General features: G+C 46.3%; 3 protein-coding genes across 4 annotated transcripts; 2 read left to right on the forward strand and 1 right to left on the reverse strand.

Annotated features, from left to right (window-relative positions):
• Window positions 1-25,342: 25,342 nt before the first annotated feature.
• LOC119386764 (uncharacterized) lies at window positions 25,343-97,843 on the forward strand. 2 transcript variants are annotated; one of them, XM_049413235.1, is made up of 6 exons: window positions 25,343-25,557; window positions 49,814-49,840; window positions 59,605-59,759; window positions 69,348-69,418; window positions 78,389-78,466; window positions 97,389-97,843. In XM_049413235.1, exons 1-6 carry the CDS (start codon window positions 25,387-25,389, stop codon window positions 97,586-97,588), a joined length of 702 nt encoding a protein of 233 aa, XP_049269192.1. In that variant the 5' UTR covers window positions 25,343-25,386; the 3' UTR covers window positions 97,589-97,843. The 2 variants fall into 2 exon arrangements, with proteins under 2 accessions (XP_049269192.1, XP_037509968.2); XM_037654040.2 differs by lacking the exon at window positions 49,814-49,840.
• Window positions 97,844-105,201: 7,358 nt separating this feature from the next.
• Window positions 105,202-111,400, reverse strand: LOC119385594 (uncharacterized). Its single transcript, XM_037653003.1, has 4 exons — window positions 111,248-111,400; window positions 109,854-110,554; window positions 108,468-109,782; window positions 105,202-105,210 (listed from the first exon to the last, which is right to left on the reverse strand). The coding sequence occupies exons 1-4, from the start codon at window positions 111,398-111,400 to the stop codon at window positions 105,202-105,204; spliced, it is 2,178 nt and encodes a 725-aa protein (XP_037508931.1).
• A 15,619-nt stretch (window positions 111,401-127,019) lies between these two features.
• On the forward strand, window positions 127,020-139,736 carry LOC119385595 (uncharacterized). The gene is made up of 4 exons (XM_049414029.1): window positions 127,020-127,026; window positions 129,039-129,384; window positions 135,385-135,629; window positions 139,312-139,736. The coding sequence occupies exons 1-4, from the start codon at window positions 127,020-127,022 to the stop codon at window positions 139,734-139,736; spliced, it is 1,023 nt and encodes a 340-aa protein (XP_049269986.1).
• Window positions 139,737-144,179: the final 4,443 nt, after the last annotated feature.

Here is a 144,179-nt window from a genome sequence, read left to right on the forward strand (position 1 = left end):
CATGACTTGCGTGCCACGCTCATAGTGCGCTGGCGGCCGTTTCGCCAGCTTGATCTACCCCGAAGTTGGTATTGCGCGACGTTACTATGTGACGAACATAAATAATAGGATTTAACATGAAAATAATGACACGCATTTTCCTCAGTGACTCACAAAACGATGTATGCAGCTCTTTGCTCGCTGCTTTGCATTACATCGATTCCCATAATGCGTGGGATCTGCCGGCTTTTTGTTTCTATAATGGAGCTAGCAAGCGTGAAATAAGACTAAACTCTTGAAACAGTTTTTTGCTGGGCAATTCCACATGTTGTCGTCGCTCTTGCTGATTTAGCACAAGTAAATATGAGTCAGGACTACGAGAACCCAGCAAAACAACACAAAAAAATTTACGGGAGGCCTAAGCAACTGGGCCCCACATCCAGGACACTCTGAAGCGTGTCACAACAAATATGATTTTATTGCGGCGCCAATATGCCTAGTTTCCGTTGCTTTGTTAACCGGAACTTCTAAATATTAATTGCGTAAAGTTGTAGGTATATTATTGGCGCCACATGATAGAATAGTGTCAATGCATGCTCCCTAAATTTGTTTCTGTCCACGAGCCTCTTGTAAGAAAATGTGGCTGCTCCTTCGCTTGCGACTGATTCCTCAGAAAGCGCACTCTATGGGAGAGTGCAGCAACCGCTGTACTGTTTGCGCAAGTCGTCATCATCATCATCATCAGCTTGTCTACGCCCACTGTAGGGCAAAGGCCTCTCCCATGTTCCGCCAATCAACCCGGTCCTGTGCTCTCTGCTCCCACGTTATACCTACAAACTTCTTAATCTCATCTACCCACCTAACTTTCTGTCTCCCCCTCACGCGTTTGCCAACTCTTGGAATCCAGTCAGTTACCCTTAATGTCCATCGGTTATCCTGCCGACGTGCTACGTGCCCGGCCCATATCCATTTATTTTTCTTGATTTCAACTATGATGTCCTTAACCCTCGTTTGTTCCCTGGCCCACTCTGCTCTCTTCCTGTCTTTTAAGGTTACACCTATCATTTTCCTTTCCATCGCTCGCTGCGCCGTCCTCAATTTAAGTTGAACCCTCTTTGTAAGTCTCCAGGTTTCTGCTTCGTAGGTAAGTACCGGCAAGATGCAGCTGTTATATACCTTCCTCTTGAGGGATAGTGGTAGATTACCATTCATGATTTGATAATGCTTGCCGAATGAGCCCCAGCCCATCCTTATTCTTCTAGTTATTTCACTCTCATGGTTGGCTCCGCGGTTACTACCTGTCCTAAGTAGACATACTCCTTTACAACTTCCAGTGTCTCGCCACCTATCGCAAAGCGCTGTTCACTGCCAAGATTGTTCCACATTACTTTAGTTTTATGCATATTAATTTTCAGACCTACTTTGCGCAAGTAAATTTGCCCGAAAAAGTCAGCTGGTGGCTTACAAAGAGGGTTCAATTTAAACTGAGGGCTACACAGCGAGAAATGCAAAGAATCGGTATAAACAATGAATCGGTATAAATCGATAAATTTTGCTGCGATAACTCTAATGTCATTAATTTCGCCATCACAGGTTTAATAACAGGAGAAAATGAAGGTTAGAGTTTCATGTTTAAATTTCGCGCCGAAAACTCACCGCGTGACGTGACAGATTTCAAAGTGCATTTATCGTATTTTGGCGCCATTGGCTCAACAAAATTACCCCAAACTTGGTATGTTAAGTCTATGATCCCCTCAGACGACAATGTACTTCGTTTTTACCGATTAGGAACTACGTAGTCCCAGTAGGTGCCGCCAAAACATGTGACGTCACGGCGAACGGTGCGGAAACTTCAAGGTGGCGTTGCCATCCACATTTTGTTTTTGCGCGCTTTCGGCTTACTAATTGTCTTCTCGCAGCAAGTGTGGTGTTTTTGGTGTCGTGAAGGAATGCTTCACTAATATGAGAAAAGGCACAGTGAGCATACTGCGCACTGTGCCTTTCACATAAACGACATCTTGTATTCCTTAATAAGGTTGTATACATGAACATGCACATTATTTTTAGGATTCATCGCATGTTGTTAAACAAGGCTGGTCGACGGAAAGTTGAGTTACTTCTTTTCACGGCTGTGGCCTACCATTGTCAAATAACAGGTTTCGCCTTTTGAGATTTTAATCGCATATAAACGTTTTTAAAGCCGAAATAAACACCAAATATACTTTACTGAATCTACATAAAGTATCAGCGCAATCATCAAAAAGCTTAAGCGGTAGTATGTCCTCTATGTTATACAGATGTAGGCACAAAACAGTCAGTTTTGCAGCTGTCCGCGCAGAAGCTAAGCTTGTTTTCACTCTTTTAAGCTTCACAAACACTTCGACCTTTACTTATTTCCAGCCATGTGTTATCACCTGCAGCGTGTGAAAAATGAACAAGCAGGAACTATTCTTTTATTCCTGCTCATGTCATTACAGGACGTCATATGAATGAATGCACCCTAACTATCATCCCGCCTCACTTAGTGTTTTTTGTATTGTTTGCTGAAACAATGATATTGTCACGTGGTCGTGACGTCGATGAAAACAGCAGCCGGCGTGTTCAAGATGGAACTGTTTATTTGGCCGAACATATGGCCGGGAAATGAAAAGTCAAACTACAGCAATACACGCTGTACACTGAAAGAGGCGAACAGGGCGTCGGCCGTCCAAAAACCGCTCGTGGCTGGGATGCGCCGTCTTTTATAAATCACGCATCGAACTTTCCAGTCTTATCACTGGTTGTCGCGCAAGCACTGGAATAATCTGACTATTCGCATCCTGCGCGCAATCTTAACAAAACGATCTACTACAATCGCGAAGCTTCTCGAACACTGCGGCGCGGTCAGCTTCGAGCGCTGATAACCGTCTTTGCTGTTCAAACCGAATACATCAAAATAAAAAAAGAAGCGGGCGTGGCAATATATAAGCAGTAGGAATTGCGGGAAATGGCGTAATCGCTCGCTGCATGGCCTGCCCAGCCAATTTTTCACCATAGTACGTCGGATTGGTGAGCCTACAGTGCCTGGGATTGTGCGTGACATTAGTTTAAAGGCACCAATTCGACTACGAAATTTTTTTAACGTTCTCCAACTAACTTAGCGTACAACTTTTAAAATATTGCATAATTACTATTAGATCATTACTGAAACGTCACAGTGACACTGAGTCAAAATGATTTTTCAATCACACCTGAGTGCTTCTCAACACTTTGCAGTTACAAACAATATGGCTAGCCTTTCTTCTATTTCAGTGCCAGTTCAGTGAACACCACGGAAATAAATTTGCTGACATTATCTTTAGCCATTCTTATTTATAGATCTGTGAGTGACAAAACGTATGTTTAATTTCCCAGGCTACGAGTGAAAATAAAATGCTGACTCTTACCGCTTCTGGTAGAGAAGGATTTTCGCAGGTAAGTGCATTGCTTTCGCCAACGATATCAGCACTGAATATCGCTTGCATAAGCGCAGCATAATAAATGAAACACATTCTTGCGCACCTAATCGAAATCTAACGTGATCAAAATAAATTCCTAGCGGAGCTCTCTTTTGGATCTTGCAGAACGGCTTTATATATATTGCAAGAAAAATAACAACAGTATAAAAGTTTGTCCCAGCGATATATTGCCAAGAAATTTTATACCAATCAAATGTAACATGATTCATTGCTCGATCAACTAACTTTAGTACCATTGTTCTTTCCTCTTCAGCCTTTTTTCTTTGCGAGATTTTTCTTCGGTTGACGCGTTTAGGAAGGGCTTCGCCCAATTACGACACCATGAGCAGATACGCTTGGCACGAATCTTTCTGCTTCGGTGAAAACATGACACCTAAGTACGGAAGGTGTCAGTGTGATACGTCCGCTCATAGTATATTCAGCAATCATGGTGTTAAAGCAATGTTGTAAAAAGTACTTTGAATTTTGCACTGAATATGAGTGCATTTGCGCCACGAGTACGACTCGAGGTAACTTTAATAAATACATGAATATTGTTCTCCGGAGAAGACGAACTAGCGCAAGGATGGCCTTTTGAATGCTTCGCGCATTGCAAAGTTCGGATATTGATAAGCACGCACTACAGAGAGAAATGTGTTATTGATTAGCGATTAGATTTATTAGATGAGTTATTGATTAAAGTATGATCATATGTGCTACGCCTGCATAGCCTTTAACGTGCATGTCCATTAGACCTACTTAATATCCTTGACGATTTTTCAAGGGTGCGCACTCGCGGAACAATTTGTGCTGATCGTAGTTCTTGTCTTCTGGCGAGCTCATCTATCACACTGAGCATGGCGTCAACACCTTTTGTCTCATGAGTACGCGCTGGGCCTGGTTCCCCGAGATGTGCGCTACAGCTTGCAGACACTTGCGTGTAATTTGACGCTATTTAGCAAAGATTTATACATAATTTCCACAGACGCAACCTAGGAATTACCATGTGATTTTAAGTAATTAGAAGCTCGAGCATTGCAGACACGCATCCTAATACCGGTGACTTATTCATTACACCAGACAAATGAGTTACATACATTTATACCCAACACAATCATAACTTCATACTCGTTACGATCTAATATTTAAACGCTATAAAATTTCACGGAAGCACTTTTTACCTTCCATGACTGCTGCAGCTTGAAATTATGCTAAAGATTTCTTTCTGCATAAATGAGCACGATATTTATTTCAGAAATGGCATGAGTTTGGCGTACTGTACACATGGAAGCTCTTATCATCTTTTTATATTTCATTCTTTCTATCTTTCTTTTTCTCGCTTTTTCTCACTCTTTCGCCCATAGCAACGCAATTATATGGTTTTCATAAATGCTTGTTCTGCAGTCGCGCCTGGATAGCCGAGTGGTTACGAGTCTCGCCTTCGGAGCGTGGGTGCCCAGGTTCGAATCGTTGCGTACACCCACAGCAGTTCTAGCAGTCATCCCCAACAGCTTCGCTGGACACCGATTTTTACAGATCCGGGATGGCGAGTCAATTCTTTTGCTTTACTCTTATAAGATATTGGTGCAAATTCTGCTTTGTGCCTGTAATTTATTAAATTATTATTTCTACAAACATTGCAGTAATTTCTCGTCATGGCCTTAGAGCTCTGAGCAGGCACTGCGATAAACAATATTCAGAAACCACGACAGGTCACGCGCTGATGTCCGTCATCTATTTTGTAGCGAAGGTGTATACGGCTCGTTGATCGGATTACGTGATGTGCGCCGACAGGAAAACGTTACGGGCCGCTAGGCAGCAGTGGAAGAATTAATGCGTAAAAATATGCATTTCAGCGGCATGTAGCAGCTGCACCTTCGTCCCGCACTTTCCTACTCGCGCCTAACGCGCCCTCGCATTGGTCACCGCGCCTCCTGCCAACCCCACCGAAAAATAGCAATTGGTCCGCGACCGAGATAGTTACGCCATCTATAGGCGCATCTGGCAATAGAGCGTGACAACGCGGGCACTCATCTGTCACCCGGTCCAGGCTGGCATCCGTAAAATGTGATCATTGTACAGATGACCCCTTGCAGATTATGGCTGCAGGTTGTTTTTACTAGTGGCTAGAGTCTTTGGCGCAGTTTAAGACAGAGCGAATAAGGCACATACAACCATTGTTTGGGCAGGAGGTCTGCGGCCAAAACAGGCGTGACGAAGAACTTTCGGTGCTGCCACATGTTCATTCGATTGTGCGCGTACATGCACGAAAACGAGGCCGTGTTAAATGGCACAAGGAATTCGCCGCGTGTACCGAGGGAGTGTTTAATTTTGTTCCCCTGACATGCGGCAGAAGTACATTGGGCATATTCGGTGCTGTGCTTGAATAAGATATTGAAGAAGCAGGATTATATGTTTCAGTACGCGTTAATGGCGACGTTAAGATTTATTATCAATACTGTGGATGTCGGCCGCTTATTAGGGAAAAGCGGCACTCGTTGACGCGGCAAATTATGGAAGTTCCTGAGATTTTGTGGACTGTAATCACGTGCATGAGTGTCCCTGCTCCCCTCAGTGCAAACATAAATTGATTTTCTCGGGCTTTACTCTTCAAGTACCTTGTGTATGTTTTTCTGTGTGAACTGAAGTGGAAACATTTGATCAGCTTACACGGGAACACTGATTACGAAAACGCGTCTAAATGTCTTGTTTTCGTTATGCACGCCTTGTTCAAAATAATCTTTGGACAGTATTCCCCCTTATCAAGTGTTCCCGTGCCGTCCTACATGGCCCTACTGGCCCCACGAATACCTGATTCTAGCATTCGTGTTGGCACTTCCGCTCGATATTTCTTTTCGCCCCGCAGCCACAATGACACAGCCATCTCCAGAATAGGACGATTTAAATTGCCGACCGAGCGACGGGCACTTGAGCAGTCACGGGAGTCACCATTACGACACTACGCCTAACTTACTTGTCTTTGCTACTAAGGCGTGTGCAACCATCTCCCTACACGCTAGAAATGAACAATCACTACGTGCTGCTGCTACAGCGCCCATTGATGCTATCTCATTGCTTTTCGGTTGCGCTTCGGTTGTTGCAATCTGGTGATGACGAGAGTATCCCGGACTCTATAGCTAACGCTCTGCCTCATTCCTTAATCCAGGCCTTGAGATCAAATGAATATATTGCTCGAGACACAAAGAGTTTCACGCTTCATCTCCTAAAAAAATTTAAACAGTACGTGTACCGAAGGAAAATTGCTGCACAAGCTTTTAACTATACCTCATCGTAGTTTGTCTTTCTCGACGCAGTGGAGCTGGCAGCACAAGACGCAAAGAGTGAGCGTAAAGCCCTATTCGAAAACTCGTACTTCCTGCGCGACCGAAAGCCAGCACACACAAAGCGCTTCAGGGCCAAAACATTTGGGGCCGTTATTCTGAAAATTCCCATTTTGTATACCTATACGCAGCACACTATTCGCATACTGCATTATGTCATAAGTAGCCGTATTCCATGGTGATCGGTGGATATTTTCTACGTAACAACAGCAACAACAGAATCGCTGGTGAAATGAAAACAGTAGGGGTGTGCCAATACACGAAAACTTCAAAAACCGAATCGATTAGCATTGTATTCACTTTTCTACTCGAGCCGAATAGTACACTTTACGAATAATCAGCACCGACGGAAGAACCCCAAAACAACAAAACTTTGCAAGAGCTAAATGTCATTTTTCTTCTGTAAAGTAGTAGTAGTAGTAATAGAATTTTTTTATTCAGCCAAAATCATAGGCCGAGCATTTCGACCGCCTGCGCGATCAGTCGACAATGTTGCTCTTCCCCTTCGGCGGCGATCCACTAAATCACCAATGTGCATGTAGCCCAAGCTTGTAGGAGAATGCATACGCTATGGTAATTAGCGAATGAAGGGAGTTTTTTCTTTCTGGAAACATATTTTTCTGAAATCGCATGACTCAGTTCCTGTCTTCATCTTGTAATAACTGAAGGTGGGGACTACGACTACACTCGGCTTCATGAAAGACAACAGACGCAAGTGTTGTCTTTGCGTAAGTTGTTCTTGCAGATACAGACTCCAACACTGATGTGTACATGCTCTTCGAGTCCAGGCCCATGTGGTGATGACATATTTATCTGTTTCGTTACATCTGTAGCAGTATTAGTTTTTATGTCAGTGTTTTATTTAAAAGCAGGCGGCAAAGCATCACCTGATTACTGTAGTCACTGCTGTATTTCAACCTATAGTTACGGAATATTTCGAAGGCTCTGGTAGCTACTGTGTACCAGCTTACTTCAGCATTCATAATTATGTTTTTTTTAGTTCTTTAGAAGTAACTGTAATGTATTGCGTTGAATGTTTGTGAACATTTGTTTCAAATAAAGTGTAGTGGAATTAGAGCACTGTTTTGAAAATGGTTCTCTTACGATTCGAAAATTATTCGAAGAATATTCGATTAGTGTTCTTATTCCATTCCGGGTCATCCCTATTCGATTCGCGTCCAAAATCAACTATTCGCACACCTATAGAAAAAAATATAGGTTTATTTATTATATGCAAACGAAAAAAATTGTGGCGAAGGGGCATATAGGCAATGGTGTTTCAGCTCCACTAACGTGAAAACTGGACAGGGGCGAAGCATGCAGTGCGCGCTGCTGTTTGCCAAAGCAACTAACTCACCATCACTTTGCAGATATGTTTCAAGAAGTGGCGTTTCAAGTAGATGACTTTACCGTAGAGATGCACGTTTGTGTCTCTGGTTTTACATCAGAAACTTGAGCGCCTTGGAAACTTTCGTCGGGGATTCTGACACCGCTGCTATGCCAAGCATAATGTTTTACGTAATAACGACGAACCTTTATCTCAAAATATGGATTGTATGAACCGGTGGCGAGTAGTGCGATTTACCCAATTTTTGTGCCGCATAATCGTTTATGATATACCGTGACGACGACATGACACGCCGACAAGCCGAGACCCTAAGGTGCTTTTCCCCGAAAACTCAATCATAAATAGGCACTGATGTAATGGCTTTCGAACATGGCTAGACAATAACAGAAATAAAAATGAGTAGTCTACTTAAGGCGGGTAAAAATCTTATCTAAAATTTTGCGATAAGCCTGACCCAGTAGAATCACGCTGAAAAAGTGCGCCAAAGCTAACAGCAGGGATAAAATAGGTTTGCGCTACATTTCCCGACCGCACAATGTACCGCGCACACCTCCTCTGTTCCTCTGGTCCTATGAAACCCCACCTCATAGTTTCAAAATTTTGAGACTTCAAAGCTGTGAAGAATGTCCTAGAACTGCGCCGTCAATAAAAACAAAATATTTTATAATCCACAAAGTTTTCCCTTTATGCACACACATGGCTTGCAAAAGGGTATTTGGGTTTATTAGTTATCACACTCGCTCCTCGAGCTTTAAGCTAAGCTATAATTTGTTTCCGAAGAAGAAATGCTGTGTATATCATGCTACCACGGATAGTGCCTGTGAGGCTGTCCAGAGTGTATATGGAGCAGGACTAAACTGCACAAACTCACGACTTCGGACAGGATAGGGAAACTAAGAGGGTACTGGATGACCGCCCCAAATATCAGAAGTCTGCCTGGTGAACAAATTCATTTCTTAGCCCGACTTGAATACAGCACAGTCGCGGCGGGGTAGTGTTGGGAGCAGCGACGAGCTGAGGCATTTCTATCTGAAGGATGCCGGTAGCGCAATCGATGAGGGCAGAGTGAGTTGACAAAAAGTCCAGTCCAAGGATGACGTCGTAAGGGCAGCGGTCAATCACGGCGAAGATGACTGAAGTAGGTTGGTCGACTATACTTAAGCGGGCAGTACACATACCAAGAATCATCGGCGTGCTGCCATCGGCCACACGGAGCACTTGTGTAGGTGCTGGTGTGAGGACTTTCTTTAAACGTGTGCGTAGGCTTGAACTCATTACGGATATGTTCGCTCCAGTGTCGACAAGTGCTTGAAGAGGTACGCCGTCTACTTTAACGTCAATCCCACTTCGTCTAGTGGGTACAGAAAGAGGATTTGCTACCGTAGTCGTCAATGCAGCACCACCTACGGGGGTTGCATTTCTTACTTTTCCGAAATGGTGCGGCCGAAAGTCACGGGGGACGATAGGCGTCGTGGCTGCGGCGAATGGGACGATGGGCGACGTGTTTGCGGCGAACGAGATTGGTGTCCACGTGGCGAAGGCGAGCAGCTGTACCAAGTGTTACGAGCGGCATTGTCAGCGGCATTGGACTCAGGAGCGGGTGAAAAGTGGTGGGCATTACCGTCGAAACGGGTCATATTGGTCGGTGCACGAGGTGTCGGGGACCATGTGTTGCGGCAGTAACGAGCAATATGTCCAACGCGGTGGCAGGTGAAACATATTGGGCGGTCATCTGCAGTTCGCCACTCAGCCGGGTTGCGAGAACGTGGAGCGAATCGTCGGTTTGAGTAGGACGTGGCAGAAGGGCGTACGTTGACTCTGGGCGTGGCGACAGAACACACAGAATGTACTCCGATATTTTCCTGCTCCTGAGGAACGATGGCTTGAACGAGAGGAACGGTAACAGGGGTGGCATCAGTGCTGCGCGAATAGATGGCTGAGGGCGCCATCGCTTCCAGTTCAGGACGAACAATTCGTGTCACCTCTTCTGGCGGTGAAGGATGGTGCAGTGTCGACTGCTCATCACACGTTGACGTGGCAGCGGTGTTTGGGAGTCTGGTGAACGGTTGCAGAATGCGGCCGCTTTTTGCTTCCTCGAACTGACGACATTCTTTGATGATCGCATCCACGGTGGAACAGCCCTTGCACATCAGGAGGCTGAGTGCGTCGCCGGCGATCCCCTTCAGCACAGGCCCGACCTTCTCACCTTCCGTCATGTCATTGTTGGCCTTTCGGCAGAGAGCGAGCGCGTCCTGAGTGTATGAGAGGTACGATTCCGTGGACGATTGAGCACGGCAGGCCAATTCCTTTTTGGCGGCGATCTTACGGCCGGCGGGTTTTCCAAATACCTCTCGCAACTTTTCTTTGCATTGATCCCAGCTAGTGAGTTCTTCGTTGTTCTCGTACAACACCTTCGCCGTTCCCCTCAAGTAAAATAACACATTGGCCAGCTGAAGTGTGGGATCCCATCTATTCGGTACACTCACGCGTTCAAACATGGTCAACCAGTCTTCAACGTCGACGCCATCGGTCCCACAGGATGTACCGGGATCCTTAGGAGGTACAAAAACAAGTGGCGGCGATGGCGACGTTGAAGGAGATAGCGACGTCGATGCAGAAGGCTCAACGTTAGCCATGGTTGGGAGGGCGATGCGACGTCCGCTGCGGAGCTCCGTTGCCTGCTGTAGTACCCAGCACCTCCACCAATATGATACGGGGTTGAGTGTATAACATATATATTTACAGAGAAGGATTGGTAAAAGAGTCAATATGGCTGACCACCACACTCGCGCGCCAGTCAGGCTCTTCAGCCCCTCGTCTTCCTTCACTTCCTCTCCGTAACAATATACAAGAAGAGAAGGTCGTCAAGCATTGCATCAAGCTAGAAGAAGAGAAAAGCGAAGTCAAAGATATAAAAGAGTAGGTGAAATGGGTATAGGCGCCCTGGATGTTAGATTGTGAGCGCATGAGGTGGGTACGAGCGTCGCCGGTTTTTGTTCCGGGCACTCCTGCTACCTTTTGTTCCGCGGCATCTCACGGTAGTCACTGGCCGTGAAGGACACGTCCGAGGAACTGTATGGCAGTCACGAACATGGGTTAACTCGTGACCGAAAAGATGGTTGCAGCGTTGCTCCAGGAGACCAAGAAGAATCAAGCCCAGAAAAGTCCTCGTATGGCGTGTCACTTCTTCCTCATCGCATCACACGCTGAGAAGGCGCATGCCGTCACGGCCTTTTCTTGTTTTATCATCCCTTGGAGGGTGCACGAATCTGCGGCCGCACTTTGAACATGGAGTCTGTTTTGCGTCAATAAAATGAAAAGTTTGATCACTGTGCAGTAGGAGATGACAACATGAAATAGTGAGTGTTGGAAGGATACATCTTCATTACAAAATTTTATCCCAAGGAGATGAAGCTATGGATCCGACTCTGCTAAATTAAACGCACTGCAATCAAATGCAGCTGTTATATACCTTCCTCTTGACAAGGGTACCAATGTGGGCTTGTTGGAGAGGAATAGCGCTTGTGTTCGTCTCGTTCTTCTTCTTTGTCCGTGTGACTTCCCGCGCTATGCTAAATGCCACTTCCTCTTGAGTGTTAGTGGTAAACTACAACTCATGATTTGGGAGTGCTTGCCGAATGTGCTCCATCCCGTCCTTATTCTCTTACTTGCATCAGTCCTATTGTTTGGCCATGCGGTTACTACCTCTCCTAAGTAGACGTATTCCTTTATAAATACCAGTGCCTCGCTACCTGTCGCAAAGCACTGCTCTCTTCTGAGACTGTTGCACATTACCTAAGTTTTCTACATATTTATTTTCAGTCCTACCGCTCTGCTTTCCTTGTAGAATTCAGTAATCATGAGTGGCAATTCCTCTCCTGAGTTACTTATCAATGCAATGTCATCAGCGAATCGCAGGTTGCTAAAGTAAAGTATTCTCCATTAACTTCTATCCCCGACTCTTCCGAATCTAGGGCAGAGGGCCAGTTAGGTGGGCAGATGGGATTAAGGCGTTTGCGGCTATAATGTGGCAGCAAAAGCACAAAACCGGGTTGATTGCCGGAACATGGGAAAGGCCTTTGCCCTGCAGTGGGCGTAGTCAGACTGATGATGAATTAATTGAAGTGTTGGGCGGTATCGAAGAGACATATATCTCAGATACTGTCTTAAATACTCGTTGTGTACCTTGCGTCTCTACAGCGATACGACCTGCCAAGCGCGTATCAGTACCTGCATTTCGGATACATGCAATAATGTATCGGGCATATTAAATACACAAGATACCGCTATCGCAACACCACCGTGCGAAACAATATACGTAGCATGAACACGGCTTCTCAACCTGATACCGCTGTCAATAAGCCGCCTGAGTAAAAGCAAAGAGAGCCACATTCCTTTATTTTTTCACCAGAATTTTTCAGCGGGGCAGGCGATGTGGTCTGCCCCACCCTCATCGTAGCCCCTCATCACTGGTGGAGCTGAGTCACGTGACGGCAGTCACGCCGTCTTGTCAAAAAGAAGCGCACAAAAGCCTGCGCCCAGCCAATGTTTTGATTTCTCAATGTATTTAGTCGTTTCATAACGATGACACTTGCTTTTAGCGACTGTCCTGTCGCTCGTACAGACATGTGCGTGACGACTATCGCGCAAATTCTGAGGCTGCTGTTCGCAATGCCCACAACCTGTAGTTGCCATGTTGTGCGATTCAAGATGGCGCGCGGTGGTGTGTCAACCCGTCTGCTAGCATAGGCAAAGGTAGGAGGTGCTGACACATACTCTGTGCCGCTTTGATATCAGACCGAAATACTTCTCCAAACCACGGGAAGTGGCAAATGATCGCCACCTCATTTTTTGCCGCAGTGTGAAATGTTATATTTCAGCTCCGTGGCCGGGTCTTTGAGAAGCCTTCGCGCGATTTGCAGCGAAATGCTATGCGTGCTAGATAAACAGAGAACAAAGAAATGCAGGAAGGTTAACCAGAGGCTACAGAAAACTTCGTGAAATATAACTGACGCATGCTATGAACGGCACTCCTAGGTACGCATCGAGCCTACCTTCCAGATTTTCCATAGTAATAGGCCGCTAGAAAATAAAGCCATCGTGGCAGCAGGGTACCACATGTCTAGCGTGAAGATTAATTCTAAACATGTATACAGTGCGGTCATTTGTTCCGTATCATGATCACTTCTCTCGCAGGCTGCAGGTTTTGATCAGCGCCTCGAAACATGAACCTCGAAACGATTGCACACACGTGCTTTTCGCGACATCGAAGAATTCCTCCACAATGCCTTTCGGCGGCGATGTACTTTTCATAACCTTTAAGTGTATCGCTTCCGCTCGTCAAACGCGCTGGCAGCATGCGGCACTCCATGAAATCCACAATAAGTTGCGCTAAATGCATCGCATCAGAAAAATTGTGCTTTTATTTTGAGCACAACACTATTGCACATCAAATACACTTACCTATGAGTGTGAAAACGCTTAAAGCTAGATGGGACGTGAAGTCTAGCTTGCTCCTTATAAGTAAGTAGCCTCATCTTTATTGTCGCTGTCACTCTCGGTGCTGTCACAGCCTTCAATGTCCAGTGAAAAATTCTCGTCGGCAAGGCGGTCTTTGAACGTCACTGTCAAAATCAATCACAAGGATTTCCTCTGCAGAGGGCCCTCGACTTCTTCGCGCCACCGTATTTACAATGACAGAAACGCCTAGGCGTCCGGGTTCGGCGAACATTCTGCTCTCAAAACTGTCAACAAGTAAACTGCTAGCAGTACGCTGCTACCTATCAACAATGTTCAACAACAAGCGGCGCAGCGTTGGCTATGAAAAAAACAACACATGGGAGAAGAACGGCGTTGAGTGCAGGACTGCCGATCATATTTTGCCAGCTGGAGTCCATTAACAGTAAGGTTTCTGTGATCGCTCGGTGAACCCGACTGTGAACAAAAGGAAGTTGTGTTCGTGCGTCATTGTTTCGAAAATCATAAACAACCAACTTCCCCGAATTACCATCCTCATAAGGAATGGGAGACTAAAGCGAACATTCCGACTGAAAGGCTCCCCCTTCTACGCTCCATTACAAAACACCCACACGTGCGTTTAGATATATAAACACACACACACACTTCAAAATACATCTTTATATTTACAAACAATAACCTTCAAAATGATAATTCTTGTTGCTGACAAATACCACAGATTGAGAAAGAAACACGCACTGAAACCGACACGCCAGGACCTGTCTAAAGCAGCTATGAATTCCATCACGGACAATGGCTGGTTTAAGGCGCTACAAATTCCGACATCTGAGTTCATCAAAAGGGACGAGTATATGCGTAAACTTTTGGTTCTGGCGAAATTCACTTCACCGTAGAGAGGCGGGAGGTTTCCAGACCCGTGTTAAATGATCCATGAAAACTTCTTGGCATTTAGCAGATGGCGTGCGAAGAGCGTAGAGAGTTCCCAAGCCTACACATTTGCAGGGGGAGCGACGGACCGATCATAACGTGAGAATGCAGAAATGATATATTTTTTTTCTAATATATTGTAAGCTCAGAAAGCAGTTATTTCGCGTTACCGAGCGATACTCAATCATATTTTGCAATGCAGTTTTAGGATTAAACCAAATTGTGTGAGCTAAGCAAGCTTTACTGACCAAGACGACATTGTTCTGTATTTGTTTGATGATGCTTGCACCATGAAAAACCGCGACTGAGCACGATACGCGTGAACTAGTAACACATGGCGCTATATGCTTACCGAGAGGGCCATAGAGACTGTTTTCTTGATGTTTTTTTCTTCATTAGCCACACATAACACCTAGTACATTAACTCAAGGATTTTTACTTATACGGGTGGCCCTCACTGCAGGCCAGAGTCGAGCACGTAACGAAATTTTTATGAAGGATAGTCAGAGAAATTACTATTATAAAGCACGACGACCATGGACGCAATAGTGAGCCCCGTGGGAATTCCGTAGTAGCTATGATATATATTAAACACACGTTGATAGTTTTACTGTGACCACTTTCTGGTGAAAAGCCTGCAACGTGTTGTCGATTTGATCACTACAAATAAATTATTAGCCTAAGATTGTGTTACTTTGTGGAAACGTTAAATCGAGAAACATAAAAATCAAATAATTATATCAAATATCTTTGCAATATTCATCAAGGTACACGTTCTTATTCGAAGGTGAAAGAGTATATTCTCGCAGTAGGCGTGGTCGGACCGAGAAAGTTCAGAATCAACTAAGGGAATTGTTTCCATCTTCGCACATCCAGTCACGTGTCTGTTTAACCCCCCCCCCCCCCAATATATCCATGTTGTCGCTCTTAATTAATCATGCCTGCGCGCCCTTGCCTCCGCTTTCATAATGTACTACAGAAGGAACTCACAAGCGCTCAAGCCGCAGCCTACGCTTGATTGTGAATCCGCATCTCCAGAGCCGGGTGCATGGAGTGTGAGAGTGATCCGTTTGAATTGAGAGCGCGGCACCGACTTATACCAGATAGCCTGATCGCATACATAACTAGCGCAACTTTGCATCGGTACACATGCTATCTAGGCGTACACGTGTCTTTAAAACTAAGACAGAGAACTGATCAAGGGTTCCTTGTATTTGTAATTTACAACTTAATGAAACAAGAAGAAAGAGGTTTGATTAGGTTGTGCGTCTCTCACGAGTGCCTTAGCTTACACAGACCCATAAAACTTAACAAAATTCGTTGCTGAGCTAGTTGGTTCATAATCTTTTAACTACTGCAAGAATATAGATGCACATGACAAGCGCTTGTCCTGTGCATCTATCTTCTTGCTTTGTCCTCTGTCCAATTCACGCTATCCGGTATTTAAGACCCATACAATTTTTTTGTAAAAAAAGGAGTAGGAGTGCTTTGCTAGATGAGGGGGTGTGGGCGAGTAGAGCACGGCAATGAGCAAAACATGGAGATATGATGTTTTGTTAGTCTTCCTTCAGCGGACACGTTTATGATCTGCCATTAGACATTAACTTGAAGTGAATTATCAAGAATATACACACTTTTGTAATAGCAAATCGGCAGAACACATCGCACTGGCAAATAAGCCATTCCTGCATTTCCAGCTTGCAACATGTAACCCACTTCTCCTTTCAAAAGCGCGAAGACGGTCCCTCAGCGTTCACGCTTGTCGCGCCGTGGAAGGAGTTTCTATGAAATATACCTGTCCGCTACTAAACATGATCAAGACCGTGACTTAACAGTCAGTTTTCGCTTCAATTGACATTGCGAAAGCGTGGCGCTCCATTCCACGTACTTGCGCGCCGACTCCGATAAAAATCACAATTCAGCGAAAGAAAGAAGCAAGTAATAATTTCTATCGCAGCCTCTCCAGTTACAACGCTGTCACATGGTCTAAACGAGAAAAGTAACTATTTCGTATTCGCGCAAATTATATGCGCATGCGTGAGTTGCTAGGTAGAAAATCTTGCGAGTTCGTTTCTCAGGATGCTTCTCTGTGAAGGTGCAACAAAACGTAATACTAAAGCACATCTCTGCCCTCTTCAGTAACTATTATATAAAAGTCGGTTTCAAGCATAAAATATGACCACTCATAATTGTCCTTTTGTCTAAGAAAATTTTTTACCGTGTTACTACGATATTATGCCAGTTTCGGTGGATGCACGCCCTGTGAGGTGGCATTATTTTCTGCACCTTCGGTGGGAGCATGACTCACCGACATGCTCGCCATTTTGCAGACCTGGAGCAGTGTTCACCCTCTGTCTCTCCCATTTTTGTCCTCTTTAATGTAAAACATCGATCCTCCATTTGTCATCAACACCATTCTATCCTTTAAAGCACCGTCCTCCTTTTAAGCGAAGGTTGTATGGATACATATTTCGGTTGGTGTAACGGTGTATGGTTCATGAAAAGCACAGCGCCTGCGAAAGTACTGAAATGCGGGTGCACACAATTTGGAGTATTTGTATGCGCCATTTTTTTCAAAAACTGATGCTTTCTCGGTGATGGACTTGGCGCTGATCAGCTGTTTTTGATGTACAGATCTGATCTTTTGTCAATGTCACCCGTGGTTTCACGTTGCCACATTTCAACGTTGCCTTTAATTGTTCTATTTCATAAATAATGCATGACCACCATTTTTTTCCTGCATCAACAGAAATGTAGCGCTTCTGAACGTTCGGATGAAGCTCCATTCCTGGTATGGAGAAGGAATAAGTTAGAAGGAAGCATCGCGCAATGCGACACAAATAATAAAGAAAGGAAGAAGGAAAGAAAAAAAGAAAGCAATGAAGAACGAATGAAGGAAAGGAACAAATAAGGAAAGAAAGAAAGAAAGGAAGAAAGAAAGAAATAAATAAAGAAAGAAAGAAAGAAAGAAAGAAAGAAAGCAGTGCGTCAGGCATGTATACGCCAATCTTCGCTTTCCTCAAGCTTCCCGAAAGCAAAAAGGCGTCCTAATTTTTTTCTTCCTTTTCCGTTTTCTGCGCGTAAGTATAAACTTCCCCTTCTTTCGTTTGATTCTGGACGACAGTGGCTTTGTTCCAATTCTGGACAGCATCGTAGACAGTCTACGCTGACAGCTTAGAAGACAGCATCTCGCCCATGTTGTCCGAGAAATGGAACGCGTCTAGAATACGTCTACGCGACGTGACGCCATCTCGTGTCGACAAGGAAAAGCTAAGAAAAACAAATGTAATAGTTATTTCTTTACCTTTTTCCGTGTTCAAAGCTGTCAAAAATTGAACGTAGCTAATATTGAGCGCATGGAAAAGCGTCTGCTGGTGTGCAGACGACCATACCGGCGACATCAGAGCTATCGGAGCAGTTCGCTGAGCCGCCATCCTGTTTGGACAGCGACGTAGCCTGCATCGTTTTTGTCTTTCTCGAAGCTGTCTATTTTGCCGGCTACGTGAGAATTGGAATGGGACCTAAGATGACCGCTGTCCACTTAGCTGTCTATGGGCACCGTGCATACGTTAGGAGCCGCCACAGGCGCGCGCTGCCTCCAGCGCCAAAGCGGCCACGGCAGCAGATTTGGCGGGATAAGGGAGCAGGCGACGCAGGCAGCAGCAAGCCACAGCGCCGTGTTTTGGCGCTTCGCTTGAGGCGTTTTCTTTCCCGTTTGCTTCTAAAAGACGTCAAATTTTTATCAGCTGTCAGAGAACGCAGCATTAGCGCATGTGCTTCTTTTCGCCAAACCTCGTGTATCCTCAGGCGAACGCGGCAACAAAAAATGCATTACCTGGGGGAAGACAACGGAGGTGACGAGCCCGTTGAGCGAAACTGCGCATGTGTAACGCGGGCCGTCTCACTCACTAAACAATCACAGCTTATCACCCTCGAGCTAACTCGGCAGCGAACTCAGCGGCAGCTTGAAACTGGCGATACCAGCAATTGCACTGTAACGGCCGCTGAATGAAAAAACGCTTTTCATCGAACGGCCACTGCATTGGCTGCGCCGACTTAACCCGCGCAGCCGCGTTCGTCGTCGCGGCTCGTGTTTTGCTGCCATGGCACTGCAAAGCGTGCCAATTATTATTACGTTTGGATTCAGGGAGCTACGTGATATAGATAGTTTCTTCCGAGGAGCTAATCTGAAGAAGGGCAGGGACCTCCTCGAACCGGGTCACGTTCACGGCGTCGCGGAAGAGGTGTTGCTCGGCAGATCAGCAATCATGGGCAAATGCACCCCCCAGAAAAAAAGATACCCCATCTATTCACAAAACTCCCTTTTGTCGTCGAACGAGTGCCATACACCGTTCACGCCGATTCCGTTCATATTCTCTAAATGGAAACCGGTAAAAACGCGTGCCCGGATAATTCCTGTAGGTGTTACTGCACCCAACAACGCAGCAATTATTCCTGAAGTTCGGCATTCCTACGAACAGCGCAACCGACACAAAACGAACTGCCCGCGAAAATAGCTCGCGCCGTTACAGCGGGAGCGTGGAGCGAGCAGGGGTGCAATCGCGGAGCGATGTTGTATGCTATATTATTCTTATCGTCCACCACCTGCGGCTGACTGATCGCGTTGATAACGCGGACGGACTGTCGCTCTGGTCACTAGCCAAGCGCGAGAAGCAAGAAAAGTGTAGTGATCGTAAAAGGCATAGTTCCTCGACTTCACCCCATTGCGAGCGCGTCAGAGCATCCCGCCAAATCTGCGCTTCTTGCCGCTAGGGACGCCGAGCGGAGTTATGTCTGCACGGAGCCTATTTAGCCGTCTACGGTGAGTATTGGAACACACCCAGTGAGGTAGGAGTACATAGACACACTACTTGGGAAAGCGTTCCTTCCCTTTATGACGACAGCTCCCTCTGTAAAAACATCGGCTCCGGCGACACGTGTCGTTCGACGACTTTTCAACAACGTCTTCTAAATGTTACTTCTTCGATTGATGTCACGAGAGGAGGCCTTCAAATAGCAAAGTTCACATATGAGGAATACTTGGTTCATCGACCTTCCTGGAAGAAGCTATGTACAAAGAACGCGTTCGCATTGTTATTTGCAATCGAAATGAACGAAATGAATGCCTTATTTATGAAGAAATGCCCCTGCCACGCTGAAAAAAAATTCTTTCGCGGTCACAGAGTGAGCTGTTTTCGTGTTTGCCTGAGCGCCCGGCCGCTATGCTCGTTGATGCTAGGGCTGCGCGAAAGTTTGCTGTGACATTTAGGGCAGCACAAACTATGGTTGCTTTTATACTTTTTTCCGTTCTTCAACAAATGGACATGTCAATAACGGCAATTAGGAAGCCAGCATTATTCACTGGCATTTCTATCAATGTGCCGTATTTTGGTTTGACTTGAGGGAAGTAGAAGGGAAGAATACTTAACAATATTTTACTACTCCCTTAAATGCAATTATTCTATGTACATGTTCTAGAGCCGAATAACAAGTATCCAAACAACCTGTATCTGCGATCACAGCCAGTCGTCGTTTCAAATTTCACCAGCGGCAAGCCATACGCTGAACGGAAGACGTACCACTGGCTTGTCACCTGTACATGCAAAGTTGTAGTTGGGCCTGTGCCATGAAAATGCTACGAAATAATGACCGACGCTACGCCAAAACTGAGGGCGTTAGTGTGCCTTGACCAGAGATACTCACCTACACCTTAGATGTACAGATCTTTTGCCGAACCTGTCGTACGAAATAATAAAGAAAAAAAATCTAAATATCCGATCAGCCAATCAACCAATACAATAAAAATAATGATAGTTTAATAACCTATTTATTCTGCCCAGCAACACCAGCATTGCCGACGCACTGACACATACAAAATATAATAGTTAACAATGCAATAAGGACAGTATAGCGGAGAAAATACCAATTTTGGTATAAAACAGAAAATATAAGAACATCAGGAAAGAAATACAACACAACGGAGAAAATACAAAAGGGCAACACAAATAAAGCCGCATACAGATATGTGCAAGCTAGGCTCAATGACAAAGGAGAAAACATTGTGTACAATGTGCGGCACTATAATAAAACAGCGTAAAGCTCGGAGGAAACTAATGAGTGCGAGTCATGAAAAAAAAATCACAGCATATCCACGGGGTGAATGATGATGAGTGGGGCGAAGCTCCGGAGCAAATCAGTGGTAAATAGTAAAACTCTTCCGTGAAATTCGCCCAGGACACCATATAAAGAGTGTGAAACACCGTGTATATATTAAACATCAAACTTTTATTCTACTGTTGGTTTACGTGGTTCCCGTTATAATCACCGCTTTGTGATCGGTGAAATGCAGGGAAAGTGTCCGCTCCCGAGCGAAAGAGAAAGCGCGCCAAGAGCGAGCGCCTTAGTCTGCCTCCATCCGGCGACTCCGAGCGAAAGAGAAAGCGCGCCAAGAGCGAGCGCCTCTTACGATCGCAGGCATCCAATGACATGCGCCATTCGCATTATAAAAGCGCCATCTCTCATCTTTAAACAGCAACTCTAAGAAATAGCAACTCTAAGAAACAGCAACTCTAAGAAACGCCATCTAGTGAGCAATTCATCAAACTAGAGCTAGCTACATACATACTACTACTACTACTACTACTACAGAGGAGGGAACGACCGGCACCCTAAAGAGCTTCGCCCCTAAGAATCACAGCATATCGGCGAAGTGAATGATGACGAGTGGGCGAAGCTCGGGGGGGGATCATTAACCGTGAATCCCCCCGTACATTGCCCACTCGATCATGCAAAGACTTGAGAGCATGTGTGTACAGTATATACAAAGTTGTTTATTAATCACACTGCGTATATGGTGTTGAGATGTGGGCGGCATTTTTCTTTCTTATCACCCCCTTATGATCGGTGAAATCTAAATCCAAAGGTTCCTATATGGGACCTAACCTGAAATTTGAGAAGACGAGGTCAGTGCAAGTCCCCCTGATCGAGCTTGAAGGAAGTACGGAGCTGAGAGCCTCGTTTTTTTCTCGTCCGCTTTCTCTTTCTTTCCTCCTCTCTTTTTCTGTTTTCGTTTATGTCTCTTTATTTATCTTTATTTCTATTTTGCTTCCTATTTTTTATTCCTTTCTCTCTATTTCTCTCTTGCTTCCTGTTTTTCAAATGTTATTTGTGGTTTCGCCTGCGCCCACTCGTCATCATTCACTTCGTGGATATGCTGTGATTCTGAAATTTTCCTCATTAGCATCATCATCAAGGCGCTTGAAGAACAAGTGGAAGTACACTTCTCTTAGGCGCGAGCGGAGCTTCGCCGACTCGTGATCATTCACTTCGTGAATATGGGGTGCATCTGAAATTTTCCTCATTGGCATCATCATCAAGGCGGTCGAAGAACAAGAGGAAGAAGACTCATCTTTGGCGGGAGCGCGACAGCGAGCGCTTCCAGTACTGGCGGCTGGCTACAGCGCGACGGGAGACAAGGCCCCAGCTAAAGGAGCTTCGCCCCTAAAACAAGAATTATAAAAACTTGGTATCCTGTGGACGGTCGAGTGTTATCAGTGGCAGGCCTCTTAGTTAATTTGTGTAAACTGTCCAGATATCTTACGAGGAATTCGAAAATTAGTAAAAATGAGCAGTTCACGGGAGGCGACGTTACCGTGAACAAGCTCGAAATGAGAGCAAATCAGCGCGACTTCGTGGTTAGTGACGTGATGACAGTGATAATAATGAAACATTATTAGAACGAGATCACGGTTGATTTCTACCGCAGTGAGAGTAATATTCCTTGGAATTTTTCCTGGACCCGCTCAATTCTGTTACTACTGGGATCAAAAAAAAAAGTGATTGCAGATCGCAGATGAATATCCACGTTGAGGAAGACATAACGGTGTACAATTTACAGAAGTGTATGGAGCCATTGAATTTTTTTTTATTATTATGCAAAAAGCGCCTGCGGAACGAATACATCGCACAGCAACGCTCTTAATGAGAGCGGAAAAGTGCAAGGTGCTATCAAAGAGAACACCGAAATCATTGTTGTCACAAACCTTACATAACGACAGTTGAATTACAGAGCACAAAAATGACACACTGGATGTTTTCAAAGTGAAACTCATAGATATCGTCTTCGCAGTATTAACAAGTATTTTAAAGAGTGACTTCACTGTTATCGATCGGTCAGTGCTTACTGACGAAACCACTGTTGATGAGAAAGTCGGTCAGTTTACACCGCTTATCTTGAGCATTATGCGCACTTTTGTTCCCTAATACATACGTTATCACCGCAAATATCCCAATATTTTTTTCACATGAACTTAGAAGCGCACTAAATAATAAAGATCGCGCACACAGGAATACCGGACGCTCCAAGTCTAGTCAGTGCTGGGAAGAATTCCGAGTACTCCCGCGCAATCTCTTGCTGAATAACGAACAATTCGCCAAAAACGCGGATTGATGGCTGAACTCGAATGACATTTGGCAACGGTAACTCCAAGGTCGCCTTTGCCAGTTGCGCGTAGTCCATGTAGCACTAGACTGAGCTTTCCTACTCAGTGCTTTCTATTGAACGTTGTGGTCACTGACGACTTCAATTGTCAGTTGACACCGCTAGCAATGCTACTGTTCACTGGGTGGAATGCCGTATTTTTATGAAGGCGTGTTTCAAAATGTCTCGGGGGACCATACAAAGGCAAGCTTCAAAACTGCCCGCTTTGGTAAGTAGTTAGGCAGTGCTACTGCGGTCTCCACGTAGCAATATATGATTTTACCGCTGTCGGAGCCGTGAGCTCCAGCAGAGGGGTTCCCTCATACCACATTAAGTAGCAGGCCAAACACATGCCGATGGTCAAGAAATCTTGAGAGGGAGAACGTCCTAGTAAGTCTTAATGCACGTGGTGAACAAGGCTTGCTGTTGGCTGCAACAGCTTATCCACTTAGCCTGTGTACATGGAAACTTTGAGGGCTCGAAAAGGCAGGGTTCAGAAATTGCAAGTGCCAGCAGGCACAGCGCTAATCTCAGGCACCGTGTTCGCTGCCTTAGGAATGGTCCCAGGGATGTCGCGGATGTCCGCAAAAGATTCGAACATATGTTTATCATGAAGGCGAATGCTATTTTGGAGTGGTTAGTCGCAATTTAAAGGTGTATCCATGAGGCAAACGTTTAAATCTGTGACGGAGCAAAAAACTGCCACTGCCTCTCTCCGACGATGCTCTAAAGACACTCTGTAGGTATTACGTGCATTGAAAAGAAGACTAGCGGCCATTGGGCACTGTAGTGATGCACCGACTGCCATGGACAACGCGGTTAATGTAATGCGAGTTGGCGCGCAGGACTGCGGATGAATCGCATGGTCACTTCATGTTGTGGCGTCATAATGCAACGTCACGTCATAGTGATGTCATGACGAAATCATCACGTGATGATTTTTCGCATCACTCGTGTTGGTGCCGACGCCGCCGACGCGGGGCGCCGGTCAATTTCCGCATACAAGCAGGCATCTTAGGCTTTCGTCTTCATATAAGAAAAATCGCAGATATCACTAAATATATTAAGAGTCCATGAACATATTGCTAGAGACATTGCAAGTGGCGCTTCCAGAAAGAACAGCTAAATACTACGTTGTTATCTTGACCATCCAGAGCGATTTTTCTTGAGTGCACTCGGTCAACACACTCGCTTGAAGAACTCCTCTCTAGAAAAAATGTGTTGTTACCGTGTCGTTTCATGCTGACCTAACCACTGGTTTGAACCGCGAGAAATCTTATTTCTAGCATACTTTATTTACCATACTGACTTCGCGAAAAGTTCGTGCACTCTCATCTGCATCATTAGGATCCTATTTTAGAGGAAATTAGGAATGCAAGAAACTACAGAATTATTTCTTGGGTGCAATAGAAGGAGAGAGTGGAGTAAGAGTCACTGGGAAACACAAGTGCTTCACTAAAGTTCCGTAGAACCTGACCAAAGAAGACACAGGTGTAACAAGCGATCCGGATATATGTGGTAATATGATTAATTAATTATGACTAATTAATTAAACCTCATTGACGAAAAAAATAGCAGTGGCTACTCTAGTGTACTAGGAACAATATGCTGTAGGTTTGATTCGCGTAACGCCGTTCCTCTTTTTTAAAATCGTGCTGCGTGATAGCTGGGACACCCTGTATATGTAGCAGCAACATAGAGGAAAGCCTTCCCGAGCGACGAGGACGGATCGAAGTTTCGTTACCAGAATGTTCGCTACACATATGTACGTATCAAAAAGCTACACACAGTGCCGATCCCTGCGCCGATCTGTAACAAGTAAATTAATTTAGCTTCCTTTATGATTTCATGTATTCATTTAGTAACGTGTGCTGAATTCGAAATAGTATTGCGAATACGGCCACTTTCTCTGCAAAACGAAATATTTGGCTGCATTGTGGCGAATGCCGCACGGGTTTAGACTCGCTCACTTGTTCGAGCTCGCAGTGCATTTGAAATCAGTGTAAGTGCGAAAATGAAACGCTGAATAGAAACGTACATGCGTCTTGTCCTTTTCTATTTGGCACTAGCATTCCTTTGCAAATGTCAGTCGTGCACTGACGTAGCAGCACGAAGCTAGCTGACGTGCTTAAATGTTACTTTCGGGCAAACATTCAGAAGGCCTTGCTAGATTCTTGTTTGGACCACAGGATATCCTATGTATAGCTAGCTCTTCGGATTCTAGAACTGTGTCCTTTAGAGCAAATGCGAAGCAACAACGCTATAAAAGACAATAAAGCACTGGTTATCGGACTTTTCTGTCATGCCAAACGAGGTAAACAGTTTAGAGCGGCAATAGGCGCATTGAGTTAAAGCAGAATGTTTTACATTTGTCACAGCACGGCTATTCCTTGGCATTTGATGATCCGAAATTGCAAAACGCTAATGTTCTTCATTCGTCATGCCATAATTTTTCAAGTTATATTTAGCCCAGCTATGGTCATTCGAAGCCGTCAAGTCGAAGGTGACGAAGATATCCTTGTCCAACAGGTAGGATTTCACGCTTATTGAGTACAACATTTAGGTTCAGTGAAGTAACGTAACCGATTGAAACAATATTAAGCAGCTTTACTTACAGGACGAGTTCTGCTGAAGGGAACATTCTTAAGATCAACACAGCCTGCAAAAAACATGAATCACTGAACAGTCAGAAACTACAAAAAACCAATCATCTAATATAGCAAAAGTCTCAGTGGTACGTTTGCTACATGAATGCACCAGTACATCGGATAATTATGGCGCAGTCTACGCGATACAGTTTACCTTGTCGAGTAGTATTGCGTCCACTCGTGCGGATGTATGCCAATATTATACATAACTGTGGCATGTGCACATTATATAAACGCATCTCCGTTGTCGGCGAAGTATTCGCAATGCCCATAGACTGTCGCGCCACCGAGCGGAATTCAGGAGCGTCCTCTCGAGGAGGGTTAGTAGACGACAAAATGGCGGCACTATGCAGTCGCTCCCTTGTTCGGCTGTGCTAGCCTCAGTGTTAACGCGTTGGCAAGAAAGGAACACTACGACTTTGCATGTTCCCTGCATCAGTAAACAAACCGGGCCCTCCGTGACACGAGAAATCTGATTCGTTCTTACGAGACGCGACGTTTTCGTGAAAATACGTGGCAACTCGCGCTTTCAATGCTAGCCCAGAGTGTACACATACTATCAGCTTCGCGAGGCTTTCTGTAGCCACGTAGGTAAGTTAAATGTTATCGTCTGACATATTCAGTTGAAGCTCACCCTGTTTTACTTGCATATATAATTGGTCAGTGTTTCTTGTAGTGCATGAGTCCCATAACACTATACGCGGGAGGGAGGTCGCGCGGGCTCGCGATGTGCTCATGTATAACGGTATAACTGAGCGATCTCAAGTTGGCGATACATTAAAATAGGGCCTCTATCCTTTGTCAGCAAAGCGCTGTTACGAATCGTGCGAGCGACGTTTCAATCATTCGAGGACGCGTCTGCTCGACGCCTTTCGTGGAGCGAACGCTTCCATCCACGCCGTCCTTCGCCAGTGTGTTGGGTTTCATAGCCACCGCTGCGCCGCTTGTTTTTGTACGTTTGTTGATAGGTGGCAGCACACTGCAAGCGATTTGCTTGTTGACCGGTCTGAGAGCAAAACGTTCTCCGCGCCCAGACGTCTGTCTATTTATAAACGTGGTGACGCGGAGTGGTCGAAGTCGTTCGGCGGAGGAAATTCTTCAGATTGCTTTCAGCAGTGATGTTGAAAGAAACCATCTTGACGACGAGGATCTTTCACTGGACGTAGAAGACTGTGAAAGCACCGAGAGTGCCAGCGACGATGAACCACCAGCTGCTAACTCACGAGGAGCGAGTTGCACTTCACGTCCCCTCGTGCGTTAATGTTCTTTCACGCTCGTAAGTCACTTTGATTGTATTTAATGTATAATACCCTTGAGCGAGATCAAAACAAAGGCATAGTTCCTCTTGTGCATTGCATGTATCACAATTATTGTGGATATTATGGAGCGCCGCATGCCGCCAATACGCTCGAGCTCGACCAAAGAAGCGAAATGGTTAGAGCGATGGAACGTGCAGTCACGGCCACAATCCACGCCTCTCGGCGAACTTCTTCGACGTTGCGAAAAGCATACGTGTTTATTCTTTTCGATATTGATGTTTCGATCGTGCTGATCGAACCTGCAACATGCGAGTGAAGTACACACGGCTAGAGTCTTAGCATGGCTGTGACACAAGCGCTACTGAATGGCATGTTAAATGCTTGTGTTCCGTTGAAGACGTAACTCCGCGTTTTCAACTGCGCAAGTAATGACGACGGGGTATTATCACAGAACACTTTTATGTTTGCAAGCCATCATCACACGCAGCAGCGATGGCGCTACTCGCTGGCGGCCTACTACTGCGGCAAATTCGTCAGGCAGGCTCGGTACGTACTACCTCGGAGTGCCGTTCAGCTCATACGTCAATTCTAGTTCATACAGGTTTATGTAGCACGCACAGGATTTCGCAAAGCATCGTTATGCACCGTAACGGAGGTGAAATATAACCTTTCACTTCGCAGCAAATAATTAGGTGGCGAGCACTTAGCACTTTCCATGGTTTGGGAAAGTATTTTAGTCTCATATCCATTTCACCGCAGCTCATGACTTCATCCGGTGAAAGTGGCACGGTCCGTACGTCCGCACGTCCTATCTGTTCGTATGCTAACAAACGGGTTGACCCTCCTCCTGGCGCCATATTGAAAAGCACGGCGCGCCACCTATAGTTCGTGGGCATTGCGAAAACAAAACGCTAGCGGGAATAAAATTATCCACTTCATCTCAGAAACCGTTACTATCAGCTTTTAACTTACGCCTGAGTCTCGATGAAACACCACGGTGGTATCTCTAGATGTCTAGCGTCCGAACGGTCTAAGCGGGCCGCCTGATGACCCCAAGCAGTTTGCCTGCCATGTTGCCAAGCTCCTTCAGACGGATATTAATACACCACTAAGTCCGGCCTACATTATTTCCGCCTCAAAACAGTGCAATTCTGCACACCGTTCCCCCGAACCATGAATAAATCCGTTGCAATCGTTAGCTCGACACCTATTTTACGCTTCGTGCACGCTAGTGAAGCGGCAGAGGATCGAAAACGCCAAAAAGAGTGAGAATTTATCGCAAGCTTTGTTAAGATAGATGCTCTCATTTGTTCTTTTGCCTGCGCAGCCGCTTTTGCCTCTACTGCTTTCTGCTCATTACGAAAGAAAGTAAGCGCGTTCTATTTTGTTTTTGTGCTGAGCTTTTCATTTCGTATCGAATACAGCTATGCATGACAGGGGGAAGAAATGAGATTTTCAACCCTCCCTTTTCTTTAGAAAAAAAATGCACAGGTTGTGGGGTTCGGGCTGTCTGGCCAATGACGGGCGGCAGACGCAGATTACGAATCTCAGAAAGATAACATTTATTAGTACTTAGAATTCGAAATGAGTAAGCGCGCGATCACAACTGCGCTCACAGCTATCACTGTTGTCATCGTCCTACGCCACTCCGGGCGGACACCGCAGGCACGCTCCCTCGCTCCCTGCCATTCCGTCGCCACGTCCCTGCGCAGCGTGTCTGCTGCCGCTTAGTGGCCGGCAGGTGGGCAGCGGTCAAGTGTCGCTATCTGGGCAATTGTCGGTATCAGCCGAGCAGGTTCGCCTCCCAGTCCTCTCGGGTTGGGTTGGGGTTCGGGGGTAAAGAAGTATTGAGCTGGCAAGCCCACACTATGTGGTAGGTGTCAGCCACCTCCGCACAGTACTGGCAGATGCCGGAAAAAGAAGAATCAAAATGTTTAAGCACTGCCGGGCATAGTACCGTATTAGTGAATAGCCGGAGAAGAATTCTCTCGTTCACCTTCCTGAGCCCTTTGCAAAGCGCACGGAAGCGGCGGTGGGTGTCCCGATAATGGGTGGTTATGTCCTTAAAAGTTAGAAGAGGAGAGTTCTCTTCTGGGTCAGAGGGGTCATCGGTGGGCGAGGCAGTGCCCCGGGGAATCAGTGCGCGGGCGGCAGCGTGCGCTGCCTCATTGCCTACAAGGCCCTGATAGCCAGGAGTCCAGTATATTGAGTGGGGAGAGGGGTAACCTACCCGCGGACAGGATGTAAGAATTTTGCAGCTAGGGTGACATCCGTCCCAGTTTCAAATTTCGGTAGGCTTCTCTGGAGTCTGATAATACAGCTTTACATGTGTCATGTGACATGGCTAGGGTTATGCTACCCATGCTCTTCAGCATGGGTAGCATTGGGTGCGCGGAAGGAGAGACCATCCACATGCCTGCCTCGTGGACTACGGCTGCCGTATACCAACGCCCGCGGTAAGGGCCGGCAACGTCCGGGTAAAATACGTTTTGTTTAGAGCCGTATCGGCGCCGGAGGGCAAGAGCCCGCGCCTGCCGGCGCCCAGCGTGTGATTGATGGGTCACATCGGTGGGGAGTGGTCGAACATGGATCGCGTATTTCCAATGTTCGGGCACTCGTACCCGCTCCTCTGTGTGGAATTCATGCCTGATGTGTAGGCGATCTAGGAGTCGTCTGGCTGACGGCGTCTGCGCCAGGCGGGTGTATTGGTTTGTTCTGTAAGCCTCCCGGAGCTCCCGGTAGGTGATGACCACCCCCAAGGCAAGAAGTATTGCACCGGAAGCCCAAATGAGGTGATCTAGGGCTCGCTCGATGATCTTCCGGAGGGTGACCTCCAAAGAATCTTCATCATGCTTCCGCAAGTGCAGCTACGGAGTCTCATACAAGATGCGACTGGTGGCAAAAGCATGTGCGAAACGAAGCGCATCCTTGCTTTTGAGACCTCCCCGCTTGTTAGAGACCCGGCGGACCATGCAGCCCACCTGTTCTCCAACCTTATGAAGCTTGTGAAGTGTTGTCTAGACTCTGCGGTGTTTGTGAATGTAGAGTTCAAGGACACGGATCTCCTGTACCTCGTTAATTGGTCCAATGCGCAGGGAAAGGTTAATGGACGAAGAATATTTCGGCGAAGGCCAAATGCGCAAGAATTCTGATTTCTGTGGGGAACATTCGAGGCCGCAGTATGCCGAATATTGGTCCACTACATGGGCTGCGGTTTGCAGGCTGTCGTCCATGTCGCCCAGGCTTCCCTCTGTGGCCCACAGGGTGATGTCGTCGCCATAAAGCGCATGCTTTATCCCGTCGACAGCAGCTGCACCATAGCTAAGTGAAAAGCAGAGCAGAGGGAGCTGCACCATAGCTAAGTTGAAAAGCAGCGGCGACAACACAGCGCCCTGTGGTGGGCCTCGCGTGCCTAGATGATAGGTGTCGTATTCCTCGTCTTGGATGCGAATGTATGCAGCTTGGTCGGCAAGAAAATTTCGGATGTAGTTAAAGGCGCGCTCGTCACAATTAGTGGCACTCAGGTGCGCTAGGATGACTTCGTGCTTAACGTTATCGAAGGCTGCCTTAAGGTCAAGCTCTAGAATGATCTTGCCGTTGTGAGGGTGTTCTACCGGAGTAAGTATCCCGTGGTGTGGTTGTAGGAGTATGTCTTGCGAGCGTTTCTTGGGTCTGAAGCCGTATTTACAGTCGGCGAAAATGTGGTCTTCTTCCAGCTAGAAGAAGATCCGACCTCTGACCACAGTTTCCATTAGCTTCCCTGCACAAGAAGTAAGAGAAATGGGCATGAGGTTCTCAGTGTTGATGGGTTTCCCTGGCTTAGAGATGAACGTTACTAGAGACGTTTTCCAATCTAGAGGGATGGGTATTTTTCCACACAAGATGGTATTATAGTAGTCGAGAAGCGACTGGTGTGCTGTACAGGGTAGGTTTGCTAAGATTTCTACGGTGAGCTTGTCTTGCCCGGGAGCCGTGCCCCGCCTCATTTTGGCTAGAGCGGCGGGGAGGTCGTGTAACTGAAAAAGAGCGTCCAGTGCCGAGTTCTCCCTGCCTGCATAAAGATACTCGGGTCCCGACGGGTCCTGCTGAGTGCAGAGATATCGGTCCCGTAGTAAGGAGGCTAGGTGCGTTGTGGAGCCTTGGAAATTTTGAAAGGCTCGGGTTGGATGTTTTTGTGTTTCACCTCGTGTTTGAGCTGGGTCAATGAGACTGAAGAAGAGTTTCCATGTATAGCGGCCCGGTATTTGACTGCCGGCAGTATTACACCGATCTACCCAATTTGAGTCGGCGAGCTGGGCAGCGTACTCGGCCGCATGCGGAGTTTTTGTATCCAGTATCCGCATACGGAGTTAGCGGTTGTGTTTTCGCCGGCGCCATCTCTTTGTGAGGTTGCGGCGGGCCTCTCAAAGATGGAGGAGGTGGTTATCCACATCCGGATCACTATCCGTGAGCTGTATTGTAGGCTCTGGCTGTCTTAGTGTTTGGAGCATAGATTGGGCCCACTGGGAATAACTAACTTATAGGATGGGAGCGGCAGATACAGACTTCCGGAAGGCGTCCCACTTGAGTAGGTGAGCCTGTGCGATGGGGCGTTGGAGGGGTCGTGTAGAGAATGTGGTATTGACAATGCAGTGCTCGCTACCGAGGAAACCCTCGGTATTGAACCAGCCTGCGTGTCTGGTGTCTTTTGTAAAGGTTAGGTCAGGGCAGGTGTCCCGGCTGACAGAGTTACCTACACGAGTTATTTGCGCAGGGTCGATATGAAGAGCAATGCCCAGCGTGGAAGTTAGCTCTGCAAGTTTCCTTCCCCGCATCTCTTCCTTGCGATAGACCCAACGTCTGCTGGGGGCGTTGAAGTCGCCCACTAATCAGAGGGGGTGACGCCCTGCGAGCTTCAGTGCCCTGCTAAAGATGTCAGCGAACGCGATGTTTTGAGTTTAGGTTTGCAATAAATATTGAGGATGCGCACTGGGGGTCGGTTTTGCGCAGGGGAAGGACCGTGACCATGGTGTACGAGTAGGGTATTGAAATGTCGAGGTCCACCTCTTACGCAGTAAAGGTTTTATGTGCAAGAATGCAGGTGAACGGGTTCCGCTGAAAAGTGTTATAACCTCAGAGGTGCACGGCGTTGCCCGGGTCCTGAAGCGCAACGACGGCGCACAGGTGTTCGAAGGTTTCAAGATAGAGGCGAAAATGGGCCCGTTTGGCCCTATCCTTGAAGCCTCTACAGTTCCACTGAGATAAAGAAAGTAGTTGATGTTTTCGAGGTCGCGATGGGGGACAGCGCTTAAGTGCTATCGCCATGTTGAGAATTTTGGGTGGCTGGGAGGGACTCAACCACTACGTCGGTGCCCTGTCCAAGTAGGAGCTCGGAGTCTTCAGAGACTTGAGGGAGGTCGAAGCCGTGAGAAACCTTCGAGGGACGGTTAACGTCCTTGAGGGGACTAGCCCTTCGGCTGCGAGGGTTGGTACCGTAGGGCCATGTTTTAATGTTACTCGTCACATGTTGGGTGACAGGGCCGCAAATATTTTCGATGCTTTTGCTCATAGTGGTGAGCTGTGCCATCAAAGCAGTCATAGTGCTTTCAATAGCCTGAAATTGCTCTTCAGTGTTGGGCAGTTCCCACGTACCGTGGGAGTCGATGCTATGCGAAGCATACGCGGGATGGTGACTGTGGAGTAATTTTTCACATTGAGCAAAACGTTACGGAATGACGTTAGAGGAATATGGATGTAGTACAAGCATATTCATATCTTGAATTGTCGCATATGTATTAAATAACCAGTTGTGTACAGTTGCGGAATGATGCCAACAGCAACATGGGTGTTACAAACACCAGATGCGGTAAGCTGATATGTAGTGCTTGTATTCTTCAATACTGGATAGCGCGAATCCGAACAGGACAAAGAAGGAACAGAGATGCACGGGACAGGCCTTTACTCGCAACTAACCTTCATTCAGGAAAGTTTACCTACATATATACATAGCCGAGTGGCACGCGCAGGCGCACTGCACGTACGTTACAGTCATAGTTACAGTTGTTATGCTTATACTTCTCCGTTATGACGGAGAACGCATGTACGTTTCACGAACCCGTTTGTGTGTGTAGAAAGGATTCTTGAATGTTCTCGAACAAGGACATCATCACCGTGATCAGTCAGCACCAGCAGCTGGACCGGACTTGTTCATCGGATCCCTTCGTGATAGCAGCTACAAGGAGTCAAAGTGTAGTGAAGTGCGAGGTATAGTGCAGCTGGTGGAAATCCTGGATGCATCTTACGATGAAATAATCTATGATGCCTCCTGTCGTGCACGTGGCAAGGAGGTCTTTTGATGTCATGTGCACATGCAAGCCGTCTCTCACGCAGTATACCAGCCAAGCGTTATTGAGTCTTGATAGATCAATGTTGAAGTCACCAGTAATGATTAGAAGCCTGGTTCTCTCAGCAGATATTTAGATGTGAAGCATCTTATAGCGGAGTTCAATCCAGTGGTGGTGGTGGTGGTGGTGTGCGGCGTGACCACCCTTACTGCGCATGCGCAAGACTTCTCCACTTCCCCTCGCCACTCCCTCTCTCCCCTTTCCGTCTCCACATCACCTATCCCTTTCCTTTCCCCTTCCCCCTCTCATTTCCCTTTCCCATACCCCTCTCCACTGCCCCTCTACCCTTCCAGCACTCCTCCTCTCCTCTTTCCCCACCTCCCCTCTCCTCTCCCCTCCCCTCCCCCTTTCCCCCTCTCACTCTCCTCATCACCTCTCCCCTCCCCTTTCTCTTTCCCCTCTCCATTCCCCCTCTCCACTTCCCCTCTCTCCTTTCCCTTCACCTCTGAAACGCGGGCTCTACATGCCGAAACACTGCTTCGCATCGCCTCATGGTCCCCTTTAGCGGGAGATGGTGTGATTTTTATATGAAGCATTGACCTCGGTTTCTGCGTAATCTGCATGGCCCACGTTGCGGACCACGCGGACGAGTGGATGGTAGTTGAGCTTCTTCCAGGGGAGTTCTGTCCTCCGCTTCCTCACTTTACTTAGCGGTTGCGGTGCTCGGCTGCTGACCCGAAGGCCGCGGGTTCGATCCCGGCCGCGGCGGTCGCATTTCGATGGAGGCGAAATGATAGGTGCCCGTGTACTGTGCGATTTCCGTACACGTTAAAGAATACCCGATGGTGAAAATTTCCGGAGCGCTTCACTACGGCGTTAATCATATCGTTGTTTCGGAACATGAAACCCCAACAATTATTATTAATATTACTTTCCCTGGGTGTCAATGTGTGTGTTCGCGGTCACTGTGTTGGTTGAGACTCGTTCTCACCTGCGGCACATACCCGCATCACATGAACTCTGGTATACGGGTATGTGCCACACGCGACTGAGATAAGGTGTTTCATGACGTATGCGACAGGTATTTTGCATTATTCATGTCATGACCAGTGAATAGTGTTCGCCATACACTGATCCCCTGCTATGCCAATGTTTGTATATTACAAGTTATGGAGACGACTAGGAGAGCGCCCAGACGTAGGCCGATAGATAGATAGATAGATAGATAGATAGATAGATAGATAGATAGATAGATAGATAGATAGATAGATAGATAGATAGATAGATAGATAGATAGATAGATAGATAGATAGATAGATAGATAGATAGATAGAAGCGGCCAAAGTGCCTGAGGTTCTTTAAGAAATGCTTCGCATTTAAAAATTGAGCAGATCCCAAGCGTTGTGGGAACCTGTTTCATGCGAAGCAGTGAGCGATTACTTCCATGCTGTATTTTATGGCTTTGAGCCAAGCGTTATGAGGTAGATCGACGTGTTTTTGTAAGTGCAGTGGCTATGTGTACATTGCAGGCTTACGAGGCACGTCGACCACACTGGCGTTTAAAGGGTAACTAATGGTGCGACGTAACGTCAGCCCTCACGTTAGAGTGCATACGTCAGTATTATCGAAACTAAGTGCACTTTATGGTGCGATCATGTGAACATCACACGTCACTTTCGTTACAATATTGCTCCGGGTCGAGCAATGCTTCAATATAGCTTGCTGAATGACAGAAATGGAAATTTAATGTTTATTCAACTGCTCCAAAAGCGGAGCCAACACTGGAACCACAGGCGTTAATCTGATATCACGCCTGTATAGTAATAGTACATAAGGAATGTTTATTGCCTTCTTGTAAAATTAGATAGCCAATACCCCAAACACAATGACTTTGCACCGACATTACGCCTACATGGGCTGTTTTTCCAAACCAGTTTATAGACCTGGCATGGCTCTCTGGTAGAATACCTGATTGCCACGCAAAATGCTTTCGTTCGATTCCTGCTGGGATCCAAATTCTTGTTCTTTCCATATGTCGGGTCAACGTTAACGATGTCGGCTTTCTTAACGCTCTCTCATTCAAATTACCAATGTCTGTTCTCGCCGTTCGTGGGTAGATATAAACTGTCAACCACCAGTGACGTGTACCCTTACCCCACGCCCCGTGGTAAACGGGCATATGCCACACGTCTCTGGAAGAAATCGTTTGACGACGTGCGCGACACGATTTTCGCGTTATTCATGTCATGGCCCGACAGTCACTTTCGTCAAATCCCTTTTCCCTCCCATGCCAATTTTGGTCTAGACCAAGTTAAGGAGGCGATCATGCGAGCATCCAGACGCAGGCGGCTAGATATATAGATAGTTTGATTGATCTGACATAGAAACGCTCAAAGTGCCAAAGGTTCGGTAAGCAATGCTTCGCATTAAAAACAATTTTTTTTTATTGCCAGACAATTACTCCTTCACAATTCCAATATCACCCCGTTCGCTGCGACAAGACTCTTGTTTAGCGGCAAAGCGCGCACAAAGAAAATGCGGTGGCGACGCAACCTTGAAATTCGCGCATAAAACGCCGTGACGTCACAGATTTTGGCGGTGTCTACTAGAGCCTACGTAGTTCCTATTCGGTAAAAATATCGCAGATTGACCTTCGAGAGGGCATAAACGTAACATACCAAGTTTCAGGAAATTCCGTTGAGTCGATGTCCCCGAAATACGACAAATTCGTACCGTCATGCGCGGAGATGAGGCTTCGGCGCGAAATTTAAAAATGGAACGTTGACCTTCATTTTCCCCTCTACTAATCAACTCATGACGGTGATAACAATGAATAAGAGTTATCAGATTACACTTCATAATACAAACCAATTCATTGTGTCTCTTTAGGAACGGGGCAAAGTCCAAGCATAGCTCGACCTGAGCATGCCACTTCAAACCCGTGCCCAACCTTAAGCCCAGAGCTTCAGTCCCGTGCCCAGCCCGGGCCCACCGCGAAAACTACCCGGCCCGCGGTCCAGGACCGCTTTTGCGGGTAGGCCCGTGCAATGCTATACCCCCAATGCACTGCACAAATACGACAGTAACCGGCACCAGTATGGCTTGAAGAAACTGATGCGCCGAGAACACTTTTTTTAGAAACATTCCACTCCATCGCTGTCATAACCAGCACAGCCAGCGTGGCATCTCGAAACAATGTGCAGTCAAACTCGCAAAGCAGCGTGCATCAGGAAACAACGTGAAATCAAACTCACAAAGATCTGGCAGACCAACTGAACGGCTTCCGCATTGTCGTTCACAGCGAGAGAACCAGTGGAATGGGAAAGTGCCCATGCAGCGAAACAGGCCCGCCACGTCATTGCAGCTATGCCCATGCCCCCGCCCCCTCGAAATTTTTTCCTACCATGGGATAGAGAGCACAAAATGACACTTGACCACACTTACCTCCCCCCACCCCACGTCGGAACTAGGGCGCCCCCACCCAGCCATTGTGCTGGGCAAGGCCTCGGCAGGTCATCCCTTCAAGTTCACTGGTCTACATTCGGTATTTGGGCTGTACTATTCGTAGGAAAGCTGGAAAAGTTATTCGGCAATCAGTACTACACGATCCGTACGGTGAGCAACGAACTTTTCCCTTTAGTAACAGCCCGTAGTAACAGCTGAGATCAGCGTCTGCTAGAGGGCTGTAGTAAAGCTGCTGCGCACAGTATACTCTTCTTTCGCATTTCCTTGCCTGTAATAGGACGTAGACATTTTGTTGAAACCTGCAAAAGCGGATGCAAACCTTGCAGGGGAAAGATGGAGCAAATATCTAGGGAGCCGGCGTCACCGCCCTGCCAGTATCACTTAGAGGGAGGTGTGAGAGATAAAATCACAGCATATCCACGGAGTGAATGATGATGAGTGGGCGAAGCTGCGGAGGTTCATCGGTAAACCGTGAATCTTCCGTGAACTCTGCCCAGTACATCATCACCGACGTGAGATCGGGCGCGTTTATACTAAAGGTTCGATGAGTTATGACGAATTGCAGCTCACTTTAATTTTAAATGTACGCTGTGAATTTTCATTATTTAGAAAACCATTGCTTTAGAAAACATCTGGTGTCTTTCGTTAAGCAGCTGGCGTCTTTTCGTTTTGCTTTAGAAACATCTGGCGTTATTCTGTTTTGCTTTTACAAAACATCTGGCGCCTTTCCTTGGTTTATTTCATCAATCAACGGCGTTTTGAACAAAATTTTTATTGTTTAATCACGTACAGGAGAAATCTCACCAGGCACTACCTTGGAGGTAAAGAATGGCTGCTAATGGGAATGAGAGACAGAAGAAGTCGGCTTTTAGCTACCGCTGCGAATTTTTTATTGTTCAACAGCGCACAGGAAAAATCTCCCACCGGCACAACTTTGGAGGTCAAAGCGTAAGACTGGTTACGCACTACGACTACGACTACGAGAGACGAACGGGTGCCGCCTTAAGGAGCTTCGCCCCTAAAAAATTACAGCATATCCACGGGTGAATGATGAAGAGCTTGGGCGAAGCTCCTGAAGCAATCATGGTTACACCGTGAAATGTTCAGTGGTTTCGCCCAGCAGTAATCAAAGCGATACGCCGCTTTGATTACTGCACGCCATCTAGCGTGCAGGGTGCCGCTGCTTTTTTCTTTTTTCTATTTTTTTTCTTTTCTTTTTTTTTGCACACATATTGCACACATCTCTATGGGACAGCGCCATCTAGTATATCATCACCCAACTGCAGTTTGCATGCATCTCTATGGTACAGCACCATCTATTGAATGATACGGGAGACGCCACGGCGGGCACACGCCGCATGGAGCGACGACCGACCAGGTGATGCTATAGGGAGCTTCGCCCCTAAAAGTAAACGCGGCTGAACGCACTCCGCGTCCATGTTCCGTGACCTCGGCGGAGCGTCAGTACACTCCAGCGGGAGAAACGCGCGGGGACGGTTCCCTCGGAAACCGAAACGGCGGCAATTTCCTTGTCTGCCGCCAGACGCCGCCAGTATTGAGTGGCTTTTCAGCAGCGTGACCTGTATGCCGCCGCCGCAGCTCCGCACGACGGATACTAACGGCATAGAACCGCGGTTACGCGAAGAATAGAGAAACTTCGGAGCAACACTGACTATATAAGGACAGAGTTGTAGTAGGCGCGTTGCTTATAAATGTACCGTGCTTGTAATCTGCCAAGCCATTTTAAAAATAATGCTTTATTGTTAAATTCCAGGCTCTGACTTCATAATTTTGAAGTTTCAAAAACAGCGCGATGAAGAAAGCGTGCTCTATTTTCGGAAAAAGACGTATTTCCATTCCCATTCCATTCCGTGCAAAAGGTGCTTCCATTCCTCCAAGCGTTGTCCCCATTCATTCCGGGGTGGCGAAAATGTGGAATGATTCCAGAGTCATTACAATGTGGCAACTCCGCAACACTGATATATATATATATATATATATATATATATATATATATATATATATATATATATATATATATAATATGCTTGATGTGACACCTGGTCAATTTATCTCTATCCACATATTTTTCCTTTTTTGGCATTTTTTCCTCAGAAAACACGTGTTTTTCGTATGCCCAAGTATGTGCGCGTGGTCTGTTCGCGACTCTTCTTACTTTTGACTCAATATTTTTTTTTTCCTGTTTTACTGTTTTTTTTACCTTTTCCTAAAACTTTCTTTTTAGTTTTTTTTTTTACCTTTTCTCTCTCTCTCGCCGCTCGGAGGACGATGATATATAAGCGCATCCAAGCTTGGTAAATTTCGTCATGATGAAGGTCGGTCTCCGATCGAAAGTGCGACATATAAACAGTTTTATTGCGATGACAATTATATGGACAGTCTCAGCTGGCTTGTGTTCGTTCCCGTCGCTGCCCTCATGCACCGTATATGTATAGGGATGTGTATATATATATATATATATATATAAACAAACGCCTCAAAGAAAATTATAATTCAGAAAAACGCTCTCAAAGCGCGGAATCGAAATCGAACCAGGGACCTCTCACTCGGCGGCGCGTAGCGCTAGCCACTACGCCTCGGAACGCAGATTGCCCATGTAGCTAACGGCGAGCGTTATATACACACCCTTTACCGCTGGCCGGACTCAGAGACGGCAGGCGCCTATAAGCGTTTCTTCATTACCAGCGAGATGGCGCGAGGAGCACGCCGATGCTTTTTGCCCGACAGCGCGTGCACATGGTCGCCATCGTGCGCTTATCTCAAGGAAAGAAGGGGGGCGGGCGCGGGGTAGAGCCGGGGGTTGTATGTCTTGTGCTTTCCCCACGATGCCCGCGCTGAAGTCGTAGAGCGTACGACGGTCACTTCGCTCGCTCCAGCGGCCGCGTTTGCGAAAGGAGCGCGATGTTCAAAGAGAAATAAGTAACAACTGCGAGGTTTAGTTCGCGCTCGTCCTGTGTATACCTGTTCGTTTGTTTCGTGCGTCCTGCTTTGTTTCAGCAGTGCGCTTCAAGTATCGAGCTGTGACGCATGATAGTTCGCGCTCGTCCTGTGTGCGTTATTTTCGTGCGTCCTTTGGGCTCGAGTGACGCGCTGCCAATTTCGCGCTACTTTCCGTTCTTCTCGTTACATTCCAATTCGTTGCTATGGCAGGCGAAACTGTCACTTTTTTTAGAAGCGTATACCCTTTTCCTATTTAATCTACGGCAACCGAGCACAGACTGCATCATGTACGTATATAAATATATATATATATATATATATATATATATATATATATATATATATATATATATATATATATATATATATATATATATATAAATATATATATATATATATACGGCGGCTGCACGCGATTGCAATAGCGGGCGACATGGCCGGCGCAACCGCATGCGAAGCAAATCGGGCGGTTTTGTCAGAAGTGCGCCATCTGTTCGCCGGGGTAGGTCCCATCCATGGCGCGGGACGCGGTGGACGAGGCGTCTGCTGATACGACTGCATGATGGGCTGCATCGGTGGCCTAGGTATGACGTCGGCAAACGCAGCCGGCACACTCGCTTCGAAGGCCTGAGGCCTGGCGACGGCTTCGGCGTAAGTCAGTGGGGCAGCCACAGGGATCGCTTGGGGTGACCTGGCTACAACTTGCACGTAACTGAGCGGCGCAGGCGTCGGAGGGGGCTGGTGGTATTCCGGCATGACCTCCGCGATTTCCTGCTGAATAGCGCGGCGTAAGGGAGCCAGCAGCGTGGTCGACGGCTGTTCAAGATGCTGCGGGTGAGGGAAGGCCAGTAGGGAGAACTGGCGGGCAATTTCTTCGCGCACGAATGACTTGATCTCGGCGAGCAAGGCGGACTGATCAGAAATGGCCGCCAAGCCAGCGAGATTGGCGTCGCGTGATAGAGGTTGACGGGTCAGCAATCGCTGCCGGCGCAGCTCCTCGTAGCTTTGGCAGAGCGTGATCACCTCGGCCACAGTACGAGGGTTCTTGGCGAGCAGCATAGTGAAGGCATCGTCGTCTATGCCTTTCAGAACGTGGCGGATCTTGTCAGACTCAGGCATGGCTGCGTCGTCTTTCTTGCACAAGTCCAGGACGTCTTATATGTAGCTCGTAAAGACTCACCGGTCTGCTGAGCTCGTTCATGTAAGCGTTGTTCGGCTTGCACTTTACGAACGGCAGGGCGGCCAGACACATCGATGATGGCGGTCTTGAAAGCAGACCACGTGGGGAAATCGGTGACGTGGGTGTTGTACCACAGGCCCGCCACACCCGCGAGGTAGAAAACCAGGTTGCTGAGTTTGCCTGCCTCCTCCCATTTATTGGGAACGCTCACAACCTCGTACATCGCAAGCCAGTCCTCAACGTCGGTCCCATCCGCGCCGGTGACGATAGGAGGGTCGCGGATGCGGGGGACACCGGGGCGTGTGGTCTTTGTGGGAGGAGGCGTTTGCTGAGCAGCGTCTTGAGTCATGGTAGTTGGTAGGGTACGGGATCTGAGCTCCAGGGGCATCGAATGGGAGCACAGCACTCTCCGCCAATTTGTTGAGGCGTTTATTTGACGGTAGTCGGCTACGATATCCAATGGTGGCAGTCAAGGCAAAATACGGACTGAGAGCGCGAGCGCGAAGAGCCAAAGAGGACGACCCACTAGAAGGCTATGGAGAGCGCAACACATTACTCATCTCAAAGGCTTCGCTACAATTTATATGTATGTGTATATATACAAATATAAATATATATGGCAATTGGAGACCGCGCGTAAGAGTTAAGTTTTCTTTCGGCCAGGCGAACAGAAATTTACAACGTCGATAAGCCCAGCTCTACACAGAATAATGCGAAGACCAAGTATATTTTGCTACGTACACTCCCCGGTAGGAATTTTTCACGTTTCCCCCCCCCCCCCCCAAAAAAAAAACTTGGAGGACGCTTGAGCTTCACCTTCAAGAGCCGAACGCAATGGCGTAATTAGGCCCCGTGCGCATTGCTTTCTCAACTGCTAGCCTGCCGTGGGTTCTCGGTTCATGCCTCAACCATACCGTGAGGACACGAACGACTGTGCGCATGACATTGGCCGTTTCAAACTATCCTTGAATGCCTACTGCTAGTACAGTTGTTAAGTACCCACTACGCCATAATTCTTCCTTTTGCGAATCAGCGAAGGCCTCACTACGCGTCCGTAAGGCAGCACTCGAATCTACGTAGCTGCTCACTTTGTTCATGATTTTGTAGCTGATGACGATTAAGTGTGTCTGGATTCTCCCTCGAACCTAAGTTTTTTATTATTCGTTTTATTTGCACTTTCCTCGTTTTTTCGGTCACTGACAAGATCATGATTTTTCGCTCACAAATACGCAAGCGTTAAAATACACGCACGTCCCATGCGATCGGCACTTTGTGTCAGTCTTGTCGAGACTACGCGCGCCGATTAGACCATTTTAAGCTTCATAAAGGTTGGTACACCTACTTTTGTGGGCGGTACTGGCTGGCAGCCACTACATTCCATTAAATACTCAAACAAGTTTTTAAACCTGAAAAAATAGCTGCAGTAACAGGGCTTTACAGCGCAGCGGAAGCTTGTGACACTATTATCCTATTCTATCACCGTGGCGTGTACTTCTCATCATTCGCATGGTGGTTGAACTATCGCAGCGCTAAGTTCCCCTGTAGTTGTATATTATGAAACAATGAAATTCTTGAAACAGGGCAGAACAACTATGAATACAGTGCCGTCGAAGCGTCAAGACACAATTGTAACACAAACCAGCGCCTCCTCTGTCTTTCTGTGCCTCGCCGAGGGAGAATAGAGCAAAGGAAACGCGCTCGCGCGTCGTCTGCTACGCCGATATGAGAGTACACATAGGCGTATCTACCGGGGGGGGGGGGGGGCGCTAGCCCCCCCACTGAGAAATTTTTTGGGGCGGAGCCCTCCCACTTTTGACAGTGGTCAATGTCGGCTGCAGACTGGGAAACTAACTCAGGCAAAGCTTTACTTGAACGCAGCAATAACGTAATAATGTAATAAAATTTGCCCTTTGATTCAGCTTTGACGACTCCGTGTGTCATGACCACGCACTGTGGGCTCTCTGCAGTGCGGACTGCCTATTCCACGTTTTCGCGTCTTTAGCTCGAGCATTGCAGAGGAGGCTATCACGCAGCTGGTGCTCTATAACATTACAGCAATCTGTCATGCTTTTATTTCGATCTGCCTGGCCTGAAATTTACGTAATCGGCGACGCATATACGGGCGGGAACCAGTAAACGTTTTATAGCCCGATCAAACGCTCTTTTTTTCAGGAAATTTAGTTTCTTTCTTTGAAAACGACTAGCATTGCCACTGCTCCATATCAAAGCTGCTGTGAGTTGAGATGTGCAGAAGCGTGGAGTGTTTTGGTTGTGCCTAGCCAGGAGAGCTAAAAAAGATTCCCACTTTTGTCTCCGATTAACCTGCTTCACCTTGCTTATCATATGGTAGCCTGCAGCGGTCGCGGCGGCTTGTAACAAGGCAGTGGAGTCGAGCACATTGAGAAGCCCAGCTTTCAAGTTTGCTCCGAAACTAGATCTACCTCACCAGGGAGATGATCAGTGTCCATGGTTTTCTGGACTAAGAAGGCTGCCCACCTGCAAAGGATTGTGTCTGTTCCTAATAATGTTTATTTCTCTCTCTACCTCTCTGTCAGCAACGATGAGTTGACAGAAAGCCGTTCACGCGCAAAAACAGCTCAACATCGTTATAGTATTTCTGAAAGTATCTTTATACACATATGAATCCATCTCGCCCGCTGCTATAAGTAGCCACTGCCAATGAGATTGGCGGGCAGCCTTCTTGAATTACGTTCAGGAGGAGGCACTGTCTGGCGATTCCAAAAAAAATTATTCTTCAGCACAGTAACGCGCTCCTTATTGTGCAGACTTCATTTTAACGCCGCGAGTTTTCGCACACTTATAACATCGCCTAACACGGAGGCGATCTTAAGGCATACCGAAAATTTTTGACGAATAGCAAAGAACCAATGACCAATAATACGCTCTATTGAAAATAGTTTAGTATAAATTTTTCTTTACGCAGTCATGCATAAGGGATAATTACGCGGTGGATCACATGCGCGTCGTTTGTTGCGTCGTGTTACGAGAAGGTGCTGTGAGCGTGGCCCAAAACATTTCGACCAAATAATCATTAACAGATAACGACAAATACGGAAGGAGCCAATGCGGGGTGGTTTAACGTTATAATCGCCCACATTTTTTCAAAGAAACTTTGAGCTTACACAATTTGCGTAGTCTATTTACTTGAACGAGCCGGAGGGGAGGAGTAAAGGGGCCACTTCACCGCTTTCCCGTCCACCTCCCACCCAAGGTGGGAAAAGTAGGAGGGCAAGGAACGACACCTAGTATATAAATTCGTAGTTTTTATGTTCTTATAACTATGAACAACCAGCTCAATGTAGTTTCCATAAATATTAATCGACTAAACTTGGTCTTCTTCTTCAGAAAGACTTTATATTAGAGGACTCCAAGAGCGAAGAAATTGGCACTCGGCTTATCCTAAAGACTTCAGCGAAGTACCCGGCTTTGTCAGCCACATGTTTTGTTTAGTAAGGGACAATTTAAGGTACTAGAGTCATAGCAGGTTATTCATACTCATCGTATTTACAACGCCAAAGTGAGACTGTGAAGTTTGAAGATGGAATGCTCGGATGAGGAACAGTTTAAATGTGGCTCTACTTTTTAAACTCCACGGTAAAATTTCCAAAATATTATTAAACTTTGTTGTGTTGTCGCGGTATAGGACGGCCCAGCCTGCACAATCTGTTTTTGCAAATTCTTCCTTGATTGAAAACAAACAGTTGTGAAAAAGCAAATCATCTATCTACTCATCTCTATGAATATAAAAAATCACGTCAAATTCAGAGAAAATGTTGTTCCTCTCTCTCTCTCTCTCTCCATATATATATATATATATATATATATATATATATATATATATATATATATATATATATATATATATATAATTCAAAAGAAAGTTCTGCAGGTCCGGTGCACATGTTGTTGAAGAAATGAAGGAGCACACATACGAAAATTGCATATTTTTACTCATTTACGTTTCGGCCGTGGCAGGGCCTTCGTCAGAATGAACTGAAGTACAAGCGTATAGCCGCTTTTAGGGCATCAACACGAGGGTGAAGTGAATGTACAAAATTCACAAAAAAATGATAAATCAAATATGGTACGTCAAGCATATATATATATATATATATATATATATATATATATATATATATATATATATATATATATATATATATATATATATACATATATATATATATATATATATATATATATATGGCGGGCAGAGTGAGAGACGCAGCACCCCACTCGCGAACAAGTTGGTACGCCACTGAGAGCACATGCTAGTGCTACGCAGAAAATTGTTTTGTCACCGTTACGCTTGCTTGAGAGTCGGTTTTCGATAGTAGTGTTTGACAGTAGCTAATACTGAAAACTTAATGCGCTTAAAGTTCCCCGAGAAGTACTACCGTCTTACTGGTGTACAAAAAAGGCAGGAGTCAGGGGAAAATGAAAGCTTGCCATGAAAAATTCGGCTCCGGCTCAATTTCACTCCCTCGCCAAAGGAGGGTCGGCAGATCCGTACGAAGTGGGGCTTTTGGTCGGAAGCGTCTCCGCAGATCGAAGGCTGGGAACTAACATTAGCGATCATATCCACAAAGTACCCGAGCAGGGATAAGGCAAGGAAACAAACCCTCCCGACATATGCCAGGTTATCAAACTCTTTTCCATCTCAAATTCCATGTCATCGAAGGTGCATATCACCTACCTTCGCGGCAAACAACAACTGAGAGAAAATTGGCAAATCTGAAATAACCTATATTCCTGTCTCAGTGTCTGTCCTTCGCAGACCAAGCTCAAGTGTTTACGAAACGGGTACAATAGCAAAAGAAGAACAAAAGAAGCAACTGAAGAAACTAAACTTAAACTACTGTACATGAGTCAGATTGCGAATACTCATGAAAAGAAGAGCGTCGGATCAGGGCACCCGCACTTTTATTCTCCCGTCCCTTTATGCTGGGACAAGGGTACCGCTGACGTTTCGCCTAACCGCATTCAACTTCCTGTTACTGATGCATTGCCGCGGCTTCTTTCAAGGTGCCTCCCACATTGGCGAGGTATGCTCACTCTGTTCCGAGACAACATCAGTTTTCAACATTATTTGCGTTGCGTTGGCGAGAACCTTCTTTTTCATAGTGTGCCGGGGCACGAAAAAATTGTCTAGACTATAACTTAGCTCGTTGGAACCCCCAAACGCAATTGTGCTATTGTTCGGGACGGTCGCTTCGAACACTTTCTGCTACTAATTGCTGGGTAACCTGTGACTCCTTGTCTGAACTCGCGAGTTCCTCTAGGCATAAAATTTCCTATATATACACTCGAGAGAACTCTGGCGCTAGTGTGTATGGGAGCTGTAAGGCATGGCGCTTCAGCCAGCATGGGAATGATGGGTAGTACATGAATTTGTCCCACTTCGTTATCTCGGCTCCGTTTGGCTCCGCGTCGCCTGCATTCTCTTTGTCGCAATATGAACTTCAGCATAGGTCAGTAGTTCCACTTCACCACTTTAACCATTTTAGGCTCAGCAATTCAGATCTGGTCACGAAGTTCACAACGGTTCATTATTTCATCCGAAAGGAACGCTAAAATACAGCAATAAACCAAGCCACAAGTGCGTTCGAAACCGTGAGCACAAAGATTGGGCAAATTCGTGTAATACCCATTATTCCCACGGTGGTTGAACGATCGCAACGCCAGAGTTCCCTCTAGGTAATTGTAGGAAACTCTATGCCTCTATGATATCTCTACTCTAGCCGTAGAAGGTATTTGCGCATGCGCCACGCATTCTCCAATGCTCCTACTTCTTCTCACCATACCGTCGGACTGATTTGAAAAGAGGTAGCCATACTGTCTTCGTTTATTCTGCGAAACGTCGGCCTCGGTTTGCAGTTCTCCGAAGGGGGTCTTAACGAGAACACTGGGCACAGGCAACCATGTTCTGCCTCGTTGCCTACCTGTCTAATCCACACACACTTCCCCGTGGCTCTTGCCGAGCGCACATAAAATGGGTGGATTAAACCACAGCAGCAGCCGAATCAGGCAGGACTCGACACTTGCCCATTAATTGGCATCTCTCTTAAATAAGGTTCGTGTAACCTGATGTTCTTGTAGATGTTAGCTATTAGGGAGAAAACTACCCGTAGCTTACGGCCGCCCATCGCCAAATTCAAGGGTTCGTGACATCGAACGCACATCGCCGTTTCCTTTGTCTCGAATGCTTTGTTGCGATATTTGTTCTGCCCCTTTCTCATCGCCGGCGCGCCCAATTGTGGTAGAAGGCCTGTTTCTGTCTTTCTCGTTCACCCCTTAGTGCTCAATCGCGCCATAGCTGTTGCGCTCCGAGGGCTTAGAGTACCCCCGGTACGGTTTCTTTGCCGGTAGCGTTAGTATTTCCAAAGTATGGGTTGATATAGGCAGCGAATCACTTATGGCACGTACCCGCATACCACGCACAGTGGTACACAGGTTTAAGTGCCACGTCACTGCTGGGCAGGATGTCATGACGTACTTGATATGGAAAACACTGGTTTGAGCAGCGGAGCTTAAAACGAGCGACAGAAGGAACACAGACAAGGACGCCGCTGTACTAACTGCATTTTTTTTATTTATATGCATGCGGCTAAATAAATACCCAAAGACACGCACAGTCACCAGCAGGTATCAAACAGTGATTGGTGCCTTGTGCGGTTTCTACGAACTAGTTTTTCACATGCCAGAGAGATATGAAAGTTCTTTTCATGTCAGAACAACTGACGCTGCACTGACGCACGTGCGACCTTACTTCTCGATCTCCAGGGCTTCTTCTATCTCCCGCTTGAGTTTGTCGCTTTCTTTCGCTATGACGGAGGCTTGATCGGGATATGCCTCGCAATACGCAGTCCCTGCAATGAGCTGCTAGGTGTCCACAAGGTGCTGTGGTCTTCAGTGAGGCAGAATGTTCTCTTGATTAACGCATGATATGTCCTATTGATACTGCGTTGGGGTATTTAGTTTTCTGGTGTGGTGGGATACCATAGTGAGCACGATAATCGACGATTGTAAACGACGAAAGACTGAGACAAAATCATTATTATTGCGATAGCAATTGTATGGACAGGCTCGGCTGGTTTTTGCCGTCGCCGCCGTCATGCACCGTATATATATATATATATATATATATATATATATATATATATATATATATATATATAAACTTCGGTTGCTGCCGCAAGGCTATCAATATAAGAGTACATGCGCCTTCATACAAAACAACGGTTTATTTTGTCGACGTTTCCATTGGACACAGATCTGAACGTCGACAAAATAAACTGTTGTTTTTTTATGAAGGCGCATATACTTGAACATGTTTAACTTAGCGCAACGACGACGAGGACACAAGAGAAGAGGAGACAAACCACAGCGCTGACTCGCAACTGAATATTTTATTAGAAGACAAGAACGAAAAAAAGGGGGACACTTCAACCCTCACACCCATGTGACACACAAAACCAATGAAACGGCAAGTCAGCTGACATCCTGAACAATAAAGAGCCTCACGCAGACCACGCGTACTCTCCAACACCAGAGAAGTTAAGATATCGTGCTATCTAGAAAGACTATAGATAGCACGATATCTAGATAGCACGATATCTTAACTTCTCTGGTGTTGGAGAGTAATCATGGTCTGCGTGAGGCTCTTTATTGTTCAGGATGTCAGCTGACTTGCCGTTTCATTGGTTTTGTGTCACGTGGGTGTGAGGATTGAAGTGTCCCCCTTTTTTTCGTTCTTGTCTTCTAATGAAATATTCAGTTGCGAGTCAGCGCTGTGGTTTGTCTCCTCTTGTGTCCTCGTCGTCGTTGCGCCAAGTTAAACATGTTAAATAACTCAGAAAAATAAAATGCTTCCGAAGCGCGAAATCGAATCAGCAACCTCTCGCTCGTAAGCGCGTGGCGCAACCACTGCGCCACGAAGCGCACACCCTTCACGTAGCTAATGGCGAGCGTTATATGCACACCCTTTAGCGCTGGCAGGACTCAGACACGGCAGGCGCTTTTAAGCATTTCTTCATTATCAGCGAGATGGCGCGAGGAGCGCAACGGGCGCATTTAAAAATCGTCGGCCAGCTCGCTCGCTTCTTCTAATATTTGCGCAGGGAGAACCTTGCCCTTCCGCTGTCTGCTCGCGCGGTAGTTGTTGCCGGGGGGCACATGTTTCTGCAGCGTAGCAGCGCGTACATCACGGGACGCTTTTCTTGCTATCGCCCTTACGGCGAAACTGTGACTTTTTTTTTCCTGGCTTCCATGCCAACTGCATTTTGTAAAACAGAAAATTATTGTCTTATGCCGCCCTGAAAGCAAATCCTACTTAATTCTATTTTATCCTCAGCATGGAATTATCTTGTAGGTCTTTTTAATCTGTATAATTTTTGGCGGCAGTTATTGACGCTAGAGATTCTCCGCGCTTCCCGCTCCTGCACCCTATTTTTTCTCTGCTCGATAGCGCCATTCATACCAAATGACGTACTGTATGCGCGTCTTAGACATAAAAACTTTAACTGATAATCCATAATTTAACATTCTCGAGGATGCATTTATTATCATACTTTCCTGAAAATAGCACTGCCGCTCAATCCAAGGATAGTGATTGTCGGTTTGCAATGATATGGTACACTGAAGGACACGCCGTTACCATCTGCATTCTAGGGATGTTTGAAATTCTTATGACCTTGAGGGGTGCTATAGCAGGATTTTTATTAGGGAGACATAGTTTGCAGACACGACGCTAGGTTTCGTTATTTACTGAGCAGTTCTTTTAGTTTTTGTTCATATTTTGCATGAAACGTTTCCATTTCCTTTTTCAATATTACATTTTGATCTTAAATGCATTGGTTATTTCCATGCCAGCTGTTGGCATCGGCGCCCGCATTAGCAACTGACCCACTGCTCTCTACTTTTTCACAGACTATAAACTCAAGCACTGCCTGGGAGGTAAGCGTTGGTGGTATATTTAACAAGCTGTACACTGAAAGCACATTGTTAGTTACTATAAACTGGAGTTATGTTTTCTTCTGTTTCGTAGCACTTGTATGGACACTCTCGGCGGATTTTTGCCATCGCCGTCGCCGTCATATCCCACTATGTATATATATCTGTATAAAACGCACAAATAAACATAATTCGGGAAGAAAAATTCTGAAGCACGCCACCAGGGATTCGAACCTGCGACCACTCGTTCCTCAGCGCGCTGCCTTAGACAATTACGTCATGAGTCATTCGTTTCCTCCAGAGGATATTAACGGGGAATACGAACGTAGGCGGCATCGGGTGAAGAGCATGGGGCGCCACACGTGGCGAAATTAAAATTGTGCGAGACACGGGCCGTGCTGCATTGTTGCCCGTGCTGCGTTTGCGTCGTATCCCTGGCCACCCACCCTAGTTTTCCATTTTTGGGGTTGTAGCGCTACGCCATTGGTGGCCAGTGGGCCAGGGAAAAAGAAGAGCGTCCCGTGGCTCGTAGTGGTGCGAGCCATGCTTTCGTTCTTGTAGGCTTATGCCACAGAAGGGAAAAACGAGAGGACTGATCTAGATTTCCCATATATCTTACACCGTGACCGGAATCATCAGGCTAAAATTACAGCGCAAACGCACAAGTCTCCCATGAAGAAAAGAAACGCTCGACACGAGCGCTTACTAACCACTGCTTCAGTCTTTCATACGCCTATGCGTATATAAGCCCAAGGCAACCTTGCCGCTTATGCGCACACAACGGCTCTAAAACAAAAACGTGTAGCAAGGATGATAGTATTCGATACGCGAAGGCACGAAATCATATGCAGATGAGTGCAACGTCAAAGAATTAATAAAGAAATAGGAAGGACAAAGAAGTGCGCTTGTGCTGTAATTTTAGCCTCAGGAATAATAATTAGGGGTGTGCGAATATCAAATTTTTCGAATGCGAATCGAATACGAATGTCCACCTTCGAATATCGAATCGAATATCGAATATCAAAGGGAAAATGCCGCCACAGTAACAATATTTTATTTAACATGTAGCTATTTGAAAAAAAAAAAAAAAAAACATTAACAGCCTGACTGGCAACACAACATACACTGCTATCTCCAGAACACAATGTCCAGGATAGCACAATGCAAATCACAACACAAGCAAATATCACAGCACAATGAAAGTAATGACTACATGTTATCATGAAGAAATATGAGTTGCTCCACATGATCAGGCAGCAGGTGCTCCCTTCTAACAGAGACACCCCCCCCCTGCCACTGAAAAGGCACGCTTGCTTGGAACAGAAGTGGCTGGTATAGGGAGTTACATGGGGCAAAGTTTTGCCAGACTGGGGTATCTGAAGGTACCTACAGTCCGCCACCAGTCACGTGGGTCACTGTCTATCTTCAGAAGTGGTCCCGCATAGTGAACGAGTGGTAGTGCGGCACGTTACGGCCGCATAATATTGAAAATTTACGGTTACATGATCGCCAACAGCGCTACACGTCGGAGATGCACCAGCAATAAATCATAGGTATTGGGGCACTCGTCGCAGGCAGATATCGTGCCTCCGTGTACTTACGACGATGTTTATCGCTCCTCTCGGCAACGTTTTTAGCTATACAAACGCAGCAGAAATGTGGAAGACGAGTTATTGTATGCATGATAATCGAATCGCTTATTCGAATTTTTCGAATATTCGAAGTTATGGAATATTCGAAACTTTTCGAATACACGGTTTTCGAATCGAATACGAATATTTCGAATGTAATATTCGACGAATATTCGAAATTTTCGAATATTCGCACACCCCTAATAATAATCGTGGCGGTTTAACATCTGAAAACTACGATATAATTAGCCTTAGGTATACGTACCAACTAGACCCAAATGAAGTTTTATTTTAGTGACCAGAATCGATGCCAGAAGGGAACGCGAGCCGTGGCTTTACGTGCCATTGCCAAGCCCCGTCTTTATTTTCTTCTCTTGAGGTCACGCGCTCTCTCGTTTTGTTCGCCGTCCAAAGGAGGGTGCTACAGGGTCTTGGGATAGCACGGGCGCAAGAGTCCGAGAGTGGTTTGCGTTCTGCGCATGCGGCCTGGCGGCTCATGACTTTCTTGGGTCCCCAATTATAAAACGTTCTAGTGTTTCACCGGAGTTCGGATTTGCGCCTCCGGCTTGTACATTGCCATACAGGGCGTGGTAGACCGTACTTGCCCTACTTATCTCTTATGGGGAGTTTTGTACATCTTGTGCTTTCAGCGCAAAGTTTGCGTTAAAGCCATAGAACACATGAAGGTCACTTTGCTCGCTGTAGCAACCGCATTTGCGTAAGGCGTGAGCTGCTAGATAGAAGAGCCAAAGTAGCTAGGCGTAGTCAAATTAAAACTGTGGCAGTTCGCGCTCGTCTTGTGTATACCTGCGCGTTCTTTTCGTGCCTTCTTCTTTGTGTTTGAACAGCGCGCTGCAAGTGTCCAGTGTCCAGTATGACAGCTGTTTGTGCGCACTGGCCTTGTTTGTTTTCTTTTCCATTGTCCTTTGTGCTGGAGCAGCGCGCATCTTAGCATCTTGAGCAGCGAAGCATCTTATGATAGAGTTCAATCCGGTGGTGGTGTGCGGCGTGACCACCCTTACTGCGCATGCGCAACCCCTCTCCACATTTCCTTTCCACTACCACTCTCTCCTCATCTCCAAACTCCTCCCCCTCTCTACTCCCACTCCACCTCTCGCGCGCCTCAATCTGTCCTGCGACGTTTAGGCAGCAGCGACGCCTCCGGCGTCTTGAGGCGGCACGAGCGGCAGATGGCCGCCTCTGTTTCTGTGGCCCTAGACGCGGGGCGCTCGTGCTCTCCTTCCCTCGCTGAAGAATCCCACGAGGACAACAATGGCATGGACTGCAGACAGGCAGACGCACATGATCTTGCGACTTTGCGGGAGTCGAATACCTCGAACGCCGGCAGTTCCACGCAGCGGGAGCTGGATGGAGACTGAAAGAAAGTGCTGATTCTTCGCCAGAGGAAGGCACAGGCTCTAGAGCGCAAGAAAAAAATTACACCATCTCCCGCTCAAGCGAACCATATCCCCCCTCTGCTTCGCATCCACACATGGTTCCCTTTAGCGGAAGATGGTGTAATATTTTAGTTGTTTACCGTTCTTCCTGTGCCATTTCGATTTCTTGCTCTCGCATTCATGGCTTCGCCTTCAGACGAAACTGTGATGTTTGCTTTTTTTGTATGGCTCCACTTACCAAAGATTATAATGCATAATTGCAGATAATGTGCCCTCGTGTCGGTGGACCGGATACATGGGCGCCACCAGTGCCCTATGTTTACATATTTGTCACCAGTGTCATCACATATTTGCCGCGCTGCCATTGGCTGTGGCCATGCGTCTGACGTTTTAGCTGCACGGCAGCACCCCGCAAGTCGGTCGTGCGTATGCGCGTGCGAATCGGCTCCGCGTGCTGTTGAGACCTGTCTAACGTCTTTCGGCTGCGGCTTTGGCGCGGGTGTTGGCACGGAAAACCGCCTCTAAAACTGCATATGTGTCTCGCGCTTAAGCAGATACCGTTGATGCAGCCAGAAAGCAGCGTAATAAGAAGTTTTAACGAGAGCATTTGACCCAGTCGCAAAAGTTGTATTATTAAATTGTCAACGGAAGCTGCTGCTCCACGCGCACAAAAAAAAAAAAACAACGTGGCAGAGCGCGACGGTACATTCAAGACGCGCATGCAGAAACAAAAAAGAGCGCTACTGACTAGCGAGAGACTCGGAAACTGGGCAGCGGTGCTGCGGTTTCGAATAGCAGAATTGCAAAAGAATGTTGGAACATCCGGCTAAAATTTAAAAAAAGAAGACAAGGGAGGGGAAGCATAACGGTCGCGTGTAAGCGAAATAACTGAACTATATGATTCAATTGCTGCGCTCTTTGCAAAGCGTAGTTTCAAAGAAGAACCGTTGCAATTAACCTACGTAAGCTAGCTGCCAATATAAAAAAAAAGAAAACACGCTGAAGGCAACAACAATGCTAGGACTGATTCAAGAACGCCTTCAAACATCCGCCTTATATTATAATTTTGCAGCTTGACTGAATCCTTCGTCGTGTTCAAATCTCAATCTTGTCAAGGCGAAATATCTTGTATAAGACATACCTTTCGTGTCCTAGAGGTGTTGCTGAAGAGGCGGAGTGCTTCCTCAACCGATCATTCGGGCATTTACGCGTCTCGCCAACATACGACTTTCCGCGAGTCAGGAGAATCTCGCAGACTTTATTGCATATCAGTTCTGATGAATCCCGCAAGCTGGCGGAAGGGTTAAGAGAGGGCAATTGACAACCGCCCGTTAGTAGCATGACGCCACGGCGAAATCCATATGGATTTCATCGCGGGTTCATGCTACAAAACGGCAAGAATTGCCCCTCTTAATCCCTCAGACTAGAACAACATCAGAAGCATCAGAAGAAAAGTGGACGCACCTTTTGAAGACATCGGTAGCTCTTCTGCCTCAAGAAATGCGTGTGCTGCTTCATCGCGGTTCCCCTCTTTGTGGACATGATTTCCTTCAGGTGCGTAATGCAGTGGTGTAGACCTCGTAGATGTCCTGATTATCCGTAGCCTATGGCAGTGGATTCAGCAGGTAGGAAAGAACAAGAAAAGCAACAAAAATACATTTACGCAACAAAAACTTTTCTTAGCCATACGCTATTTTGTGAATATGTAAATAACTGACACAGAATACTCGGACTTAGCCATGAGCCGCACGCATCGCGTGTAGTTAACTGCTTGACCCAGTGCAAACGTTTATATTGAACGGCGCCACACTCATTCTCTCACGTCTGCGCTGCTGTCATGAATGAGTTGCTAGAATGGCTCACGGTTTCAAGTTTTATCACCAAGGCTGCTTAAAGGCATTGCAATGTGATAAATAGCGTGTGAGCCACACTCGCTGTAGAAAGATAATATACGTCTGGCGCCACCAGTGACCTCTGCTGTTCTCAACGTGGGAAAGCGCGTTAGCAATGTACCGACAAAACATCATGAATTGGGCAGCTTCGGCCATTTATGACTTAATCATGCCGCACCGCGCGTTTTAGGGCTGCTGAAACGCAGAGGTAAAGGTTGAGGTGATGCCGCAAGACGTTATCTGCGACGCCGAAAATATCTTATTGCGTAAACTGAAATAAACGGCTCGGAATATGAGTAAGATAATTTTTTTAGAAACGTTATATACGCACACTGTGCGTCGAACGGCGAATATAGATAAAGTATCCAATGCGCGTAATGGAAGAGAAGCAGGCAGTGAGAATGGACCTCCATGATGCGCGCCTGCTGATTGCGGAATTTTAGTTACGGATTAAGCTGGGCTGCCACTACATACAGATGCAAGGCGAGTTCGGCAAAGTCACATAAAACATGTCTTCGCTTAGCCTCGCATGCTACTGACTACCAAATAATGGAGTGGTAAGTTTAGTTTGTAGGCCGCAAACTGTGTACGCGTTAGCGTTTTAGAGGACGGCAGCAGCAAAGCCCCACACACGCTCGACAAATAAAATCTGAGAATACAATTTTCTTCAATATAGTCTACCAGAACGAAGTTTTCCTCGAGCAAAATCATTAAAACTGTACAATTACGTACAATACAAGCTGCTAACAACCAGCAAAGGCACTGAAGTAAGCAGACACAAAAGCCATTTTGGGTCGTTACGTCTTATGAACAAAGAAAATGAGGACATAAAACATTGTGTCATCCTTTTGACTGAACATAAGTGCTATTCTATAAAAAATGTAGTTAGAATTGAGGCTGCACTTTTATTTTATTTTATTTTTTGAAAATTACATTTTTTTTAACACTCGCTTCTTTAACTATTTTTTTCTTTTTCTACGCTGTTTGTAGGACAGCAATGCTTTCCGTAAATGTTGCAAAGCCTGTTTTCTATAATTGACACTTTTTTTGCAATTTCTTTGTCAAATAGGAAAAACGCTAGGGGGCATAACATTTAGCGATCTGTTTTCTATTTGTGCCACGCTTGCATTTTCAAACCTCTTTTTCTCTTTTGATGGCAACATAAGAACAGCATGTATGTAATTCACAGTGATGGGTGTTAAAACTAGCAGAAACAATTTTCGACCCGTCGTTTATTGTTGGCGTTAAATTCAGCCGTGATCTCGGAAAATATTGCGGTAAGCAAAAAAATTGGCCGCGTATCTGCGTGCTTAGCTGCAAATGTCGTGTAAAGACGATAGAACAGGCGCTGTGTGAGATATGGACGCCATCTGGCAATACGTCGGGAAACATGAGTGCTGTGTTGCGTGCTGGTAGTCCCGGCGCAGCAGCAGGCAAAGACCGGCGGTGACCAACGCGACCGGCGGGGACGCCAGCCAGCCCGAAAACGCGGTTTGGCGCGAAGCGCTGAAGCAGAGAAACGTCCGCTCTCAACAAGTACTCTCCACACACTCTTTTATTTACACGTCGCCTGAGTAAAACAGGAACGCCAGAGCGGCGCCCACAACCGGCAGCCTGAAGGCCGCCCACAACGCTGCTTTTTCATTCTTTAAATATTTTTTTTTTCACCTTCTTGGCCTTCTCAAAACTAAAGTTTTTCAACACCAACCCATGGCATTCGTACAGTGCAATACAGAACCGAAACCGAAACACAACAATGAGCTCGTGCGAAGGGTACGGAGGAAGGCAAATTTCAGCGCAGTCGCATTTTCAGCTTTGTTGAAACAGCGCTCACTAGACGACGACGAAGTAAAAGAAGGCATAGGACAGGCGCTGCCTGTCCTGTGCCTTCTTTTACTTCGTCGTCGTCTAGTGAGCGCTGTTTCAACAAAGATGAACGCATACCAACTCGCTCAAGCTTCCATTCTTATGCATTTTCAGTGCAGCTTAAGAAACTAGGGTCCTTAAAATTACGTATGTATGCATTTTCTATTAAAGGAACACGCCACCTAATACTTACCTAGTGATGTTGCACCTCAGATATGCATGATATTTACTTTTTGATCGACAACGTTCACAAGTATGAACAGCCGTACCAGTTCAAGACGGCTGGCCCTTGGGCAAGTGGTTCAAGTTTGGCCGAGTGGCTGAATCGAGGGACGTGCCGACAAACAGAAAGACAGACAGACAGAAAGACAGACCAAAATTTCTGCGTTTAAGTTCCCCAAGAAAGACTATCGTCTTTAAAAACGATTGGACCATCTCCCTGAAGGGAACGCTGATGGGATGCGAAGCAGCAGCGTTGCGCACGGGTGGCGTCACGGGTTGAACGGCGCTAACGCGGGTGCTGCGGTGAGCGCTAGAAGATTCGTTTGAAGCGAAACTCGGTGTAGCGTGTACTGGTGTAAACGTTTGTTTGAAACGCAGACACGGGAGGAGAGCGGGCGTTGGAGCCGGCAGCTGCGGCGCTCCGACGGGTGATGGAGAGAGTGACGTACGCGCGCACCTGCGAGGGAAGCGTGCGAGGGATGCGTGACGTCAACGCACAGCTGCGGCGTGACCTACTTGGCACCGCTCCAACACCTGCGCCGAGGGAAGCGCGTTGCCTCGCGTTTGTGTGGACGGACGGACAGCGTTACACAGGCTAGTCAAAGAGCTGCTACGCATCTAACCCTTTGCGGCACGGCGTCCTCGTTTGAGGACGCGAACTTCGGAGGCGCGTCCCATGCCGCGTGTTTCTTCAAATGGCCTGAAACTCAGTGTGCACATTCGTGCACGCTTCCTGATTGGACAACTAGCGGTCATTTAACTACACGGCCCTGCGTATTGCTGCAGAGGATCACTTTGCTGGAGACACTACCATTTTAGACGATCGTTCGACGTGCCGCGTTCCAGGACCAACGTCAAGAGTATTTTTTTTCTCCGCTCGAAACAAATACAACCAAAAAAGAAGGTGTACATGGTTTTCGGGCCAAATAGTTGATTCTTTTTATGCAAGTACTGAAGCTGACTGATGGCAGAATAATTAGATAATTAGTAACACGCTAATAACGATTAATTACTGAAACTCACAAAAAACAACACATTTCTTCGTTTTCTTTCTTGATATGTAATACTGAGTGCCTTCGAATCATGCCGTGCGTTTTTGACGCATTTGCAGACAGTGCATCATAATGCGTGTCTGAAGGGGCTAAAGCAGGACGCCTGCACCGCCACCTTCAGATATGTTTGGGCTCACTGGGAGCGTTATTTTATGGAAATGAAATTTTAGATTCGGTGCAGTTTGAATGTGCCCACATCGCATATAAAAAAACAAGCGAAAACAAAAATATGGGCGTAGATGAATGTTTGACCTCTCGTGGAATCACCCCACCGAGAGTGTTCATATCATTTGTATTGCCACAAAATACGTAGAGTTTCCTACAATACTTACTAGAGGGAACTCTGGCGCTAGTGTCTATGGGAGCTGCAACGCATGGCGCTTCAGCCAGCATGGGAATGATGGGTAGTACACGGATTTGTCTAAACTTCGTACTTTCGGCTTCGTTTGGCTGGGCGTCGCCTGCATCCGCTTTGTCGCAGGACAAAGTTCAACAAACGTTCAACAGTTCCACTTCACCACTTTAACCATTTTAGGCTCACCAATTCAAATCTGGTCACGAAGTTCACAACGATCCATTCTTTTATTCGAAAGAAAACCAAAACACAGCAAAAACAAAGCCACAAGTGCGTTCCAAGCCTGCAAGTACGAAGACTAGGCAAACTTGTGTACTACCCGTCATTCCCATGGTGGCTGAACGATCGCAGCGCCAGAGTACCCTCTAGTTATTGTTAGGAAACTCTATGACAAAATACACTTAAGCAGTAGAAAGAAACGTCGTCTTTCGATAGAGTTCAATTCGCATGATAATGAGCATAACATACGATGATGAAAGAACAAAAATGATCTCTTGCAAGAAAGCAGTTTGTGAGATTATCGCGTTAGTCACAATAAAGAAAAGCTATCATATTTACAAAGCATTTCTTTATTAAGTTCTACTTGTCATTGGCGAACTTCAGAAATTATTAGCCCAGTATCAGCATTTGCTCATATTGTGCGGCATAAAAGCTTGGGGCAAAATACGCTTTTGTTACTACTACACGAGATGCGGGTTCGTGGCTGACGCGCATCAGGACTCTAGGTTAGAAAGCTATGCATTGGATTCCTAAGTGGACGAGCGCGATAATGGGTCGGTCCTGCATAAGAATATCCGTAGGTGAAGGTTCTAGAAAAGTTCGTGGCCCCTTCCATTGGCAGGACTAAAGCGACTGGTACCACTCAACTTGCAATCACTTACTTTCATTTTATAGAACACGCCTGTAAAAATGTTATGAGGGCGAAACACAAAACATACAGGTTTTATAACCTGAGGTTTAGTGAAGATATATACTGTGCATGACCGCTGCACTATCACTACGGGAAACATTTGTCTAGCGTTTTATTAGAAAACGAAAGTCCTCAAGACCATTTAAACACGTGCCATGTGGAACTAAAAATACTACAAGCAAAACACGCCAACTATTGTGGCTTTTTAGAGAACTTAAAGCTGTTATTCGTGTATGCCACGGATTTATTGTCAATTTATGTCATGTCGACCGCTGTTCGGTTGAATTCAGACTTGCAAAGTATACGATATTGTACAAGAGTTTACTTTTTGATGGCTGATATGATAGCTCATTTGATTCACTCTAGCATGTTGCTTCCTTATCTACAGCTGAATGTGAAGGTAATAATTAGGTAAACTAACACAATGCGGAAATTTTTGTAGTTTATTGCAGGAAACGGGAGCAATATGTACGTGCTCTACCGGAACTTCAACACGAGTAACTCATCATGTATCATGGCTTCACGGATAGCACTTGATGAGAGTACTCATGAGGCCGAATACAGAACTAGGTGGTACAACCTGACAGCAGCACTGCCGTAAGTTGACGTTGCTTCGTAAGAAGAGGTTCGACATTACGACAAAATGGAGACAACATTTTCCACGGCAATTTTCCAAGACGGATTCACACGTGACTTGACTCCCACGCTACAGAGACTAACTGCCACTACGATCCGCACCATGTGGCATGCAAAGGGTGATATGGCAGGGTTAAACGACGTCAGAATACTGCCGACTCGCTCCAGAATAAGATTAACAATGAGCAGGAGATTTATTACCAACAAGATACGAAACAAGTGCGAAAGTTAATGTGAGTGTCAGTGCGATTTCATAAAACAAGTGCGCAACATTTAACAGGTAGCGGTCAATCAAGAACAGGCGCCACGTGTGCATCGAAGTCAATGTCTGCCTTGCGTTTTTGGTTTCCGGGCCTCTGTCAAGCTGCAGACCGCTGCTTTTAGCCCTCCAAACCATTCCAAATGTATTTCGAAAAAAATAAATAATTTGAATTTGAAGCGCAAAAAAAAGTTTAAGCAGCAACAATACCATGTTAGCGGTTGTGCCTTTGTGATCAGTTGTCCGCGGGAAGAAACTTTAAAGGCAAGAGACACAGTTGAGAGTAAATAGAACCTCGCGGCGAATGCTTGCCGACCAATCAAAGCACATCGGATGCGCAATCACGTTACGCCGTGATACCGGTTGAAGATACATGGTTCACGCAGTACAGCAGTTCCGAGATGCCAATCATCCCGGAACTGCTGCCAATCATTCCGGGATGCCAAGCATGCCACGGGCGCATCCCGGAACATCCGGGATGCCCCCGTGGTCGCTCTCAGAAGAACAAGCTTAAAAATAGCTAGGATTATGCTCCATTCGGAAAGTGGTACATAATAAGGAAACTTGAATGTCCTACTGTTTATGGAGACATCTCTGCAGCCTAATGTATTACAGATTGACTTTGAGCGCTGAGTTCACCAGATGCCCTAGCAGGTCAACAAAATTGATCACAAATATGTTTTAGTTGTTGCGACCTAGGTATCAAAATATGCAGAGTGCTACCATGGTATACATCATTGTCCGTTATGTGGCTCAGTTTTCTTATCACATCTTCACGTTAGATATCATTCTCCACATAGCTCTTCCACTTCTTATCAGTTACTTGCACGATGCCTTGACACACCAGAGGATTAAGTTCTTGGAGAGTAAACATCTTTGCACTCGCCACGAAGCCATTGACGTCATTTTGTCGACAGTCGAGACTGACATGCTTCGTGCACAGACCGCATAGTGCCGTCAATCTACACCCGACAACGCTGTTCGCAGGCGTTGACCCACGTTTCGTAGGTGAAAAAAAGAAGGCCAAGGTTTGCACTAAGCCGCGCAAGGCTTCAAACGGCGAGACTGGAAATAACCTAAAGACAATCTGGTTAATTTTAGGTATCTTAGAGGTCGTTGTTAGGCATAGCTAGGTGATGATATTGATACCATACATCCGCCGCAGCGTGGCTGCATGAAAGACGAGGAAGACGACGTCGCTTCTCTGGTTGTTGCTGGACTGACGCCATCTTGTCCACCCTGCGCTGTTTTAACGATTTAATAAATAGTTACTGAGCTACCCGTAACATTATTGGTGGAGGTGGACGATTCCCGTACCTCCATGGAGACGCGCAGCGGTCGCAACACCGGCGAGCCCTCACCGACTTCGCCTGCCGGAGCTTCATCACCGCCGACCCCTTCCGCCCCAGCTACAACCTACGTCACGTTCTCGCCCCCCCGAGATCCAGGCACGTTCTCCGGAGATGGTTCTACCGACGTTGACGCCTGGCTGCACCGGTACGAGCGCGTCAGTGCTACGCACCGCTGGGATCGCACACTCATGCTCGCTAACGTTCTTTTTTACCTCGACGGCACTCCGCGGACATGGTTTGAAACCCACGAAGACGAAATAACGAGCTGGGATCTCTTCAAAGAGAAGATCCGCGACCTTTTCGGCGATTCCTCTGGTCGTCAGCTCGCTGCAAAGAAGGCTCTCGCCACACGCGCCCAGACTTCTACGGAATCATACGTTTCCTACATCCTTGACGTCTTGGCTCTTTGTAGCAAGGCCGACCAGCGCATGTCGGAGGACGAGAAAGTTAACCACGTACTAAAAGGTATTGCCGACGACGCCTTCAATCTGCTGGTTTTCAACAACGTCGCGAGCATCGACACGATCCTTAAAGAATGCCGCCGTCTCGAACAGGCTAAAGCCCGCCGCGTACCTCAAAGCATCACGCGCCTTCCGAACACAGCGCCTACTTCGTCTTGTGATGACGTCTTCCGCCAGACCCCTCCATGTGACAACCTCACCCGCATCATTCGTCGAGAAGTCGAGGCAGCGCAACCGGTAGTGACTCCATTCACAACGCCTGAGCCTTCCCCGACCACGCTTTCCTTGATCCAGGCCGTCGTCCGTCAAGAATTATCGAACGTCGGCCTACATCCTGTTCCACCTGTATATTCTGCTGAGCCTTTTTATCGTCGGCCGTCAACTCCTCGACTTGCGTCCAACTATTCTCGACAACGCAACCTGTCCGAATGGCGTACCTTTGACGACAAGCCCATATGTTTCAACTGCCGACGCGTTGGTCATATCGCTCGCCATTGCCGCAACCACTGGGCTCCAACGGCACACTATGGGTCTCCAAACCAGGCCAGCTCTGTCACCCAGTCGTCCTCAACACTTGCATCTTCTATGCCGACCACATTCTCTGCTCCAGCCGCACCTCTGACCAGACCTCGCTACGACCGCTCACCATCCCCTGCTCGCCGTCAATCTCGCTCGCCCCCACAATCTCGCCGTGCTGCCTCTCCGACCTATTCGCAGCGCCTCCGACCGGAAAACTAGGCAGTGCAGCTTCTGGAGGTGGAGCTGCATCGACGACCTCAGCAAGAAATCCTCTTTTGACGTTAACGACCAACCGGAATCTTTTAGACGTTACTGTGGACGATGTTCCTGTGAGCGCGTTAATAGACACTGGGGCGCATGTGTGCATTATGAGTGCTGCTCTTCGCCGCCGACTTAAGAAGGTTGTCACGCCCGCCCTAAACCGAGCCGTACGAGTCGCCGACGGGGGAACTGCCGCTATCCTTGGCATGTGCTCTGCCCGAGTTACTATTGAAGATAGAAGCGCTGTCGTTCTTTTTGCTGTTATCGAACATTGCCCTCATGAACTCATTCTCGGTATGGATTTCCTAGCCACTCACTCTGCCCTCATAGACTGTTCAGCCGGCTCTCTTCACCTTGATTTGCCTCTCCTTTCCGATCCGACCGACCCACCTCAAAGTCGTCTGAGCTGCATGGATTTCATACGCCTCCCGCCTAATTCCGTTATACACGTCGACTTATCCTCCACGCCACCTGTACCTGACGGCGATTACATGGTTGCACCGATTCCTGCCGTGATGCTTACGCGTGGCGTCGCTGTTCCGCACACGATTCTGACAATTACTGGAAACCGCACCTGCCTTCCTCTTGTCAATTTCGCATTGACTGCACAAGTTCTTCCACAGGGTATCTCCCTCGCCCAAATTACCGCTCTTCAGGACCACCATGTCGAGCCCTTCAGAGTGGACGATTGCTGCAGCTCAGCCCAAGGTTCAACTTCATCACCATCCTCGGGCGTCGACATTGAACGGATGGTTTCATCGGACCTCACGTCTGATCAAGCTGCAGCTCTTTGCCAAGTTCTGGAGCGCTATCGCGATATTTTTGATTCTGCCAGTACATCCTTAAGCCAAACGACCGTCGTTACGCATCGCATCAATACTGGCGATGCGAATCCTATTCACAGGCGTCCATATCGTGTTTCCGCGTCGGAGCGTACAGCAATACAACAGGAAGTCGAGAAGATGCTCGCGAAAGACATTATCGAACCCTCGTGCAGCCCCTGGGCTTCTCCTGTCGTCCTTGTCAAAAAGAAGGATGGAACATGGCGCTTTTGTGTAGATTATCGGCACCTCAACAAGATTACCAAAAAAGATGTTTACCCTTTGCCCCGCATCGACGACGCCCTAGACTGCCTGTATGGTGCTACATATTTTTCAACTATCGACCTTCGGTCTGGCTACTGGCAGATAGCCGTCGATGACATGGATCGCGAGAAGACCGCATTTGTCACTCCTGATGGTCTTTATCAGTTCAAGGTGATGCCCTTCGGTCTCTGTAATGCGCCGGCCACCTTCGAAAGAATGATGGACTCATTGCTCCAAGGGTTCAAATGGTCCACCTGCTTGTGTTATCTCGACGACGTTATTGTTTTTTCGCCCACATTCGACTCACATCTCAGTCGTTTAGAGGCAATTCTTGACGTTTTCCGTAGAGCCGGACTTCAACTGAACTCCTCCAAGTGCCACTTTGCTCGTCGTCAAATCACCGTGCTTGGCCACCTCGTCGATGCCACAGGCGTGCGCCCAGATCCAGAGAAAATTCGCGCCGTTATAAACTTTCCTGTTCCGAAGTCCCCAAAGGATGTTCGCAGCTTTGTGGGGCTGTGCTCCTATTTCCGGCGCTTTGTTAAGGACTTTGCGACCATTGCACGCCCCCTCACAGACCTCTTGAAGAAAGACGCCCCGTTTTACTGGGGCCCTGATCAAGCCTCATCTTTTTCCCAACTTACGACCCTGCTTACCACGCCGCCAGTCTTGGCCCACTTCGACCCATCAGCTTCAACCGAGGTCCGCACTGACGCCAGTGGGCATGGCATAGGAGCAATGTTATTGCAACACCAACGTGGACACGACCGTGTTATAGCCTATGCAAGCCGACTGCTCTCTCCCGCCGAGCGCAACTATTCAATCACGGAGCGCGAGTGCCTCGCTCTTGTGTGGGCAGTCGCCAAGTTTCGTCCATACTTATACGGGTGCCCATTCTGTGTCGTCACCGACCATCACGCGCTCTGCTGGCTAGCCTCACTCAAGGATCCCACAGGACGACTCGCTCGCTGGGCTCTACGCCTGCAAGAATACACGTTATCTGTAACGTATAAAACAGGGCGATTGCATCAGGATGCGGATTGTTTATCCCGCTACCCTGTGGAGGAAGCAACCGATACTGACACCATCGCAGACGCTTTTTCTGTGTCGCAGCTGCTCAATATTGGCGAAGAGCAACGCAAGGATTCTTCTTTACGAGCCATTATTGACCAACTTGAGTCCACGCCTCGCGACGCGCCTGTACGAATGTATCTCGTCAAAGACGGGATCCTATACCGCCGCAACCTCGATCCACTCGGCTCCGACTTACTCCTCGTCATACCAGCCCACCTGCGTTCGACTGTCCTTCACCAACTTCATGACGCTCCCTTGGCGGGCCACTTGGGCGTTTCCCGCACATACGACCGTGTACGTCGTCGTTTTTTTTGGCCTGGACTTGCCCGTTCTGTTCGACGCTATGTCGCCGCTTGTGAGCCCTGCCAGCGCCGCAAAAGGCCGTCTGCCCTTCCAGCTGGATGCCTTCAGCCGATCGACGTTCCCGCTGAACCTTTTTTTCGAGTTGGTCTTGACCTGCTTGGTCCTTTCCCACTCTCCAGCTCCGGAAATAAATGGATTGCTGTCGCCACAGACTACGCGACGCGGTACGCTATCACACGAGCGCTTCCGACGAGTTGCGCTACCGACGTTGCGGACTTTCTGTTGTACGACATAATTTTAGTGCACGGAGCCCCTCGCCAACTTCTCACTGATCGTGGCCGCACCTTTCTCTCAGCTGTCGTTGACGAAATCCTGCGGTCTTGCAATACCAAACACAAGTTTACGACTTCGTACCATCCACAGACGAACGGCCTCACGGAGCGCCTCAACAGGACCATAACCGACATGCTCGCAAAATGCGTTGCGGCTGATCACCAGGACTGGGACATTCATTTGCCATATGTGACGTTCGCCTACAATTCCTCGCGTCACGACACTGCCGGCTATTCACCATTCTATCTCCTATACGGACGAGAACCCGCACTACCCTTGGACACCTTGCTGCCCTCCGCCACCGAATATGCCGCAGAAGCCATCGCCCGCGCCGACCACGCGCGCCAACTCGCCCGTAATCGCCTCGAGGCCTCGCAGGAGCACCAAAGACAGCTCTATGATTGTCGTCATAGAGATGTGCACTTTTCTCCGGGTTCTCTTGTGCTCCTCTGGTCTCCCACTCGGCGTGTGGGGCTTTCTGAGAAACTCCTGTCACGGTACACTGGACCATACCGTGTCGTTCGCCAAATCACTGACGTTACGTATGAGATCGTCCCAGCCGATCCAACAACGCCATCAGCAGCTACGAGCGACGTCGTTCACGTGTCTAGGCTCAAGCCTTATTACCCTCCCTCGACCACATCTGTGTAGATTAAGCACCGAGACGGTGCTTCTACCGCCGGGGGGTTATGATACCATACATCCGCCGCAGCGTGGCTGCATGAAAGACGAGGAAGACGACGTCGCTTCTCTGGTTGTTGCTGGACTGACGCCATCTTGTCCACCCTGCGCTGTTTTAACGATTTAATAAATAGTTACTGAGCTACCCGTAACAATATGTTTTTTCTACGTTGATTCTCAGCGCAGAGAGGTTCGAGTTAAACCCGAGACAGTCACAGACACGACACGGACGTCTAAACTCCACAGACAGAGCCTCGCTCTGAAAACAAGCGCTCGCACCTCTCATAGATCTACGGGCACGTCATCGTTGGCGTAGGCCTTCCATCGCTTCGGAGTCTTCCCGCAGCTGCCGTTGCCTTTTCCGTTCGCTAGTATTCTCTCCTTGTACGTACTCAGGGTCTTCGGCTCGCCGTCGATTCGGAGCCATTTGTTGGGCTATGTTTTCCATTCTTCCTTTTTAGTTGAAGTGGTGTTGTGGAATTTACCCAATTTATGTGGCACATACACGTTTATCATGATCATAGTTTCCTGATAGGACGCACAGTGGCACATACCATTTTTTATGACGATAGTTTTATTTTTCATTTTAGTGGCCAGTTGTGAGTAGTGGGATTTCCCCAATTTTTGTGATACGTGGCCGTTTTTGATGATGATAGTTTTTTTTTCGTACGCGGTGAACAAGAAACGATTTGCTCAAAAACTTCGCTCTAAAAAGTTGGCCTTCTTTGATGTCCCAGCACCGCTAGTGGCGCAGGTACCGCCGGTGACGCTGCACAGTGTGGGTTGCATTGATGAGAAGTGCGTTTCGAGAGCGTTTATTGAACTGCAAGCCACGGTAGTTCAGCACCCTCTGCATCGTCTCTGCGGACATGGTCGGTAGCGTATTGTCCTCTTCAAAACGCTGCAACACCTTGTCGATAGTGGAAATTTCTCGTCTCTTAAAGAAGCTCGCTTTTTGTGACACACTGGCGTCAAAATCGTAACGTGCTTTTGCCCGCTCACGACCTTTTACACAAGACGCTCCTTTGGGGACAGCACTCTGTCCGTCTACTCCGTCCGCGTTTTGCCACCCGTGGAGAGTTGGCTCGCTTGAGTGAGTACCGCAGGCCTAGTGATGAGCGAATGCACGCTTGCATTGTACCCGCACTTACGCGAAGTACTTATAAACAAAAAAATCACAGCATATCCACGGAGTGAATGATGATGAGTGGGCGAAGCTGCGGAGGTTCATCGGTAAACCGTGAATCTTCCGTGAATTCTGCCCAGTACATAATCACCGACGTGAGATCGGGCGCATTTATACTAAAGGTTCGATGAGAGTTATGACGACTTGCAGCTCACTTTAATTTTACATGTACGCTGTGAATTTTCATTCTTTAGAAAACCATTGCTTTAGAAAACATCTGGCGTCTTTCGTTAAGCAGCTGGCGTCTTTTCGTTTTGCTTTTAGAAAACATCTGGCGTCTTTCGTTGGTTTATTTCATCAATCAACGGCGTTTTGAACAAAATTTTCATTGTTTAATCACGCACAGGAGAAATCTCACCAGGCACTACCTTGGAGGTAAACAATGGCTGCTAATGGGAATGAGAGACAGAAGAAGTCGGCTTTTAGCTAACACTTACACTTCTACTTCTACTAACGTTTCCTACTGGAACATGCCAATGGCTGCTAATGGGGAATGAGAGACAGAAGAATTCGGCTTTTAGTTAACGCGCACGCTGCGAATTTTTTATTGTTCAACAACGCACAGGAGAAATCTCCCACCGGCACCACCTTGGAGGTCAAGATCAGGTACTAGCGTTAAGACTGGTTACGCACTACGAGGGACGAACGAGTGCCGCTTTAAGGTGATTCCCCCTAAAAAGGTAACTGCTTCGCCCGTTTGGAGAAACCGCGCACGAGACACAGCTTCCCTCAAGGGAACTATAGTGCACTAGCTATATTCTAGTACTCTACAGACACAACCGTCACGGGCGACGCCATGTTGACGAAAAGCGGCGCATCACTACTTCGTAACAGACATCCACAGACGTTTGTCCGCGCGGGTCTTGTGAATTATTTTCGCGACAGAATGAATCCCTCTCCATAATTTATTTGTATCCGTTCTCACTATGTTTTAAATTTCTGTGTAATTTGAAACGTAGCCTTCGTAGCTAAAATATTTGAGGGACTATTTTCTGTGCTTCTCAATACCCGATTAGGTGCACGTTAAAGAACACCAGATGGTCGAAATTTCCGGAGCCCTCCACTACGGCGTCTCTCATAATCATATCGTGGTTTTGGGACGTTAAACCCCAGATATTATTATTATTATCAATACCTGATTGGCAGTGCTGACACCAGCTTGTGAACGGAGTATAGGAGACAGTTGCATTCTGACGCGCTTTCGCTCGAGACTGCAGGCGCATATACCATGGGCTCACCTTCTGCTCCGAGCGTCACTTCCTCTCCTAGACATCAGGTCACCCTTTGCACTAAGCTTGCCTGTCACCTGTCTGGTCACGTCATAACCCTCCATCTTCCTAACGTGCGTAACCCTCGCTACACCGCAAGGCCTCGCAGCTAGCGCTGCGCGAACACAGGCGAACGGCGTAGGGTCGAGTGAGAACAGCTTAGTACTTAAAAAATGAAAACATTTCATATCCTTGGCAATACCCTCAAAAATCATTTTCTATGCCTCAACCGTTTTGTAAGCTTTGGTATATTCCTGTTAAACACGTTTATACTCTGTATCGTATCCGAGTCGTGTTACAGCATGCGTGCTCGGACATCTCAAACGGCACTTACGTTTTACCATGCTTTCTAAAGGCTTGGTAATGGTGCTTTATAACAGGCATCCACCTCCGAATGCGCGTAGCTGCACTTACCAAAAACACCTTCGCTTTATCTTTCGAAATTGACATGTCAGCAGTAGTTACTCATCTATTCATTCAAATTATCCAGGCCCGTGGCGGGGCAAGTCCGTAACTAAGTCCGAATTTCTCAATTGAAGCTATTTTATCCTTATAGGATTCATCGTAATGCAACGCTTACTTTTGCGTGCTGTGGATTGTTCGCTCGGTATGCTGAAAAAGCAACGACAAAAAGTGGGCCCACGAAGTCTCTTGCATTTTGTGTCTTGAGTTCACAGACTACCTACGTCCGCAAATATTGTACTTATATAAAACGAACTATTTCATGCTGTGTTGAGCCCAATATTCGGAAATTATTTAACTTGCAGACGGCAAATCGTGTCTCTATACAAAACCAGCGAGCAGACCCTCACAGCGACGCAGTGTTATGGATCGTATGGTAAGTATTTTAGTATTCTGGGTTGTAGCACTTATTGATTGAAACCTTCAAACTGCTCGCTAGGCGAAAGAATTGCCGTTATTCTTACGTCTTTTCTCAGAGACATCAAGACGAAAGCATTTTCACTTCCTCAGCTCGTTATTGAACATTTACAAGAATATACTTCTTCGTAGCCTCTACTTCTATTTTTTTCTTCCCTGCCTTGTTTGTCAATTCTATACACGCACCCCCACCTCTTGAAGCTTTCTGCATGTCACGTGAAGTGGCATTGCCTCTTGGATCGTCGCACCTTTGACTAAGCGACGACGCCATGTGATCACGTGGTGATATGTCATTAAACACCACAAATTTCGGCGATCAGTGACGTCATAAGGACATCGGTTCATTAAGTCACCAACCCAACCAAGCTCCGCGCGCCTTTCTTGCCGAGTGAGGGCAGATGCAGTTTCTTTGGATCCCGCCAACTTGTCACAGCATGTCGCATTTTCATAGTCATAGTCTCATGAGGCACTTAATGCTTTGGCCTTTAGAGATGGCGTCTGTTCCCGCAAAACGGCGCTGGAAGTCCCAATGGCGATGGTGCAACGTCACCTTGGCCTTGGCTTACGCTTGCCTTACCCCTGCGTTCCTTCTAAGCGTAAGCTCTAACTTGGGTTCTAAGTTTCCCTTCGATATCAATAAAACAAAGACAATATGTAGAAATAAAATATATTTTGAAATAACAGCGTTGGCGATGGCCAGTTTCGACCATACGAGACCCATCCACGCTGTGAAGCTGATTGTCTTGCCTAATAGGCTATTCCGGCGCCTCAAAGATATGCAAGCCCCTGCACTTTGCTTTATGACATTATGCAACTTCGAGCGAAGTTGCATATTGGCATCCATGAGGGCATCCAGGTAGCGCACAAGTCCGTGTCAACAATCGGGCGATTCCTGCCACGGCCAAAAGACCGGTTACCAAAAGAAAGATGCCCCGGGTTGGTCTACGAGGTTCCATGCACGGACTGTGACGCCACTTACATCGGTGAGACAAAAAACTTCCCCAAAAGGATACGGCAGCATCGGAACGACGTGCGTAGCTTCAACGCTGCGCGAAACGCCCTCGCAGAACACAGCGAAATGATGGACCACGGCATCAATTTTGACGACGCCCGGGTCATCGACACGGAAGGCAACCACACAAAAAGGCAGTTCTTAGAATCCTGGCATATTCAAACAACACCGGGAAATGTTAACCGCTCAACTGGAACCTTACCGAGTGTGTACGTGCACGGTCTACGGAACCAATGGAAAAAAACACACCGCAGCAACAAGAACGGCGGGAAGAAGGACGATGGAGAGGGGGACACCACCAAAAAAAGTCGCTAGCTGCGGAGCCGGCCGAACAGTCACCCCTGCGGAAGGGACCGAATAGGCCCCGAAACGTCGGGTCAGTTTATAGTTTCTTAAAGTTCAACTTTAGCAACTTTGGACTATAAGTGGCTGGAGAGTTTATTATTTTTTGTACGAATTTTCACCCAGCTAGACAGATCTCTCTCGAATATGTTCACATTTAAATTGTCATGTCACCCCTTTTGCCACGCCGGGTATGGCAATCATATTTTCTGTCCAAGTACTATGACGTGGTTAACGAATAGTGTGCAGGCTAGATATATCGGATGGGTCGCGCCTGATCGGTATCCCCCCCTTTCCCACACCGCCGGTCTTACCTGCTCTGCACGCCTGCGTGCGTTAGGGGCAGCTGCACCTTCTTCGCTATCTCGTGACGCATGACTGCGGCTACACGCGGCGTTGACGCCACAGTATGCTGCGTGCTGGCTCGTAATGTTGAATTGGACACTAATGCCTTTGCATTGACAGCTGATTTGCACAGTGTCCTCGGATATCTTACAAGCCAGACATGCACCTCCTGCAGTGCTTGTTTTGTCCAACGTTTTATAAGAAGTGGCGCAGGAACACTAATGAAAGAATCAGGCTAAAACACGCTGCTGTGTTAGTTAGTGCATATTTCTTTTAACGGTAAGGCACGGTCTTTGTGCAAAGGACGTGTGCCATGTCTTTCATATACGCATTTCTCGCCGTGCGTGGAGTTCAATAGGCTACAATGGGACGAGGTATGCGCGGCAGTAGACGGGTCCATACGCACAAGAGGGAAGTGGAACCTTTTAAAGCACCTACTGGGTGACGCGCAGACTAAGGGGAATCAAAGGCAAACACTCAGTAAAGTCATCCACAGGCACAAGCAGGAGGGAGGTACCGAACAATCTTTTTTGAATGCGGTTGCGGATAAATACCTCCCCATAGGGCCGACGCCGGCGAGGATTATCCGCAGATTGAGTGCGCAACGGTAGAGGAGCTGGACGCGCCCTTCACCGAATCGGAGATAACGGTGGTGCTGCACAATTCAAACAGCAGATCGGCTCCGAGGCCGGATAAGGTTTCTAACAGACTATTACGGAACTTGGACGATAAGGCAGTGGAACTGCTAACTGAGGAGATCAACAGAGTATGGGAGGAAGGAGTGGTGCCCGACGATTGGAAAGCGGCCTCGGTGATACTGATTTCAAAACCTGGAAAATCCCTTGATTTGGACAGCATGAGACTGATATCGCTAACTTTGTGCATAGGCAAGGTAGCAGAACACGCGATTTTGAACAGGGTTTCCGGGTATATAGAGCGTAGGGGCCTCTTTCCACATAATATGATAGGTTTCCGGCACGGGCTATCTACGCAAGATGTTATGCTAATGCTGAAGAAGCAAATCTTTGATAGCGGCACTCGGGACGTGAGGGGGATTCTAGCCCTGGATCTCACTAAGGCGTTTGACACAGTGTTCCATCGATACATACTGCAGGCCGCGGCGGGCATGGGCCTGGGAGTCAAATTCCAGGCCTTTGTCAGGCCGTTTCTCATGAACAGAACTGCTACTATTCAAGCGGAGCAGGTTCGGTCGAGCAAATACAAATTAGGACCTCGGGGTACCGATCTCACCGCTGCTCTTCAATATAGTCATGAAGGGTCTTTCAGACAGGCTGGGTGGCCTCCGGGACATAGGTCACGCACTTTACGCGGATGACATTACGATTTGGTGCCCAGGGGGTTCCCTAGCGGAAATCGAGCAAGCTTTACAAGCGGCCTTGGACGAGACGGAGACCTACCTCGCGGACACGGGTCTCAAGCTGTCTCCGAGTAAGTCGGAGCTGTTACTTTACAGACCGGCAAGGCAAGGAGTTAGAGGTCTAACACCCTTAAACCAGCTCCCCGTGGCATTATATGCGAGTGGACAGAATATCCCTAGAGTCGACTCAATCAAAATCCTAGGCCTGCTCATAAACGCGAGGGGCTGTAATGCCAGAACAATTACCCACGTTACAGCCAAGACAGAGAATATGCTAAGGTTAATCGCTAGGGTGTCCAACCGAAAGAAGGGGTTAAGTGAGGACAACCTCCTTAGGATGTACCACGCGTTTTTCATGAGCCATATTAACTATGTGGTGTCAGCGCTAATATTGACTAAAGCAGAGAAAAGGAAGTTAAATATGCTCATGCGTAAGGGCCTGAAGAAAGTCCTAGGCTTGCCGATTTTCACGAGCTCTGACAGGCTAGATCAGCTCGGAATGCACAATAACATAGACGAGATAATAGAGGCGCAGGTCACTGCCCAGGTGGTTAGGCTATCGTCGACAAAGGCTGGCAGGAGAATCCTTGACGAGGTTGGCATTGCTTCTAGGCTCATAGAGGAACGGCGGACAACACTTAGTCGGGAAACGAGGGCGACCTACTTGGTGGGGCCCTTCCCGCGAAACGTACATCCGCAGTATAACGAGGGTAGACGTAAAGCGCGTGCACGAGCCATCTTGAGGAGAGTTAAAAATGACATGGACTCCGCCGTCTTTGTCGATGCAGCGAAGTACGAGAATAGGAGAATGTTCGCGTTGTTGGTTATAGACTGGTGGGGGGAGCTTCGCTCCTCCGCCTCGGTAAGGGCGGCCACCCGTGTATAGCGGAGCAAATCGCGGTAGCGTTGGCTTTGTCTGACCCAGAGCGTTCCTACATTTACACCGACTCGAGGGAGGCAATCAGAGCTTTCGAATCGGGCAACGTCGCTCGAGAGGCGGCCTCCATTCTAGAGAAGAGGGCTTGTCCCGGCTCTCATTTTATTACTTGGTTCCCCGCACACATGGGGAAGAACGTTCTCGATGGCTTCCCAAACCTCAACGAGCTGGCCCACGATCGTGCGCGAGAACTCACGCTCCGCGACGGTCTGGAGGCTCCGGAGGGGCAGGAAGGGACTCAGCAGAATGATCCACTTCTGACATTTAACGAAGTCACTAAGCATTACAAACTAGGCAGGAAGGTCTATCCTCTTCCTCACTCTAAGCTTAGCAGAGCTCAGTCAGCTACTCTGAGAATGTTGCAGACGGGGTCTTTCCCGTCGCGGGGCATCCTCAGTAAGATGTACTCGGACGTTGACGCTGGTTGCCCCGACTGCAGTGAAACCTTTGTTCCATGGCTCACATGCTCTGGCGATGTCCCGCGTTGCCTAAAACCCTTCTCTCCAGCGAAGCCGAATGGGCGGAAGCCATCACAAGCACGGCACTCCGAAAGCAAGCCCAGGCTATCCAGAAGGCCCAGGAAAGGGCGGAGCGTCAGGGCGTTCTGTCCTCTACGTGGGCGCGGCCAGCGGTTACAACGGCCTCCCGTTAGGGGGTCCTGTCAGTAACTCCTCAGGATCTAATAAAGTTCGTTGTCTGCCTGCCTGCCTGTCTGTCTGTCTGTCTGTCTGTCTGTCTGTCTGTCTGTCTGTCTGTCTGTCTGTCTGTCTGTCTGTCTGTCTGTCTGTCTGTCGCCGTGCCTTCCCCTTTTAAGCAATCAAGGCTGCTCCCCCTTAAAGTGCTGTCTGTGCACCTTCTTCGATCATGAAACATTCGTTTTCTATTTTGTATACGAAATCCTTATATTCAATGCATGCATGATGAAATGAATATAACGACAGGTCTCAAGGTAACACCATATGAATGAAGTGCCAAATTCAATTATCAGTCTGACAGAGGGTGAAGACAACAATCGAATTACAATGCAGAATGCGCGAATTTCAGAACATGCTGTTTACTGAAAAACAATGCGTAGGAGGGACAGGAGCGTCGGAATAATTGTGATCGCAATGTTTCCAAATATTTAGCTTGTCCAGCGGCATGAAAACCGTCGAACAGCGAAGCTGGCGCCCCTTTCGTCAGGCATTACATGTCACATTTTCCTCCTAAGTTTCGGCAAAGTTCCCCATAACTACTTTATGTACCCTTCTCTGGCTCGTGCTAAGCGTCTCTTCTGGTAAGCTCCGGTTGGCACCGGTGAAACGACCGGCAGCCTCGTCATTGTCGTGTAGTCGCTAGCACTCGTGATCTCGCGCGTACACTGCTGTTCAATGAACATGTCAATGTCGTAGCAAGATTAATCCCCGCACATGCGCGCTTAATTCGCTGCGAGAAGGAAGGGGCGAGTGGCCCACGTGGGCAATCCCCTCTCGCAGTGAATGTTCGCCATATATTCATGTTGTGAAGGCGTGGATGTACAGCCGAGGGGCTACGACACTTGTCTTCGGACCGTGTGAGCCCACTTTCAAACACCGCCTTGCCAAGAAAACATTTTTTTCTTTTATTTATTGCTTTATTCACTCCCCATTGGACTTACACTCCTTCTCTGAGGTTGGTCACGTGACCCCCTTTCCATTCCCGTCTCACGAAGCTGCTCCTTTCCTCTTGGTCATGCAACTGTTCCTGCGAACACCGACGACACCGGCACATGGTCTACAATGACAGCTTCGGCGTAACAGAAATGATTATATTTACCTAAAACAATGGCATGCTGCCCTATGCAAAGTATAACAATGCTAGAAGCGCTGATTTTAACCGCTTCTTTCTCTTGATTATGCTATTAAAGCCCTGGATTTTTTCATTTTGCACTGCGCATCCAAAGTTTAAAAAAATATAATGGTTTTGGTGCAGGTTTTCGGAGCGTGGCTTGAATATATATGAAATTTATATTAGTTAACTCCATCAATTATTGTCATGCACAGTGTAGAGAAGCGGGACACGAGCGAAAACGCCAAAGCGGGCAGAAAATCTTGTGCATGCCTGATCAAGACATTCACATTGGCTCTGCTGTGCCACCACTTGCGCAATTTATTCGAACTCTTCACTGACAAAGATGAATGAGTGTCGCTCAGTTCCTTTTCTGAGCATTTCATTTCTCATGGAAATTCATGTATGCATGCAGGACACAGGGGGGATACAACTACGACTCAATGGCGCAGTTCTGGGAACATCGAGGCGTCACGTACAAGGCAGAGTACATTTCGCTTTTCCGAGCGGGTACTCCTTGTGGCACCCTCATGCTATCCCGCACCATGCAGCAAAGCTGGGTCAATTACTTCAACCCATGGGTGGCTTCCATCCTAGATTCAAACATGGATCTTCAGGTAGTGCTTGACGCATACGCATGTGCCGCTCACGTGGTGGAATATCTAAATAAGGCCAACCAAAACCGAGCAGTGCAAGAAATTGTTAAAGTGAAGGGCTGCACGGATTACACGAAGGCACTAAGGCATCTGCTTGTGAAGATGCCTAATGCGATTAAATAGTGGTATGCAGCTGTACATACATACATGTCTATCACAAATTGTTTGTCTTAACTTATTGCCAACTCAGAACATCTCGACAGCTGCACTCGGAATTTGCAGTATCCAGCATCGTAATTATAGGTGAATTTTTCCTGATCTAATGTTTTCTGGATATACTGGCGAAAAAAAACGCCAGGCCTGCGCAGAAAGCGCAGCACAGTCACAGCGAAAGCTCGAACAGCGGCATTTCTAGAGGCCGTTATAAGCTCTATTGTGGCTACTAATACAACTACACTAGCAATCTACACTAGCAACTACACACCCACTACTCCACACCCAATACGCCACAAATCATAATTTTTGTGAAGTTGGGAAGCACCCACCACGACATTACTCCTCATTCTGCAGCGAAGCGAGGTACCATCTGTAAGGCATTACGTGCAGTTTCTTGATGCGACGGCTGATGACGATGAAGAATTATGACTCAGCCTTTTGTAATGGGTTGGAAGCTTTAAAGGACCCACTAGTTACGTAACTTGCATTGTGTGACGCCCGGTCGTTATTTCACTCTCCCATCACGCTTTATAACATACGCTAACGTGAGAAGATAGAGAGAGGGAATTATATTTATTGAGACCATGAGGAAATGGGTCATGGGAGCCTTATGGGCTCCCTTGGAAACCAATAGATGTGCACTTGCGAGGAACCAACTACGCTATAAATCATAATTTTTGTGAAGTAGCGAAGCAGCCACTACGCAATTTTTCGTCATTCTACGCATAACCGTGGTACCTGCTAAACACCTATGTGCACTTTGTTGACGCTGTGGCTAATGACGATGAAGAATATGGCAGAGCTCTTTGTAATGGGTTGGAAGCATTCAACAACCCACCCGTTGTGCCATTCGCATTGTGTGACACCGTGTTAGAGAATTCGCGTTGAGTGACACGTGGTTGTTATTTTACTCTTATAGAACGCTACATTACATATGTCAATGTGGTTCCTTCCCGACATGAAGCCTGCATAGGGTCTTTTTGCAAAGCAGTTCCAAGCACAGGGATGGGTCTGAGGTAGAGTACAGGGCTCCCACGCAGAGGGCCCAGGTTCGAACCTCGTTCCATCCTGTAATTTTTTTCCTATTTCGAGCGATAGTGGTTACGGACACCGGCGGCAGCGGACAACTACGGCGCCAAAAACGGCCCTTGTTGTAATCTCATAACAGCTTTCGCTGTAAAAAATCTGCCCCATTACTCAGCTCCCCCCTGATAGACATCAAGGCGAAATCCTTGTCACCTTCCATGCCCCTTCATTGAATTCTTTCATGGATGTTTTCATCGGCCTTAATTGTGTCCCTAGTTGAATTTTCTGATACTTCTGAGTCGACTGTATCGATCTTCCCCACTCCCTGAACATTTCTCAACGGAACGTCACGTGGTGCTGCAATGTCACACAGGTCGCCGCACCTTTTACCAAGTGAAAATATAATGTTACGACGAGTCATCTCTCACGCTAACGTGAAATACTCCGGCGATCTCGCATCATGACGACACCAAATCAAGCGCCTCCACCTTTTCTCGCCGACCGAGCGCAGGGGCAGTTTCTGTACCGCGCGCAGTTTTCCCTACTGCACATCGTATTTTCAATGTAACCAACTAGTGAGGTACTTAACGATGTCGCTTTTTTAAACGAGGACCCGGCGCGGTAGCGCTCTCCGTATCTGTACAGGCGACATATGTTTGGACACACCAAGGAACTGCAGCGACACTTCTGCTGATTTTCATCTGCCCGAAGTTCTTTATTCAAATCAAGCCTTTGACCGAGGCATCATTGTAGAAAGTAGGTTTTGCGTCAACAAACAGCACCGCTGACACATTGGCTGCCATCTTTAAATTGCGACCGGATGCTTTCTTGCTACTGCAGCCATAGTTAAGATTTAGATATAGGGCATCAGCTTTTCCCCTCCGCCATGAGGAAGAAAAGGTGCCTTGAGCGACCAGACTTGCCGCCTGGTTTTCCATCTGCTTAACAGCAAGCCAGCAAATGTTTGGTGAATTTTGGGTCATCTTCCTACTTAGGGCTGTTGTGCGAACTCTCCCTTAAAGCTATCCCTTTTCGCTGCATACGACCTCGTTTCAACAGGCGTGTATCACAAATAGTTTACCACTTCAGTACAGCAAAGAGGATGCGAATCACAGTATGATTAACAAAAACACGCCTTCAGCAAGAAAATATCAGGTTAACAAATTGTCTATTCACGCATTGAGTATACTGCGAATATTGTACTCTTTTATGTAGTAATCCCTCGTGTTTATGATGAAATGCTTAAAAGGCAAGCTGCATGCTTTTTGCAGGCAACTCAACGAACAACTACACTATCATGTACACCGATGGCAGCTGCGCAGTGGTGATTGTTCACCACCAAATCGAAGGTAGGTGTTTCGATGAATTATGCATGCGAAATACATCGGGGCGAAGCAAAGGCACATTGCCAGGCTTCGATCTATCTATCTATCTATCTATCTATCTATCTATCTATCTATCTATCTATCTATCTATCTATCTATCTATCTATCTATCTATCTATCTATCTATCTATCTATCTAGCGGCCTACCAGGGGCGTAGCCAGAAATTTTTTTCGGGGGGGGTTCAACCATACTTTTTGTATGTTCGTGCGTGCGTTTGTCTGTGCGCGTGTATATATACGCAAGCAAAAGTGAAAAATTTCGGGGGGGGTTTGAACCCCCCCAACCCCCCCCCCCTGGCTACGCCCCTGCGGCCTACGTATGAGTGCTTTTGTGCTGCTATTTTTCACTTGGCATGTGACGAAATTGGCATAAGAGGATATGAGCGCATCACACGCACAGTACGCAGGTCACTATATGAATAAAGTGATGTGCCTGTCGCGTACGTAATTGAACCTTTTCTCACAGGTCATGGGTGGCGCACAATTGTATACCACGGCCCGTGGTATGCGGGTATGCACTAAACGATATCCTCAGTGTATGATTACGCGTGGTCGTGACGTTGACGACAGCAGCAGTCTGCATGTTCAAGACGAAACTCCTTATTTGGGCGAACTTGTACCTGGAAAATGAAAGGGTCAAATCACAACCAATTAAGCTGTACGCTGATGGCAGCGAGAAAAGCGTCGGCCGTCGAGTGATCGGCCAAGCGGTAAAGCGCGCCGGCATTTATAAATGTGCCACTGAAGATCCCAGCGTTATCCCTGATGGCCGCGTAAGTTCCAGATTAAACTCTAATATTCGTGTTATTCGTTTAATCTTATCGTAAGGCTCTAAAACAACCTGGAAGGTTTCCACTCATTCGATCGTGATTTGCACAATGCAGTTTTTGCACTAACATAAAGCACAGTAAAGCAGGAGCGCGTATGGCATTACGCCCCTGTGAAAAAGTGTCGTCCCGATGCTTAAGGCAGAGAATGGAAGGAATAAAATATGCGAACACAAAAGAACAATTAAAAACAAAGAAAAAAAGTAGAGTCATCAGGTTTGCTAGCGTGTGTAAAACAGCTTAAGGTGCACGACATGAACGAATTCAGGTCGTCCGCGGGGCCGCTGAGCGAGTGTAATACGTGCGGGATGACCTCGTAGTCCAGAGCGTGAAGACGTCGGAACACCTTGGTGCACCTGAAGTATCGATGAAGAAGTATTTCGCTGAATCCACGCCGGCGTATTGGTATCCAGAAATAAACAACGACTCCGGCTTGGTATTCCATATTGGCCGTCGAATATAGTAGTGACGGCTCTCAACCCTCCGCTGGGTCTTGACGCTCTGGCGGGCAAGCTGTTGAGCTTTTTCGGCGTGCTGTAAGTAGGTAACCACTTCAATATTTTTTCATCGGTGACTTTAGGTAGCACAGCGGCGAGCCTCATTGCTGGACTCCTTCCGTACACCAACTTGTATGGCCTCCTCTGCGTCGTTTCTTGCACAGCTGCGTTGTATGCCAAGGTCACGTACGGAAGGATGACATCCCACTTCATGTGTTTCACGTCCACCTACATGGCAAGCATGTCGGCGATGGTTTTATTTGAAGCTCGGTGATGCGTTTTGTCTATGAATGGCAGGCGGTGGCCCGGCGGTGCCTTCTCTGGCTGTATTTCAGGATCGCCAGAGTTAGGTCCGCATTAAAGCCGTACCGCTGTCGCTGATGATGACCTCTGCGGCGCCATGACGCAGAACGATGTTCTCAAGGAAGAACTTAGCTACCTCGGTGGCACTGCCTTTGAGCAGAGGCCTTGTCTCAGAGTAGAGGGCGAGGTAGTCGGAAGCTAGGATGATTCATTTGTTTCCGGAAGTGGACGTTGGGAACTGCTCCATTTAGTGCATCCCGAGTGCCTGAAACGGTCGGTGAGGTGGCTCGATGGGTTGCAGAAGTCCGGCTCGTCTAGTCACTAGTGTCTTCCGTCGCTTACGGTGTCGACAAGTCCTTGCGTAATGGGGGACTTTGGCAGTGAGGCGAGTCTCGTACTATCTTTCTTGTATCCACTCTAGTGTGCGCGAAAATCCAAGGTGTTCAACCTTCGGGTCGTCATGAAAAGCTTCCAGAACCTCTGCACGTAATGCTAAAGGTATAATCAGGATGCAGTAGGCTCGACGTGGCGAGGAGCTCTTCGTTAGGATAACGTCGTTTCGCAAGAAAACAACGCCAGCCTTCGCTTTAATACCTTCACAAAAACGTCGGTCTTGCCTTCGAGGTGCTCCGCAAGGCTTCTGAGCTAGGGGTTCAATCGTTTTCGTTCAGTGAAGTCGTCGGCACTTGTGGTTCCCAAGAAGTAGTCATCGTCCTGGTGGTCATTTGGAGGCGGGTCGACGGGGTCGCAAGAGAGGCAGTTGGCGTCAGAGTGCAATTATCCGGACTTGTAACCAACGTTAATGTCGAATTCTTGAAGTCTCAGACTCCGGCATGCGAGGCAACCTGAAGGGTCCTTCAAGTTAGCTAGCTAACACAAGGAGTCGTGCCGCTCAAAACTTTGAAGGACCTGCCGTAGAGGTAGGGGCGAAGCATTGATGTACACCCGATGTTTGCAAGACACTCCTTTTCTACTGTGGAATAATCGGCTTCCGCTTTGGATAGCAACCGACTAGCATAACAGATAGCCATTTCTATTCCGTCATCCTTCTGCGCAATGATGGCACCGAGTCCTGCGTTGCTTGCGTTGGTGTGGTTGAGTTGAAAAGAAAAAAAGTTGGGCATGGGCATATGGATGGAGGTGGGAGAGAGAAAAGGAAACTGGGGATTGGGAGATAGCCCTTGCGCAGGGAAGACGTCTATACCCACGGGTCGTCTATGTTCAAGGAGCGGTCTCGGGAGGTTGCCTCATCCATCAGCGACATCATCGGGTGTTGGCATTAGTGTTGACCTGCCTTGCGAGACCCACGGGACGGCTCCGCGTGACCCCATCGCTGCACATCTTTTTCGGAAGCCACAGAAGATCCCCGTTTTTAGCAATGCCATCGGGCCTTGTCCCGAGTGTTCCTTTCTGGAGGCCGCGGAAGATTGACGCAGTCAGCATCACGGTCGGGTGTAGTTCCGAGTGTCTGGCGGGGCCAGGGGTTGAAGTGTACTGCTTCGCTTGACTTCAAGTCTCGATGTCAACTCCATGGAGCTCCCAGGAAGCTGCAGCGTCTCCCCGCAACACCGTCAAGTTTAGGCACGAGTGTTGCTACGCACTACTAGACCAACGAGTCGGAACACGAGGTTCTGCTTAACCTCCAGATCAGCTATCCCCGTCATCGCTCGACCCTATGGCAGGATCTATTGATGCACTACAACATGACCTCGCCTAGCCACTTCGACAGCCACAGGCATGTTCGTCACATCTTTTTACCCTTGGCTGCTAATTTTGGTCTACACAAAATTAAGGAGGCGATCACGAGAGCACGCATACGTATTCAGATAGATAGATAGATAGATAGATAGATAGATAGATAGATAGATAGATAGATAGATAGATAGATAGATAGATAGATAGATAGATAGATAGATAGACAGACAGACTCATAGTTCCTATGGTTCTCTAGGAAATTCTTCGCATTTAAAAACTGCAACCACGCTCGGGTACAGACCGCGCCGCAGTCATTGTGAAGGTTCGATACTGTTTGAGACGGTTCCATTAAGTTTGCTCCCACGGCACCATTAGTCGAGATTGTTCTGGAGCTAATGCAAGGCCCAGCAATAACATTTGAGTTTTGACTATTCATGTATAAAGACGATGCGTTCCGCCGACGTATGCCGTACGTAGACCGACGTATGGCGTGAGCCTGACCACCACCCTTTTTAAGGGACTGTCTACTGGTCGGAAAATTTTTTCTGATTGGGGTGAAAATGATAACATCGTTCGTCACATCGGCGGCAACGAGCATAATTTTGCCCCATAAAAAATGAGTTGTATTTTAATTTGATGTTGAAAATCGTGAAAGAATGACCGTTAGCGTCAGCCAACGGCGATGTGGTTCAATCTTCTGGTAGGGCATGAAATCCTCTCAGGTAGACTCATTTTGCATACAAACAAACATGTATAACTTGAAATTGTATTTTACGCACTTGAGGCACCTTTCGGTTGCGTCAGAGTGTAATTTTGTGCATTTTTTTTTCTCACGCAACCAAAAATGCGCTTGGTGGCGCTGCTTGGAACGCCATCATCGATGTCGTCTGCTTCAACTCATGCGCTGGTCGTACTGTGCCGCTGTATTGTTGTTAGGATGTCTCATATGTGCTGCGCTGTGAAGGCGCGCATTTATTGTCTCTTTTTATGAATTGACTTGGCTTGGATTGCGGCAGCAGTGCTAAAATACCCGAAAAGACCGCGATTACATCAAAAAAGTGTTCTGTAATCGTAAAATAAGGCTTCCTTTGACCGCTTGCGCGCTGAAAACTACTGTTACATCCATTACAATAGTGTTCAGCGAAAATAATGTAATCCTAATGAAATCACATGTGCTTTCGGTTTTAAGTTTTACCAGCACTAGAATCGTCATCCCGCCCACCACCCAGTGTTGTGGCTATGTTTCACCGAACGCAGATAGAAAAATTCTGTTTTAAAAATATCTACCCACTTTCCAGAGAAACCGCTGCAAGGTTGGGCACTACTGACGGCACGCTTTCAGTTGCGCTACAAAAGAGAAAAGCGATAAAGGATGGTAGACCATCCCTTTACTATAACTGCGAGGAAGCTGGTCACACGTACCGACGCTGCCAGGACAGCGAGATGGGATTACGTGGTTTCGCCGCCGTCGCGCCTTGTCGGCAGCACGGTGAACGGCCACGTGACATCGCCGACTATACCGCAGCAACTGGCGGGATACCTCGTCGAGCGTCGCGTATACCATTGCCAGGACGCTACATCTCTTCTGGGCTTCGACCATACGGTACCTTCATCCGGGGCTCGTCACTTGGCCCGCATTCAGAAAACTACGAGCAGCAACCACTGAAGGTGTGGTTCTTCTTGGCCGCATTACTTAAGGTCATGCGCCGCCGATGACGACGCTGCCACGAAATCGACGGCGCTGCCACGTGGCGTCGTCACATCTTCCTCCAGGAAGTTTCCGTGAAGTTTCCGTCCAGAGTCCGTGGACATTAGCCGTAGTATTCGTTAGAAAGAAGGGTGGATGCCTCGGTTATGGGTCTGTTATTTTCCTGTCAGAAGGAAATGACGAAGCTGTACGTGTGCCCCCTCGAAGACAACTTCAACGTGACAACGAAGACAAATCGAAGACAACTTGGACCAGCTGTGTACCCCAAGGTATTTCTGGTCGATGGATTTGAAGAAGGCCTACTGGCAAAATGAACTCCACGACAACTTCAACTTGACAACGAAGACAAATCGAAGACAACATTTTGCCTACTGGCAAAATGAACTCCACGACAACTTCAACTTGACAACGAAGACAAATCGAAGACAACTTGGACCAGCTGTGTACCCCAAGGTATTTCTGGTCGATGGATTTGAAGAAGGCCTACTGGCAAAATGAACTCCACGATAGCAATCGAAGCAAACCCGACTTCATCACGCCAGACGGCCCTTTAGAACTTAAGGTCATGCCGTTCAGGCTTTGTTCTGCACCTGCGACGTTCGAACGCTAAAGGAGACAGTAGTGGTGGGCTTAATGTGAGCCTTGTCTCGTCTACTTCGATTATTTAGTCATTTTTGAGCCAATTTTGAAGACCACCTTGAACGTATTGAGAAGGTATTGGAGGCCATTAACTCATGCGGGCTCACCCTCAAACCAGAGAAGTGCCAGTCTGCGTACAGAGATCTGCCCTTCCTGGGACCCGTCATCAGCTAATCTGCAGTTCGCTCAAAGCTGCAGAAGAGTGGAGCAATCGCGAACTTTCTTCAGCACGTCGACTAGAAGGCAGTGCGCCGGTTTCTTGGTATCTGTGCTTATTATCGGTGCTTCGCGAATAACTTCTCTCCCATCGCCGCACCGCTCACATACCCATGGCGTACAAGTCGGGCTCAGACGCCGATTACTTGTCGCGCACCCTTATTGATCCGCCGTCGCAAGACGATCAGCGCAGACGACATCGTCAAACAATAAGCGCAGAAGACATCGCCGAGCATCTGCGGAATGATCGACAACTACAAAAGCCTTGCCGAATACCTAGAAGACAAGACCGATTTCTCCCCGACAGCATTCAGACTCGGATTGTCTCTGTTCTCCTTGCGAAACAGCGCACTCTCAAACGTTCTCGTTGCGCCCTCGGTACTGCAAGCGGAATTCTCCAGACACTGCCTGACGACGTGACTGCTGGTTCTCGGCTTCTCGCGTATGCTCGCGAGGATTCACAAGTATTATTCGCGGGGCCTTAAGCGCACGTCGACAATACGTGAGAACATGCCGCGACTCTCAGCGACTCAAGACACCGTCAACCAGGCCAGCAGGATTCTTACAGCCGATCTACCTCCCTTTTCAACCGTTCCACCCGATCGGGATTGACTTGGTGGGAACTTTTCTGGCTTAAGCATGCGGTAACAAGTGGAATGTCATGGTTGCAGGCTATCTTACCCGCTACGCCTAAACGAAAGCTCTGCTCAAAAGCGGTGCCTCCGTGGTAGCGAAGGTCTTCGTAGACACCATCCTGTTGTGGCATGGTGCTCCGAAAGTCATCACCGAACGATGGACTAGCTTTTACGGCGGTAATAACTCTAAGCATCCTGCGATACAGGGAGGCCAGTCATCCCACGACCACCGTTTACCGCCCGCAGGCGAATGGCTTGGAAGAACGCCTGAATAACCGACATGTTGACCAGGCACGTCCACGTCACACGCAAGAACAGGGATGCCATTGTTCCCTATGCAACTTTCGGCTACAATACAACAGTTCAGGAAACGACACGGACGACACCGTTCGGGCTTGATTATGGAAGGAACCTAGCAACGACGCTTGACGGCGTACTGCCAACTGTGACAGACGAAGGCAACGTGCACACAACCGGTTCTCTGCAACCCGCCGAGCCGAAGAAGCCCCACATCTCGTAACACCTGTGTATGAAGAACTAGCAGAAGATCGGTAGCTGTCATTCGATCACTCTCGACGTTCCCTGGAATACCACCACGGCATCCATACGTGTTTGGGTCTCGATGACAATACACGGTGAAAACCTTCTTCGATCTCACTTCTGACCGTACAGGGTACTTCAGCGTCTCGGCGCACCGGTCGGCGAGGTTGTCCCCGACGGCATCGCGAGCTCTCAGCGGCGCTGGCCACGCCCCGGGATCGTGTATGCGGTGCGCCTTAAGGTGTTCTTTGCGCGCTAGCGAAACTTTAAAATGTCATTTCCCACATCTTTCTAAGTTTCCTTTCTGTGCATGTATATGTTTATTTCGTTGTTTTCGTGTTCTCTCGCAGTATCGGGATGATGCTTTTCAAACGGGGTCTTTGCCAGCCCTGCTTATTTCTTTATTTGTATGCTATCAAACTTCACCTACAAGAAACTGCTTTTACCGTTCGGCGCAGGCGGCACCGCAATGTGCGTGAAACTTTTACACTGTTTTAGACGGTTCAAATGAGATTATGTGCACGGCACAATTAGTGAAGTTTGTTACCGTAATCCATAACCACTCGATCACCCGCCGCGGTGGTCTAGGGGTTATGGTGTCCCACTGTTCACCCGAAAGTCGCGGGATCGGATCGCGGCTGCGGCGGTCGCGGTTTCGATGGAGGCGAGATGCCAGGCGCCCGTGTTCTTAAATTTAAGTGCACGTTTACGAACACCAGATGGTAGAAATTTTCAGAGTCCTCCATTACGGCGCCACTCATAGTATTACCATGGTTTTGGGACGTAACAACCCAACCATTATTACTGTTCGGGAACTAAAACAAACCCCAGCGATAACGCAAGAATGGGTGACGCGTTCCGCCGACGATCAGATAATGGACGGCCGACGACAGTGATTGCCGCTATCAGTGAGCGTAGTGGGTCGCTTGTACTTTGAATTACTTTGAGTAGCAGTTGTTGCGTATTGTTTGCAGTCACAAAAATGTGCACTGAAAAATCGACCTGAACTGTGCTTCTCCGGCATTAGCAAATTCATATTGTCAAGAACAGCCGACTGCTTGTTCGAACAATGTGATATATTTGTAAGCGATCAATACGAGGTTCATGACATCTGTGCACTTCCTTCAGTCATGATGACACAACAATGCGTGCTTGCTCCATTGGTCCAGCAATGTGTAGCATAACCGTGCCCCGCGGGTCGGAGCCTTTACGAGGCACATACTGCTCGAACACAAACGGCGTTTATTTGAGACGTGTACCTGCTTTTCTTCTCGAAATAGGAACGTTGAAGTGGGGAGGAGGAAAGGAATAGTCATGCGCATGCACAGTACCCTGGTATGACGCAGACACAACAATATGAGAGAAAGCAAGTATAATATCAATATCAGTGCTTAGTTTCTCCCCTTTCTCCTTGAGTGAATCGACCACAAAAGCAAATTTTTTATTTCATCAATAAAAATCTGCGCCATCTGAGGAGAAAAACCGTGCTTTGGCGAACTCGTAAGAACGCTCTAAGCAATTTAAAAATAGCGCCAAAAACCACGCCTTCTCATTTTTCATTGTTTCTGAGTGTACGCGTTTTGTTATATAAAAAATCACAGCATATCCACGGAGTGAATGATGATGAGTGGGCGAAGCTGCGGAGGTTCATCGGTAAACCGTGAATCTTCCGTGAATTCTGCCCAACCGACGTGAGATCGGGCGCGTTTATACTAAAGGTTCGATGAGTTATGACGACTTGCAGTTCACTTTAATTTTACATGTACGCTGTGAATTTTCATTGTTTAGAAAACCATTGCTTTAGAAAACATCTGGCGTCTTTCGTTAAGCAGCTGGCGTCTTTTCGTTTTGCTTTAGAAACATCTAGCGTTCTTTCGTTTTGCTTTTAGAAAACATCTGGCGTCTTTCGTTGGTTTATTTCATCAATCAGCGGCATTTTGAACAAAATTTTTATTGTTTAATCACGCACAGGAGAAATCTCACCAGGCACTACCTTGGAGGTAAACAATGGCTGCTAATGGGAATGAGAGACAGAAGAAGTCGGCTTTTAGCTAACACTTACACTTCTACTTCTACTAACGTTTCCTACTGGAAGATGCCAATGGCTGCTAATCGGGAATGAGAGACAGAAGAATTCGGCTTTTAGCTAACGCGCACGCTGCGAATTTTTTATTGTTCAACAACGCACAGGAAAAATCTCCCACCGGCGCCACCTTGGAGGTCAAAGCGTAAGACTTGTTGCGGACTACGACTACTACTACTGCTACTACTACGACGACGACGACTACGAGGGACGAACGGGTGCCGCCTTAAGGAGCTTCGCCCCTAAAAATTTGCGCAGATTGAACTAAGTCGCGCAAGGCTGAGTCCCAGCTGAGCTGGTGGGCACCTAGCTGTCCCTGACTTGGCCAGGCTTTTACCCTCTCGCCTCTTTCTTTCCCACCCCCTCCTGTACTATACTATTGCCGTCTTTATTTTTGTGCTTTTGTGATTGTTTCTTTGTATCTCTTTCTCTCTATATTTCTTTCTCTGTCTACTTGTTCCTCTCTTTCTTCCCTTTCTTTCTCTATTTTTCTCTCTCTCTCTTCTTATGTCTCCTATTCTGAAGCATTCCTCACTAAGCTTCCCTTACGGAGGCCTTGCTTGGTGCTCTTTTGAGTTAAGGTACCGCTAGGGCAACCTTCGTGTCCCCTTACCTCGCTCCTTGCACCAAAAAAATTCCTGCCAGGAACGTTGTCGAACGTGTGCCTGAACGGCTGACAAAATGTTTCGCTAATTATGATGACGCAGAGAGAAGAGATGAAGGTACAGAGAGACGACGAAGATGGAACGCTTATGCCAAATAAAGCTTCATTGTTTCCTGGAGCTATTTCTTAGGAAGAGAGAAAAAAGAAGATACTCAAGAAATGGGAAACGGTACTTAGAGAAAGGCCCTCTCATCGCTCACCGTTCGTGCTGGCGTCTTCCATGAATAACAGTTCTTGTTTCAAATAGGCTAACCATGGCTTCCTATACACTTGTATTATTTACATGCCATGCGATCTGCTTCCACAATGATGCAGGTGCAGTCATCGGAATAAGAGAAAATCAACTTTGTCTAGGCAAATCCAGTGGTGCAGCCGCATGTGCTACAATTTATGGCCAGGAAACCCGCCTTTCCTTTTCTGTTGATTATCGCAGCCACAGAGAGTAGTAAACCGTCGGGGTACAGGCGAGCGACTTGTGCCTGAAAGATGGCGCCTCTCCACCGCCACTGGCGCAGCCTATGCCCAGGCCACAATCCGCCGGTTTCAGTAAAGTCACTCACTCACTCACTCACTCACTCACTCACTCACTCACTCACTCACTCACTCACTCACTCACTCACTCACTCACTCACTCACTCACTCACTCACTCACTCACTCGCTCACTCACTCACTCACTCTGTGGCAGCAGGAGTATTTTAATGCCTTGGAGAAGTAAGCCTGACCAATAAACGTTTTGACAAGTTTAATGTGTTCTCGTGAGAACAGTAGGGTGGTTTGTACGAGCGTGGTTCATATGTCCAGCAAACAAAATCACTAGGGAATTCCAACTTAAGGTCACGGAACCGAACAGAAGCCTAGTGCGGAATGTCATGCGTTATGACCAAGGGGGATAGACATTCTTCAATTATTCTGACCATCTGTGACAACTAATAAAAAATGATCAAGATATCCGAAGACCCAGGAATTGGGTTCCTGGGAACCGCTGCTACAAGACTGTCTTGCTTTGCTTGGAACAGTTCGATCCACAAAGGAGCGATGCACGACCCGATGCACGCCCTTTTACAGCGAAAGCTGTTATGAGATCGCTTCACCGGCCGTTTTTGGCGTCGTAGTTGTCCGCCGCCGCCGCCGCCGGTGTCCGTAACAGTATCGCTCGAAATAAGAAGAAAAAAACGAAATAAGAAAAAAATTCCAGGATGGAACGAGGTTCGAACCTGGGCGCTCTGCGTGGGAGCCCAGTATTCAACCGCCGAGCCATGCCGGTGCTTGAAATTGCTTTGCAAAAAGGTTCTATACAGGCTTCATGTCGGGAAGGAACCACATTTACATATGCAATATAGCGTGGTAGATGAATAAAATAAGCACCAAGCGTCGCACAAAGCGAATTCTGTAACCAGGCGTCACACAATGCGAATTGCGCAACGAGTAGGTTGTTGAATGCTTCCAACCCATTACAAAGAGCTCTGCCATAATTCTCACGTCGTCATCAGGCACAGCATCAACAAAGTGCGCATAATGCCTTACATGCGTTTAGCAGGTACCACGGCTCTCTGTAGAATGACGAAAAATGGCACAGTGCCTCCTGCCCTACTTCTCAAAAATTACAATGATTTATAGCGTAGTGGGTTCCTCGCAAGTGCACTTGTATTGGTTACCAAGGAAGCCCATAAGCGCGTGATCCATTTCCTCGGGGTCTCAGTAAAATTACAATGATTTATAGCGAGTGGGTTCCTCGCAAGTGCACTTGTATTGGTTGCCAAGGAAGCCCATAAGCGCATGATTTATTTCCTTGGGGTCTCAGTAAAGTTCTTCGCCCCCCCCCCCCCCCGTCTCTCTCCCACGTCAACGTATGTTATACAGCATGACGGGAGAGGGAAATAGCGACCGGGCGTCACCCAATGCAAATTACATAACTGTTGGGCCGTTTAAAGCTTCCAACCCATTACAAAGGGCTGAGTCATAAGTCTTCATCGTCATCCGTCGTCGCGTCAACAAAGTGCACATAATGCCTTACAGATGCCTCGCTTCTCCGAAGAATGACGAATAATGGCTTAGTAGCTGCTTCCCAACTTCACAAAAATTGTGATTTATGGCGTAGTGGGTACCTTCCCAGTGTACTTGTATTGTAGCCCCAAGAGAGCTTACAACGGGCTCTAGAAACGCCGCTCTTCCAGCTTTCGCTGTGACTGCTGCGGTTTCAGCGCAGGCCTGGCGTTTTTTTTTTTGGCGCCGTAGTTGTCCGCCGCCGCCACCGCCGCCGCTGCCGCCACCGCCGCCGGTGTCCGTAACCACTATCGCACGAAATAAGAAAAAAAGGAAATAAGAAAAAATTTCCAGGATGGTACGAGGTTCGAACCTGGGCCCTCTGCGTGGGAGCACATTGTCCTACTTCAGAGCCATGCCTTTTTTTTCCTTTATTGCCTTCTTGACTACAGGTCAAGATCGTCTAACAAGCACACATCATATACCGGTGCTTGAAACTGCGGTGCAAGAAGACCCTATACAGGCTTCATGTCGGGAAGGAACCACATGAACATATGTTATGCAGTGTGGTAGAGGAGTAAAATAACAACCAGGCGTCACACAATGCGAATTGCGCAACGAGTGGGTTCTTGAATGCTTCCAACCAATTACAAAGGCGTCTGCGATTATTCTTCATCGTCATCAGCCACAGCATCAACAAAGTGGAGAGAATGCCTTACAGGTGTTTAGCGAGTACCTTGGTTGAGGCGTCACACAAACGTGAATTCTGTACCCGGGCGTCACACAATGCGAAATACGGAACGAGTGGGTTCTTGAATGCTTCCAACCCATTAGAAAGGCCTTTGCGATAATTCTTCATCGTCATCAGCCACGGCATCAACAAAGTGCACATAATGCATTACAGGTGTTTAGTGAGTACCACTGTTCTCTCCAGAATTACGAAAAATTGCACAGTGGCTGCTTTCCTTCTTCACAAAAATTACGATGATTTATAGCGTAGTGGGTTCCTCGCAAGTGCACTTCTGTTGGTTTCCAAAGAAGCCCATAAGGCTCCCATGATCCATTTCCTCAGGGTCTCAATAAAGTTAATTCCCTCTCTCTCTCTCTTTCGCTCTACGTTTCTCCGGTTAACGTATGTTATAAAGCGGTGTGGGACAGTTTAATAACGACCGGACGTCACACAATATGAATTACGTAACTAGTAAGTCGTTTAAAGCTTCCAACCCATTACAGAGCGCTCAATTATAATTCTTCATCGTCATCAACCGTCGCATCAACAAAGTGTACATAATGCTTTACAGATGGTACCTCGCTTCTCCGCAGAATAACGAATAATGTCATGGTGGGTGCTTCCCAACTTCCCAAAAATTATGATTTGTGGCGTAGTGGGTACGTTGCTAGTGTACGTGTATTGGTAGCCACAAGAGAGTTTATAACGGGCTCTAGAAATGCCACCGTTCCAGCTTTCGCTGTGACTGTGCTGCGCTTTCCGCGCTGGCCTGGCGTTTTTTCTCTCGCTCTCTCTTTCCGTAGTCGTTCTCGCGACTACTACCCTTTACTGTCTTCACTTCTTTGCTATCTATTTCTCTCTTTCTTTTTCTTTCTACCTTTGTTTGGACTCGTTCTCCCCTCCTCCTCTCCTCTAGCATCTGTCGTCCTCATCCTCGCTTCCCTTTCCACCCCTTTGCTATACTATGCTATACTATACTATACTATACTATACAAGACTATACTACGCTCAACTAGCGTGCCTAGATAGCCGAGCGGTTACGACGCTCGTCTTCGGATCGTGGGCACGTGGGTTCGGATCTCGGCTCGCCAAGAAATTTTATTCGCCAAGAATTTTCCTGTTTCTTTTCATTGCTATCTCTTTCTTGCTCTCTCTCTGTACTCAATCTCTCAACCATCAGATTCATTGCATTCCACGCTGGACATATCGGTCCACGTGCTCTGGGAGAGAAGCAGAAGAGAGAGAGAGGGCGAAGATGGAGAAGAGCACGAAACGAGCACATACCGGTTCATGACAATCTTTCTATCTACAACACACGGCAAACGGTCGAACATAACAACTCTGCTGTGAAAATCGGTGCTGCTACGTTAGTAATTCATTTCATACATTTTTATAAGCTTTGATTGGAAACTTTCCTTCTAGGGATGCTTTTGTAGCGGAGTTGTTGCTTTATCTTGCGCGCATTTAGCGCGCGTGTTTTTAAAAGTAAAAGTTCGTATTTCTCGCGATCGGCTTTTTTAGAAATATTCAAACTTGACGCGCCTTTTCTGGAAAACTACAAGATGAAATGCGCTCAAGTATTCTGAGGTTTACTCAAATATTTTCCGAATAGTCTGAACCTTAAATTTTGGAAACCTGGAGCTATAAATAAAAAAGAACAATAATTGAGAACTCTATTTACTGCACGTTACCAGTGTGCAGGGCTGGGCAAAGATACTTTTAAATTGTATCGCGATACGACACAAGATACTCAGGCAAGAAGTATTTCAGATACAAATACAAGATACTGCAACACTGATTGTATTCGATACGATACGTTCCAATTGTGTCTTAAGATACTTCGATACATTCTCAAATTTGTTAATATATATCTATATAATGCAGCATTAAACGCCTATGCACATAAATCTTCGCTTGAAAATTTATTAACTGCGAGCAATTGTGTTTCGATTGAGGGAAAACTCTGTTAGTATCTCAAAAGTTTTGTACCTCTTGTTCAAGGTATATCTGTTTCATTCCGAAATGGCTTATTGGCACTGTTTTAGCTGCTTGACATCATAGCTTTTTGTACATTTCGCTGATAGCGGTTCTTGCTTGTAGCTTTTGTAACTGATGGGAGCTAGTCGATGATCTGCTTGCTGACAAGCAAGCGGGTGGTCAACTGACTATATGAACTTCAATAAGAAGCCTTTTCACGATGGTCAAAATACCGCTGTCTAGTTCTACCTTGCCGGTAAACATGTTGCGGTTTTCGCAGTAACGGATCACCGGACAAGTGTATGTCACCAAGAATATGTGAAGCCCAGAGACGTTTCAGACGTACTGTACAGTTGCACAAAGCGCTGCAGGACACCGCCGCTATTCACACTATTGCCACTTATAGATCCGATTACCTGGTGATTAGCGCCAGTAAAAGAATTCAGGGAAGCCTAAACACCAAAAACAACTATGTCTAAGTGAAATAGAAAAGTGGTTCAGTATAAAACACAACGAGTAAGTATAGAAACACCACACGGGAGGCACCCCCAAGAGCTAATAATAATTGCTGCCTTTTACGTTGAAAAACCACGATATGATTATGAAAGACGCTATATGGATCCGAGGGCTCCAGAAATGTTGACCACTTGGGGTTCTAAAACCTGCATATAAGCACACGGGCCTCAACCATTTTCCCTCCATCGAAATCCGGCTACCGCGACCTTCGGGGCAGCAGTCAAGCGCCATAAGCACTTAACCACTGCAGCGGGTAACCCGTAATAGCTACGGCAATTAAATTCATTGCCGTATTTGCAGCGTATTTAAGATGGCACCTGATAATTTAGGTTATTATAATACAAGCTCAATTTTGCTATTTTACTCAGCAGTGAGCAGAATTACCGTTACTGTATACTCCAGGAGCGCTCGGATTATTGTATATTAGTAACAACACCACCTTTGCATAACAGTAAATTCAACTAGAACATGAGTATGTAAACTTATATTCCACTTGAAGAACAACAGCAGCAGAAATGACGCAAACAGTTAAAAGTAACAATACAGCAGAGAGTTTACCTTGGCAGCACGTGAAAGGCATATTGCAGTAAGCAGACAAAACAATAGAGGCATAGCCAATGTATGGGATGGAAAAGCCGGACAGCTAAGAAATAACTGTTAACAATCAAATTATGATTTTAAAAACTCTTTGAATAAAAGAAAAATAGACGTACACCAAGATAGCGTCTGTTAGGTTAATACTTGTTCTCTTAAATCCAGCGTCGGTACCGTGGGTGCTATAGCTGTTACAATCTTTTTTGCATATAAGTCAATCTTACTGCATGCAATGCAAGCTTACATCCACGAGATTCTCGAAATCGCCGATGTGCGAACGCCATGAGAGTTAAAGCAACCCGCCATTTCTCCATTCTTCAGACTTCGTAACGAAGCACCACACAAGTGGAACTTCGATAATGATTTTACAGCGGCATCAGCATGTGTGCGAAACACGCCGCACGCAATATAGTACGCGGCACAAGTTTCATAGCACTGACAAAACTAAAAAAAAACGATTTAACAAAAATTCGGCTGGGCGCAGTACATTCGCGCGCTTGTCTGTCGAGACGACGCGAGCGCCAACTCGTAGCTCTGCTCAACCAATATATAGGGACGCTCAGAGATTATCGCCTATCCTCGCTGGAAAACTCTTGCGGACAGATAAAACAATGTCACTGCATTTAGTTTTATTCTGGTGACTTAGTGGCAGCAGTATCAGCTTGAGAAGCAGAGCTCAGCCATCGTTTATTGCTTGTGCGATCGTTTATGGATGGCGCAATCGCAGTATCTTGTATCTTAAGGTACACCGATGCATTTTTCAATGTATCGGAAATACAGCAACAGATACTTGTTTTGCGAGACGTATCGCAATATAGATACAAAATAGCCATAAAGTATCTAAGATAGTATCGAAGATACATGTATCTTCGGTAGTGCTCAGCACTGGCAGTGCGGTCAGTACTTTATTGTGATATAATCGTAGGAAATGACTCTTTTAGCTAGAAAAAACTGCCACGACCATATGCAATTAGCATGCACATTTTCACGGTCACATTGCTTTTTGTTTCTGGAAAAAGGTACATTTCATTTTACACCCCAGTATAAAACTTAGTGCTCAAGTACAAAAACTCAGAAAGGCCACGGGGCAAAAATTGCACGCTGTTAAGGCCAAAAGCTTTATAATTTAACACGAAAAACATTAAAATAAACTGTGGAGCAGTTTCTGAGATATAAAGCTTAAAGGGACTGTCTACCATCCTTCATCGCTTTTGTGCCTTGTACCGCAATAGAAAGCGTACCATCTGAAGTGGCCAACCTTGCAGCGGTTTCTCTGGAAAGTGAGTCCAAGTTTTTAAAACAGAATTTATCGATCTACGTTCGCTCTTCTTCCACTGGAGCGAAACATGCCCAATACACTGGTTGGTGGACGCGATGACGATTGTAGTGCCAGCATAAATTAAAACCGAAAGCACATGTGATTTCTGTATGATTACTTTATTTTCGCTGAACACTATTGTAATGAATGTAACAGTCGTGGTCCGCGCGCTAGCGGTTAAATGAAGCCTTGTTATACGATTACAGAACACTTGTTTTGCTGTAATCGCAGTCTATGTGTTTATTTTAGGACTGCTGCCGCAATCCGAGCCAAGTCGATTCATCAAAAAGTGAGAATAAATGCGCGCCTTCACAGCGCAGCAGCTGTGAGACATCCTAACAATAATATAGCGGCACAGTACGACCAGCGCAGAGAGCCGCATGGAAGGGGCGTAGCCAGAAATTTTTTTCGAGGGGGGGGGGGTTCAGCCATACTTTATGTATGTTCGTGCGTGCGTTTGTATGTGTGCGTGTATATATACGCAAGCAAAACTGAAAAATTTTGGGGGGGGGGGGGAGTTTGAACCCCCCCAACCCCCCCCCCCCCCCCTTGGCTACGCCCCTGCCGCATGGCATAGCGCATGAGTTGAAGCAGACGAAGTCGAAGAAAGCGTCGCAAGAAGCGCCACCGGGCGCCTTTTTGGATGCGTGAGAACGAAAAAAAGCAAAAAATTACTCTGTGACGCAACCGAAAGTTGTCTCAAGTGCGTAAAATACAAATTCAAGTTATATATGCACTCTCGCATGAGCAATCTCAATAAAGACTTCACGTCACCTCGCGTGTACGGTACTTTCACGTCGGTGGGGACGTTAGAGACAGTGGCTCTTCTTTCAGCATCAGCAAGCTCTTTGCCTGCCAATCCAGTGTCCAGGAATCTATTGCAGTGTAATTGAGTGACCAATCTTCTGCGTAAGGTAGAATGCGTGAATGATTTCTGAAGCTAGTGCATAATATTGTCCCCTTCTATTGGTCTCAGCCAGACCATCGATACAGGCGTCTGCGGGAAATAGATCCGGAAAGGACTTTTCGCCTCCCGGCTAGAATGAACCGAGGCAACGCCAGTTTGCTGCACCGGATTCGTCTGGGAGTAGCATTCACTCGCCGCTATGCACACCTCATCCGCCGTGCGGACAGCCCGAACTGTGGCCTTTGCCAAGTACATGAAACAACAGCACATATATTTTGTGACTGCCCACTTTACGTGTCGCAACGTAATACACTTGTTTCAACGTTGGCCGGAATCGGTGTGGCAACACTAAGTGAGACGGGTATTTTGTCAGCTATGTGCGACCAGACAAAGTCACCCACTGCTATCAAGGATGTGATGGATTTTCTTAAGAGCACAGAACTGGACACAAGACTATAGCGAAACCACTACGTCACGTGGTTATTGTATTGTTGTATATACGCATATCTCTTTCCTCTCCCCATCATCACCCCTCATCACTCCTTTTTCCCCCTTTCCCTTGTCCCCAGTGCAGAGTAGCAGACTAGAGCGCACTAGCTCAGGCCGACCTCTCCGCCTTCAAATAAAATTCTCTCTCTCTCTCTCAAGTTATATATGTTTGTTTTTAGGCAAAATGAATCTACCTGCGAGGATTTCTTTTCCTACCAGTAGATTGAACCACATAGCCGTTGGGTGACGCTAGTGGTAATTCCTTCACCATTTTCAACATCAAATTAAGAATATAATTTCTTTTTTATGGGGCAAAAACATGCTCGTTGCCGCCAATGTGACGAACGATCTTCTCCTTTTCACCACAATTCGAAAACATTTTCCGAGCGGTAGACAGTCCCTTTAAACCAAGACGAACCATTTGAACTGTCATGCCCCCTTAACCGATAAATAATTTACCTGTCTTCTGTAGTAACATCTGAAATATGATATGTCCTATCATCTTGTTTAGTCCTAATTTATAATGCATGACATACATGGATATATTTCTTTCTTTATTTTCAGCTGCTGTAGGCTGTAAAAACGCATGCGAAATGTGGGCCAGAGAGGGAAGCGTGGATGCCTGGAATCCGCAATGTGACCTGGTCTATAGAGAAGAGTGTGGGAACAGAAATATCACCATGTACGACGAGAAGTACTGTCAAGAAATACTTAACTACTTTGTAAACACCACTACAAAAGACAAGCCAAGCAGTGAATGTTAACTGGAATAATTTCTAATTTTAGACAGTTAATAATCTAGTACAGAAATTACTCTGAAGTTGTAAACTGCATGAGATTACATGCATGTTTGATGAGATTGATCGAGCGATGCATGCATCAACCAAATCTAATACCAAAGCACTTCTACGCTAAAGAGGAACCGGGGCCAATCGTACAATCACGATTGGCGCGTCTTCAACAGGGTTGCACTTGAGTTTGAGCACTAGTACGTGCGACTCGCACACCACGTGAATGGCAGTCAGTGTGCAATAGAAAACATTACAGCTTGACGCTGCTCGACGGCATTCCTTGCAGTTGGCTGTGAGATCTCCACGAACTGTGACGTGCATGCCTTATATCAGTCCAGAAAGCACAGTTCTGGCTATACATGCGAGTGTAAACGATCGTCCGAAAAGCAGTCCTATGAGATACAAAAACTGAATAGCTTTCTATGAATTTGTGGTTGTTTAGAATGGTTATTTTGACAGAAACAGAGCCAGTTTAGACGTGCAACGCGATTTAACGCGGTCGTTTCGCATGTAGAGTATTACGATATTGGAGATGTTTATGCTATAGTTCTATAAATGTATTTCTTGCACGCCTTTCTCTCGAGCGTACTTCTAGTCGCGTGGCACAACGTAAGAAAGTGAGCAGCTGATTCCACACTACAGGAGAGCCTCACCCTTCGGCGCGCCTGGCGGTCCAGAAAGGCCAAAGCCAAAATAAACACTGTCATTACTCGTTGTAAGACCAGCAGTATTGTTACAACAGCGTTAGTTTGGGAAATGTGATGGCGGATACACGTCACGATAAATACAAGCAAATTGTTCTTCCCCAAAAACAACTATCATTGCGCCCAGTGAAAAGAACACGACTAAAAGCACATGACATGGCGTCATGCTGTGAAAGTGCACTGTGGTACTAAAAAATGACACCCTGAGTGAGGGCAGTTTCACTCACGGAGAGCGAGATGAAGCCAAAGCATACACAGGGCAGATGTTTGCACATGTTGGTAATCGTTTTACTAAGCTAGCGCACTTGTTAAAAACCAGAGGACAAAGGAACGACGCCGGCACAGCGCTGTGTACGTGCCTTCCCTTTGTCTTGTTTTAACAAGTGCGCTAACGTAAATATGAAGAGACAGGGGTATTAACCAGACGAGCGTCACATGGACGAAAACGAATGTCACTGGAGACATAGATATCTTAAGTGACACCGCCATGGTGCATATTATATTATTGTGACGTGCTTACCTTCGTGAAGAGGAAGGAAAGGACGGCGTGCAAGTGTAAATATTAAAAAAGATCGCTGGAAGTTTTCACTGAGGCTCGCAAAACTTGGAGCAGCGAAGCTGCTCGATCCTGAAGTGTTCGGGCTAACGCCGGTTACATTCTTTCTGTCTCTCTCTTTGATTCTTTGTCTTTGTGTCTTTCTTTCTTTTTCTGTTTTCTTCCATTACTTTTTGTCAATTTCTCTCTTTCTCTCTCTTTTAATTCTATATGTCTCTTTCGTATCTTCAGGCACCTCCCCGTAAAAAAAGGTGGCTGCTCTTCGTTAGCAAGCGTAATGAAAAGTGGCGGCTCTTCGTGGCTAAGCGCTCCCTAGCAGTAGTGCCCCATTATTCCAACTGCAAGCTTCTTCAAAAATCAGTGAACCCATGCACGTCATTACGATATTTTGTAAAACTGTACTAGGCGATCAAACACCGTGTAAAACAGTTACGAGGTACGGCTGTTACTGGTACGAGTGACTCCTCCGCATCCCCCCGATGTTGCTATTTCTTGCTTGGATGAATGTGAATAAACGATATTTCTTATTCTTTATGTGTATACTATTGGATATGCAAGGATGTCGTCAATATTTCGTGCAATTCTTTACATATAGATCGAAATAAATTCAGCAAACACCATCACAATTAGTATGCTATGTTGTTGCGTGGTTATGACCTCGAAGTAGGCAGAGTCAAACCGGCGAAGAACGAACAGTTAGGTGAACTTGTACCCAACAAAGAAAGCCACACTCAGAGTATATCGACAGTATATAGATTGCGGTGAGCACCGTTGCCAGTCTGCCGTAAAGCTGTGCATCTGAACTGCGGTGAAACGCGTCGGCTTTTGTGCATACGTTTTCGTACATAGCAGCGTTCTCGCTGGTTCGCGCGTAAGTTGCAGAATGACGTATCCAACGTGCTTTAGATCTGAATAGAGCCCTCGGACGACACTGAGAAGGTTCCCGTACATTCAGGCGTGGTCTGCGCCATGTGATGATTGGCCTGAAAGTTCTAGGCTGCGAAGCCTGGTTGCCATAAAATACAAAAAACAACTGCTCACGTGTCTGTTTTATAAAGACCTTCACGTGCAGCAATGTTGGTATTACTATAAAGATATTCTTTGCAGGCGCCTACACTTGTGATAATCGTGTTAGAACTATTTTTATTCATCGGCCATGATTAGTCTGCACAAATAGTGGGATGCGATGGTAGAATCTTTTATTAACCCAATGCGAAAGCCCATTGCCTGCCAAGTGCTGCTCTCTCTTGTGTGTTCGTCAGCAGCATGAATACTTTTCATAATGTGAAACCTTGCAGCGTTGTGTCTTAGGTATTTTTAAAGATTTCTCGCAAATTCTCGCCCGTGCCTAATAAGGTAAAGATATATTCACTGTTTGCAAGATACTACTTGTAAGCAGCTTGTACCAGCGGCTGGCATTCAGTCGCTTGTCTAACACTGAATCAGACGCCAAGAGCAGTGTGCTGGCCTGCTGAAGAAATACTGATAGGCCTAGCGACAGCGGAGAAGTCTCGCATGCAGTGCTCGTAATCCTTAGCTCATCTCACTTTCAATTTTTAGTAGTTCCTAAACGCGGTGGCCGATCTCAGCAATTCTGGTTTTGTAGACACAATGTAAAAATGTGAAATGATCAAAATTGAAATATTTGAACTAGAATATCATGTCTGCAACCTTGCGTTCAAAATATTATCACTGTCGCAGTTCGGAGTCACAGCCTGTAGCACAGCTCTCCCTTCGTAATGCAGGTCGTGCTTGCTACATTAACCAATGTGCAGTGCGCTCTATGCACAAGACCCGAGATAAGTGCAGATATTGTCAGAACGAGCAGACAACCGTGATGAGCAATATATTCGTTATATAATGGGAGTGAAGCCACTTATTGATCATCGCTACTGATTTTCCACGTTCTGCACCACGCATTTCACGCAACTCAGTCGCCATCACCATCAACTACCTATTTTTCGGTCCTCTTCAGCACGACGGCTTCCCCAAGTAATATTTTATTTACATGTTCAAACGCGAGCTGATTCTATTTTGTGTCAGCCCATTTGCTAATTAACTCACTCCACATAACCGTCGCTGATTCACAATATGATGACCTATGGCGCAGTGGGCACATCGCATATACACCAGCAGTATAGGCATGCATTCTAAGAGAACTTCAAATGGGCAGTGTTACACGCACATACGTTGTTTTCCTCACGACACGGTTCATGAGACCATCGATACGGGAGACCCTGTTACCGTTTGACAAGGCGATGTAAACGGGGCCTGGTTGTGCTATCGCGTTCTACTCTTTAGAGGGAAGCGCAAGCGCCTTCTAAGATTTTTCAAAATACTTTCAAGTTTCGGTCCCATACATTAGTACCGCCAAGCCCGATGACTGCACATTTTCCGCTGTACGGACACCAGTAAACTGCCTCTCAATGACGCAAATGATAATTTCCAATCATTTGCAATCCAGCCGATCATCACTCCTTGATGAATTACGTTTTCGTGAGTCGCTGAAAAATTTAACTTACATGTACACGGTCTTACTCATACTTCAAAGTTTGGTTGCTAACCATGAACAGTCTAAGAAAAATATCGAGTAAAAAGGTCGTCTATTTGTCCCACAGCATCAATCATAACATGGCTTGCTTCCATTTCTTTTCTTGAAAACACGGCGCTCGCCACTTTCCTCTCAAGAATGCTGTCACGCTGAAAACACGCATGCCGTTTGGTACTCAGAAGTACCGGGAGCACGACGATGATGTAAGGTAAGGCACGCGATATAGACGATTGCTCTTGTTCGACAAAAAGACATCATTTTTTTCACGCTCTTTCCATAGAGTGTAATATGTGTGGCTTAACGTCCCAAAACAACGATATGTGTATGAGGGACGCCGTAATAGAGGGATCCGAAAATTTCGACCACCTGGTGTTTCACGTGCGCTGAAATCACACAGTACACGGGTGTAAAGTGTTTCGCCTGCATCGAAACGCCACAGTAGCGGCCTTTCTTAGAGTGTTGTTTTAACACGAAATTGTTTTATGCCGGGGTCCACCAAGATTTCGGTGACGTATTTCCGTCACGGAAATGAGGTCGACCAAATGTACATGAACAAATGGCAAAGAAAACAATTGGCCGCGCATCTGCGTGTTTAGCTGCAAATGTCATCGAAATACGATAGTCTTCTGCCGGCCGTTTCTGCGCCGTTTCAGCGCAGCCTAAGAAACACAAGCAATTTGGGCGCAGCCTAAGAAACAGTAGGGTCTTTAGAATTACGTATCCGGGTATTTTCTAGTAAAGGAACACACCACCTATTACTTACGTACTGATGTTGCGCCTCATATATGAGTAACATTTGCTTTTTGATCGACAATGTCCACAAGTATGAATGCAGCTACCAGTTTAAGATGGCTGGGCGTTCAGCAAGTGCTTAAACTTTGGCCGCGTGACTGAATCGTGTGACAGACAGGCAGGTAGCCAGAGAGAAAGACTGTAGTCTTTAAAACGTTCCGACAACGGGCATCGAACCCACGACCACTCGGTCCACAACAACAGATGCCAGACACGCTAGCCACTGCGCCACGGCCACAGACTCTATAGTGCTTGTACACACGCGCCTCTTATATCTCACACTGTCCTCTCACAATGCACTTGGTCGGTGGGGTGGTGTTGCCCTCTGGGAGCGGTAAAAAAAGCAATTCATCATTACTGTGGCCTCCGCGATTAGCGCCTGTGACGCGTGTTGCTACACGTCCGTCCCATTCGTCGCGTTTTTAAAAGAAGTGCAATTTTGTCAATGCCTTAACACACCGCGAGGTGGCGAACTTAGCCCAAGCGCCGTAAAAGCGTCGGCTTCGCTCACAGCATCACGCTAATTCAAACCAAAAGTACCTCTGCGACGCGCGCCTGCCTCAACTGGCTGTAACATCACGTTCCCCGCGCACCGAGAAAAATCGCGGCCAGACTACAGGTGCGGCACGACGCGCTTTGCGTTTCCCTCTAGTCCGGCCGTGGTGTTCAATCACACTTTACATGCCGCGGGATGGCGACCAAGTTCTACGTCCAATATGCGACACTGTTCCGGCTATCACATCTCGTTGTCTGGTTACGCTTTCACCGTTAACTATTTCCACCAGGGTTTGTTATTCATTGAACATGGACGTTCCTCATTGTGATAGAGATGTGCCATCAAGCATCAAAGTGGGTTCCTCCACGTTAGACGGTGCTATAGCTGCCAAACACCAATCCACATTGTGCAAGCTCTTTTTTATAGATGTACAGTAAACGTTTCGTTAATTCAGTCAGAGCACATTTTACTTTCGTGTTTCCAAGACTGTCGAGGATATTGTTCGGCTTCAGCACACTGATTTTCAATGATACATTTATATTCTCTTCATGTAGGAGTTCAGTCATTTCTTCCATTTATTTGCCACCGTTGCTGAGGAATACAATCATAGTTGCCAGGTCGAAATGACAAAAAATAGGCAAAGTATTGGAACAACTAGCCAAAAAGTCGCCAACTTAGGCACATGGCAGGAAAAGGTGCCAAAAGTAGCCACGCGTGTGGGAAACCAATGCGACATTTTTATTTAAGTGACTAAGCGGGAAATCGTTTTGCAGAAAATGTAAATAAATACGACTTCATATTTTCACATTCAGAATTACCGAGATTCAAGCACAAATTCTTCACTTTAGAAATCACTTCGTGCAAGATGACGAAGTTTCTTGAACTGTCGCAAAAGTGACCCTCAACGTTTCTTTCGCGACTTAAATAAAAAAATTAAAGCCGGTTTCATGCTTGTGAAGCAAGAATAAACAGCGGAGTTGCAAGCAAGTGCCACCACCTGACGAACGCAGGTTGAGTTCATTCTTCATCTTTCTTCATGTTGTTCTCCTTCTTCCTTTGATCATTTATTTATTTTATTTTATTTACAATACTGCAAGCCCCGAGGTAGGGGCCGCGGTAGGGTGGTATTGACACCCGTACATACCGTAATAACAATGCAGTAGAAGAAAACAAAGCTTGAAAGGAACAGGATTCAACAAGAATGGAAGTGCAAGTGAAAAGCAACGCATTTACTATCAAGGTCGGTCAACTCGACTACCGAGCGAGAATAAAAGGAGTACTTCAAAACATAGCTTTTTGTTTGAAAAGCAAAGATCTCGGCGTATCTATTTTTTTATCTGTTTCTACATCATCATCTTCTCTTTTCGGTCAGTTTTCTTTCTTTCTTAATCTCTTTCTATTTGGCCCGCTGTCCCGATTTCCCTTCTCCTCACCCTCGCTTCCCTTTCGCTCCTCTAGCTATACTATACTGAACATGGCTATGCTGTGGTTTACCCTCACCTCTTTTCTCTCCTAGTCTCCCTTACATCAGACCTCTTCACCCTCAATCTTCTTTCCCATCCCATTTGGTAAACTGTACTATGCAAGGCTAAGCCATGCTTTACCTTCTCCTCCTACTCTGCCTCCTCATCTGGACACCACTCATCTTCGCCGTCATTTCCCTTTCCTACTCACTTGCTATACTATGCACGGCTATGCTATGCTAGTAGCTGCTTGGCGCATACGAGCTTTCTGTGTCGCATGCCCGCCGAGTTTTTCGCGGACGACAACGGCGCTACTTTGAGCTTCAAGATCTCCGCCGTTAAAATAGGTACGTCATGAATGCTCGAAATCGCACTTCCAGGGTTTCAATCATAAATTGTAGTAATATTCGCAATTGTTTTTTGAGCGCTGCCGATGTGCGAGCGGTTTATATTCTTGAGTCACAGCCCGCACCTAATGTTATAAATTGACACAAGCAATTCGCGGGATATCCGATTTGTAATGTACAGGTCTGCAGCGCGCCTTGGATACGGAGCGCTTTCGATTGTCTTGGTTTCATCACATGGCGGTTTAAAGTTGCGTTCAGCGATATATGTGGTGTGCAAATTGAGGCCCCATGCAAGTGTTCTTTCCCGAGTCCTGGCCACGCATCCAAGAATCTTTTTTCCTTTGTGTAAGACAAGTGCTAACTAAGTCATGGGAGCTGGACAGACGCTTTGACTGCTTTGTTAGACACCGCGCACTAGAAAGGCAGTGGCTGCGAAATCACCAGATCTTAGTAATTTGGTTGTAATATAGTGAACAAGAAAGTAGCCAAGAAATAGTAAAGGCGTTATTTCCGCCACCACCGGCCTAAAGAAGTAGCCAGACCTGGTACGTATCCAGACCTGGCAACCCTGAACAGAATATCTTAAGTTGCTACCTTTTGTGATAAGCTTACCAGCCTTCATGGCTGAAAAAAATTGCGTTGCTCATTGTATGGGGCTACCAAAAAAACATTTTTCTCTAGATGCCCTAAAAGCAAATGGCATTTTATGTCAAAGCGAAATCTCAATGATTAAGATCGTCTAACATGTTTATACTAAGCCAGATGCGCTTTAGTAATCGAGGAATTACGGCAAATGTGCGACGTCGTTTGTGCTAACAATGGGATATTCTAGTAAAAGCGCAGTTACGTTGTCGGCCTCAGTATAATGAGTCAGAAGTACTCAAGGTGTCCATGAGAAAGAAGATCATTTATGTGCATCACAAGACGCAATAAAATACACATTCTGCATTTCATTTCCATTCATGAAAAAAGTTAAGCGACCTTAGTATTCAATTTAGGTGCCTTTAATTGCTCTAGCACATATGAGTTTGCGGAGTATTGGTAGACGTGGATTGACATAGTTCTTTACAGTAGTGATGCAGAACTATCGATGGGACTATCGATACTATCGATAGTTGAGTCACTATCGAACTATCGATGGTGAAAAATACTACCGATAGCGCTATCGATATTAAAAAAATACATGGATGATCCCTCTGTCATAGGAATCGGTATAACACGTAAGTGAAACGTGTCTTCACAGACGTAGTGGAGCGTTTGTTGCACATTCTTTCGCCCCAAGGGCGATATAATGAATGCTACAGCAACAAATTGTAATGTCACGCGAAGAACGACAAGCAGCTCGAAACTTGCAACGCGCTGCTCAAGCGGAAAGGACGCACGGAACGAACATACACAGGATGAGAGCGAACTGTCACATTTGTAACTTATTTCTGCGTGAGCACCGCGCTCCTTTCGCAAAAGCAGCCGCTGCAGTGGGCCAAGTGACCTTCGTGCTCTCAACGCGAGACGTACAAACCACCGCGATCACGAGATAAGCGCCCGCACAAGCGACCACGCCCTGTAGACGCGGTCGCTCGTCGCAGCGGCGACGACCTTTCGAGAGCCCTCTTCTACGCTCTTCGAGCCCGTCGCGCCATCTCGCCAGTGATAACGAAAACACTGTAACACAGACCTCTGAGTACAGCCAACCGCAAATGGTGTGTATAAATAGCTCGCCGTTAGCAGGGAGGGCTGGGATTACCACATCTTTTCATACGCCAAGTAGTAAACAGGTTCCTTTTCTTCCGCAACACAAATGATCCTTTCCTGCGTACGGTGTGTCAACTGAGACTGATGCGGGCTTTACCTGGATATGTGGTTGGTACGAATCACATGACAGGCGCTGTCTGCGGGTATCTTAAGGAGGTTATTCTAAGTGTACGCTTTTTATCTGTTAGATTTTCTAATGAGTATCTGTTTTCAGTGACACGTAAAACGCTCTACAAAGATGTATGTGATGCTGTTCTACCTGTACCTCTGTACCGAGCCCTATACATTGGAGGTCAAGGGCAAGATGTGCTTAAGAGGGTGAAGAGAATGCAAGTGGATCCTGCCGCGAAGTCTTTCTTTTTTAAGCTTCACACAGGTACATTATCTGTCAAGGCATTTCAAGAAGACCGTGGTCTTTTCTTACCTTGGGGACCAGATTGCCTCATCTGTAAAAAACCGGAAACTATAGACCACGTTTTCTTAAATTGCTGGGAAGGAGTTTATTTTTGGCATGTGCTTCAAAGGACGATAAAGAAGGGATTGCCGTTAGATCCACATGGTATAAGATTTCTGCCAGTAAATTATGAAAAGGGACTCCCTTTTGACTTGATTATGCTAATTGCCCTTCACTGTTTATGGCGGGCTCGCATGGCGGGGTTTTATTGCGATCCTGACACACGGCCCGCACAGATGTATTTTTGTGAGTGTATGACTAAGTTTGTGGAACTCCAGAAAGCTCAGGAGTTTGTACCTGAGTGGTTGTCGAGGGTAGAACCCTTGACAGCGCTCAAGGAATTTTAAATTTGTGTCTGTCCAGTAGGACTGACACAACTTTTGTCTTTTCTTTCATGTCCTTATTGTTTGATGTACGTGTCTAATAACAGGCAATAAAGCAAAAAAAAAAGTTAGCATTGCGAAGAACGTGCCCTCCATGGCCGAATCGTTTCGCGCTGCGCGCTGCGGAATGAGCGGTCGTGAGTTCGATTCCCGGTGACGGAACTTTTTCTTCTGGTTTTTTTTTTCTTTGCCCACTGTTAGTCTTTATATTTTACAACGTCATATCCGTGACGGAAATACGTCACCGGAGCCGTGGTGGACCCCGGCATAAAACACGTTCGTGTTAAAATTCGATGGTACTATCGATAGTATAAAATCAACAGCGCGGATTCACTGCAGAATAAACTTGGTTTTCCGTGCGCGTGGTACATAGGGGAGCCGGAGGAGCAGGCTGAAGTGCAAGAAAGTTGACATGATTGCGTTCTTCACCAGAGTGCTTTGCTGACACATGATCATAAAGTCAAACAGTTCAGCTGTAGCGGAAAGGAAGCCTTTACATGTGGTAGGACTGCGAGGTTTCAAAGTGATATTGCATTTTATGATTTCAAAATAAAAAAAAATACCAAGAAGTTAATTGTAAGATGTAACTGGTTACTTTTGGATACGAATTTATTGATGGACATATTCCGCCATTTTGATTGCGGAAATAATTAATTTCTCTGCAAAAATTTCTCATAAATTAAGCGAAGCTGGTAGTAGCCTACCGCAAATATTTTGGCAATGTAGCGACAGAGAAGAGGCCGACACCCGTGTTGCCCTGGTTCAACACTTCTTCCTTATTTTATTGCGTGCTCACGAGCAGCCCCGCCTTACGCCCGCTTCTTCCCGCGTATTGTGCGCGGCATGGCGTTTCCCGCCAACGTTTTCCCGCGGTAGATTCAACATCCTCCCGGGGCCGCGCTATGGTCGTTTGCTTGCGAGAGATACAGCCGACTAGCAGTGTGCAGGACTTGCCGGTGGTTTGGGTGGGCGTGTTCGAAATACCTGTTGATGCAGTCCCTGCCTGGAAACGCCTCGACCACTCTGACGAATTCCCACTGCAGCGCTGACACGCTGTCGTCATTGACATTGACGAAGACACAAACGCGCAGTCGCGACGAAGACGATGGCTCGCAGCGATCGGAGCGCTCGAGACGCAAGCCTTCTTTCTTTGTTTCCACAGTCGGAAAAGCTCCTTGTGGTTCACACGCTTTCGCGAGTCGTGCATGGTGGAACCATGCCAACAGTCGCAAGTTCTTGCTGGTAGCCCCTCGACGTGCTTGCTGGTTGGGAGGTGCGATCGTGTCAGCGCCCGTGCTTCTTCGGGTTCCACGCAGAGTTGCGTTACAGGGTGGTCATCCACTGTCACGCCTACCTGATCTTGAGATGTCAGTGAGAGGCAACGTCGAATGCGAAGGCCAGAAAGCTGAGGATGTTCCGATGCCGTCTTCTTCCACAAGTCCTCGACGTCAGGTGGTAGAGGCTCCTCCCAATCGATTCCTTTATCGAGCATGTCGTCCAAAGAGGGTTCACCATATTTGTGGGATGAGGCATTGAACACGGCGCGGACCTTTGTAGGCATGGCCTCACGTCGGACTGCCGCATGATGAGGCAGGCAGTGGACGGTCGGTCCAAGGGGTGCCGACGGCACTAATCTTTCCGCGTGGCCTTCTTTGAAGTACTCGCTGATGGTGGCGTGGTACTCCTTCAGAACTTCTGAGTGATGCTGGAACCGCTGAAGCTGACGCTTGAGTCTGGTTTCAGCCACACTTCGGTTACTACAAGACGTGAGACCTTGCGTCTTGATCATGAGCGGTATTACGTAGCATCCTGCGTTCTTGTGTACTGCGCTACGAAAGTGGATGAGCGCTGGGTGCTTGCTGACGTCGTCTTCTTGTCCGTCATTTATACCGATGGCGTCCAAGCGCCACATCTCTGACGGGTCTCCACGTCGGACTTCACTGCGCCAGTCGTCGGAACAAGCCAGGAACAAGGCAGTCGCACTGATGTTACGCGGTGTCGAAGGATGGTAGACGTTAGCGCACATTCCTTGAATGACCCAGCCAAATATGGTCTCAACTGCATACAGATTGTCGGTGAAGCGCTCGACGCGTCCGGTCACTACCTTCCAGTAGTGGTCTGAACCGATCAAAACGCTTATCGTAGAGTCTTGAGGTTGGTCCCCTTGAACTTCGTCAGCAAAGGTCAGATTGCGGTGATGCATCATATTGATAACGTTTGGCTCTAAAGCTGGCCCCTTTACTGTGCAGACCTCTGGCACCTCCAGAGCTTCAAGATCGACGACGATCGGCCCAATACGTCCACAGAGCGTGACGTTCACCCTTCGGCACTGGTAATGTCGTGGGTGCTTTGACCCACCGAATGTATAGACAGCCATCTCTTCATATCCAGTGGAAGGCAGGCAAAGCTGCTGCGACAAGTCTTTTCGTATGAACGTTCGTTGGCTGCCGGTGTCAAGCAGCAGTCGCACTGGCACACAGCCACGGGTTCCGGATGCCCACACTGTGGCTGTTTGTAGCAACACCGACGACGAACGCGTGCTGCTAGCAGGAGCCGTTGTTACGTGCTTTTCTCGCTGTGTGGCCGCCTCTCGGTTTTCAGCTCCAGTCGGTTGTGGACTGTCGGATCCTCGTCGGCCCCAGATGTCGCACAGAGCAGAAAATGGCGTCCTGAGCATCGGTCGCACTTAAGCCAGGCTGCGGTTCGGCAACTGCGAGCAATGTGCCCTTGCTTCCCGCACCTGAAGCAGCAGCTATTGCTGGAAAGGCGCTGGTGCTTTTCTTCTGCGGATAGCGCGGCCCGGCAATCACGCGTCAAGTGGTCTGAGATGCCGCAGAGGGGACATATTGTCTGTGCAGGCCTTGAAGCGGCACCTGGCGATGATGACCGTGCTGTAAGGGCTAGAGCGGACAGTAGATGTGGCGGTGGTGAGGTGTCCGCAGCCCTGCGGTTCGTCGACGGTCTCCCTGAAGTGGCCCTCTCGCGTGACGCTCGACTCTCCTCTCTACTTTCGACTTCCACTTGAAGGAACTTCAAGATTGCCTTCACTAGCTCGTCTCTCGATTGGACTGCAGAGTCCGCGGCGTCTGCGCCGGTCTTAGTGAGCCTTCGGTATTGGATCGCCAGGTCCTCTGGCAATGAGCACATCAGCACCCGGTGCAAAACAACCGCGTACTCTGAAGACGGCATGCCAAGACTTTCCAAAAAGCCGGTCCTGAACTGTATTTGTTCGTACAGGTCACGCAGCCTTGCTACTTCCGACGATGTCTCGATTGGTTCGATGGCAAGGAGGCTGTCGATGTGGTCGTCGATGAGAAGATCCTTTCGTTCGAACCTTTCGGTGAGCACTTTGACGGCGATGTTGTAGTTCGCTTCTGTAAGGCTTATTCCTTCAATGGCCCGCTTCGCAGCGCCGGCCAAGTACGTCTTCAAGTACTTGAACTTCTCGATACCGGTGAGATCGGGGTGCGTGTGAATGGTCGCCTCGTAGTGCTCCCAGAACCCCTATATTAATGAGAACTAACAGACAATAATGCCAAGGAAAGTATAGGGGATGTTTTTAGTAATAAATGTAAGGTAATTGTGAAGAAAGAAAAGTGGACGAAAAGATAGCTTACCGCGGGCAGGGACCGAACCTGCGACCTTCGAATAACGCGTCCGATGCTCTACCAACTGAGCTACCGCGGCGGCCATCCCCCCGTCCACTTTATAGGTGATATGTGTGAATTTAAACGTGGGAGCGTAAGTCAGCGCCGCCAGCAGCCATGACGGCGAGTGTGGAACACTCTTTTTCTGCCTTGTTGGCGTCACGTAGCACGTGAACTTATTAATAGCTGGCAGCTGACCAATAATCCCTCGCATACCACCTGAAAGCATCAAGTCTGCCAGAACGAGACCATCGCATGAGTGAAGGAAAGAAGTGTTAATTTCAAGGGCTCGTTTTCTTTGTTATACACAATATTGATGAGAACTAACAGACAATAATGACAAGGAAAGTATAGGGGATGTTTTTAGTAATAAATGTCAGGTAATTGTGAAGAAAGAAAAGTGGACAAAAAGATAGCTTACCGCGGGCAGGGACCGAACCTGCGACCTTCGAATAACGCGTCCGATGCTCTACCAACTGCCGCTCACCGTTCTCGCCGCTGAAGACGGGCACTTGGAGTTTCGGCAAGGCGACTCGCAAACCCGGTGCTCGTGGTCTAGTGTGATCGGCGAGGTCTTGGCCGATGGCCTCCGAGTGGGCAGCTTCCATGGAGCTGCTGGCTCCGTCAGTTGTACCCGCATGCCTCTGCTGGTTTGTTTCGGTGACGGTAGAACCGACCGCTGCACGCCTGCGGATGGATTTCACGATCTTCTCATGGTAATCCAGAGAGCCCAGAATTTCCTCGTCGAACTCCTCACCGTCAAGGGCGTCGGCGATCTGCTTGTCCAGTTCGGCAAGAGCTGTGTCTTTGTCGCGAAGCCCGTCGATGAGTTCCTGCAAGTCGGCGGAAGACGGTACTATGCCTTGCAGGAGGATCTCGGTGGCCTCGGACAGGAGTCGGGTTGTGGCACCGCGAAGGGCGCCTCGCTGCCTACGTAGCTTGTCCATCTTCGGTACGGTATACGTAGGATGTCGGCCTTCTCCCGGGTTTTCGGCACCAATAATGTAGCGACAGAGAAGAGGTTGGTTGGTTGGTTGGACCTTGTCAACCTGGCGCAACCCACTGTGGGGGATCGGCCATGAAACGGGCGGCACCGTATTTTTGAGATAAAATTGTTTTACATGTCAAATATGTTTATAATAAGGATATGTAAGGACAAACTCACACTAATATTCAAGGCTAGAAAAACATTAAAAATTTATATATATATATATATATATATATATATATATATATATATATATATATATATATATATAATGCATTAATGAAAAATAAAATGAAATTAAATAACCTAATAAGCAATTCGCTTTGTCTCCCGTAGAAAATCGCATACGGCTTCGAAAACGTTCCTGTGGCTGTGGCCCAATTCAATTGCCCCAAAGGAAAGTACCATCGGAAGGGATAAATTTAATCCCATCCTTCGGAGGGGTTCCTCTAGCAGTCTTTTCCTTTGATTTTTGTACAATCTGCATGCTATAAAGAAGTGGTGCAGAGATTCACTCTCGTTGCAGTGGTGGCATAAATGTGTTTGAGACAGACCAGACCTGTGCAGGTAAAAGTTCAGTGGGGGAACTCGGCATCGTAGTCTGGTGATAGATATTTCTGCCCTTCTGCTGGAGCACCATCGATTTTTCCACGAAAAGTCAAGGTGAAGGAATTCGGATGTTGACAAAGGAGATTTACCAATGTCAACCGACGTGGCAAACTTTTCAAATCGCGCCGAAGAGACAAAGGCCAACGTCGGTAAAATAGAAATTATGGGACCATCGCGTGATGCAACTGCAAGCGCGTCCGCACATTCATTGAGGGTTAAACCTTTGTGACCTGGTACCCACACCAAGCGAATAAAACGTAAATGTCTTGGGACAAGAGAATAAAATACTTCTAAGGTACATGACATGTTAGGTGCCGTCAATGAAGAACAAACAGACAGACAGTCTGTTAAAATGATTACTTCTGTTATAGATAAGGGTAATTTACGTAAAGCTAGGATGATTGCAAGTAATTCCGCTTGATAAATAGGTGTAAAATCAGGCAAACGAATTGAGAAAGACCAATCCAAAGATAATGATGTAATTCCCACTCCTGCCTTTTCTTCACAAACTGAAGCATCAGTAGCTATTACGATGTTTGTATCTAGGTTTGACAAATGGTCTTCCAAAATGGCTTTTATGAATCTATTAGGTAAGTCTTTGCATTTCTTAGGAAATATGTCGTCGAATTGTATTCTAATTGGGTGCACTGATCTGTTCGACACAAGTACTTCACGAAGGTTTACTTGTAATGATTCCAAGAGTTTTTGTGCGAAAATTACTTGTGGACACCGTAATCGAGACCACTCATGGCTAAAAAATGACATCGGCTGATTAATAAAAACATACTGCGACCTCCTCAGGGGTGATGCATATATCTTTAGGAAGGTACGTACTGTCAGGATGTGAAAGCGTGTAAGAAGAGAAGGCAGGCGGGCTTCTTTGTATAAAATATTATTCGCAACAAATTTAGGAAGCCCAAGACATATACGTAATGATTCGCGTTCTAGAAGAACTAATGGCCGAAGTTTGTAGGCAGGTGCCCCAGAAAACAAGACGCAGCCGAACTCCAATATCGGGCGAATATACATGCAATAAATCATAAGAAGCACATCACGTCGTAATCCTGTCCGCTTATTGCTGAGCCTACGAAGCATCCCTACCGCACGAGCTCCTTTAGCTGCCATAGTTTCGATATGCGGGCCCCAATTAAGTTTTTCAGTATAAATAACCCCTAAATACTTAATCGATTCCACCTGCGGGATAACGTCTTGGCGATAAAGCAACGAAATTTGAACGGGAACGCTGAGCGGGAAAATTACAATTGCGCTTTTTCTAATGTTCAAGGACAAATTAATGCCTTCCAACCACGTTTCAAGAGTGTTCATATACCTCTGTAAGTTTTGATACAATGTATGTATATCTGCAGCTGTAGCAAAAAATGCAATATCGTCGGCGTATACATATACCTGTACGCCCTGTTGAATAGGAATGGTACTTAATAAAATATTAAATAGTAATGGAGACAATACCGATCCTTGGGGAAGACCTCTAGTTTGTTTATAATTTAAAGACGATATACCAGATTGAGAGCAATAAAACTTTCTGTCTTTCAAAAAGGAGTGTACCCATGCAACGAAGTAATGTGGCAGACCTACGTCTGTAAGCGAATTTATTAATTTAACATGTTCTACACTGTCATAAGCTTTTGCAATATCCAGAGTAACTAAAGCGGCAAAGTATTTCTGCTCACGGGCTAGTTGTAACCTGCTTTCTAAGTCAACATGGGCACACCAAATGGAACAACCCCGCCTGAATCCAATTTGGCATGGGCTCAAGATCATGTGTTCATTCAACCAATTATCTATCCGAATGTGCAATATTCGTTCGATTAATTTTACCAGATTAGAAGTGAGCGAAATAGGCCTGATGTTATCTAAAGTATATCCAGAGCCTTGCTTTTTTAATAAAGGAATTATTTTCGCAATTCTCCAATCAGGTGGGATCCAAGCATTTCTAACAGAGTGATTAACGATTTCAAGTAAATCTTGGGGCGAAACCTTATGTATGATTTTTATTACCGATGCAGTAATGCCATCAGGCCCTGGCGCAGAATTAGGTAAGATTTGCACAACTTGTGCTAGTTCTGAAGCAGTGACCTCTTCAAAGTCATCACTTTTGACAGGGGACCGTGAGAGGTATGAACAAGCAGTCGTGAAGCGATTTTCAAGTCCTTTAGCAATATTTTCAAGAAAACTAGCCAATTCATTTGGCGTTGAAACTACCGATTCGATGTTTATGGGGGAAGGGATTACCTTTTTGGATCTAAGAAATTTAAAAAGGGGTTTCCTGTTGCCAGGCTTCGAAAGGAACTCTGAACGTCCGACAGCCGTGTTGCCCTGGTTCAAGACTTCTTCCTTCTTTTATTGCGTGCTCCATGAGCAGCCCCGCCTTACGCCCGCTTTTTCCCGCGTATTGTGCGCGGCATGGCGTTTCCCGCCAACGTTTTCCCGCGGTAGATTCAACAGGCAATATGGCCGGCCAGCAACCGCATCATTCTTCACACCACTATCGATAGTATTGTCACTTGGATGTGACGGTGAAGAATGCTGCAGCAAGACTGGGAAATACGGAGCTCTTTATTAGGGCGAACTTGTGTCCAGAAAATGAAAACTCAAAATACATGCGATACATGCTGCGCACTGATATTGGCGGGAGCAGTCGACAGCCGTAGAGTAATCTGATCATCGGTGGAACGCGTCGGCCTTTATACACAGTCATCAAACCTTCTAGCGTTATCGTTGGTGCTCGCGTAAGCTCTCGAATAAATTTGACTATTCGCGCCCGGTGCGCAACCTTAACAAAATGATCTCAAACAATTGTGAAGCTTCTCACACATTACGGCGCGGACTGCGTCAAACGTTGCTAACAGTCTTTGTGGGTGAAACCCGAATACGTCAAAACAAAGCAATAAACACGCGTGGCAGTAATATAGTAATATCGCTATAGTAATATTAACGATGGTACTACCGATTGCACTATCGTTGGTTTGTCGATAGTAGCACTATCGTTCCTTTGTCGATAGTAGCACTATCGATAGTTTCAAAAAACTATCGATACTATCGATAGTCAATTTACCGATAGTTCTACATCACTACTTTACAGCCACCTTTGCGTCTGATTGGCCTCCGGAATCAATCCAGCAGCGCAACATCGCCTTGGGTGGAATCGATTCAGAGGTCACGTGGAAAGAAGCGCTGTGGTTGAGATCTCCACCGCCAGTTGCCGCAACGACACTATGTCATCACATGAAAACCGTCTACTGCGTGAATGATTTCATTGAAAGAATTTTCAGTATTTATCCTGGTAGTTAATTGGCTCTTATTTTAGGTAAACCTCGCGCTCCGACATTATATTTATCCAATACAATTTGTAACTTGATCCTTTTCATGTGAGCCTCGGTGATTGTCGAACACAGCCCGCAATCTCAACCACCAGTTGACAAAACGTGAGCCGGAAGTAGCCGTGCAAGATGCTGGCGCCAAGAAAACAACTTCTTCATGTTAAGCTTGAGAACGACGCGGCTGGTACAAAAGTTCCGCTTTCGCTAGGATGCGCTCCGATGCGCCGCAGCGCCGGATGTCGGTTAGTAAAGCACAGGAACTGGTCAATGCTGCGGCGTAGTGCCTGTTTCCTTGTGGCGGAACAAGCACTACGAGATTTCTGGAATGCCATTTCAACAATGCACGTCTACCTAATATTCGCTTTTAGTGTCGCTTAGATGATAGTTCAAGTACTTTCGTGAGCACCATGACAGGGAGAACGCCAGCGCGTCGCAAATAGCCCCGAACCAGGGGCGTAGCCAAGGGGGGGGGGTGCGGGGTTCAACCCCTCCCCCGAATTTTTTCAGTTTTGCTTGCGTATATATACACGCGCACACACAAAGGCACGCACGAACATACACAAAGTATGGTTGACCCCCCCCCCTCCCCGAAAAAAATTTCTGGCTACGCCCCTGCCCCGAACCCGACGTTAGACAATTCGTGGGGGCGCCTGAAGGAAACAATATGGAAATGGCGCCATGGTTCCGCTAAGCGCTGACGCTCCCGTTTCGCTGGCGCTGATACAAAACGGCAGCTGACCGCCGGCGACCCACGCGTTGATAAGGTGGAAAAACGAGGCAGAGCGCGGAGACCGCCGTTCATCTGTTTATCCAGTCGCTTGTTCGTGTACGTGTAAATGTGTGTGTGTGCGTCTGTGTCGGAATGCAGCAGGCGCTACAATTTCAAGAAGTTGTAGTTATCATGCGTTGTCTTTATCATGCGTCCTTTATCAAGCAGACGCGAGGTGGGAGTGACAACAGTGCAGGGAAAAATGTGGTACTTTCCACCTAATTCTTAACGGCGCCATACAAGTGCCGTTCAAAATGGGGTTTGATGTTGAAAAATTGCGTGTTCCTTCTCATACCGCTCACGATAGTGCGTTTCCTTTATATATTTATATTATTGAAATGGTACGGCTGTTTTTGTACAATGGACGCAAATGGTAGAGAGAAGTGGGACAGTATTAAATTGCAGGAAATGCGACCATATTACCCTTTCCTACAATTAACACTTCATTATTTTTCACATATATTTTCTTGAGTGATGCTCGTGGCTTTATTATAATAATGTCAAGCATGCCCGTTTAAACGGAGTATCTGACACCTAGTTAACGCTTACATGCAACATTGACATTGTGTTAGATAATAACAGCAAGCGCGAATATTCTAAGGCATATTACAGTGTTTACATTAATAGCTTACATTTAAAGGTGACAACTAGAACATTTACGAGCACGTATTATCTAAACTGAGAACCTTCAATACATTTGTCTGTATGCCTTTGCTAAGAAGTGTGCATGGTAGCCGGTACCTTCAAAGCACCGCAGCAACCTGTCAAAGAGCAAATATTTTTTAGCATATATAACTGACTTTATTGCGAGAGATGGCTTGTCAAAACATTTGTGCTGACGAAACTGTAACAAAATGCTGAAGATCCCTGGCTTGATGGGAGTCAATTCCATGGGAACCAGTCACCAAGTAACAGCCTATGCCGTATTTCTCGCTTTGAGCCAGGCATTACTAGGTGGATCGACGCCTTTTTGTATTTTGAGTAGCTGTGCGCATGTGGGCTTGCCGGGTACGTCGACTACACTAGCGCCTAAAGGGTAGCACATGGTCCGATGCAACTTCGGCCGTATGGTCCGACGCAACTTCGGCATCGTGAGCATAATGAGAAACTCCAATTCCACCGACACTCGAATGGCGCTGTTAAAAATAAGGTGGAAAGGGCAAAGCTTTTTCTTGCACTGTTGTAACTCTCTCTGCGCGTATGCTTTTGCGATACGTGGAACGTAAGATACAGATAGCGCCTTGAAATCGTGGGGCCTCTTGTGTTCTGACGCACGCACGCACGCACGCACACACACACACGCGCGCACACACACACGCACGCACACACACACACGCACACACACGCGCGCACACACACACACACACACACTAACAGACATGCAAGCGCATGCGCACGCATACACGAACAAATGAGCGTATGAAAAGGTAAATAGCAATCACCGCCCTCTGCTTCGTTTTCTCGCCCTATCGCCGCGAGTGGCCGGTGACAAGCCGTTTTGTATCAGCACTAGCGGGATTGCCAACGCTCAGTCGAACCGTGGCTCTAGCCCTTTCCAAACTGTTTCTGTCAACCCCCGCTGCGAATCACCCAACGTCGGGTTCGATGCTATATAGCGCGTGTACGCGCATTCCCTCTCAGACTGCTCAAGATAGCACGTATCATAGGAGCTCTCGTTGGCGTATTCGACCAAAGCTTGAATATGGCTTCCTGAGTTCTAGGTGTGATGTTTGTTACGTTTTTGGAAAAGCGGATAGCCCACACTGCAACCACTATTGGCGTTGCCCCGACATGACGATAGTGTTTGGTCTTTTTCCGAAGCAGTTTGAAGCACTGGCGTAGCTGTGTGGTAGAATACTTGACTGTCACGCTGAATTTCTGGTTTATATTCCGGCCCAAGCCTTGCTTTATATTCTTTGCTTCCTTCAGAATTTTTTACCCATCGACAACGACACCAACACTGGCGCCACATTTTCTGGGACACGGGTTCCATCACACTATCGCGTTCAGGTTTCCGGAATATTGAAGGTTTCGCTGTTTACAAACACAGATCCTGGACGGCTTCCGGTTTCATGCACTGACGTAGCATTGGCGGGGAACAAAAGCCTTGGCGGGCAGCCCGCGGACTTTCAGTACTTCTCACCTTGTGCCTAGCCAAATATCTCAAATAAAGATGCTTCTAATCTATACCCAACATCATAAGAGTTAGTCCTTAACTTATGCGCCTTCCTTTCATCTGAAGGCGGAAAAAGGATCTTTCCTTATTGTTACATAAATTAAAAACACGCTTTCCGCTTCGGTGTTAGAGACTGATAAATTAAGAACCGGAAGTTTCTTGGGGTACAACACATGCTGCTACTATCGCAGTCTTGAAACCGTCTATAGGTTGATATAAACTGCGAATCACTCGTGGTGCATAGCCGCATGCCACGGGTAGCGGTATGCGGGCATCTACCACACGTCACTGGTGGAAAAGGTTTGAAAGTCACGTTATTTATATTGTTACATGAGTAACGAGTAGCTTGCACTGTAGGCTATTTACAATATACATTTGCAAGAGCGGCTGCAGCGCTGACCATTCCGGCTCCGAGCTCGAGCAGCGAGCGACCTTCGTCCTCTTCGTAGGGCGCACACGCGCGTCGACAATAAGCATTCCGGCAGCCTACATGTAGCCTAACCCCCGGCGGCAAAGGCGGCGTCTCGGCGCATCTAGACGTGTGCAAGCCAAGACATTGCTTGCTTTTCATGCTGCCACGTGCCGACCCCTTTCTCCGGGCAAACGCGTGCTTTGTGTGAAAGACGTCATGAAGACGAAGGAGTCCACGTGAAATAATAATAATATAATAATAATGTTTATTTCTCATCAATACATTTGATGAAGGATAGCTGCAGGTAAAAGCTTCTCTCCGAAAGAGGCAGCTTGACAAGGGCCCACAGCCACCTTTGAACACGACAGCAGTGGCAACAGTCAGCAGTACAAACTCAAATAACATGCAACAAAACAAACGAAGCCCAAATTCCAAAAAAGAAAAATAACAGCAATAATAACAATATAGCAATTGCAGAGGATGATCAAAAACTGAACATGTGTATTTCGCGCAATTGGTTCTGTGTACAGTGTAGGAAATCTATGCCAGCTTTCACATATTTACTAAGTAACGTAGAAACTATGTAGGATAACTTATATTTGGAGTAGTTTGTTTTGGAAGTTTTTATTTTCCATGTTTCCTTATTTCGTGTGTCGAACAATGTAATATTTGGTTGTAGTTTTGAGAGGTCATGCAAAAAATATCGACTTTCTTTCGCTTCACGCCTGATCGCCAATGCTAACTTAAAATCATAGAGGTGATGGACGGGTAGTATCCCAGCCTGTCGAAACAGTTCGCTAGTGTGAGCATCATACGGTAAGTTGAAAATGATTCTAATATATTTCTTTTGCATCAGGTACAGTTTTTGCAAGTTCGTGTTTGTTGTAGTCCCCCATACCAAAAAGCAATACGTAAGATGTGAATAGAAAAGAGATTTATAAAGCAAGAGCTTTACCCTGTATGGTAGCTCCGTTTTGCCACTGTACACCATACCCACTACGCGTGATAACTGCCCCAGCACACTGTCAACATGTTCATTCCACAGCATATTGCTAGAAAATGTAACTCCAAGAATTTTTATACAGTTTACTAGCTCAATATGAGTATCGCCATACTTAAGATGCAGGTTGTCGTTCACAGGCTTATTTTTTGGCCGAAATAGTATCGCCTTTGTTTTACTTGTGTTTATGCTTAAATTATTACAGCATGACCAGAGTTTTAGTTTCACAAGAAAGTGGTTCATTTTTTCTTCAAGCGTGATACTGTCTTCAGCTGAAATAAATATGCTGACATCATCGGCATATAAGACGTATTTAGCATCCGGATAAATTCGAACTAAATCATTTATGTAGACTATAAAAAGAAGGGGTCCAAGGATACTTCCCTGGGGCACACCCTTTGTAATACGCTTAAGCTCCGAGAACTTTCTATCTACTTCAACTACCTGTTTGCGATATTTAAGGTAACTTTTTATTAAGTCCAGTGGATGACCACGAATTCCATAACATTGTAACTTTTCAAACAACGTAGAATGCTGAATGTTATCAAAGGCCTTGCTGAAATCAACAAACATACCGAGAACGGCATGTCTGTTTTCAAACTCAGATAATATGAACTCCTTTTGCTCTATTAATGCCATTTCCGTTGATCGGTGTTTTCTGAAACCAAACTGAGTTGGGGAAATCACGTTGTGTTTTTCTAAGAATTGGTACAGTTGACGATGCATAAGTTTTTCCAACCCTTTCGAAAATACTGGCAAAATAGATATGGGTCTGTAGTTTCGAATATCATTTTTGTCGCCTTTTTTAAACAAAACACTAACTTTTGCTATCTACATTCTTTCGGGAAATATTGCACTTGACAAACAGAGATTGAATATGTAAGTGATAAAAGGGACAAGGATATCTAGGGCATATTTAATGGGTCTAATCTGCATACCATCAACATCACGAGATGAAGTGTTTCTAAGTTGCGAAAAAACGGAATAAACATATTCGTCCACTACAGGCTCACAAAATATGGAGGATGAGTTCTGATTATTTATTTTATTTATTTGGTTTGAATACATAGAAAACACGAAGACACAGAGGAAATAGGGAGGGAACAGGCTGACAACTGCCACCCTGTGACCACTTATTCGTGTTTACGTCTGTGTTATTTGTTTTTTTTCTTACCTATTTTCGTTCCTTTTTCTTTCCCCCCTATCTTCCTTTCCCCAATGTTTCCCCTTTCCCAAAGGAGTTCTGATCAGGTAGAAATTGAATAAAATCACTAGACACTTCATTATGTGTATTATTGACTAAGTAGTCATTGAATATATTTGCAAGTTCAGCTCCTGATACGTTGCGCCCGTTGACAGTCAGATTCCCTACACTTGCCCGTGTTGTACCCCGGTTCAGAAATAAGTTCAGCTTTGTCCATAAGGCGCGAGTCTTATCTGCGCTGGCTTCTATTTCAGTATGTATGTAGTGCGATCTGCGCTTGCTAATTTCCTTATTTAACCGATTTCTGTAGACCTTATACTCTTTTAAAATATCAGAATTTCTATTTACAAGAAACTTGTGATAAAGTTCATTTTTATGTTTAATTTTGTTAAGCAAGTCCCTGGTCATCCATGGCTTACGGGTTTTCTTATTCAAACGAACTTGTTTTTCGGGGAAACGGCGTTTGTAAATATCTAAGATTTTGTTTAAGAATGTATTGTAGGCTTGCTCTACGTTTTTTATCGAAAGGATCTCAGTAAGGGTACTACTAAGCAATTCATTTCTAAAAGCTTCTAGGCTAGATTCAGAGATATCTTGGATAGTTACCGTCTGTATTTTACGTTCTCGCAAGGTGCTTTTTTTAATAAAGAGGATGATAGGAAGATGATCGCTGATATCCTCAGACAAAACGCCTGCAAAGATGTTATTATCGTTGACATTTGTAATGAACATATCTAGTAAAGTTGCACTGTTTTCTGTAATCCTGGTCGGTGAACTAATAGCATTTTTAAAGCCATTTGATACAATAATTGCATTCATAGTTTGTTGTGGTGCAGAGTTGCATAACATATCAATGTTGAAGTCCCCTCCCGATACCAAAAAATACGCATTGTCTGAAGAAAAACGTAAAAGCTTCTCATAGAAACAAAAGAAGCCGTCAAGTTTTCTGTCTGGTGGCCTATAACACACGGAAAAAAGATATTTACCGGATCGAACTGTACGCATTTCAAAATCATCACATGTAACACAGAATTCAGGAAGCAGTTCACATTGCGTGCCTTCCTTCAACAGCAACATGACACCGCCCCCACGACGCGTTGGGCGATTTAAACAAAAAGACTGATAAGAAGTGAAAAGGAGCGCCTCATCCTTATCTTTGCGCCACGTTTCAGTAAGTAGTATGGCGTCGAACAAGAATGAAAATGCATGGGTGAAAATTTGAAGGTCGAGTTTATTTTTAAGAGAACGAACATTTAAATGCAAACATTTCAAAGATTTTTTGTGTTCCGACCGCTTTCTCCAGGCAAACGCGTGCTTTGTATGAAAGACGTCATGGAGAGGAAGAAGTGCAATGTCGGTGCGCATGTGAAATATTTCAAGGCTTACCACACCCGCACATAGCACCCCTAATGCCCAGCGTCCTATATGACAGGCCAGCTTGAAAAACAGTGTTGCATTTACCTGGCAGTAAATAAAGAACTTGTGCTTTATTTTGAGGGTAGAAGTACACTTTTTTGAAAAAAAAAAATAATTGTTTTGTCATTTTTTCTGAGTTCGGGCTTATATTGGTTAAGGCTACAAAACGTATGCCGCGCGTATGGCGTCTATTCGCAACGAGTGAACCAGCCAGAAATGGGATCTCCGCATTGGCACCTCTTCAACGTTGCATAACTTGTAAAGAAGTAATCTGGTGTTAAGCAAAATCTCCCGCGAAGAACTGAGAAAGGGTAATTGTACAATCATGTCATATAACTAGCCAATCCCAGAAGTTTCTTCAATATATGTTTGCCTTTATTGCGGAGCTGAATTAGGCCTACATCTTCTCTCTCAAATCATTTCGTCTGGAAGCCCGAGAGCAGCATACAACATGGCCCAAGCGTAGCCTAGAAAAACACGGGAATACGAGAGCTTTTTCGCCATCAGTGATATCGCGGCAGCGCTGGAGCAATTCTCAGATAAGTGACTCCGACTCTCCCTATTTCCTTCCGTCAGCCCTCAGGGCGTCTCGCTGATGTGCGCCCTCGCGCTGACCGCGCACACTCTGAACCGCCTTGTGTCTAAGAGAGAGCCACAATGATTTTCAATATATTACTTTTCTGTTGCCTTCATTCAGCGCTAGCAAGCAGCGGTAAGTGGTGCGCCTCATGTTTAAATCTGATGTCGCTATTCGTGTACAGCGCTATGTTTAGAGAAAAAAAGAATGCAGTAGACCTAATATATACTCTATAGCCTTCAGCTTTCATTCCGTAAATCTCCATTGTTAAGTACCTTGAGTTTCTTGCGAATTAAACGCAGCCGTGGCACTGAGATTGGTAGGTAAGAGTTCTATATCTCTTAGCAGCTCAACTTAGGTTTTATGTTCCCTATATGTACAGGGAGGATCGAAAGAAACGCGAACATGCGGCATCTACATTCTCTGTAGTTTCACATTTATTTTCAAGCGATTGTAGCCTGGATGGTGATGAAAAGCCACTACAGTCATCCATGACACAATCAAGAACCATCTAACATCTTTTCAGTGCTACCACGGTCAGAGCATGACAAAAACCGCGCGCCGCGCTGTTTGCGTTTATTTTCACCCCACCCCCCTTGTACATGTACGTCCGAACTGTCGATTCAGTAGCATCATTTCGGGCAGGCACACACGCACGCGCACACAAACGACAGGTTAGCGTTACATAATAACCATAGTGTCGCAAGGCTCCGCATTCTTTGGTAGTCGCCTCTTATGTGGTGCATTTTCTTAGCTGCATGACTGGTGGACATCGGCTGTTAGTTACATTTGCCCTCCGACAGCCTTCTTTTACTTGTAATAACCTAAGCTGTTTTAACGCGTGCGTAAAACCGACGGCGTACAATATTCTGATATCAGAGTATCAATTCGGGCGAGTTGGTAGATCTTCAGCATAAAACAGTATGCACGCCCGAAGAAAGAGTATCGATGTGTATGACCTATAATATTCATCGCCCCAAAACCAGCTGATGAAATGCGTGAAACCTTAAATACTTGAGAACGATGAAATCATATTCAGAAACGTTTGCGGCATTTCAATTGAATCTTTTCTGGAAGGGTTGTACACGTAGTGCAGGTGCACTGTCTTTGGGTGGGATAACAAACTGTTTATTCAGCGCAATGGCGTTTATATTGGTTCAATAGTCGCTCCGGTTTCAGGTAAAATTTTTCTTAGTTTTGTGGACAGAGCTGTAAGGGGGAAGTTGAGAGATGTGGCTGGTGTAATTTGTAGATATGTGGAGGACTACTTAGTGATGATATTAAATGAACGTTTTACACAACATGCTGGGTTGGTTCTGAGAGTTCTAAGATTGTGAATACGGGTTAAAGTTCAGTATGGAATTGGTAAGTGAGAATAAATTGCAATTCCTGGACCTGCAACTAAAGGTTCGATGCAACCATGTTTGCTGATTTTATAAGCCCAGGACCCGAAAGCCGATACTAGATTATGCTTCTGGACATTCAGAACAGATCAGAAATGAGGTGGCGTGTTTGCGCACCGCGCTATCCTGCCCTTGTCGTTACACAGTTTAGAAATTTTTTAGATCAGGTCCACAGATTGGCAGATTATCCTGACTATGTCCTTATGATATCTGCAATAAAACTAATGAATTTGGTGGCAGATTATCCTGACTCTGTCCTTAAGATCACTGCAATAAAACTAATGATAATAAAACCTACGTTGTCGCCATCAACACGTCGAAACTGAAAACTTCCGCTCAGATTTTAAACACATGAGTGGAGGCGTTCTTCGAGACAGTATTCTCGGCCAATTTCTTTTTATAGGTTACGTAAATGACCCTGTAAATATCTAGTGATTAAATATAGTCAATGTACGCTGATGATGCTAGCATATTTGTTTCGTCACCTCCACGTGGTAGCGTTCAGAATAGAGCCAACGCAGTTCTAAAAACTCTCAAACGATAGTAAGCAGCAAGCATTTTAAAAATGATTACAAAAACAAGACACAAACGCCGTGATTTTCAGGCCGAAATCTAAGCAGACAAACTGCTAACTCATCACTCATCTTTATGCGCACGGAACAAGTGTGGAAATGCACACAAAGTATGCTTTGGACTGACGCATCGAATCTTTAAAAGATTCAAGCTATCCAGCGTGGTCGGTATGATGACGCTTGCACTGCAGATATATTGTCTTTTAAAATAAAGCTGATTATTTACAATCCACTCTCTTTTCCTTCGTTTTTATATTGTTTGTTGATATGGCTTACCAGGACATACAAATCTTGAAGGACTACAGATGCTGTAGAAATATTTTGTTTGAACACTTTTTGACGTAGCATATAATTCCTATACTTCAGCAGGAGTGCGCTTAACTGGGCTGGTTGGTACATCATTAATACGTGAGCAAGCAGCGCTAAACAGGGGGTTTCCAGGTTGTTCACGAGGTTTCGAACAGACTGAAAAAAGTTGCTGGTAAAATTGGTGTACGCGTTGTATTTAGTGCAAAAAAAAAAACACTTGCAGCGCAGTGCCGGAAAGGCAACAAATGTGGCAAGAAAGATATGTGTGAGAAAAAGCACAGAAAGCACTTTGTCGAATGTAGGAAAGCTGTGGTGTACAAGTTTCCATTTGCGTGCGGAAGTTGTTACATCGGCCAAACCGACCGATGCTTGCACGGCCGGTTACGAGAACACGCGTACTCGCTTAACGGATCTATGCCCAGACATTCAGCCCTACACTGCAAAGCATGTGGCTGTCAGCCAATTCTTGAGCGGTGCACCGTTTTGGAATCGTACAATCAGCGAAGCACAGAGATTAGTGAAGCACACCATATCCATGCACACGGAAATGCTTGCGTCAGTGTTCCATCAATTTATCTACATAACTACGAAATCATTTACTTCTCCAAACGTGACAGCCTGTTTTGCCGACGCACCAGATATGATGACTTCTTACCCCTGTTTGCCCATTGCGCAGTTACTGTGTTTTTTAATTCTACGCAATTATTCCGTATATATTGTATATCCAAGCAATAAACCAGTGGTTGTTAGTGCAGCGTTTGTGTCTGTCGTGCTTCTGTGTTTAGCGCTGTTTGCTCACGTCTTATCCCATAATTCAGACTTATTTTACAGCGACAGCAGCTTCCAGATCACAACAGCAGTGGGGTAGTGTACCGCAGCCGCCGCTGCCGCCGGTGTCCGTAACCACTATCGCGCAAAATAAAAAAAAATGAAGTAAAAAATATCCAAGATCGGATGGGACTAAAACCCGGGCCCTCTTCGTGGCAGTCAAGTATTCTATCACAAAACTACGCTGCTTTTTTCTTCTGTTTCTTCTTTTTTCATATTATTCTTAAAATAAGTATTTGAATGCACATGAAAGGGCATAAATAGAATGAAACAAAAGTACAATCACATAGCGACAATAAGCGCTCAAGCGTTACTAAGGGAACACTCGACGGCTAACAAGGTGCAGTGCATTAATTTTGCATTAAGTGCAGTGCACACTATACGATATCTTTTGCCAACATCGTTCGATGAAGAACCGTATGATACGTTGATACCCACGAACGGTATGATACCCACGACTTCTTCAAGCATACGCTTTATTCGAATGGCTATTCACCGAAAGGACATTTATGACGACCTAGACACTAGACTAAACTGGTACCCCATCTTAGTGAGGTTGTCGGCCTCACCCCCTTTCCCCTTTTACACCATGTGAACTATCGAGAACCACGCTAGTGCTTGAAACTCCTTTGCAAAAAGACCCTATACAGGCGTCATGTCGGGCAAGGCATCGTGTTAGCATGTGTAACGTAGCGTGGCAGGCCAGTAAAATAACAACCAGGCGTTAAGCAATCATAATTGCGCAATGTGTGTGTAGTTTGAAGCTTCCCACCCACTACAAAGTGCTAAACTATAATTATTCGTCGCCATCAGCCACGTGCAGCATCAAGCAAAGTGCGCATAATGCCTTACAGGTGTGTAGCGGGTACCACGCTTATCCGCAGAATTACGAAGAATTGCATAGTCGGTGCTTCCCTACTTCACAAAAATTATGATTTGTGGCGTGATAAGTACCTTGCATGTGTACTTGTATTAGTTTCCCCAAGAGAGTTTTGAAAGGGCTCTAGAAAGGAAGGCCGCTCTTCCAGATTTCGCTGTGACTGTGCTATGCAGATATAATCCGCATGCTTTATGTTTATAAATACAAATTATTCGGGCATCAAACGGGATGTAAAATAAAATTTAAGGTTTTTTCATGAGCTATTTAATCATGATAGCCAAAATCTTCGTGAAAACCAGCAGACAGTGAAGCCAAAGAAGGTATAAGGGACGTCACTCTCAGTCTTTTAACTCTATTGTTGTAATTAGAGCATAAATGCGCAGAAATTAAAGCGGGTAAAAAGACAACGTGCCGCCGGTAGGGACCGAAGCCAACGCTAAATATACATTCGTATGCCACTCGTTCCACAATACAGTGGAAGGTAGTCACTGCGCGGTCACATTATTTGATGCAGAGAATGTCATACAAACTGCCAACCTATTTAAATCCATTTCGTAAATTATATATTCAGTTGCCAATAACTTCTGCACGAGCACTGCGCAAACATATCATCAATCCATGCTCACGTGATAAATAACAGCATTATATCTATATCGATTTAGTGACCTTTTGTTACTTCTGTGCCTGTTTCATATGGTAGTATATTAATTTTGAATACTCTGCATTTGTAACATGTGTGATTTATGATTTTTTTTTATTACTCTATATGTGTGCAATCGCTGCCTGCATTGTAGAGGTGGCTGCGGGCCTCGTCCAGTTGCTTGTGTCTCAAGCGACTTTTACCCGCAGTCTCGCGTTGGTGGAATTAAAGAATTTATTATTATTATTATTATTATTATTATTATTATTATTATTATTATTATTATTATTATTATTATTATTATTATTATTATTATTATTATTATTATTATTACTTCCTCTCTTGATCGGCGGCGCGGCGCGACGGTTGCATTTCTGCCGCTGCTCTCAACGGCATCTCCCGTAAGTTTGCTCTTTTTGGGACGCACGAACCACTCAAGGCCACCCTGTGGCGACGGCGAAGCTCAAAATGAGACCGCAACTTCACCTCTCTCCTGCCATAGCACACACGCGGGGCCGCGCAACGCCATGCGTTCGAGCGGGTGTCGTTTCAATGACACAGGTGGCAGCTAAAAGACGCCTCGATGCGAGCGAAAGCGTCTTCTCTTGTAGTTTTTGCACTTATTTGCTCTGTCTGGTGGAGGCGAGGCGTTTTCGCTCGCGGACTATGGGATTGCCTTAGCCATATACAGCTTGGTTGTAAAAATAACCGTAAAGGCATTAGCCCAGCTATTAGGCGCAGTGCACTCTTGTAAGAATATTGCTGAAGATCCACTGTTTTGATTTTTCACCCTGAGACGTGTGCCCGCGAGCGTTTCCGCAAATTACGTGGTGTATTAAATAATGACTTGTAAGTGTGCGCATGTTTCTTGGGAAAACAAATAGCATGGACTATTTTTTTAATAACTTGATTGGTTGTGTGTGTCTATGAAATGATCGGTCACAGCAGTACTTTTTAATTACAGAAAAATTTCATTAGGATCTTACTGAGTTGCATAGCATCATTGTGAGAGAAGCATGCCAAGAGAGAACGATGTCAACAATCCACGAGCATCGGTGGCACTGACAGTCTTAGCTCGTGTCTACGCAGACACGAATGAAAGGCTTATTTTTTTTAAATAACGTCTTTAAATTTATACTATTCTACTCTTGCAGAATCCTGCCCACCGCAAGATTCCCTCATCGACAAGGGTATAAGAAAACTGCTCTTATCGAACCGATTTCTGGAAGTGCAACTTCCGGACTTCACGAATAGTGCAGCAGATGAATATGGTTTTAGCATAGGCTTTTCTGACGCCCGACTTCGGGGACTGAACTCCATAAGAAGAAGTGGCCATGGCTATATCACTGCTGACAACGACGGATCCAAGCTTAATTTACATATCGAAGGAGGACCCGTAGAAGTCGCTTGCGTAGCCAGATTCAACTCGTCTTTCCTGCGACACAGCCTTGGCGTAGCCGTATACGTGCCCAACTTTCGGGCTTCACTCAGCGCTGAAGAGTAAGTAGGGTTTCTTCAATCGCTCATAGAAATTTCTGTACACGGCAGTTGCGTTAACCTTCCGTATGGGCAGAAATTGCGCTACAATATATTGGCCATTTTGGCCCGTTCTACAGCTATTCCTCTGAAACATACATGTTCCCTCTAAATTAGGCACTCTCACGTGTAATCCTACCTTTCCATAAAATAAATGTTCGAGTCATTTCAGGTCTTTCATTTTTATTTGATCACGCGGATGTGGTGCTTTGTGCAGGCCGTTAGTCAGCCTTGGAAGTTTTCCACGTAACAAAGAGGTGTTATATAGAAAACAACTGACTTCCGATTAATGGTTACCGTATCGCAGCGTGTTATCACGCCAGATCCAAATACCTTCAAGCCTACTTAAACTACAAATAATTATCACTTCATGACTTGTTCAAACCCACTATTTTTTACATATGTTCCGACTTCCTATAACGGAGGCGGAAAAAAAGCCTGATATTCCCGGGAGGCTTTTACAAAGGTCGCACATAGCGCTAAATCTGTCCGAACTCGATAAAAATACCCTGGCTATAAGAATAGTGGGTCGCCTACAATTTGTATTTTTTTTTTTGTGAACAGCCGATGTATAGGTGAAGCTCACTGATTAACAGCAGAGCGATGTTTAGAGAATAAGCCACGCGAGATATTTTTTTCAGACATCATTTCAGCTACATTTCAGCTATATTCGCAAAATATTCCAAATCACTATGCAAGTAACGTACTCCGAAAGCTCGCTTAAGATCATGGCGTGGAATAGCTGCAGTTTACTATAATCATGTGTTTTCGGTCGAAATATGTGAAATCATAGGCAACCTGTGCATTAGGCGTTATTTCCACGGTACTTGCACAAGCAAAGTCAATTGACTGTAATACCTTCAATAAAAAACACAACGCCAAATAAATTTCGTTAGATGACCATGTGGCATCGTGATGTTCATAAGTTTCACTCATTAACAAGTGCAAGGAAGTTAACGTTTATTTGCTCGATTGTCTCCACTGACGCCCATGCTTCATTGTTTCGTGCGCTATGCTCTACATTTAGCACTATACTCTAAATGGCTATGCTATGCTACACCCTCTCCCCTCCTCATTTCGCTCCTCCTCCCCCCACATCGCTCGTCTTCACCACCGTTTCCCTTTCCCACCCCCTCACTATATTGTGTTATACAAGACTATGCTATGCTTTACTCTATCCCCTCCTCCTCTCTCTCCTACTCTCCCTTCTCCTCATACTCACATCACTACTCATCACACTCACTTTCCATTGCCACACCTTGCTATAATATACTGTACATGGGTATGTTATGATTTTAACCTCTCCCCTCTACCTTTCCCTCTTCCTCCCCCTCACTTTCCTTTCTCACCACCTCGCTATAATATAGTATACGAGGCAGTGCTATACTTTCTTTATCTGTTTAAAAAGTAAGCACTGAAAATCTGTTTCAAAAATCTGTTTAAAAAGTAAGCACTGAAATGAACGGATAAGCTCTTCGATGGGAAAACTGCCCATTTTAGAGGTACAAGCACACTTTTAGCCCAATTTTCAAGTACCATTTACCAAAGAGAGAGACAAAAGCGAAGGAAAGGCAGGGAGGTTAACCACGTTGGACCCGTTTTGTTACCCTACACGGGGGGAGGGGGAAGGGGAGAAAAAGAATAGAGAGAGCAAGGAGGAAAGAGAGAACAAGTACTACGCGCACACACATCAGTGTTCACCACACACACAGAGACAGTCACAACAGAGAAATATTTGACAATGGTTCCTCTGCGGTTGTCTAAAAGTATACGCGTTAAAAAAGGCTTGCGAGGACTGGCTCCAAGGAATCCAGAACTTGCAGAGCACATTGAGCTGACGGAGTTGTCAATCCGTTGAGGAGAGTGCGCATCGTGGTCATGAGAGACCTCAACACAGCGAGGACTTGTAGGTTTTTGCTGTGGCAATCATCTGTGGACGATGGTGTACATTGCGGGCCATTCTGCATCGCTCTTTATGAGTGCGCAGTGGTGGCAGTGACGGCCACGCGACATCCGCCGCCGCTTTCAATGCCTCTGCGTCTTTCCGGCTCTCCGATTGTGATGCAGTGGGTGGTGGTGGTGGCGGCAGTGGTGGTAGCTATCGGTTGAGAGAAGTCTGACAGTCTGTTGGAGTAGGAGATCCCGTTGTCCGTCCAGATTGGGCAGCAGTAGTCTTAGACCTTCGTCGCCGACGCGAGCGCCGTTGTCTATTTCTCACCACATCAGCGGCCTCTTTGTGCGTTCAGCCGTCCCGTACCATCTGTTTCATGACGCTCCATTCCTTTATCACCAATGGACAGTCCCTTGATGAGGCTTCGTGTGATCCATGGCAGTTGGTACACTTCAGGGCAGTTGCTGGGCAGGATTCTGCATTGTGTGGCTCTGCACAGCGGGGGCAAATCGCCACGTTCCTGCAAACTCCGCTTACATGACCCATTTTTTGACATTTACGGACTGGAGTGGTCTTGGTGTAAACGGACGGACCACGTGACGAAAGTGTCCCACCTTCACGTGGGATGGCAATATGTCACCTTTGAAGACAATCTTTACGCAACGCGAGTTGCCCATACGTGAGACTTGGACGATGTTGCTATGGTCACTAACTTCCTTGATGAGCATTGGAAGGTCGCCACAAGGAATGGAGATGTCGACATCGTATATGACACCTACCACCATGTCCTTGTTAAGTGGAAGGTGAGCTCGAATCTTGATACCGTCGAAGTTGTGACCCTGGTCAGAGCAAGCACAGATGCCTGGTGTATAACGTCGATGGCCAAGACATTCTTGCGGGGGTTGACTCGAACATCCTTGATTTCATTTGGAGCCAGAGACTCGAGTTTCCTCGAGATGGTCTGCTGATTCAGGTGTCTCAGATTGTCCGATGGCGTAACAGGCACAAATAAGACGGTGTAGTTCGTTGAAGCCACCTTCGGCTTCACAGTAGATGCGGTTAAAGCTGGTGAAGCACCCATAGATCTTCGTTTTGGTTTACGACTGTAAACAGGGGTGAATTCATCGTCAGAATCGTCACTGCTCACCGAATACAGTTCGGTGGACTCGCTGTCGGCATCGCTGAATTCGCTGTTCCGTTTCCTCGAGGGGCCCTCCGACGGCGGAGGCATGCCTGGAGGGTGTGCAGGCCAGTCTACGTCCAGTGTATCCAAATAAAATACCGATGGCTACGCGAGGAACATGAAAAATCACCAAAAACTGTCACCCGGTAAACAAAGCGTAGAGTAGAGTAGAACCTGGGAGCTGTGGCTCATACCCACACTGGGGGATTGGCCAAGAACGCTGTGCAAGAGGCACACTTCGTCGTCGTTCCTCCTGCCATTTACCATTTACCAAAGATGTTCAAGGGACGTAATGCAGCGTATTTTGTACTTTTTCCAAGGAATTCTTCGAGAAACAAGGCTAACCAAACTATCAGATTTCTTTGTCTAAGAATGAGCGCAAGAAGTAACACTTTAGCACAGCTAGCCTGAGCGCACATGCCTGTGCAACGAAATTTCGTCAATTACATGCATAATGACGAAGGTCAGTGAACGAGAACATAGACATTTGCCTCGCTCGTGCACACTAAATTTTTTACACTAAATATTTTGCGACAAACTTGCCTTGCTGCTAAGTCTATTTTGCTGGCATTTTGTAGAACAAATGGAATGTGGGGGTATAGCTTAAACCATCCGTTCTGATCAAATCATACCGAAGGCGCCGGTCTCCGAACATTGAACACCAGGATCAACACAGTCCCCAAGCAAAGGATGACAGGCTCTCGTCCACCTAGCGTAATGAATGTTCAAGTAATGTATTTCATCAGCTGTAATTCAATTTTTACTTTCATTCGTGCTGCAGTTATACTGTTTTGTTCTATGCCATTATAAATAAACCGACAGTGGCGATTAATCTTGTTTCCGTTTGTACCTTCTTGATGTAAAGTGGCAATGTGATTGCCAAATTTGTGAATGTGTGGCTAGTATCTGTTTTCAAATGCATCCCTTCGTCAGATTCCCGAATACGCTCCGTGATAGAGTGTATTTGCTCCACATATTACTTAGATTTCACGATGAAAAGTAGACCTATTCGTTATTAATGTCCTTATTTGCACCGTACACCGTCCGTTTCTGGGGCACCAGTCGCCAACACTACCTCACCTCGCGAAACCTAAGATCTGCATCATCAGACCTACAGAAACTAGTCTATCAGACATCGGTTTCACGAAAACTTTGCACGCACCTTCTCTGCTTCATCACTGACATGACTATCTCGCTGATGACAATAAAGCCATTAAAAACTGCATGCGCGCTTTAGCACCCCTCAGCCAGTATTCAAAGAGACGCAGCGTCGCCCAGTTCATGCGATCCGTCATGCCCCTAGCCATCTCATCTCGCGGTATTGTGTCACGCCTTCATCTCTAAGATGCCTTCTACTGCCACCTCGCGCCATTACATGCATTGCCGAAATTCTCCGGTCAAGTGAACGTCTTGTAATTGCAATGCAGGCAGCCACACTGCGGCGTTATCGTCTCATACTACCCCGGACAACACAGCATTGAAGCGCCCTAAAACGACTGGGCCCTGAACTACCACACAGCTTTCCGTGAAAAAATAATGCAGCCCCTTTCCTAAACATGTTTTCCATTTTCCCTATAGCGTCCACTATAACGCGTAGAAAGCGCCATATAAGCTCACATTTGTCGTTATGCCTGAATAACTATCACATTTATGTGGCTTCCATTGTTATTGTTGTTGCCTTGTTAAACGGTCTTATATTTTGCTCAAGAGGGTTTTTTCTCTCTCTGTTTTGGCAGTTTAGCCGTGAACAATCACAATTACACTTTTCGTGATGTACGCCCGCAGGCTCTTAATGTTGAATCAAACAAACGAACTAATAGAACGAGCTATATTTTCATGGAAACCAACATATACGTCATGGTATTATTTGTTACCTCATGTCACACGTCTATCCTCGATTGCTCAGCGCTTCTTTGTCGGGCGAGTAGTGTAGGAGAGTCGTAATAAAGAATTATTTAAACACATAAGCACCCGTCGCGGTTATGTTCGCATCATGCGATAATTCTAGTTTTTTTTTTTACGGAGAGATGTTCATTTACGCCTATGAAAATTCAGTACTCGTATATTTCCAGAAGCGCTGCCAACACTGATGAAGCCACTTGCAGGAGTTTATGTTATAATAGAAAGAGAGGATACCGGCGTGAAAAGAATGTACTTCATGCAGAGCGAGGTGAAATGCTTTGTGTCAAGTAACTGCGAGCAATCTATCTGCAATAGCTGAAACCATTCACTATACATGGTTTGCAAAAGGAAAGAAGAGCAGATTTAATTGCGAGAAATTATGTGATAGAAATACCTGATGATTCGCAGAACGTTCGAACAAAAAGCCGGACAAAAATTGCTGCCCAGTAGTAAGTGTGGCCAATAATGAAGCGCGAATCTTTAGCGGAAAGAGTAAACAAAATGAGGGTTGTAAAGTTCAATCAACCAGTGTGGCGAGAAGGGTTGGACGTCGACGCGTTGAATTGTTCTTATGACACTGGTTTCTTTTAAACGTTGTTCAAAAATAACAAGTCTCTGAATATACTTATTTTACTGGAATATTCGCTGGGTTATTAGACTGCCAGAGTGCCTCGGGCACCTAGTGATATACCAGGCGTTCCTGGATTTTTCTATGCTCACTTTTCGATTGCATATAGAACACACGTACTTGGACATATGTTTACGTTGTGAGTTCCTTATTATTTGGATAGTGGCCTCTGAAATCATATGAGCTGTCAAAGATGTGTAAATTATATGCGGGCCCAGTTGTCTCCATGTTGGTGCATTCGAGTACGTCATGGTTTCCTTGATATTGAAGATCTTTGGCTACTGATGTTCTAGTTACTGTTCACTGACTCTGTATATAACTATGAAGTATACTAAAAAATTGCGCAGCTTATTTTTCCAGGCCATCACCAAACCATCTTCGTCTTCAGGTCTACGGAATGCGCCTGTCTAGAATACGGCTGCTGCTGAACAATGCGAGCTTCAGCGGTTTCATCTACGACTACATCATCGACTACCTGCGCCCGTACATTGAAGCAAAAGTTGCTCAACTGCTCGCTCAGGAACTGCGGCGAATCGCTGCTGAGACACTTAAAACGGTCCGGGTCACAACCGCCATCAACGAGCAAGAAGACATCTTCGCAGAGGGTAGGATAATTACTCTTTCGAAGCCTACAGACGTAATACAGAGCCTATGATTTTTAAGATTGCTTGATGACAGTAGAAAAACAAATATTCTGGTGTTTGCAAATTCTATCATCGAAAATTTCAAGTGCTCAAGTAGTACCTGATGTGTTGTTCTATTTTGTTGTCGGTACCTCTCTCGCGTTGTCCGCAGTTGGACGACATCGTCCGATTGCAAATAAATTATAAAATGTTATTGTCAGTCGCTAAACGCACGCGGTTTTTGAAGAATATTATTAACCACGCAAAGCTTCTCGGCAAAATTACTCAATTGTGAGCGTCCGCCTTAAGGTAGATTCGAATAATCTCAACACACCTAAACGTTGCGGATAGCGAGCTTCAAATTAAGCCAGTTATGATGTTCCAAGAGGCACATAACCAAATCAACATGTATTTATTTTAAAGCGGTAGCGTTAAAGAGCTCGTTTTGCAGAAATTCCGGTGTCGGCATCCGCATCGTCATTATTGGTTGTGAGCGAGAAATAGAGATGAATGGAGAAACGTAAACAATAAAAACTTCGGTTCGAGTGCGAATTGAAACCAGGGCTTGTTCGTGGCAAACATGTGTTCATACCACAGAGCTACATCATTGCATTGGACTATTTTCGAAAAAAAAACATGGCTGATCCCTCCGTCTTAGGAACCAGTATAACACGATAGTGAAACGTGTCTTCACAGAAGTAGTGCTTATTAATGTAGTGATGTATGAGAGTTTGTACAATGTCTATTGGTGTTAAGCAGCTGTAGCACCGTTTGACGTGCATCCACCCACGTCGACACCTAGTGGCACATCTCCATCGCGACGACTAGAGCCCATGATTACGATTTTACCGGTGTGGTAGCTGAAGTTTTAACATATACCTGGGCACAGCGTCTCGCAAGTCCCGCGCAAAGATGACATCAACAAGCACACAATAAACACTGGCATTCGATATCTACTTCTTCAACGCGTCGTCAATTAAGGAGCGAAACGACATGGTGTGCGCTCCAGAGTAATAGGGTAACCTACGCCTGCGCTCGTGCGTACACTACTATACTACGCTACAGCAACACGGAAGGCAGAGGTTCGTAGCTTGAGCCAGGAACGCGCGCAGGCGTTCCACGTCCCGCTGGTCTCTGTCTCGCTCCACCAAGGCCGTCGCCCGTCGCCTTTCCTTCGCCTTTCCGGCCGTCGCTGCAGAAAGGCGACGGCCTTTCTGCAGTGCCTCTGTAGCTTTGCGGGTAGAGCGCTGGACGCTTATCGTCGCGGGCCAAGAGGTCGTAGGTTCGATTCCCGGCGGGGGAGTTAGTTTTTGCCTTTCTCCTCTGTTAGCGTTCATTTTATGAACGTGATATCTGTGACGGAAATACGCCACTGAAGTTTTGGTGGACCCAGGCATAACACACTTTTGTGTAAAAGAAGCCTGCACGAACGTCATGTACTGCTAGGAGTCTCATCAACGCATGTAATATTACGTAGAAGCGAAGAATCGTGCCCTGCGTCAAGACACGTGAATCGCACGAGTCAGGGGTTTAAAGGCCCACCCATTACAAAGCGCATTGATATTTTTAATCATCATCACCAGCAACAAGATCAACAAAGTGAGAAGCTGCGTAGGTTCGCGTGTTGCCTTACGGACACGTAGTGTGTACTTCGTAGTTTCCCAAAAGGACGAATTATGGTGTAGCGGGCACTTGGCAATTATATCTGCAGTACGCATTCTAGGATAGCTGTGAACGGCCAATGTTACTCGCACAGGCATTCCTTTCCTGGAGTGTATGAGGTATCCACCGAGAAGCGAACACAGGCTACCGATTGAAAAGACATGCGAACGGGGCCCTATTACGCTATAGCGTTCTACTCTTCAGGTGAAACTCAAGCGTCCTCCAACTTTTAAAGTATACTAAGTAACTTTTCACTCGAATAACCGTACAGAAACGGCGAATAATCAAGAAAGGTGATAGAAAACACTTCAAATGTATTGATTTCGCCCCAACTTCTGTTTGTATTCAACGCGGCTGGAATTACCTTGACACAGGGGCATTCATGTTTATCAGCTTCGCTGTTGACCGCATTAGAATATCGGCAGGAACCATACACCTGTAGAAAATGATATCATAATGATATATGCTGTTCACTGGCGCAAGAGACTGTTATGACCAGGGGCGTAGCCAGAAATTTTTTTCGGGGGGGGGGGGGGGGGTTCAACCCTACTTTATGTATGTTCGTGCGTGCGTTTGTATGTGTGCGTGTATATATACGCAAGCAAAACTGAAAAATTTCTGGGGGGGGGTGTTTGAACCCCCCAACCCCCCCCCCCCTTGGCTACGCCCCTGGTTATCATCAAATATCTCTAATTCAAGCGCATCGAAAAAGCTACATATATATAGGATCGCACTGTCGTCATTTGGGTTCTGCTCTAAGCAGCATAATATTTTCTTTATATGCCCGAAGAATGGCGGCATTTTATAGAGCAATAGCACGCAGAAAAACCTTTCACGCAATCTACGCTACTATAGCATGTAACAGCTTGAGATATATGAAGACATATTAGTCACATATGATGCATACTCGTAATTTTATGAGCAATGACTCACTCGGGTACAATGCAACTTGAGGGCCCAGACCATTGACGCTATTGAGTGCTGAGACCATTGAGTAATGAGCTATTTGAAACGTTTTCTTGAACAAGAACATAATTCAGAGATGGTTACTTCGCACGATTGTGGATTAATGGCTTCTTCATTTGTAGCGATTAACATCTTGTCTGTAAAGCACATTCAATGAACGATGTCTTAACTTTATATTGCATTAAGAAACTACATTGCGAAATACATAATTTTTGTGAGCAATCACTATGTTGCTTATTCAAATGAACCCGAATATTATGAAGCAGAAATATGGAGCTTTCTAGATTTGTCACTCTGTCACCACGCAATGAAGGTGCGTCCTCTACCTTTCATCAATTACATAAATTGCATTACTCATGTTTTTAGGTGTTTTGCCTTTTCTCTTTCATTGTTTTTCAATATATAATGGCAAAATTTGAATGTTCTACCAATCATTGCAGCATTTCAAAATTGTCGTATCTTGACAAGGAAATACAGTATTTGTACATGTCTCTAACTCTTATAAAGCTCATTGAGAGAGCTCATGACCTGCTTAGGATGTGGTACAAATTGTAGAGAACTTGCTGCTTTCTTTTCCTAATTTACCGGAATCCAGATAGATATACTGGCTCTGTGCTCATATGGTGCGTACGCGTCGACAGAGTATCAAACACTTTAAATCGAAGTTTGTGTGACCGCACCTCCATCGTCAAAACACAGCAGTCACAAAAAACGAAGCGCTACATGTGGAACCTGTAGGTAATTGAGTGAAAGCGTTAGAATATACCCCACCGTCGTCTCATTAGCTGTGTTTGCTAACGAATGGGAAAGCGTCGGGGCAATATTATCTCGTAAATTAAGAGGGGAATTTCGCTAGTGAATTTTCGCCAGTAAAAAATTTAACGCGAATATTTGCCTAGCGTGCTCATGCCTGCAATCTTTTCAAAACACTAATGTGAAGATTGTGCAGGACCATCGTTTGGTTGTTCACTACGTATTACGAGAAATTAAGGCCAACGTATGCATGACACAGTAACCCATTTCGTTTTTTTTTTAGAGTCGACGCTGAGTCGCACGTGGACAAAGGCCCTCGGCAGTGCCGCTAGCTACCTCGCTCTCATACGTGGGCGGCACCCCGGTGGTTCACGTGGTGCTGATAGCGATGAAGAAGTTACCCCATCGCGTCCTTTACCAGAAAGGCAGCGGGAGCCTCGCAGCGCTGAGGTAGAGCGCGAACGTGGAGTTTTCGACGGCTGTCTTCGTGCATTGGCGCTTTCTAGAGGAGCTGACCCGCTACCGCTGCCACGGAATCTCAGGGACCTTCATTTTTCCTTCGGACGTGTCACCGTACACGAAGGCAACCTGACGGGCTTATCGAGCGTCTACAGAAGTGGTGACTGCGCCTTAGTTGTTGGTGAATGTGGCCTGTCACTCCGTCTAGACTTGGGTTTCGAAGATATCCTGGTCAAAGCTGAGGCATAATTGAAAAAATTTCTAACTGCGCTAAGGACGAGACACCAGAAACGAAGTGGACAGGACGATCGCAGACTAACAACTGGTTTATTGAAACATACACCACCCTTATGAAACAAACTAAGCGCGTGCGCAATGACATTCATGACCACGTGACAGGTTTCACCACCCCCAAGACTCCTATCTACTACAAAGGAAATCACGCTCTTTTCTGGAAAGATACACGGATGTGTCGCTGACGCACTTATCAGGCCCGTGTCTAGCTATCCGAGATGCCTCCAAGATTTCTCTTGCTCTTTGGCTTCTGGCTCGCCCTATCACCTGTATTCCCCCTAAACGCTTGTTAATACACCCCTATCACCTGTGTTGTATTAACAAGCGTTTGATGGAGCATGCTAATTCATTAGGAGACGGCAGTGGGAAGCACCTACCAGTTCATTGCGGCGCATGTGCGCAGGGATGCAAGCCCATCTTCAGTAGCACCAAGGTGATAGGGCGAGCCAGAAGCCAAAGAGCAAGAGAAATCTTGGAGGCATCTCGGATAGCTAGACACGGGCCTGATAAGTGCGTCAGCGACACATCCGTGTATCTTTCCAGAAAAGAGCGTGATTTCCTTTGTAGTAGATAGGAGTCTTGGGGGTGGTGAAACCTGTCACGTGGTCATGAATGTCATTGCGCACGCGCTTAGTTTGTTTCATAAGGGTCATAAGGGTTTCATAAGGGTCATAACCAGTTGTTAGTCTGCGATCGTCCTGTCCACTTCGTTTCTGGTGTCTCGTCCTTAGCGCAGTTAGAAATTTTTTCAATTATGTCTTACCAACTAGCCCCCCAACGTACGCTTCTCAAAGCTGAGGCTGTGCTAAGCGACCGTTCCCGCACCAGAGCTACTGTCCTGGACTTGCAGATTCCCGCTGTGGAGATGTCGCTTGATTATTGCCGAGTAAGTAGCCTGATCTATGTTCACACTATTCTACCTACATGTGAAAAACCATCATTGTGCTCTAAACATTAGCATTTCGACACACATTATTTGTTCTCCCGTACTGAAACGTTCCGTATGCCTTTCCAATAATTCCGTTCCGTATGCCTTTTCATACGGAGTACATATGTTTTCCGTATATTTTCCACATGTTTTCCGTAAGATTCTTGCGGAAATATACAGAACTATTGAAATGGCATACGGAATGTTTCAGTAGGATCGTCGTACTCTTTTAATCTGATCTAATTTTAAAAGTAATTACAAAGAAGCCTATGTAACATCATAGCTACTGCATACATATCGTACAGGAGCGCATGTGATAGGTTGCGAGAGCGCTTCGTTCCGCGGTATTTCGTGAGATAGGTCTTTTAGACAAGACAACTTAGCGACCTAATTGGTGGCATACTTATGTGTGTGTTTCCATTAATGCCTGACTCAAACATTAATTCGACGTCAGTTGCATTGCAGTGGTGATCATGCCCGCATTTCTCCCTGGTGAATCCAGTTCACAAGGGTCACAGCTCTTATTTTCTGCATTGTTAGCATGAAGAGATGGCGCTTACTTTGTGTCAAAGAATGTCTGCAAGCGTAAAAGTCATCACAGTGCTTTAAGGCTAGTTCACACAGGGCAGAAACGGCATTTCTTCGGCATCGATGCTGCTAAGGAACCTTCTAAGCAAGCTGCTAAGGATTTCCTTTCCGCAAAGCAAACTTCCGTTACTTGGTTCTTTTCAATACGCTGTCAATTTAAAAACCTCTTTTCACTCCTAAAATGCGCTATATAAGTTCAAGTTATTTATAGGATTATGACTGCAATACAATTCTATCTGGTTAGCTATGCCCAAAGTGATACCATTTCTAGCAATGCACTTAGAAAATCACTTCAACGCATCTTATTTAGAACAAACCTTTCTTAGTGACTTATTATCCCTTGTGAATCTGCATCATTTTCTCTGCATAAATGCTGTTTTACAGCCAAAAATACATTCTTCTCTTTCAGGATAAACAGCCAGCTTCAAATTATCTCCTACAGCATGGCTTTCTTGGCACCTGTAAAAGTGACAGCACCACTCCTCACACGAGATGGTTCGGTGAACGTTGTCGGTGTTGCACCCGAAGTCAGGCTCAGTGACCAGGACCTTGAGGAGCTGAAATTATCTGTCCACAAATCTCTGCAGAATGTTATCCGTGCTGCACAGAGTTTGATTTCAGAGTCACCATACGTCGAACCATAATGTGCACATTTACTATTTTTGACAATTTTTTTGTCGTTGACGTACGTGTTTCTGCTAATGTGCTGTCGGGAACTAGTCATGTTGTCCTGATGCGAGAGCACATCCACCAATAAAATCATACGGGAACGATATTTTTCAGCAAGCTCAATTTTCACTTATCCTGGGAAGCCAGCCTCTAATTAAAGGTTTCAGAATGTAGCGATTTTTCAGACTTGCACACTTCCTGCTGAACTATACGGCTTTCCCTTTTCAAAAACCCCGTGCCACTGGGTCCTAGGGTGCTATGAAGGATGGCCCGAGTTTGGCGAAACTCGGCATCTTTCCGAGCTCTGGCGACACCCCCTTTTGAACAAGCTAATAGTACGATAAGGTGAAATCCATCCCTCAGCGCGCGCTCCGTTCCATTGGTTACGATGGAACGCGGCATCACGTCAAGGGTGGTCGAGAAGGTTGGGTGGTGTCGTAAAACTAGAGGCAACTTCTTTCATTTGTTTGTCGTTCCACTGAGTGCAGACGTGCACCCATGCAGGAAAAGTGGCAGAAAGCTCTACTAACTATATTTTTATGTGTGCGCGGGCCGTTTGAATTCCTTTTCAAGCGTTTAATGTCTGCAGAAAGTATCCTTTAGAATAATCAGCACCGTGGCCTCCGAGATTAGTTCCGACCGGGCGCCTTACAACACCGCGGATAGAGCTGATCGCCGAGGCCACGTGTATAATCACCATGGTCGGCCTGTACATTCTAGCGCATTGCTCAGCCGCCGCGCGGCCTCGTCGTTCTCTTCTTTATTGTCTGCTCGGTCCCAGAGCACATGCGCCCGGCTGATTAGCTAATTGGCTGAGCCGTATACCTAGCTAAGTCAGGACGTGCGATGACGAAGCTGATTAGGCGAAATCTTGCTAAGGTTGAGCTAACTAAGCCACGTCTTACTAAGACCATGTAATGAAGTAGTGCAAAGCTAAGACCAAGGTAATTAAGATCATGCTAATGAACACGACGCTAAATAGGAGCGTGTAATTAAAACCAAGATAATCAAGCCCTTACTCACCGAGATTGTGTTAATTAGGATCGTGCTAAATACGACTATGCTAATTACCTCTGTACTATTCAGGACCTTGCAAATTAAGCATGTGTAATTAATGCCGTGGTAATTAGGATACTATTATTGTTAATTACCACGACGCTAATTATTGGCGTGCTAATAAGGATCGTGTTCATTAGGATTACGCTAATTACCTCCGTACTATTCAGGGCCTTGCGAATTAAACCTGAGTATTATTGACGCGGTATTTAAAAGATCATCAACTAATGCTAATTACCACGACGATAATTAAGAGCGTGTAATTAAAACAAGGATAATCAAGACCCTACTCACCGGGAACCCTGATGGGATGCGAAGCAGCAACGTTGCGCACGGGTGGCGTCACGGGTTGAACGGCGCTAACAAGGTGGAGAGGCTGAAGCGAGTGAAAGGTGACACGTACAGACATGTTTCAACGTGTACGTTAGGCGCGCGTCAGGTTTATTGCGCGTGAACCGACGAGTCGGCGGTGTAGCGAGCGGCGGTCGCGGTGGCGGAGCGAGCGGCGGTAGCGGCAGGTGTTGCGGGCGATCGGACGAGGCGGCGGCTGAGGGCGCTGGGGCGAGCGCGCGGATGGCGAGGGAGAGAGTGACGTCAGCGCGCGCTGCGAGGGGAGCGTGACGTCAACGAGCAGCTGCGGCGTGACCTACTTGGCGCTGCTCCAACACCAGCGGCGAGGGGAGCGCGTTGCGGCGCGTTCGTACGGACGCATGGAGGGACAGCGTTACACAGGCTAGTCAAAGAGCTGCTTCGCATCTAAAAGCACTATTCACTATCGTGTTAGTTAAGATCTTCATGAGCAATAGCACGAATATTGAGACCGTAATGACACGGTGATTACACCGAAGCAGACCAAGCAGACTGAGTAGACGGGCCACGTAAAAAGGTAGAAGAAGCTAGGTGATCACATGCTCCTCCGATGGCCCAAGCCCTGCACAAGCACTGCAAGCTGAACAAATTATTTCATATGCAAGGAAGCTGCTGAGTAGCGCACACCGCATGAAACACTTGACAGGCACACCGGGACTATGACAGTCGGGTTCCGGAAAGAACGTCCCCGGAATAAATGTCCCCGGAAGATACGTCCCATGAATAAACGTCCCCGGAAGAAACGTCCCTGGAAGAAATGTCCCCATTTGCGTTGTCGGAAAAAACGT

The sequence above is a fragment of the Rhipicephalus sanguineus genome, chromosome 3 (assembly GCF_013339695.2).
Source record: "Rhipicephalus sanguineus isolate Rsan-2018 chromosome 3, BIME_Rsan_1.4, whole genome shotgun sequence".
Taxonomy (NCBI): domain Eukaryota; kingdom Metazoa; phylum Arthropoda; class Arachnida; order Ixodida; family Ixodidae; genus Rhipicephalus; species Rhipicephalus sanguineus.

Excerpts from the sequence above, each read along its gene's own strand:
- LOC119386764 (XM_049413235.1), top strand. The coding sequence starts at position 25,387 with ATGTTTTACATTTGTCACAGCACGGCTATTCCTTGGCATTTGATGATC. Across the intron at positions 49,841-59,604 it reads ACTCAAGCACTGCCTGGGAG|TTTATTGCAGGAAACGGGAG; the intron begins GTAAGCGTTGGT and ends AAATTTTTGTAG. Across the intron at positions 78,467-97,388 it reads TGTTCACCACCAAATCGAAG|CTGCTGTAGGCTGTAAAAAC; the intron begins GTAGGTGTTTCG and ends CTTTATTTTCAG.
- LOC119385594 (XM_037653003.1), bottom strand. The coding sequence starts at position 111,400 with ATGCGGGTACAACTGACGGAGCCAGCAGCTCCATGGAAGCTGCCCACT. Across the intron at positions 110,555-111,247 it reads CGTCTTCAGCGGCGAGAACG|TTCAAGTACTTGAAGACGTA; the intron begins GTGAGCGGCAGT and ends GGTATCGAGAAG. Across the intron at positions 109,783-109,853 it reads AGCAATAGCTGCTGCTTCAG|GACGCCATTTTCTGCTCTGT; the intron begins GTGCGGGAAGCA and ends ACCGATGCTCAG.
- LOC119385595 (XM_049414029.1), top strand. Across the intron at positions 129,385-135,384 it reads GCTTCACTCAGCGCTGAAGA|GCCATCACCAAACCATCTTC; the intron begins GTAAGTAGGGTT and ends TTATTTTTCCAG. Across the intron at positions 135,630-139,311 it reads AGAAGACATCTTCGCAGAGG|AGTCGACGCTGAGTCGCACG; the intron begins GTAGGATAATTA and ends TTTTTTTTTTAG.